Consider the following 137730-nt stretch of genomic DNA (forward strand, 5'->3'; position numbering starts at 1 on the left):
GTTTTCTCTTCATGAATGCCATTTTTATTATACTAGTGGGTTTTGATTTTTCTTGGGTTTTTATGGCAGTGGTAGTTATTTTTCAGGAACCAAACCCAGTACTCCCTCGAAAATTTCTTGTAAGGGTGGATGTGTGGTGGTGAACTCTCACAGTTTTTGTTTGTCTGAGAAATATACTATTTGCCCTTCATTTCGGAAGGATAGCCTTGCAGGGTAGAGTATTCTTGGCTGGCAATCTCTGTCTTTTAGTATTTTAAATATATCATCCCATCCCTTTCTGGATTTTAGGGTTTGTGATGAAAAGTCTGATGTTAGTCTGATTGGGGCTCCCTTATAGGTGATTTGATGCTTCTCTCTTGCAGCTTTTAAGATTCTCTCTTTGTCTTTGAGTTTTGCCAATTTGACTATAACACGTCTTGGAGAAGACCTTTTTGGGTTGAATACATTTGGAGATCTTTGAGCTTCCTGGATCTGAAGATCTGTGATTTTTCCTATACCTGGGAAGTTTTCTGCCACTATTTTGTTGAATATGTTTTCAATGCAATCTCTTTTTTCCTCCCCTTCTGGAATACCCATGACTCGGATATTTGAGCACTTAAGGTTGTCTGATATCTCTCTCAGATTTTCTTCAATGCCTTTGATTCTTTTTTCTTTTTTTTTTTTTTTGTCTGCCTGTGTTATTTCAAACATCCCATCTTCAAGTTCAGAGGTTCTCTCTTCAACTTCCGCAAGCCTGCTGGTTAAACTCTCCGTTGTGTTTTTTATTTCACTGAATAAATTTTTCAGTTCGACAAGTTCTGCTACATTTTTTTTCAGGGCATTGATTTCCTTGTACATTTCTTCTTTCAGGTCCTGTATACTTTTCCTCATTTCATCATGATGTCTAGCTGAGTTTTCTTGTATCTCATTCAGTTTCCATAGAATTATCACTCAAAATTCCTTGTCAGTCATTTCAAGGGCTTCTTTTTCTATAGGATCTAGAGCTTCAGAGTTATTACCCTTTGGTTGTGTACTTTCTTGATTTTTCGTATTTCTGGTATCTTTTCTTTGATGTTTATTCATTGCGGCAGGGGGTTTCACAGTTTTCTAAGAGCCAGGATTGAGCCTAGGCAGTCACATCTTCTGAGCCTGTGCGGTGAACTGCTCTTGCATATTGTCAGGGTTAAAAAACATCATCAATGACCAGTTCTTGAAAAAAATTGGAGGAGGACACTGTTATCGAATGCTTGCTGGGTTTGATCCTGATGTTTTTAATCCTGGTCTTTCTGGGGCTGATTTTTGTGCTGCCCTTGAACGATCGGAATCTTTGCAGATGGCTGTGGTTGATTTTGTTGGTGGGATGCAGTTCTCATTACCCCATGGTGGAATTTTGCAGGGACTCCGATTGTTGTCCATGCAGTTGGGATCCTATTTTACTTTTGAGTATTTTAATGTCTCTTGGTAGACAATGAGCAATAGTTTCTGAGGCTGGGAGGTCCAAAGTCCACAGGCTGGTGGTGGTGACAGTGACCCAGGGGTCTCACATTGCAAGATGGTGGAAGCAGAGAGAGCAAGACAGACCTAGGTTCATTGATTTTTAAAAATTTACCAACCACTCTGGTGAGAGATTTTGATAATGGGGCAAGTGGAGCTGTGCATGTGTGGGGCAGGGGGTATAAGATATATCTCTGTACTTTCCTCTCAATTTTGCTGTGAACCTAACACTGCTCTAAAAAAAATTAAGTATTTTTAAAAAGAAGATAAAGATAAAGTTGCCAGGCCCAGATGTCTTCACTGGCAAATTGTGCCAAACATTTAAGAAGAAATAATATAAATTATACACTATCTCTTCAAAAAAATAGAACAGAGTGATACTTCTCTATGAGGCTAGCATTACCTTGATACTAAAACCAGAAAAAAGACAGTATGGGAAAAGAAAACTGCGGTCCAACTTCCCTCATTAACATAGATGCAAAAATATCCCCAACAAATACTAGCAAATCAAATCCAATAATACATTTAAAAAATAATACACCATGACCAAGTGAGGCTTATCCTGAGAATGCAAAATTGGCTCAATATTCAAAACTTAATCAATGCAATCCACCATACTGATGTACTAAAGTAACTGAACCACATAATCATATCAAGTGATGCAGAAAAAGCATCAGACAAAATTCAACACTGATTCATGATTTTTAAATAAAAACACTCAGCAAACCAGGAGTAGAAGAGAAATTTTTTAACCCAATGTAAAGCATCTACAAAAAAAAAAAAAAAATCCTGGGGCCGGCCCATGGCTCACTCGGGAGAGTGTGGTGCTGATACTGCCAAGTCAAGGGTTGCCAAGTCAAGGGTTAAGATCCCCTTACCGGTCATCCTTTAAGAAAAAACAAAATCCTACACCTCAGATCATACTTAATAGAGAAAAACTAAATGGGTTCTCCCTAAGATCAGGAATTAGGCAACAATGTCCACTCTCACGCTTGCTATTCAACATTGTATCGGAAGTCCTAGCCAGCTTAATAAAGAAATAAAAAGAAATAAATGGCTTATAGATTTGGAAGGAATAAATAAAACAGCCCCAAGTCACAGATGACATGATTTCTACTCAAAAACATCCTATGGAATCTATAAAAACATTCCTAGAACAAATAAGTGGGTTTAGCAATATTGCAAGATACAAGTTCAACATGCAAAAATCAAGCATATTTTTATGTACTAGCAATAAAAAATTGGAAACAAAAATTTTAAAAACACAACAATACTATTTACAATAGCTCCTCAAAAAATTTAACAGAACATGTGCAGGATCTGTATGCTGAAAACTATAAGAAGATAATGAAAGAAAAAAGAAGACCTAAATAAATGGAAAGACATACCGTTTTCATGAGTTGACAGACTCATTATAGTTAAGATGTCAATTGTCCACAAACTGATCTATAGATTTAATGCAATTCCAGGATTTTTTTTTTTTTTTTTTTTGGAGACACAGACTAATTGATTCTAAAATGAATGTGGAAAGACAAAGGAACTAGAATAGCCAAAATAATTTTGAAAAGGGAGAACAAAATTGGAGGAGTAACACAGATTTTAAGAATTACAGTTGGCCCTCTTCATCTGCAGGTTCCACATCTGCATATTCAACCAACCACATATTGAACCCTTGGATATGGAGGGCCGACTATGCTCTAAAGCTATAGTAATCAAGACAGTGTAGTATTGACAGAGATAGACACAACTTTGTAAAAAGTCAATTGGCCATATTTGTGTGGGCAATTCAATTAAAAAAAGGAAAGTCTTTTTAACAAATGGTGTGAACAATTATAAATCTAGGGTATTTACATTAGAAAAATGAAAATTTATGTCCACACAAAACCCATAGACAAATGTTTACAGCAGCTCTATTAATAATAGCCCCAAAGTGGAAACAACCCAAATGTGCTTCAACAGGTAAAGGATAAACAAACTGTGGTACATCCATACCATGGAATACTACTCAGCAATAAAAAGAATGAACTATTGATACCCTCAACAACTTGGATGAAAGTCAGTGGAATTATTGAGTGAAGAAGCTAGTCTCAAAATTTAGCAGTCTGTATTATTCCATTTAAATGACTTTCTTGAAAAGACAAAAATGTAGTGATATTTTTGTGGTGATAGTGTTACAGGGACTTACGGGTGAGGGGAGGGTGTGACTATAAAGGGGCACCACAATTGGAGTTCTTTAGGGTGATGGAACAATAGGTGGTGGTGGTTATATGAATCTGTACATATGTGTTCAAATTCAAAGAACCCCCCAAAGTCAATTCTACTGTATGATAATCTTATTAGATAAAATTTTTTAATTTTGCCCATCAAGCAGGTGAGAGTCCTTGTTTTCTATAAAAGTGTTTTAACACAGGCATATGTATGCCTGAACACTAGTTTTGTTTGTTTTTGAGCTATATAAAGGGAATCCAACAGCATGTCCTCTTTTGTATCTGGCTTCTTTCACCTGACATTGTCCTGTGTGTGGCTTAGTTCATTCCACCTCACAGCTGTATAGTATTCCATGGTGTCCATAGAGTATGACTTCCTTATGCATTTCTTGTTGATGAATAATTAAGTTGTATCCAGTATTTTTGCTATTACAAATAGTTTGACTACATGAATATTCCTGTATCTCTCCCAGGTTTATGTGTATGAGCAAGAATACTCACCAGAAATATTTGATGATGGCCAGAAAGTAAAGCAAACACTAACCGCCCAGTAGGAGAATGACTGGATACACTAGCTATATTAAATAATGGCATATCATCAAAAGCATCTCAGAACGTGTGAGCCACTGTTGGATAACTTACACAAGTGTTAACCAGGTGGCTGTTGCAATGGCTCATGGCTCATGACTGCATGTGGGCCCCAGGCACCCATGGGACAATGAACTCACCGAGCTCACCTGGGGGGGTCCCTATGAGCAGAGATTAGGACAAACAGGAAGGAGCCAGTAACATCAGAGGCTGGCCTCCCCAGAACCCTACAGAGATGACCTCACTTGGTCCCTGGGCCATGGTTCCAATCACAGCTTCAGAGCTTCCCCAGGCCTGAGTGCCCTGAGCACTTCCAGGAAGGCAGTCTCTGGCTGTGCCTGAGGTGGCCCAAGTCAGTCCTTCCCCAGTGACTCTGACTGGCTCCTCCTCCTCTTGGGCCAAATCTGCTTTCTCATCACTTCAGCTCCCCTCCATTCGTGAGCATCCCCTGCACGCTGGGAGTGTAATTATGCCCACCGTGCAGGTGAGGAGGCTGAGGCCCACAGAGGGCAGGAGCTGGGTCTGCAGCTGCCCGGCAGCCCAGTGGGCAGGTGGGGGTTGGCCGCCCCTTACTGCACAGCCGTACATGCCCTCAAGCCACGTGGAGATTTTCTGCTGCCGCCTCCTCTGAGGAGCCCTCCTGAAGTGTGTCTCCCACCAACCACCAGGCCTGGGGCAGGGCATCTACTCGTTCCAAGTAGGGGTTCTAGACCCAACATTGAGGCCATAGGAGGGGACTGGGTGGAGGCAGAGCTGGCAGCTGGCCGGGATCTGCCTGGGGGGTTGGTGGCCTTTTCCTAAACCCCAGGCTCTGTTGGGATTATCCCCAGTGCCTTCAGAAACCAGACCTGCGCCTCAGGACTGGCCAAGCTGTACCTAACCTGACCAGGGTCCAGGCCGGAGAGCCAGTGAATCTTGTGGAAAAAGCATATACTGCAGCCTTTAAGCTTGAAAAAGAATATGTAAAATATGAGAACTTCCCTTTAACCACAAAAATGAGCTCCTGGCAAGAGGCAGGGGAGGAGGCGGAGCAGGGCCATCTGCAGAAGACACCGAACAGCACTGGCTAAAACCCGGGCTCTTCAGGAGGGGGGGAAAGCCGGCCCTAGGCTGCCCTCACCTGTCCACATGCAGAGAGGGACGACCCAAAGGACACCCCAGCCTGGGGCTCATGTCCCCTGAGACCTATGGCCGCCTCCCCCCCATCCCCCCTTCACGAGGAGTGAACCTTTAACTCTCTTTCCCTCCTCGGTCTTCTCTGAGGCTTTCTTTTCAGAGATGAGACACCCCAGCAAGGAAAAGGCAGGTATCACTGTAACGTGGACAGTCCATGGCTTAGCTGTGCCTGGTGTCACCAAGACTTTACCATGGGACCACACGCTTCAGTCAGGCTTTCCTGAACGAAAGGAAAAGTCACTTTGACTTAGCAGAGAAGCTCAGGTTTGGACCTGGCCTCACCCTAGACCGTGGACAAGACAACAACAGGGGAAGTGGAGAGGTTGTACGATGTGGTCAGGTGACAGCTGGGCTGAGGGCTGAGAACACACAGAGCAGGGGCCACTGTGAGATTAAGATGCTGGGCCTAGTAACAAGGAAGAGTAGGGAGAGAAAGATCTGGAAGGCCCCCTGCAAAGGACTGTGCTCAGAGATGATGAGAACACAGAAGGCCCTCAGGGCCTCAGTTTTCTCATCTGTAAACTGGTGGAAACAGCACAATTTATACCCATGGAGTTGTGGGAAAAGCATGATTCATGCAAAGTGCTCAGCCGTGTCCAGTACAGAACCATGGTGAGGTAAATGCTGACACTACTATTATAGACAGTTGTACTAGTCAGCGTTCTCCAGAGAAACAGACCCAATAGGAGAGAGAGATATAGATATATAGATATGAGGGGATTCGTTAAGGGAACTGGCTCGTGTAATTATGGAGGCTGAGAAGTCCCACGATCTGCCATCTGCAAGCTTGAGAACCTGGGAAGCCAGTGGTGGAATTCAGTCTGAGTCCAAAGGCCTGAGAACCAAGGGAGCCAATTGTGTAAGTGCTGGAGTCCCAAGTCCCATGAAGCTGGAGCTCTGATGGCCAAGAGCAAAAGAGGATGGGTGTCCCAACTCGAGAAGAGAGAGCAAATTCGCCTTTCCTCTGCCTTTTTGTTCTACCCAGACGGTCAGGGAATCAGGTCATGCCCTCCCACATTGGGTGAGGGCGGGTCTTCCTCACTCAGTCCACTGATTCAAAAGCCAACCTCTTCTGGGAACACCCTCACAGACATACTCCGAAATCATGCTTGATCAGCAATCTGGGTATCTCTTAACCCAGTCAAGTCGTCATCTAAAATTGACCATCACAATAGTGGAACAGGAATCCCTCTGTTAACTGACTGTTGGCATGCTGCTCTCTTCTACAGGATAGGCGTCTCGCTCCCTTTGAGGGTAAGTCCCATCTGTCCACCTCTGTGGCCCCAGTGTGGGGACAGTGGAAGTCAGCACAAAGACTTGTCAAGGGAGGGTGAGTGTGGTAGGAAGAATAACGGCCCCCCAAACATGTCCACGTCCCAATCCCCAAAACCTACTCTGGCAAGGTCAGTAACAGCTGACATGTCCTCAGTCTTGCTCTGTGCTAGGTACTGCTCTCGGTGACAGACAAGTCATCTCATTTCATCCCCACATAAGCCCATTACGGGGGAACGTTATTGCCCCTGCAGACTGATGATCAAAAGGGAGGCACAGATTTCTGAAGGAATGTGCCCATGGTGTGACAGGGGGCAATTCCATCCTGGACTGTGGTGCCCCAGCCCTGAGCTAGCCAGCCCTGCCACAGTGCCTCGGCTACTAGAGCACCGAATGTGGGCTCAGGGGCTTAGGTGTGTCTTCCCAAAGCCCGCAACTACCCTGCCTGGTGGGCATTAGCCCCCTTTTATGAAGGAGAAATTGAGGCTCAGAGAGGACAGGTGACTTGCCGAAGGGCACACAACCAGAACTTGGGGTTTCCAGGCCTTTTAATGAGGTCTGCCAGGCTCTAAAACCCACATATCTGGAGCTATTGTGGGTATGAGTGAGGCTTTTGGGGAGATGGACTACATCGGAGGACAAAATAGGTAGGTCCTGCCCATCCTCTGAGAAATGGGTGTCCCCACCCCACGGCTGGTGTCAGGAGACAGAGGATAAGCAATTCCCCCAAGATAATCTCCACAAGCAGTGCTGAGGGAGACTCTGGAGCCTCCGGGATAGAAGGCAAGACCCTGAGCCCAGGCAACATTCTGAAGGAAGTAGACCACCTGCACTTCATGGTCTAGACCAGGAGCCAGGTCGCTGGGAGACTGTGTGAGTCCTAGACAGTCACCTTTCTCCCACTTCTCACTGCTCTTTGTTATAGTTGATTTCTATTTATTTTTCTAACCTGAAAGTGTATAAGACAAATGTATATTTTAATGAATACGAGGGGTCTTCAAAAAGTTCATGGAAAGATTTGTACCATCCTTTAATTCCATTTCCCATGAACTTTTTGCAGTACCCTCATATTAATAAATTGCACATCCATGAACAACCACCCAGGTTGAGAAGACCAGAAGTCCCCCGGGGCCCCTTCCTACCCACATCCCTCCCTCCTCCAGAGGTAAACCCTATCATGACTTTGTGCTAATCACCCCCTTGCTTTTCTTTAGAATGTTAATGCTTATGTGGTAATACATTAGTTTTGCCTGTTTCTGAACTTTGTGTAAACAGGTTACACAGTGTGTAATCTTTTGTCTGGCTCCTTTTGCTCAACATCATGTTTGTATGATTCACCCACACTGCTTCATACAATTGTAGATCTTTCATTCTCATTGTACAATATTCCATCCTGTGAATACACCACAACTTATTTATTAGTCAATGTATAGATTCTTGAGGATATTTGTATGTTTTTTTGCTGTTGCTTTTGGCAGCTGGCCAGTACAGGGATTGAACCCTGGAGCTGCATGTTATCAACTCCACGTTCTACCAACCAAGCAAATGGGCCAGCCCATATCACAATTTATTCATACACTTACTAGCAAGGCTAGTTTTTCTCTTTATTTGTATACAGGTTTTAATTTATTCCAAGCTTGAGCTCTTCATCAATTACATGTGCTTCCATTATCTTCCCCAATTTGTCGCCTGTGTTTTCACTCTTTATGGTGTCTTTTGATCAACAGACATTCTTAATTTCAGTATCATTGGATGTTTTATAATTCCCATTTATGGTTAGTGTTTTTGTGTCTTGCTGAAGAAAAACTTTTCCACCGTGAGTATACGAAGGTATTCTGTCATACTATATTCTTAAAGCTCTTCGGTTTTGCCTTTCACACTTAGGCTTTGAGTCCACCTAGAATTATTTTTGTGTTGTGAGGTAGGTATCCAATTTTTTTTTTTATCAGTATGAATAACCAATTGTTCCATTCACTGAAAGTTCAACCATTACCTCCACTGGTCTACAATACCTCCTTGATCACCTGTTCTGTGTCTACATACAAGTGGGTCTGTTTGTCTTCCATTGGTCTATTTGACTACTCTTGCAGCAATATCAAACCATCTTATTGCTATACCTTTATAATAAGTATGGGTGTCCTGTGGTAAATATGTTAACTATCCTTTGATCATCACATACTGTACACAAGTATTCATAGTCAACTCTGTACCACAGGAATATGTATAATCAATTATGTTTCAATTTTTTTAAAAAGTATGTGTGTCCTGGCTAGTCTTGGCACTTTCACATAAATTTAAGAATTAATTTGTCATGATCTACACACATGCAAAAATCTATTGGAATTGTCACTGGATTTGCGTTGAATCTACAAAACAGTTTAGAGAGAACTGAGAGTTTTACGACCTTGACTCTTCCATTCAATGAACATGTAGATCTATTTAGTCTTTTAAAATGTCTTTCATGAAAACTTTCATGCTCTTTAAAAAGAAAATATCTTTCAATCAGGTTTTATATTTTTTCCAAAAAAATCTTGCCCTCTTTTGTTAATTTCCAAGTAGTTCATAAATGGTATCTTTATTAAAATTTTGTCTACTGTTGGCATATAAAATCAACAGATTTTTAAATATGAATCTTGTATCCAGAAATATTTCTAAATTCTTAATAATTCTAATAATTTACCCATGAATTATTTTAAGTTTTCTACATACACAATGGTATCATCTACAATGACAATTATGTTGTTCATTTCCATTATTTTTCTTTCTTTCCCTTCCCTTATTGTGCCGGTAGGACCTCCAGTGCAATGCTGAGTAGAAATGGTGGTAACAGGCATCCTTGCCACGTTCCTAGTGTCAACGCTCTTCACTGTAAACCTTTGTAGATACCCTTCACGCTAAGAAGGTCAGTCGACTAATTTGCTAAGACTTTTTAAATCATGAATAGATGTTAATTTTTATCTAAACCTTTCTCTATATCTATTGAAATGATTATGGTTTTTCTCCTTTAAACTGCTAATGAGGCCAATTATGCTGAGTTCAAATCATATTGCATTTTTGGAATAAATCCAACTTAGTTATATTATAATTTTTTAATATATTAGACTTAGACAACTATCATTTGGTTTAGAATATTTGCATCTACACATATGTTCTTGAGACTAATATTAAAGAACATTCTTTTTCCACTCATCAGGTTTTAGTATCAAGGTTATATTAGCCCCATAAGATTAACTGGGTATGCTCCTTCTTTTTCTACACTCTGGAATTGCTTTGTAAAATTGGAATTATTTGTCCCTTTGGTGTTTCATAAGTGAAGCCATCTGGGCACAGAGTTTCTGTGTGGGAAGACTTTTGGCTACAGGTTCTGTACTTTAATGGTTATAGGACTATTCAAGTTTTCCATTCCTTTTTGAGACAGTTTTGGCAAGTTACATACTTGTAATAATTTGTCCATTTTATCTCATTTTTCAACCCAATTAGCATAAAGTTGCCTTTTTAGACAATGGTCAAATTATCACATCAGTGGAAGGCCAAAGACTCATGTCCAGACGTTTATATTTGACAAAGTCACAATATCCGCCTTAAAAGGCAGTTGAGACATGGATGTGTTCAATTTGTTTTCATTAACTGTTTTCCACTTCCAGACCTCTGCAGTGCTACTCCTTCTGACTGGACAACCCTCTCCTCCCCTTCATTACCTGGTGGATTCCTACTCGTTTTTGAAAACTTGGTTTGGGCACCATATCCTCCAAGATTTCCATAGTCTCTGAACTGGGCTGAGTATCTGTTCTGGGCTCCTACAACCCATTGGACCTATCACTGTTAATGCGCTGACCACACTGCACTGAAATTCTTTCTGTGTCTGCCACCCCCACTAGACTGTGAACTCCTTCCTCTGTGTCCTCAGAGCAGAGCAGAGGTTATCAGTCAACATTTGTGGAGCTGCCCTGAGCTTGAAACCACTGAATGACCAACTAAGCTCTCTAGCCATATCTCTATACTTCCCCACATACATTTGTTTGCTCCTTCATTTCATTCAATGGGTATTTATTAAGCACCTATTATGTGCCAAGCACTGTTCTAGAAGAATGGCCAGTGACGAAGTAGGAAAACTAAGAGAGTGTGGTGCCCTGGAAACCAAGAAAGGGTTTCAAGGTATAGATGATCAACTGTGTCAAATGCTGCCAATAGGCTAAATAAGATGAGGTCTAAGACATAACTGTTGCTATAACAATGTGAATGTCATCAGTGACCTCAGCAGTTTGATGCAGTGGTTGGGCAATAAATCTGATTGGGGCTATTTCAGAAAGGCACTGGGGTATTGGAGGAAAGGAGAAGAACTTTAGAAAGCCGGTATAAATATTTCTTTCAATAAGTCTTGCTGTAAAAGGAAGTAAATAAATATGTGGTGGTGTATTTTGCTATGCAAAGAGTTTTTATTCGCATGCAGTAAACATATCTATTCTTTCTTTCAAAACCTCTGGATTTCCTATTTTGAGTAGAAATGTGATGGCTGTGGACAGCAACTCTAGTATGAACTTTTCACAGTACATTAATTCCTTTGTCCTTTCTGAGGTCTTCCCTATCTTAGGGGCTGAGGGGTCTCCCTGGTGATGTCAAAGGCTGTTTTCCAGTAACCTCAAAAACTTGTGGCTGATTCACAACTGATGTCCCCACATCCACGACTGACCACAGCCACCACTGCAGCCACATGACTGATATCAAATGCTCATGTGGCCACCACTCTTCCTTCCTGGTTCCCACCACCACCACCCATATGAACACATGCAGGCTCTCACGGGCAGAATATGGAAAAGACCAAAGGACCACATGGATTAGGACCACAAGGTGAGGAGACACAGACCCTCCAGGATATGTTGAAGCAGCGGCAGCAGCAGGCATGACCACACCCCACCCACTCCCCACTGTGATCCTCCCACAGAACGTGACCACCCTGCACACTCAGGCCCAAACAGGAGAACACTGCACAGCAAGACATGTCATTTCTCATAGAGCTCTATTATGGCATATAATAATAGGTACTCTATATAAATTAAATTAAAAATAAAGCTCCAGCAGGTTGCACAGGTTGGCTGTTAATAAATATATCTCTGGGTAATTGTGCCCCAAGACCAGCTCACGACCACTCTCCCTCATCCAGAGAATTATATAAAAATAAATACAGGCTTGGGGGGCTGGAGGGGGAAGACATGCCCAGTTCCATTCTGAAAGTTCTCACTCATACCATCCACCCATCCTCTGTTCCTCTCCCCAGTGGTATCATTGCAAGGAGCCCTGTGCTGACTGGAGAGGTCAGGGATGGGAAGGCATCTCTCATCAAGCATTCTCAGAAGCAAAGGACCAAGGTTCCCTCACTGTACAGGCCATATATCCCATCTCAACCCTCTGGGGTAGTGCTGGGGCTGCCCCTCCCCAGAAACCAGAGAGGAGGAAGCTGGTCCCAAAAGCAGCCCCTATGAGAACCAGGCCAGAGAGAGGCACAGCGCGAGCACCAGGAGGGACACACCACTGTTCAGAGCCACGGGGACCACAACCAGTCCAGCCAGAACCCCCAGAGTCTGGGTCAAGGGCCCCCGGAGCTGGGGAGGCAATCCACACACATATCCTTCAGGGGCTGCTAGGGTGAGAGACCTCTTTGGGAACTCAAAGCTTGGGCCTGCACTTTCTTCATCCTGGGAGCTCACATGGGGCCTGGCCACACTAGGACAGACTTTAGTCCCCAAAGGATCGAGGAGGGTGGGGTTTTGCCCCTGCAGGACCAGAGTAGCTGGCTCCTTGCCAGATATAGGAACCAAGTTGTCTGCCCACTCAGTGGTGATCTCCATCTGGGCTTCTGTCCTGGCCTCCCCAGAAGACCTGGTCATCCTATTCATATGCAAAGAGTCAGTGTCCTTGCCCATCCCTTTCTCTGGATCCCCAGTGATCTGACCTTTTGTACCCAGAACCACAGGGCTGTCACCTCCCGAGCCCTCGGCCCATGGAAACCACACATCTCCCGTAGTGGCTACCACAGAAGGGGCCCCAGAGAGGATTTCTGGAGGTGATTCTTTGGGGCTGTCCCTGTCTGGGCTGGAAGGTGTGATGGAGAGCCCCTCGTCACCCTCCCCGTCCTCATCAGGGTCTTCAGTATCCTTGATGAGCTCCACACCACGCCCCAGCCGGGCATAGTGCAGCGTGATCTCCTCGGCCAGGGCACTGTTCAGGGCTCGCTCAGGGCCAGGCCACTTCAAGATCAGGTCACGGTCCGTGAGTATGCCCAGGGGATGGCTGGGGGACATTCCCCCATCTGTAGTGCCCTCCCCACCACACCCTGCCCCACCTGCAGCCACGGCAGCCCGCAGGCGGCTCAGGTGGGACAGGTAGAGCTGCTCCAGCTCCTGGTCAATGGTGTCCTCACCAAGCAGCTCCTCCAACCCACTCACAACCTCCAGCCCCCCAGGAGGCTCATCCATAATAACCCCCACCACGGGGTCCTTTCGACCCCCTCCATTCTCACGCGATACTTCCCATGTAGCAGCCACCTGTTGCTGGCTGGGTTCCAGGAAAGGCCCGACGGCCTCCTCACTTGCATCGGGCCCTGAGGCCTGGTCCCTGGGGGAGCCACCCAGGCCACAGAGAGGGGAAGAGGGGGGAATCCTGATGACCGGTGCCTGGGGGACCTCTGTAAAAGCCACAGGTGGACTGCTTCTGGGGACGTCACCTTCTTCTGGGAGGCTGCCAGTCACTGTAACTTCAGAAACCTGGAGCCATGGGGGAGGGAGGAAGGGAATGAAGTAGAGGAGGGGATGGGACAAGCGGAAACAGTGAGAACTGGTGACAGGCCACACCCAGCCCCACAGGAGTTTCCAGATAAAGACGCCTTAAAGAGCACTCTGTAACTCTCTAAATTCCAAAGACTGTGTCATCTATATTAAAACAAAAATAGGTAGAATAAAAAGGAGGCTTCCTGCAGATGGCAAAGCTGAGGAATTCAGTAGGCATCAATATTTGGTAAATGACTATCAGTAAATAGTGTTGGTTTACCTTCAAAACATAGCCAGAATTTCCATATGAAATCATGATGTATTTTCTCTTTTAAAAAATTTATTTCCTAGCTCTGTCTTTTGAAAAGACCTAGAAACAATGATAATCTAGTAGCAACAAGTGCGCCAAGCCCCCGGGTCTTGGTCTCTAAATACCATTCTCCACGAAAAGGAACCAGGGCTGTTCAAAGAAATAGCCGTTTCCAGGTTTGAGGCAGGGAAAGTACAGGATGAGCTTGGGACATATTGCCATGGTAGGATGTGAGGAAGGGCTCACAGAATGATGGGGTGTGTCAAAAGGACAGAGAAGCCAATCTAAATAAGCTCCTACTGGCCAGGGATAGTTCAATTGAAGTATCAAAAAAATAAATAAGTGGAATGGATTGAAACTCATCAAATATGTTTAGAATCCATGAGTTCATAATGACACCAAAACCAAAATCCTTTAATTGGTCATCTTTGGAGAAGTTCATTTTTTTTCTGAAAACTGGTAAATAAAAGAAAAAAATTAAATATTTACACTGCTTTTCCTGTACAAACTATATACCTCGAGGTCGCCAAACAGTTGATGTTGGACAGTTTTTCTTTAGAGGAATTCCAGCTAATAAAAGTGGAAATAATGGAATTAAATAGTTAATTCTATTTAAATTAATTTAATAATAGATTAATTTAATAAAATTAATGATTTAATAAATTAATTGAATTTAATAACAAAAGATTAAATATTTGAATAGAATTAATAAATTAATAAAAAGAGTAAGAAACATGCTTCCACCTGGACACAATCAGCCAAATCCAGACTGTGGAAAACTCTACAAGACAAACAAGGTTTCTTCGACAAACAAATTACAAGGAAAGAAAGTAGAGGAAATTTTAAAAATTTAAAGAGACACATCAACCAAGTGCAATGTGTCAACCTTGTTTGGATCCTAAAACATTTATAAGGAAATGTGAACACTGACCAAATATTGATGATACTAAGGAATTACTGTTAATTTTCTGAGGTGTGATGATGGCACTATGAGTTTTTTAAAGAGTTCTTAATTTTCTGAGATACAAACTGAAGTATTTATGGCTGGGATCATGTCTGGATTTTTTCCAAAAAAAATCCATAGGAAATGGGAAGGGAGGAGGCAGGGATATAGATAAATAGGAATGGCCATGTGTTGATATTTATTGAAGCCAGGAAATGGTGTATGTAGGTTCATTATACTAAGTCTCTTCACTTTTATGTGAGGGGTCTTCAAAAAGTTCATAGAAAGATTCATATTACCATTTTTTTTTTTTGTGGCTTTATCACATTTTATTAACTTCAAAAATGATTTACGTGAAAAAAAACTTAAAAACCTAAGGCATATTACCTTTTAATTCTACTTTTCCACAAACTTTTTGAAGTACCCTCATATGTTTGACATTTTTTGGAGTAAAAAGTTAAAATACACACACACCCTTCGGGAATCTCTCTACCTCCCCTGCCACCAGTCACAGCTTGCCTGGACTGCTGCAGTGGCCTCCTCATCATAGGTCCCCTGCTTCTGCCCTTGCCCAACAGTCTATTTTCCATGCAGCAGCCAGAGGAAGCCTGTTAAATCCTAAGTCAGATCCCATTCCTCCTCTGCTCACGACCCTCGTGTGGCTCCCCTCACTCAGAGTAAAAGCCAAAGCCCTCACTGTGGCCCTCCAGGCCATCCCCGATCCGGCCCCTGCCACCTCTCTGCCCTCACTCCCCACCGCTCTCCCCATCACCCACTCTGCTCCTGCCACACTGGCCTTTTTGCTGTTCCTCACACAGGCTAGTCATGGCCCCACCTCAGAACTTTGCACTTACCTGGGATACTCTTCCCCTAGTTATCCACATGGCTGCCTCTTTCACCTTCTTCAGATCTTTGTTCAAATCTCACTTGTCACTAAAGGCCTTCCCAGGCCACCCAATCTAAAGTTACAAACGTCCCCCATCTCTCTCTGTCTCTCTCTCTCACACACACACACACACACACACACACACACACACTCCCCTCCCTATCCCTTTTTTTCCAAGCACTCATCCTCATCTAAAATACTATACATTTTAACAATTATTTTACATTATCATGTCTTACCCCACTAACACGTAAGCCCCACAAAGACAGTGTTTTTGTTAATGACTGTATTTCCGGTGTACATTACAGTGCTTGGCACAGAGCAAGCACTCCGTAAATAGTTGCTAATACAGCAAATGAAATTTCTAAAAGCCCAGGTGAATCACTGACATTTGTGCCCTCCCTCTGACCTAGGGTGGGCCTAGAGCTAGTCAGCCCCACCCCCTAGCCCAGCTGTGGTCAAACTGAACCTCCTATTGGGTTGTCCACCCTGAGGCTGCAAGGGCCACTTACCTGAAGTGTCATCTGGGGCCATGGACGGAGAGGGGTGGGGGCCACCAGGGGACCCACTGACTCCTGGACATCAGGATGCTCTGCTGAAGGGAAGAGAAGGGCAGTTGGGGTGAGACAGGCATACAAAGAAAGCATGATTTTGTTAAGAAAATCTGCAATTCTAGCCAATTGGAACCTTTGCCACTTAAGCTTTCTGTGATGGTCTAAGGCAGAGGGTGCCTCTTAGTTTTTATGGAAAGAAAAAGGGAAGGAAGAAAGAAATGGTAAATATGGGTGAAAACTCCTGAAGCTTGCCAATTGCTTACCCACAGCAGGGCTATTATCATCCATGTTCTTCATCCTCAGCTCCTCCTCGTTAGGCCTGCAGGGCAGAGAAGAGAGTACATGGATCTGACACCCCGAGAGGTGAGTTCGGCCACACACTGGCACCTTCTGAGCCTCTGTAGCAGCCCAGCTTCACCTGACAACTGTGTTTTCTCTTCTACTGCCTCTTTTTACCTCTTGATCATAAAAGTCCTACACACTCACTGTAGAAAATTTACAAAATACAAGGAAGTATAAAGAAGCAAGAAAAAAAATCACACATCAACTAGGGGCAACCACTGTTACCATTTTGGAAAATTTCATTCCAGATGTCCTGTGAAATTATTTATATTCCACAGACATAATTTCACAGCTGGCTTTGTCCACTTAACAGTAAGAAACATCATTATATAGTTTTGCAAACATTTAAAATGGCTGCTTAATACTCATATCACATGGGCTTGCCATAATTTATGTAGCCATTCCCTTCCTACTGAGTAGCTAGTTTTTTTCATTTTTCTGTTACAAAGCAAACTTCAGCAAACAGCACTGGGCATAGTTTTATCAACACTTTGAGTCACTTCTTTAGGGTAAATTCCTGGCTGTGGAGTAACCTAGCTTTTCTGAGAAAGAGGAGGTGGAAGACTGTGGGACACAGGAAGCAGCAGAGGGGAGGAAGGAAAACAAATGGAGGACAGGAAGGGGGTCAAGAGGCCTGCATCCCTATGCCAGCCCTTCCCCCATCCCCATATCAGCTTGGCAGGTCATGTTTCCTCACCTGTAAAACAGGCAGGGGGAGCCAGGATGTGCACATCACACACAGGGGAGTCAAGAGGAATGTGAATGAGAGCTAGACATCAGGGCCCGGCACAGAGCAAGGGCTGAATCAATGGTACATATTTACTGGTCTGGTTCCTCCTTTGCCAGGCAAGTCAGATCTCTGAGTGGCACAAGCCATGTGTATTTCAGCCAGATCCTGCCACGGGTGGGGTCTCATCACGGAGAAATCCCTGTTATTCTCACAAACGAGTATCAAATGTCTACAGATTCAGGCAAATAAGGGAAACATTAACTAAATGTGTTCAGAGGCCTGAGAGGAGCTGAGGCAATTGCTCAGAACTTTTTCCTCCTAAGAGGCAACATGACAATATTGACATTTCTGGAAATGGTTGAAACTTTTTGAAAACACCTAATCAATTACCTTAGGAGAAAAAGAGTATCACTAGCTGATCCGGACACGGTAATCACTATTGCATCAGGCACTGTTCTAAGTACTTCACATATATCAATTTAATCTTCACAGTCACCCTATGAGATAGATACTTTCAATCCTCTGAAATAGGCAGTACTATCATTCCCATCTCACAGATGATGAAACAGAGGCTGAGTAAATGGCTCAAGGCCATGCAGCCAGGATCAAAACCCGGGCCTTCTGGCTCTTAACCAACAAGCAGCTGCTTCTTGGACAAGGAAGACCGGGGTCTTACCCAACCTCATCTCCAATCCTTTCTAGAAGTAGAGAGAGGCATCAATAATAGAAAAGATCCCTCCCTCCTCCTTCATACAGGATTTTCTTTGGACCCGCCTTTTGCCCATATATTCATTCCCAGTTTCCCTGCCTCCATGGAACATGTGGCTAGGAGACCACAAGACACAGAGCGGCTGCAAGAACTGCTTTTTATTAGCACGCACGGGGAGGAAACTTGAACCACGTATATGGATCTAGAATCAGAAAGCTCTGAAAGGGACAGTCTGTCTTCTTCTGTGGTCTAGGGCTCATGCATCTCACCAGAGGTATTTGAATCCGAATATTCTGGAGCCTGGGGTAGGTGTAAAATCCAGGTCTTTGGATTTGTGGCTCAGCACAATTTCTGCCGGGCTGCACTGACTGACTTCTTTTACTGGCATAGTCCTTCATTACAGAAAACATCATCTTCCTAGGATCTTCTAAGCCAAGCTTCAAGAAGACCCACAAGCAGGCAGAAAGCCAGCTCTCCCTCCCATGTGCAGGACTAGGCAAATCTTCCCCTGCCATCTGGCTCAGTCCTGACACACATGACAACCAGACTTCTAAAAGCCACTACAGAGTCATGGACGTGAGAGAAAAGGGAAGAACTTGGGAAGCAGCCAGCCAGCAGGAAAAGGACTCCACAATTCAGTTGAAGCAGGAGAAGAGAGAGATGAAAAACAAATACAAAATAAATCCTTCTGTTCCAGAGCATCTCTTCCATAGCTGAGAACAGTGAGGAGAGAAATCAAAAAATCAGGTCAACCAATTGAACCCATGCCAACATCCACGAAGTCAGCAGAAGCAAACAGGTCATTCTCCCTACCTCCAAAGTCAGAGAAACGAAAGCAGGAGGCACACGTATTTATCGCTCACATCCTGCAACGTGGTCCCTTTTCATTGATACACCAAGTCATCTGAAAACCTTCACAGCTATCCTTCAAAACAACACCCTCCCTTTTTACAAAAGCAGAAACTAAGGCTTGAGGAACTTTGTCTCTACACCGACTACACGCCACACTGATAACATCCAACGAGGGCTCCACTTTGAAGACAGTGTTTGAAATTTGCGCTCAAAAAAAAAAAAAAAAATCCTTGAACTGTCTTTCACAGTAAAAATTTAGGGGAAGCTATGACTTCAATCAAAATGAGGATAGTAAGAGAAATCAAGTACAGATGTATACTGACTCACTGATCAGTAACAGAGAAGAGATGTTCTTAGAAAAATGGGGAGGGAGGAAATTAAGAACAAAACTGTACTTACAGTGTACCTGCTAATTTTCAAGAAGGAAACCTGCTCTTTTGGCACCAGTCCCACAAAGCCACGTGGCACCCCCTCAAGGGCAGTGGGCAGTAGTGGGCCAGGGCTCACAGACCTGGGGACGTCTTGGCACACATCATTTGGGTGCTTGTGAGCACTAATCAAGCCGGTGTCACCTAGAAGGGGTCACCTCGGGCCTGCACGCCAGTCTCCTGGGCATGAAAATTCCTCCTGCCATCAGGAAACTCAATAGCTGCTGACCTCAAACAGTAAAGAGGAGACCAGGGGGTGAGATTTTAGGAAGACATGGTGTTGGCCCCTGTATAGGCCAGCCGAGACAGAACAGAAAGGTAAATTGCCAGAGTTAGAGAGTGAGTGAGCCAGCAAGGGCTGACAAGCCCCATGGAGAAAAGCAAAGCAGACTCTCAGAGCACCGCATCATTGCCATCACCACCGCCACCTGACTCCCCTGTGAGCACCCCTAGTGCTCATGTTTTCAGAGAACTTTGCCAGCCCAAAGTGGGTCAGATGCCGAAACCCAAAGGGAAACTCAGCAGACCCCAGCTCCCATATAGACAACCTGAAGATAATGCTGACTCTCTAGGGGGCAGGTGGCTTCAGAAACCTGCCCCGCGATACTTGGAATCCGTTACCCTGAGCCATCTGCTTTCTGAAAAGAACAGAGTTTGAAGGTGACTGTGAAAGCCACCAACAAGTTATGTGGGGCACTGCCTTGCCTTCCCCAACAAGTGTGTCAGCCTCAACCCTGGGACCTGCAGACAAACCAACAGTGTGGAGAGCAGTCCATCATGCCATGAGCTTCTTTTACAGCAGTGACCTAATTCTTTGGCCAGGACCCACAGTAAGAAATCCATTTCACATCATCACCCACACACATGTAAATATATATAGACATAACTTAATGGTTGCTCTTTGAATGAAACAATACTTACCTTTACCACGTGTTTTGATGCATTCGAATTAACCTTCACACTATGCTATTTTTTTAAATGTTTGTTGGAACCCATTAAATTGATTTCACATCTCAATAAAGGGTTGGGACATGCAAACTTGAATAATCCCAGGTCTGCCACCTACCAGCTGTATGGCCTAGGGCAAGTTACTTAAACTCTCTGTGCCTCAGTTTGCTCATCTGTAAAGAGGGGATACTAGTTGTCAATCACATCAAGGAAATATTTGAAAAGCACCTATAAAGAGCTTAACAGTAATCCCCTCCAAATACCCATTCGGGGAAACACAGGCTCTGAAAAGGAAGGCAACTTGCCCAACATTGCCCAGCTGGTAAGACACATCCTGCAGCCTGGTATAGCAGTTAAGAAATGGGCACTAGTGCAGGACCACGCAGGCTCAGATCCCAGCCCAGGCCTACATTCTTAAACATAATGTCCTGCCAGTTTTCTGTGGAATAAAAGGGTATCACTTTCACCTAAAATCCTCACTCTTTAGACAACTAAGATGACCCCTGACCCATCCTGTTTCAGCTCTGGTTGTTCTGGTTTCCCCTAAGGCTGCCAACTCAGACACCAGTTGGATCCCCATCCATTCAGTTACAGGTGCACCTAAAAAACATTGAGGCCTTACTGCAGATCAGCCCCGGTGACAGATCCTAGAGACATGATGGTCAGCAACCCCGAACAGGAAGCTTACAACTCAGTGTGGAGGAAGACATCAAAAAAATACTCAAACTCATTCTTTCAACAAACATTTATTGAGCACCTGCTAAGTGTCAGGTACCATGGCAGGCCTACGAGAATACAGTGGTGAACAAAAGCAGACCATGTCCCTACCCCTCACGGAGCTTACAGTCTAGCAGGGCAGAAAGTGTCATCCAATAATCCCCTAATGAAGGTCTAACTACAAACTGAGGCCAGTGTCTTCAGAAAAGGAAAGAATGCCCTAGAACAAGGGGCCCTGGCCCAGACTGCAAGGTCAGGGAGGGCTTAAGGATGCTTAAAAGGAAAACGAACAAGGGAGGAGGTAGGGGAGTGAGAGCCTGCTTAGGAACACTGTGGGGAAGTGAGAAATACAGTCCTAATCAATGTGAGTTTGAGGCTCTGGGATATCAGTCAAGTGAAGACATGAAGGTTTTTTTTTGGTTTTTTTTGTTTGTTTTTTTAAAGATGACCGGTAAGGGGATCTCAACCCTTGGCTTGGTGTTGTCAGCACCATGCTCGGCCAGTGAGCCAACCAGCCATCCCTATATAGGATCCAAACCTGTGGCCTTGGTGTTATCAGCACTGCACTCTCCTGAGTGAGCCACGGGCCGGCCCCAAGACATGAAGTTTGGATGCATAAGGCTGAAGGAAAGAGCACAGAGAAAGAGAAGGGCCAAAGAGTTCAGAGGAAAAGCAGCAGTGTGATCCCAAGGAAAGGGAAGAAAGTGTTTCCAGCAGGAGCGGTCAACCACCTCAAGAAGAAAACCAACAAACTGCCTATGGAATTTGGCAGAGGCAGGGGGAGTGGAGAAAGAAAGTGCAGGCAACTTTTTAGAGGGGGCAGACAGTGAAGGGGAGGAAAGGGGTTAGGCGCTGGCTGGGAGCAGTGGGGAGAGAAGGTGGGTTCAGTAAAGACACTGGCATGGGTGAAAGTCAAGAGAGAGGACAAGGTAAGGAGGGCAGTGGAACATCTGCCAGGAGAGAAAGGGTAACTGATGACGTCAGGTTCTGGAGCAAGTGGCTGAAAATGGGATCCAGAGTGCAGGAGGGTGACCTGGCCTGAGGGAGGAGAAAGGACCCCTCCTCACCTGCAATACAAGGGAAGGAAATCGGTTTGCAGGCTTACAGGTCACAAATTGTAGGGAGTTCCATTCTTATGGCTTGTTTTATTCTTTGAAGCAAGTGGTAAAGTCTAAGGTAAAGAATACTGGAAAAAGTCACATCGGAGAGGAGACAAGAGCGGATCAGAAAAATATAGGAGGACTGCCAGGCAGGGTGGAAATTGATCCAGAATTCATGGCAATGCTCATCTTCTCTGCTACGTGACATTCTCTAACAGGGCTTGCCTACTGGGCTGATCAGCACTATGAAAAAACTGGGGGCCTGAGGTTGGGGAAGACAGGCTTTCCTGAGGAAGTCCTCTTGGAACTGAAGGATCAACATGAGGAGACTGCAAGGGATACAGAACAAACATCTCTGGTGAAGGAAAACAGCACGGGCAATGGCCCTGAGGCAGGAAGAAAGGCACTTCGAAGTAACACAAAGATCATGGTGACAGATCAGAAACAGAGACCGGTATCAGGTAAGACTAGGAGCCAGTGAAGGCCAGACAGAGGGACAGGGTGGTGGGTGCTTGAAGGCCATGGTGAGGCTTTCTTGATCTTTATTTTTAAGAGTAAGAGAGCACCTAAGGGTGTTAAGCCAAGGCAGACCAGGAGAGCTCCCCCTGCCTCCCACCAACCCTGGGACTTTGGACTCTGGGAGTCTCGGTTTGCTCATCCAGGAAAGAGGGGTTAAAAAACAGTCTATTTCAAGGAATACGGTCAGGATTAAATGAGACTCTGCATGAAAATACTCAGCAAAGTGCCTAGCAAAGAGCAGGGGCTTTGCCAGGCCTCATCGAACAAGCCCTCTAGACCTGTCCTTCCCATCCAGTTCCAACACAAGCCCTCTGACATCTTAGGACCAGTCTGCATCTCTTTTTCCCTGTTTGAACCTATCACTGTGCCCAGCACATAGTAGGCCCTCAATAAACGCTTGTTGATAGATGGACTCCAAGCCTAACAGTTAGCAAAAGCCTGGTCCAGTAACCTAGGGAAAGCAACCATTTGGGTTTCTGAACTATATCCCAATGGCTACTACAGACTTCTCACTGTTATGGCTGTGCCCAGTGCACAGTGAGCCTGCAGCCAACATTTCCTGAACAGGAAGCCCTCTACGATGGGGATCCCACAGCTAAAGGATATCCCCTGAGATCTTCCACCCTTTCCCAAGAGGGCTGGGTCACAGAGGGTAGCTGTTCTTCAACAGCGCTACAAGTCAGCAGCAGCACACAGGTTTTAAAACAATAATAAGTTGAAATGTACTCGCCAAGAAAGCTACCGACCTACAAAGCAAACCTTATCGCTGATCTTGCAATGAGCACCAACCTCCCCTTTGCAAGAGCTGAGATCAAAAGATAAAGAAGCTATCAAAAAGCCATCTGCCCACTTAAAATAATATCACAAGTCATGTTAGGAACCACAGACCTGGGGCCAGATACCAAAACAATTGTCTGAACGGGCTGCTTCAATTTCTCCTTAAAACCACTCACGCATTTGAAAAGAAAAACACCCTCTCCACCACCTTGGCCCTGCAAGGTTTTGATTTCTCTGTTGCCTTCCTCTCACACTCTTTAAAATGACCAAACTCCATTACCCAAACTGTCGCATCTTACAGACAAGGCTTCCACAACAGCCAACTCGGATGACGACTTGGGAAAAGTCAAAGAAATGAAGGCGGTTCTGAGGCAAAGGAACTCCTCAATATCTTGATCTGGGTGGTAGTTATACAAGTGCATATAAATGTACAAGTCAATTGAGCTGTACACTTAAGATCAGCACACTATATGTAGGTATACCTCAATAAAGCAAAAAGCAAAAAAAAAAAAAAATTTTTTTTTAAATTAAAAGGAAAGCATGACATGCTGGGAACACCAAGAGTAAAATCTTGAATTTGTCCTGAATCCGGACAGGCCTTCAAGAGGATCAGCAGTTAAAAAAAAAAAAAAAATGTTCCCTAGCATTTCCTCCCTGGCCCTGTCACTCACTAGCTAGGTGACCTTGAGCAAGCTGGCTCACTTCTCTGAGCTACCTGTTTTCCCCTCTATTAAACACGGATAATCATAACACCTATACCACACAGCATGCACAGCAGGCCTCAGGGAGAGAATGGACCTGACACCCTTAGCAAAGACACCAATAAATGCCGGGCACTATTATCTTTCACAACTACCACCATGTTCCAGTTACCTTGCCCATGTTTGCTGTGTCCAATACAATTACGCAAAGCAACTGTCATTCCCCTTTAGCAGATGAGGAAACTGAGGCAAGGCCACACAGCTGATGATGGGCAGAGCCGAGTTTAGGAGGGGAGTCCAAGGAACTGTATGCTTGACTCCCTAAACATTAATACTAGCTAACACCTACATGGCACTACTTTGAGCCAGGCTCAGTTCTGAGTGCTTTTACTCGTATCCTGTGATGTATGTGCTATAATTCTCTCTGTTTTACAGATGAGGGTCCTGAGGCACAGTGCAGTTAAATGAGTTGGCCAAGGTCACAAAGCCAGTAAATGGCAGGGCTGGGATTTGAACCCAGGCAATCTGATGCCAGAACCCATGCTCTTAATGCTATAAGGAAAGCCATGCTGTCTGCCCCACTTAGAGTAAGTCTCAGGTTACAGTGAGGCTTAAGGTCGGTAAATGGGTGCCTGCCTGCTTGCTCACTTCCCCAGGCACATCTGCCCACCAGCCCAGAACAAGACCTTTCTGAGCTACTCACAGCCTAAGGCCCTACCAAGACCAGCAGATGTTTATCTTGCTTTAGCCATCGGCTTCTCATCAAGCATATACAAGGTCCAAAAAGCATTTTTCCATTCCCATTCCTCCCAGGAGCAGGGAAATGAATGTATTTTAGCGAGAATCTACTGATCCCAGGATAGACTTATGTGACTATAGAAAGAATCAGGCCCAGCTGCTGCCCGTAAAGAACTCGTAGCTTCTTAGAAGACACCTAGGAAAATCTAGTATCAGGGCCTCCTGGGGTATAACTGGTTCCTTCTCCCAGCCCCTGAGCAGTCACAGATTTTGTAGCAAAAAACAAGACACATGAGCTTCAAGTCCACTCCCCATCTGGTTCTGCCTCTTAACAGAGCCACTGCTTCCCAGTGAGGTTCAGCCCCTCACCTCTGCAGGAGGCCTCAGACAAGATTAGAGCATAACAGTAAAGAGAGTGCACAAGCTTCAAGGTCAGACAGGGCTGAGTTGGAATAGCTAGGTGCCATCACTTCCTCAACCAGTTTCTCCACCTCTGGATCCCTGGTTTCCTGCTGAGATGGGGATCAGACTCCCTACCCCTCAACGGCAAGGCCCTTGGTCCACACTACTATGTCACTGCAATTCTCTCCACTCCACCACATTGCTCTTCATTCACACGAAGCTCATTCCCACCTCAGGACCTTTGCACCTGCTGTTCCCTCTACCTAGAACACCCCTGTTCCACAGATATACATAACTGCTCTTTATCATTCAGGACTCAGGCTAAATGACACCTCCTTAAAAAAGTCATGTTTCCTTTTCTACAAACTCTTCCCCTCCCCCTCTCCCATATCTGCATTAACTCTTCTTTATCATCATCCAGGACTCACCTCCTCAAAGGCTCTCCCTGAACATGTCTAAAGCAGCCATTCCCTCCCAATCTATCCCCTTACTCCTCTCAGATTAACCTTATCTGTTAATCTTTCCTGCTTGCTTGTTTTTTCAAACTGTCTTCCATAAGAACCTGTATGATCCTTAAGGGTAGGGAAGATGTCCGTCTTGTTCAGGGCTTTACAGTGGAACTCAATAAATGAATGAATGAAACCCCAGTAATTGAAACAGTGCCTGGCACATGTTTGGCCTCCATTACTCTTTGACAAACTGACTGAATGCACCCTCCTCCCGGTCCTGGAGAGCAGGCCTGAGGGGTTCCTGGGCGGGATGCTTGTCCTCCATCCTAGACACAGCCCTGCGTTGGAGGAGGTGGCGCTGGCAGACATTACCTGCGCCTCACTGGCTTCATGCAGCTCTTCAGCTGCCTGGCCTCAGCCTCCACGGGACCCTGGCACTCGGGCTGTGGCTCCAGCTGCTGCAGCTGCTGCTGCTGGGGCAGCCCTTCAGCATCAGTGGGTGTGGGAGCGGGTGCAATCCGGAGCAGGACTGTGTAGTTGCGACCGTGGTTGTTGGCCCAGAAAGTGCCCTCGGGGGTCTCATAGCGCACCACGAAGTCGAGGCGTGCCCCGTCGCCCGCGCCCTCAGCAAAGGGCAGCTGGAAGGCAAAGCGGTCGGTGCGGCCGCCGTCGTCGGGCGAGGAGGCGGAGGCCTGGCTGGGGCCTAGGCCAAGACCCGGATCCAGGATGGGATCTCCTGCTCCTGTTCCTCCCGCTCCTGCCCCCGGAAGGCTGCGCGGGACGTAGCGCGCTGGGTGGTCGCAGAAGGAAGCCCAGCCGTCGTGTGAGGCCCGCACGTGCACCGCCTTCTCGAAGGAGCGGTTCAGCACGCGTACCAACCCGCGCAGCACCGGCGGGCGCCCCCCAGGCACCCACACCCCGGCACCCCCGGGAACCGCTCCGGGAGGCGGTAGCAGCGCCTCCAGCTCCACCATGACGCGCCCCAAGCGCTCCAAACGGCCTAGCGCGGGCGGCAGAGAAAATGAGGGCACCAGGTAAAAACCCCCACCAGCGGTGACAGGGCACGGCGGCGAGGGCTTAGGGCAAGCCTCCTCTTCCTCCTCCCCTTCATCCCCATCCTCGCCATCGTCGTCCTCGTCAGCCCCGCCGCCGCCGCCATCTTGCCCGGCAGCCGCAGCCATCTTGCCCGCCCCGGGCCCACCCCAAGGCCGGTAGCGGCGCAGCTGCGCTAGCGGCAGCCCCAGGGCCTCGTCGGCGAACAGCACCCTCCGCGGAGCCACCGCCGCCTCTACCGAGGTGCGGGACTCGCCCGCAGCCGGCGAGGGGGGCGCGGGATGCCTCAGCGGGGGCTCCACAGGGGCCGTGCGCGCCATAGCGGCGGCGGCGGCGGCGGCACCGGCACCGACGGCACCGGCGGCGGGACCGCCGGAGGTAGGGCCTGAAGGGGCGGGCAGCCAATAGGAAGGCCAGCGCGGTGGGGGGGTGTGGGGGGGACGGCTCACGGGGTCTTAGGCGGCAAGATGAAGACAGGTACAGCAGAGAGCCAATGGGCGGCCGCGCGCGGATGACGCAGGCGGTGAACTGAGCGCAGGAGAAGCATACAGCCAATGGGGATGCCCGAGAGTGGGCGGTGTAGGAGGCGGGATGATCGCGGAATCAATGGGGCGGTCGGAAAGGGGGTGGTGCGAATGAAGAGAGCTAATGGGGAAGTCTAAGCGAGAGCGGCGAGCGGGCGGCGGAGGAAGTGGAATGGCTACAGGCGATGGGGACAGCAGGGAGCGAACGGAGGGGCCGGAAAAGTGGGAGATCCGCAGGCTGCGTAAGCGGTGGGACGGAAGTTAGAGACAGAGAACAGCCAATGGGGAGCTGCGCGCGGGATGACGATAATGGCTACAGCGAGCCAATGGGAGTTTTGTGAGCGTGCACTACGACTTGAAGAGGCGGTGCCAGGGTGTAACTACCCAATATAGAGGCTAAAAAGGACCAAGAGGCGATGTGTGAGCGGTCACGGAGGCGGGACCGTAGCGTGCAGAGCCAATGGGGACGGGGTATGAGGGCGGGAGCTAGAAGAGATATGGCTGACAGCCAATGGGGGAACCAGGGTGAAGGCGGTGAGACACCCATCCCCCGCCACAAAGGGCAGTGCTAGTATGGGACAAACCAATGCTGGAATGTGTAGCGGGACTAAGGGAGGAGAGGCAAGACGGGAAAGAGCAGATCCAATGGGAGCGGTGTAGGTGGTGTAAAGGAAGTCATGAATAGCCAATAAGGAGGCCAGAGGGGAGGACGGTGCGTGGGCAGAGTTTGGGCTATTGGGTGGTCCGGCAGCAGAGCTGTAGAATGTGGGCAGCTAGTAGGAAGAGTATGCCTGTCGGGGATGGATTCACCTTCTCCCTAACCCTCCTTAACTCCCTTTTGCCCTAGGAATGCCCAGAGCCCCTGAGGCCTAGACTGCCATCCTAGTATGAGTCCTAAGAAAGCAAAAAGGACTCTTCTTTCGCAGTTATTGGGTGCCCCCTGCCCACCTCCCAGTCTTTGCTTGCGCTTTGCCACTTGGCAAGAATGCCCCTGATTGTCATCCCCAGCATTATCCAAGACTTGGCACCATTGTTGAATGAAGAGCCAAATGGGAAATTAAACTTTGTGAAGGATTAGATTTTTCTAACTTCACCTCAGCAAACACTGAGCTTTTGTGCCACCAGGAGTTAATTGGGCATGTTGGTAGACACTGGCTAACGTAATCACAAGTCAAAGCCCTGTCCTTCTTGCCCAACCCTATACTCCACACCCCACGGTGGCCTCACCTCTTCTTTATGTCCCTCATCTCGGATCCTACAGTTCCCTCTCTCAACAGTGCTGTCAACTCCTTTCACTCTCTCTTTGAGATCTCACCTCCTGTGGAAACTGAGCTGTCTTAGTGTCCGGGATGGGGTCATGGGTCAGGAAGGAATACGTTCAGCTGTAATTAACAGAAAAATCACGAAATAATGGGGGCTTAAACAAGATAGAACTTTATTTTTTTCTTACCTAAAAGTTCAAGCTGGCAAGTAGTCCAGGGACTACTTTCTGCCCACCCGGTTTGGGCATTGTCTATGTCCTGGTCCTCTCCAAGACTCTCATTCTTCAACAAATCATGTCTTCTCTATTCAAACTATTTCCAAAGTCCTGGCTGGCCGGTTAGCTTAGTTGCTTAGAGTGAGGCCTTAGAGCAAAATATTTCCCAAGGCCACGGGTTCGGATCCTATATAGGGATGGCTGGTTTGCTCACTGGCTGAGCATGGTGCTGACAACACCAGGTCAAGGGTTAAGATTCCCTTACCGGTCATCTTTAAAATATATATATATATATATTTCCCCAATCCACCCTCAGCTCACCACCTCCACTGCCAGCCTCATCAGCAGTCACCTGGACTACTGCAGTAGCCTCCACCCTGGCCCCCTAGACTCCATTTTACCTCAGCAGTCAGAGGGATTCTGTTACGTCCTAAGACAGTTTACGTCCCTCCTCTGCTCACAAGCCTCCTGTGGCTTCCTCCTTACTCAAGTAAAAGCTAAAGTCTTTACTTAAAAGCCTACAAGGTCCTGCATGGTCTAATACCCCTAGTCCCCTCTCTGACCTTACCTCCTACCCCTCTTCCTCTCGCTCACTCCACTCTAACCACACCAGCCTCCTTGTAAACCTTGAACAAAACAGGTACACTCTCACCTCAGGGCCTTTGCACTGGATGTTTCCTCGGGGGTTCCTCATATATCTGCATGGCTCCCTCCGTCATCTCCTAAAAGCCTTTGTCAAAGGCCCCCTTCTCTGGGGACTTTCTGTGACCTGTTTAATCCTGCCCACTCTCCCCCAACTCCCAGCCCTCCCAATCCCCTTCTCCAGAGGCCTTCCATGTGAGAGGATATAGTCCAGTATAGAGAGGAGGTAGTGACCTCTGCCCACCTGTCCCCCAGCCCTCATTCTGCAAGGATCCTGGCTTTCAATGGCAGCAGCGTCACCCCTCCCACACCCCGTGTCCCTCTCAAGTGGCCTCCTGAGAGTCTTTGGGCTACCATCCTTGCTCAGTTTTCCTCCTACTTTTCTGGCCACTCTCTCATGGAGTGAGTGGCAGTAAGGGAGAGATTGGTCTGGGGAGGGGTAAGGTGGATGCAACCCATACCTCTGACCCTAAGAGAGAAAGCCAGTCCTCTCTCCCAGGAAGGAACAGATGCTGGAGCAGGGAACAAGGCCTCAGCTTCTCTAACTGGCCTGATTTAGAATTACACAGGATGTGTAGGGAATGTTCAGACTCAAGTCCACAGGGAGGAGGGAGTCATTAACCTTGGAGACATCCCTGCAGTCGGCTCCCCAGGACTCCTTCCTGACAAGTGTGCTCCTCACCCCCTCCCTTGCTCCTGCTCTCTCCCACACGCCACAACATCTGTTAAGCAGCTGCTGTACACGGGGTCCCTGCAGGCCTCCTAGCTGGAGACCTCATCCCACCTTGGTGCCTCCCCTGGCTGCCCAGCACACTCAGGCCATCTTTGGGTCTCAGACGTGTCCCACCAACTCTGAAGCCTCAACCAGAGAAAGTTTTGTTTTGAACTAATGGTAGAGAGGGTTGGGTTTTCTTTCTTTTTTTTTTTTTTTTTAATTGTTGTTGTTGGCTGATTTTTTTTTTTTTTTTTTAAGGTCTTCTTTTTCTATTCACATTTTTTTTTTTTTTTCTTCTTACCTTCACAAAGCCAGGACATCAGGCCCACTCTGGGCTTTTCCAGAAGGGTGAGATGAGGAAAGAGGGTCTCCCTTGTTTTTTGGTTTTCTTTTTTTTGAGGGCTTAGAAGGTGGGAGTAGGAAAAGGGGCAAAGTGGTGAAGGGGCGGGTCTTGACCACTAGATTTGTACCATGTGAGTAAAAAGCCATCTCCAATTTATCTTCCCCAGGCCTGAAGCCAGTCTTGCAGAGGGGTTGGAATGGATATTGGATGACTAGAACCCTGGGCCATGCAGGGCGCTAGAAGTCTCAGCCATGGCCTGTCAGGAGAAGCCCCTGGAGGCTGGTCTCCCGCGTTGAACAGTGGTTGGAGAGAGTACCCACTGAGGTGAGGAAATGCGGTCACCGATTCTTGGACAACCTTAAAACCTCACAAGCTTCAAGCCTCCAGAGAAATCTCCAAATCCCAGAACCTCTCTATCATCACATACTAGAATTTAAAACCGGAGACCATTGGGTTCAGAGAGACCTGGGTGTTTCAAAGCACGGCACCAAGGAAGACAGGACTCCCACTTGCCAGCTCTGTGATCTTGGGCAAGTTGCTCGACTACTTCGTGCCTCCATTTTGCCTATCTGTATAACAGCAATAGAATAATAACAAGATGGACCTCAAAGTGGTCTGGTGAGGATTGAACATGATCATTTGTGAAAAGTGTTCAGTGCTGTGTCTGCCACGTGGAAAATTTGAGATGCATGTCAGCTACTGGGATGATGGTGGATATTTGAATCCTAAATCCTTGGAAACTAGGGATTTTTGAAGTAGAAAAATGCAAAGGCTGAGGGCCTCAGAAGCATCGGACCATGGTGTTCCTGACACGAGAGTGTCGGGGCCCCACAGAGCCTCTGGGCTTCTTCATGAGGATGGATGCATTAATACTGGGAGCCTACTTGGGATCTTTCCAGTAGGGCAGCCACCAGGTCAGAGCTCTCAAGCCCTAAGACATGATAAGGCAAGACTTTTCTCCCTTTCCTTACTCAGTGATGCTCAGTGGATTCTGGGAGCCAGTGATTCTCAGACTTTTCAGTTCTGTGAATTGTGGGGGTGGGGGTGGACTCTCCGAATTTTTCTCCATGAAGTAACTTACATACCCCTCAGCATCTGTGGGAATGGGGTTTGCAGGGGTGTCCAGAGCTCCCTCTCCCTGGGCAGTACAAACGATAGTGAGCATATCATTTCCACATAAGGGGAAACTGAGGCCTGGAGCAGGGCTTGGCCTCTGGATGCCTAGCCCTATTCCGTCTCTTTCCCTGTTGTTGCCTGTCCACACATAGGACTGCAGATTCTCTTTCCTTCCCCAGATACCATCAAATACCCACTTACTCACAGAATAGCATCTCTGCCTGCCCCTGGGTGCCCCTGTGAATTATTTGAGCTCTTTTCCCTTGTGTTTTTTGAGTTTTTTTTTTTTTGTTTTTTTCCTAACTCGACAAACTTTTGTTTAAAAAACTGTGGTTTCTCATGAGCCCTGTTATCTCATTGATACCTCTCACCTCTGTGGTGAGGGGAAGAAATCATATTTTCAGATGACTCGTAAAGGGCAAAGAAAAAACCCAAAATTTCAAAATTTCCGTTTAAGTCTCATAATCAAGAAGAGGAGAAACAGCGAGAGAGAGAAAAAAACTATGAGAACGCCCCCCCCACACACCCTGTGATTATCAGCGCACACACTCATCGAAAAAAAAAAATTGGATTATTAGAAGAGAGAGGTCTGTGGCTTCCACGCCGTGGTTTTTCTTCTCGGTATAAAAGCAAAGTTGTTTTTGATATGCGATATGTGACAGTTTCCCACAAGCCAGGCTGATCCTTTTCTGTCAGTCCACTTCACCAAGGTGAGTGTCCTCGCTCTCCTCCACCAGACGTGGGCCCCGATGGAGGGGATGGCAGGGAGGTAGGCACTGGAGGTCAGGGGCCCTGCAGCACAGTCGGACGCACCCAGCTACTGTGGTCCTGGCCAGGTAAGGTCTTTCTGAAAATAATAATAGTCATAATAAATGCCAGATTGATAAGAGGTGAAGTAATTAATCAATGATTGGGTAGAGGCAAAGATGAATTGATCGATTGATATATAGATGGGTAAGATTTTCAAAATGAATCAACTACCAGTCTTTGTGGATTTCAGAGCTTTGAACAGCTTGAAACGCTGTCCAGGTATAAGTGAAAATTTCACCTGTGTCTCTCATCTCTTCGTCTCTCCTCTCTCAATGTCTTCCATCCCTTTCTCCACTCGTCCTATGTCACTCTTTCTGTGTTTCTCTGCCCCTCTCTTTCTCTTGCCACCTGTCTCCCTTGCATTCAGACTCTGTCCCTGAATGTTCCCCGACCATCTCCCCTGCCTCTGTCTCCTCCATCTTGACCACACTCCATCTTTCTCCTTCTCTCCATCTCTCCTGCTTTCTTGTCTCACCTTCTCCTACCTGCCTTCCCACCCAGCATCCAGCACAGAGATGTGTACACAGCTGGCACTTGATAATAGCATGTTGAGTAATGTTGCTGAGGACATTGACATTTTACAAGAACTAATTCTGTTTGCCCCTGTAGCGGGAGGATTGTGAACTTTCGGGCCAGGCAGAGGACTTAAGTGAACCTCTGCTTGCGTCACATGAGAGGAGACCCTCCTGGGGGCTGTTTCACACCATTGTCCACCATGGGTTAGCCATGTGGTCCTACCTCAGGACCACATGCATGTGATCAGAGTCCACGTCCAGGAAGAGAGAGGGCATTCAGGGCCTGGGTGAGCGCATCTCTGCAGTCTTAGCACGGTGCTTGGCACACAGTGAGCACTCACTACATGTTAGCTGTTAGTATTTTTCTAACCAAATTAGAATCACACTATATATTGGTTTTGTTCCTGCTTTATTCAATTACTAGTAGCATTTTTATAGCTCACTAAAAATTGTTGGAACATATGATCTATCATGGCTATCAAGACTGTCCTCACATCAACGTGAACTATGAGTGATTCAGTCAAGTGCCGGTTGTTGGACATTCCGGTTGTTTCTAGTTTTTCCCCAGAAAGTGGAGTTGCTGGGGTAAAGAGATGAAAATTCTTGAAAATGGAGTTGCTGGGGCAAAGGGATGTACTTTTTTTTTTTTTTTTTTTTTTTTTTTGGTGGCTAGCTGATACAGGGATCCAAACCATTGGTGGTGTTATAGGGATGTGCATTTTTAAGGTTCCTGACCCTTTCTGAAAATTGTTCTTCCAAAAGGTTGTCCTGTTTTGTGTTCTCTCTACTCAAGCTAACCCAGTGTGGGTATTATCATTTTTTAATCCTTTCCCAACATAACAGGTAAGAAAAACATTACCACATTGTTGAAATTTGCATTCTTTTGTTACTTTTACTGTTTATTGGCTGTTTGTGCTTTTTTTGGGGGGTGGGGGGGTCTGGTTATGTCCTTAGTCCTAATAGGGTGTTCATCTTTTATCTTATTGATTTGCCACAGTTCTTTATTTAAAAGGATATTAACCTTCCATCAGCCATATGTATACAGCAAATATTTCCCCCCAGTTCATCATTTGCTTTTGTTTATGGTGCTTTGTGATGCTTATAATGTTTTTATATAGTCTAATAGGTTAGTCTTTTCTTCTGTGGTTTCTGCCTCTGGTTTTGTGCTTAGAAAGTCTTTTCCCACTTGAAAATGAGGTAAATGTTCACCTGTGTTGGCTTCTAGTGTCTTTTATGGCTTCATTTTTTCCATTTACTGTAGAGGTTAAGAGTGTGGGTACTGGAGCCAGACTGTCTGGGACAAACCCCGCCTCACCCCAAGCCATCTGTGTGATTTTTCACCAGGCACTTAACCTCTCTGTACCTCCATTTCCTCATATGTACTGTGTTGATTATAATAATACCTATCTCAAAGGGTCTTTGTGAGGATTAAATCTATTAACCATGGTAAGTGCTCAGCACAGGGCCTGACACACAATAAACCCAAGATCAACATTAGATATTAAATTGTATCTCTTTAATTGATCTGGAATTTATTTTAGGGTATATGATGATGGTGACATTTCAGACTGGGCAAGGAGGGGTTGATGAGAAAATGGACTGATTATTCATTCAATAACTTTATTTTTCCCCAGATTATCTCAGAAACATTTCTTAAATAACCTATCCTCCACTGTCCCCGAGTTTGAAATGCCACATTCATCACAACCTCGATTCTTTCTACATTGGGGGTCTGTGTCCAAGCTTTCTACTCTGTTCTGTTCCTCAGTATCTGTTCTTCCACCAGGACCACACTGTTCTGCTGATTGGTGTTTTGCAATACACTCCAATACCCAGCCATGGGCATCCCCAGTACCTTACCTGTCCTTATTCTTCATTATTTGAGGCAGCATCAGTTCCTCCAGCCAGAGGCCAGCAACTGTTCTTATTTGTGGCAATATCTCTCTCTCTCTCTCTCTCTCTCTCTCTCTCTCTCTCTCTCTCTCTCTCTCTCTCTCTCCCTCTCTCCCTCCCTCCCTCTCCCTCTCCACCTCCCACTCCATCTCTCTGTTTCTCTCAATGTCTCTCACTATCTCTTTTGTTCTCTGTTTCTTACTCTGTCTCTGTCCCACCTCATGTCTCTCTCCATCTCTCTCTGTATTTCTTGTTCTATGTCTTTCTGTTCCTCCATGTTTGTCTCTCTCTGTTTCTCTCTGTCTCTATGTATCCCTATCTGTCACCCAGTACCCTGGATAGAGGGGCAGTTGTCAACTTGAAGCCCTGCAGACACCTAACGACTCACCCAGATACAGAGCAGGAGGGCCCTGGCCCTCACCTCTCCCACACCTCTCCCTTCCCCTGTGTAGAAGGGCAAATTGAGGCCCAGAGATGTGCAGGAGGGCCTCTCCCAAGGCCTCACAGCGATGCAGTGGCAGAGTTGAGACCCAAGCCCAGATCTCAGGACTCTTGGTGGAACCCTGGCTCTGTCTCTCTCCCACATTGTGGGCTTCAGTTTACCCCTCAGCACCCATGGAAGGAAGGGGGACCTGGGCTGACATTTCCCTTTCTGCCTTCTCACAAGTTAGACTCAGACAGGATGATCCATGATCACAGCATGGGGCCCAGCCTCACAAGAGCTGGGCTGGGTGGGGTCCTGGACCCCATGGGTCAGGAAACCTAGTTGGCCAGAGGGTGGGGATGATGGAGGGATGTCAGTCAGTCAGTCTGTGTGTCCCTAGAGCTGGCGCTGGCCCCTGGGAATCTCTGTCCTGGAGCTCCTCCAGAAAACCTGGTGATGGGTTCTGTACTGGCAAAGGCTGGCACTTTTCCTGCTCCCCCGATGAGGCCCAGGCCAAGGGTGCACCAGCCTCAATCTCCTCATCCTTCCATCCCCATCTCCAACAGAATGGCCATAAGTTTGAAAACATTGTCCCAAAATGGATGGGAGACCAAGGCCCTGTAGGTGTCCATTTACCAATGACTGACATTTTGCTAAGTATTTCATGTGCATTATCTTTGGAAAACAGATGCTATTGCTGTCCCAGTTTGCATATGAGCCTGAGGAGAGTTAAAGCCAGTTAGAGGCCAAACCTGGCCTCAGGGTCGGGGAAATAGAGGAGGATCTTCTGACCCTCTACCTTCAAGGAACTCAGGAGGGAAGCTGAGGAGAGGCTTGCTGCGATTCTAGGCCTGGTAGGCAGGAGGCCCCATGAAGTAGTGAGCTTCCTAACCTTCGGGAGCTTCCCATGAGTTTGAACACCGGGGACATTGGCCTATGCATACTGAGAAGTTGGACCCATGGACCCTAGAGAGTTTGGCTTTGAAATTCTAGAATACTTTAAATCTAAGAAATGATGTTCTACAATTCTAAGGTTCTGGTGTTGTACCATTTGAAGACCCCAGGGGTCCCAGTACCTGTGGGACCTACCTGGGACTCCCTGAACCTCAAACCTAGAGCCTCTCCACAGCCCAAGAGCCTGGGGCTTGTCACGGTGGCCAGATGGACGTCACCTACCACATCCGCCAGCACCCATGTCACCCCACCTGGGCCAAGGCGGCTGCAGGATGGGCCAGCCAGTTCTCGGAACGAAACCCACGGGGAGGGGTGTATGCCCCCTTCTCTTCCTCCTTGGTAGTGATGAAGCTGAGCGCATCCGGCCTCCATGACGTCAATGGCGGAAAAATCTGGGGAAGTTGGGGGCTGTGACAACAGGGCCCAGATGCAGACCCCGATACAAAAACATAAGCTGTGTCCCAGAAACATCCTCCATACAGCTTCTGAGAAACCTAGTCAGAAAGGGACGCCCCAACAGACAGTGCAGGAAGCCGGCTGCCCAGCCCGGCCCTCCAGGTACCCCACCACCAGACAGACCATATCCAGGTTCCCTTTCTGAGAATGTTTCTGTGCTTCCCTGAATCAGGCCATTCCAGATGTGTTTGGGGAGATTTCTTAGAAGTTCTGGTCAAGTGTCCAGGAAGCTTCAGAATTGACCACAGGCCAACCACGTGAGCCAGGCCAGAGTAGTGGAAAACATCCACTCACCAAAATCAGTATTAGTTTACTTGGGCTGCTGTAACAAAGTATTCCAAACTGGGTGGCTTCAATGACAGAAATTTATCATCTCACAGTTCTGGAAGCTAGGAGTCCAAGATCAAGGTGTCGACAGGGTTGGTTCCTTCTGAGGGCTGTGAGTGAGAATCTTCTGGGCCTCTCTCCTAGCTTCTGGTGGTTTGCTGGCAATCTTTGCTGTTCTTTGGCTCATAGAATCATCACCCCATCTCTGCCTTCATTCATTCACTCATTCATTCACACACCTCCTTACCTCACCTGCATTCTCCCAGGCCTTTGTTTTGAGCCTCCATAGACCCAGACTCCTGATTGTCACATACTAATGTTCGGGCCGCCCAAAAGACTAAGAGTTTAATACCTGGATTCTCACACCCATCTTCCTCAGCACCACAGCTCTGAGAACCCCTATAAGGTGACAGCAAAGAAAGGAAGGAGCAACTGCTTCCCCAGAAACCTCCTGTACCCCCCGGGCTGCTCTCAGCAGCTGTGTGCCCAAGCTGGTACTGTGGGGTGGGGAGGGGAGAGACACACACACACACACACGTGAAATGTGCACATGGGCACACACATGTCCTGGAAAAAGAAGTAGAAATCTCAGATTGCAGGGGACTATGGACCTCTTCAGAAATATGGGGGTGGGACCAGCCAGTCCCTCCAGCTCTGGCTTCCTCAGGCTGGGCTTACAGGATCCTGACAAACCAAGGCCCCACCCATAGGGGAGCATAAGACTCCGGGGCTCAGCAGAGGGGCCCGGAGCCATTATGGAGGGCTTTTGGGATGCAGACAATAAGAGAGCAGACCTTGTGTGGCTTGGAGTGGGGAACAGGAGGAGAACAGCATAAGCAAAAGCCTAGAGGCAGGTGTGGAGAGCAGAGATTGGGGTGAACTCTGAAGGAGCTCTCATAGGCCCTGGCTCAAGAGAGCCTGTGTCTCCTCTCTGGCACCGGCCATGCCAGCTCCGTGCAGGGCAGGGGCCCAGGCTGATCAGATTCCTGTATTCAGCTCCTTGCTCTGAGCTCAGGCTCCTGTATCCAGCTGCCCACTTGACATTTCCACCCACATGCCACACTGTTCATGTCCATCCACATGGCTATCACCACCAACTCTGCTCCCCACCATGTCCCCCATCTCAGACAATGTCAGCTTTGTCCTTCCTGCTGCTCAGGCTAAAATCCAAAAGTCACCTTGGCTCTCTCTCTCTCACCACTACATCCAAGCTGCCAGAAACTTCTCCTGACTCCACTTTCAAAATATAGTCAGAATCCAGCCACTTCTCACCATCTCCACTGCCACCATCACTTGCCTGGACTGTTGCAGTAGCCTCCTCACTAGTCCTGCTCTCCCCTTCCTAGAGTCTTTCCCCCTCTCAGCAGCCAGATGAATCTTTCAAGCTCATGCCCAAGTCACTGGGGTAAAATAATGCCCCTAGGAGAGGTCAGAGACCGGCTCTGGCAAGATCAGCAAAGGCTGTGTGGCTTGTGCAGGATGCAGGGAGGATGGGAGGGCCGGGGCTTGAAGACAGGCCTCCAGTGTTGGGGGGAACGAGCTGAGACCTACCCTGGCTAAGGCCCCACAAACCAATCGCCCATGGCCCTCGTGAAGGATACATCCACACCAGGGCTGTGCTGGCGCTTGCAGGCAAGCCAGGTGTTAAGCTTGTACACTCATGCACCTGGGGCATGTTTGGGTACATGCATATACCTGTGTTCCTGCCACCAGTGTGTGTGCGCATGTGCACGTGCTCACACACGTGCATGACCACAGCTGGGCTGCAGCTATGGGATCCTTCAAGATATGCCCCAGACAATGCCTACTCTGACCAGAGGGAGTGTCCACATAGTTCAGGTGGTCAAGTATCTTACATAGCCCTAAGCAAATGTGTGACTCCTTCCCACTATGTCCCTGCAGCCTGCCCTTGGACAAGGACCCAATGCCCAACCCCAAGCCAGCCAAGCCCTTGGCCCCTTCCTTGGCCCTTGGCCCATCCCCAGGAGCCTCACCCAGCTGGAGGTCTGCACCCAAGGCCTCAGACCTGGTAGGGGCCAGGGGCCAGGGGGGAACCTTCCTGGGCCGGGACCTCCGAAGTGGAGCCCATGCCTCCTCCTCCTTGATCCCCATGCCACCATCGCAGATGCAGGTGAGGCCCAGGGCCCAGGATGGGGCAGGCAGGGTGGGGTACCTGGGCCTACAGGTGCCGACCTTTACTGTGGCACTGGGCGGGAGGGGGGGTGGCTGGGGCACAGGAAGTGGTTTCTGGGTCCCAGGCAAGTCTGTGACTTATGCAGATGTCACAGGGCCAAGAAAGTCCCCACTTGCCAGGCCTTAGAGATTTGAGGTTGTCCCCATCCTCCCAATCCCTGTCTCAGGCGAGGAGGAGACCCTATCATGGACCCATGGGTACACACGTGTCCCCATCCACATGTGACAAGAGGGGAGGGCTGGGGTCCAACGAGGTGAGATGTCAGGGTTAAGGCCAGCTCCACCACTTATTAGATGTTTGATCTTGAAAAAGTCACTCAATCTCCACGAGCCTGTTTCCACACATGCAGCGTGGGGATGATCATAGTACCCACCATATGGGGTTGTGGTAAGGGGTATTAGACACAGAACAGTGAGAACGAGGATGACATCTCACCTGCCTGCCTTCCCTCCCAGCTGCCCACAGTGCCCCTAGTCATGGTGGCACCCTCTGGGGCACGGCTGGGCCCCTCACCCCACTTGCAGGCTCTCCTCCAGGACAGGCCACACTTCATGCACCAGGTATGGACCCTGAATGGGCAGGGAAGAGGGAGCAGGGGGAGAACTGTGGGGAGAACCAGACTGAACTGTGGCCCATACATGCCCCCCCAGCTATCAACAGTGGATGCCCACGCCCGGACCCCCGTGCTGCAGGTGCGCCCACTGGACAGCCCAGCCATGCTCAGACTCCCGCCACCCACCGCCACCACCGGGGTCTTCTCCCTCAAGGCCCGGCCCGGTCTGCCACCTGGTAACACCTCAGCCCGGACCCCGCAGCTTCACACAACCCCAGGGTCCCCAAATCCTTGAACATGAGCAGTGGAGGCTGTTCTGAGTTGCGGCCTTCTGGAAGTCAGAGGTGTCAGGTGTCAGAGGCTTGGAAACTCCAAGCTCCAAAAAATGTCAGGTTCAGAACCTTCAAGATGCAGAATGTCAAAATCATAGAACCACAAATCTTTGCAAAGTTAGTCAAAATGTCAGTACTTGCAAATGGCAGTCTTTGAGCTGCTCCGCCAGAAGCCTTGGACTTTGGGGACAGCAGAGCCCCCTGGGAGTCAGGGCCTCTGAGGCTCAGGAGGGTCGAAACTCAAAATGAGAGGCATTGTGGGCTGAGCTCCAGAGCCTGGCCTGCAGCCCTCAGAGGTGCCCTGTCCCACCCGCAGGGATCAACGTGGCCAGCCTAGAGTGGGTATCCAGGGAGCCAGCATTGCTCTGCACCTTCCCAAGCCCTGGTGCACCCAGGAAGGACAGGTCAGTGGACAGGACTGGGAAGGACCCTTGCCCTGCCATCCCTTCCCCTGACACCCTCTGTCCCTCCAGCACCCTTTCAGCAGTGCCCCAAGGCTCCTACCCACTGCTGGCTAATGGCGTCTGCAAGTGGCCTGGATGTGAGAAGGTCTTCGAGGAGCCAGAGGATTTTCTCAAGTGAGTGGCTTGGGCCCATCCCAGTCCAGGGGGCCCTGGTTTGCTGAAGGTCTGGAGTGTCAATCTCAGCTCAGGCCTCATCCCAATAGGTAGTAAGACAAAAGACGTAAAAGCTGAGACTGGGTCCAAATCTGGGCTCCATCACCCACTGGCTTTGTAGTCTTGGGCAAGTTTCTTAGCTTCTCTGGGCCTCCGTTTCCTCATATGTATAATGGAGCATAATAATAAAAGCACGTACTGTTATATACCTCCATTTTACAGACAAGGAAACTGAGGCTGAAGAGGTTAAGTGACTTGATCAAGATCACCCAGTTCCTGAGTGACAGAGCTGAGATTTAATCCCAGGCAGCCAGGCTCCAGAATGTGTTCTCCTAATTGCTTTGCCCAAGCTCAGGCCTGGCATGCAGTAGGTACCAAGTGGCATGGGTTGAAGGAATGACAGGTGTGAGAAGGAGATTGAGGTAGAGAGGAGAAGGAAGCTAAGGCTCTGAGGAGAGACCTCCCAAAGGGCCTGGGCCATCTCCACTTGGGACACTGAGCCAGGCCAGTCCCATCATGGTCACCTGCATGGATTCTTCCCCCTACCCAGGCACTGCCAGGCAGACCATCTCCTGGATGAGAAGGGCAGGGCACAGTGTCTCCTCCAAAGAGAGGTGGTACAGTCTCTGGAGCAGCAGGTAACTCCTTGGTGGGCAGTGGATGGGGGATGGAGGATGGGAGATGGCGGGTGAAACTTATGTGCACTCCACCCAGAAGCCAAGCTCACCCAGGATGCAGTTTGGCCTAAAGAAAGGAAGGGGGTAGGGCATTCACAGGGAAGACCATAGCCTGAGGAAAGATGTGGCAGAGAAAGGCCAGGTGGAGGCCTCACTTCTGTGCCCGTCCTCACAGCTGGTGCTGGAGAAGGAGAAGCTGGGTGCTATGCAGGCCCACCTGGCTGGGAAGATGGCTGTGACCAAGGCCCCATCTGTGGTGAGCAACCCCAGGCCCATGTGTGGCAGACTTAGACTACCGGGGAGCAGGGGAGGAGGCCCTGCAGGGTGCGGAGACCTAGCCTCACATGTAAGCCCTGGGATCTCTGGGCCCATTCCCAGCTCCAAACATGCCCAGACCTGGGAATCTGTCCCCCTCCACTTACAAATCCTCTGACACCAACACCCCAAAACATCATGATCCTGAGTTTTCAAAGCAACAGCAAATAGCCAAATGCTTACTGAATGCAGACTGTGTACTGCTGGCAGGACCAGCTACGTAACTTGCAGGGCCCAGTGCCAAATGAAAATGCAGGGCCCCTTGTTCAAATTCAAGACAGTGACCGCAGAGCATCAAACAAAGCTTGGGGTCCTGTGTGACCACACAGCTCATGCGCCCATGAAGCCGGCCCTGGGAGCCAGGCACTATTTTTGAGTACTTTGTTGGTGTTAACTTATTCAGTCCTTATGGTACCACTGTCATCTCCAGTCCACAGATGAGGAAAACTGAGGCCATAAAGGTTTAAGTGACTTTGCGAAAGTCACAGTGGGGTGGTAAAGGAGCCTGATTCAACCCCAGCTCATGGCCCGAGCATTGGTGGCTACATAGTGTCCACACCCACACGCTAATAAATACTGCTCATGCTGCTTCATGAGATTCCACATCATACTGGAATTGAGAAGAGGGTGCCCTAGCTTTTGAAGACATTGATTTCAAAATAAAGTGGAAAGTTAAGCTCTGGGTCACCAGCCTCTCCCCTCCCCCAGGCATCATCTGACAAAGGCTCCTGCTGCATCGTAGCAGCTGGCACCCAGGGCAGTGTCGTCCCAGCCTGGCCTGGCCCCCGGGAGGCCCCTGACAGCCTGTTTGCTGTGCGGAGGCACCTCTGGGGCAGCCATGGAAACAGCACATTCCCAGGTAAGAATGGTTCGTGCCCTACGCAGTGACCCCAAGCTCCTAACCCCAACTGGCGCTGGGGTGGCACAAAGCAAAGGAGCTCTGTACTGCCCTTCCCACCACCACCACCCCCACCCAGCCACCAGCCTTTTGCATCTGTTTGCAAAAGCTTCCTCTCAGGATTTCCATGGCCTGAAAGCCTCCCCCACCACACTATGGTCTCAAATGTCTAATCCTAGCCCTGTCTCCCTTGGGGATTTGGGGCCATGCCTCAACCACTCTGGACTTCAGCTACTCCGTTCGGCCATTAGAAGGGAGGGAACTAGCTAAGTAATTCCTAATGACGCTCCTTTCCTCCCCGTGCCTAGGAAAATCGGGGTGGATTTGCCCGAGCTCACCAATCCCCTCCTCTGCCAGTCCTGGGCTGTGGGCTTAACAGGGATCAAAGCCCTTGAGTGTCATCCTGGCTCCACCACTTAACCATAACCAGTTACATCTGTTTGGTGTGCAGTTGACTTCACTTCTTTTAAACTTTGGGGAGAACCATTTCAGCAGTAGTGCAAATCGTAAATAATACAACTTATATCAGGTGCTCAGCAAACAGTGCCTGTGACCACGGCCACCAGTGCTGACAGAGGTTGCAGGCATGTACACTCACACTGTAGAAGGAGGGCGAGACAGGGAGCTCAGAGGTCCTAGATGGGGCCTGATTCATCCACACCCTCTAACAGAGTTCTTCCACAACATGGACTACTTCAAGTTCCACAACATGCGGCCCCCTTTCACCTATGCCACCCTCATCCGCTGGGTAAGCAGGGCAGCTCAGGCCCAGGAGGAGGGGGAGAAGAAAGGAGTGGTGGGGGCCTGCCGCCCAAACTCCTCCCTCCGAGCACCCTCAGAGTGGGCTCCTGCATTAACCAACCCCAGCCCTGAGGAGCCCCAAGCCAGGCCTCAAATGTGATCCCCCATGCTGGCTTCACCCCAGACCTGTCCCTGAACCCAAGCCTAAACCACCATTCACATCATGCAAGACAAATTCTGACCCTAAACCCACCCTTTCCAGATGTCCACCTCAACCCCATACCTCTCTCCTGACCCTATAAAATAGACTGAAAACTAACCCCATCTCTGCCCCTATAAAATAGCCTGAAAACCCCATCTCTGTCCCTTGCCCTAAACCCACCCAAGTATTACTCCAACTCCTTCCCCGGCCTTTATGCCAACCCAACCCCATGTCTTTCCCCAGCCCCACTGGAACCCATAGGTTAGCTAGACCACATCCCTAAGCCTTCCCTGTAACACCCATGTGACCCTTAACCTCACCCCATCCCAACCTTTATCTCAGCCTCCCCAGTGCCTTCCCAGAACCTGCCCGAGCCCAGCCAGACCTTCATCCTAGCCCCACACCTAAGCCCTACGTAGTGCCACACAGTCCCCCAACTCTGTCACTGAACTGAACCCTATCCTAGCCCCATCCTGACCCATAACCTCATTGCAGTTGTAACTGCTGACCCTTTAATCCCATTCCTAAATACAAACAGATCAGATTCCCTGACCCTCAGCCTCACTCCACTACTAACCCCACAATTAACCTCATTCTTGACCCAGAACCTAAGCACACCCCTGACATATAAAATACTTGATAACTAGGCCCGCCTCTGACTCCTGACCTAATGTCAAATGTCATCCCATCCCTCACCCCTAAACTCACCCCAGTACACCCCTAGCCTGACTTAACCAATTCCTTCCTTGACCCTTAACTCTGCCTGGCCCTTTTCCCCTTCCAAATTCTTCACTTAACCCATTCCTGACCTTTCATCCCCCCAAATCCTGAAACGTCACCCCCACAGAGAACCCCAACTCCAACTCCATCCCAGACCTTTAATCTCACTCCAGCCCTAACTCTGAGCAGGATCCCAATTTGACCACGCCCACATCCCATATTTAACCCTGTCCCCGACCCCACGCCTCATGCCACAGCTAACCCCACCCTTGAGCCGACCCTCACCCCACATCTATCCATGTCCCTGATCCTTCACCCTGCACCCTCTCTCTCCCTCATCCCCCTGCCCCCACAATTCCACTCCCACTTCAGACAGCCCAGCGTAGGCCACTGCCCCTCTCAGCCCTGACTTTGGGGGAGCACTCCCCTTACCCCCAACCCCCAACCTCTAGGCCATCCTGGAGGCTCCGGAGAAGCAGCGGACACTCAATGAGATCTACCACTGGTTCACACGCATGTTCGCCTTCTTCAGAAACCATCCTGCCACCTGGAAGGTGAGCCCCTCTGGAGGTGGCAGTGGCTGGGATGGCCTAGAACACCACTGCAGCTCAGGAGCAGGCAGGCCTGGGGCTGGGCTTGTAGGCATGTTGGGAAGGAACAGGAGGTCAGTGGCTGGCGGGGGCTGCTGACCTCAGAGAATGACTGCCTGCCTGCTCCCCTGCTCTGCCCCCGGCCTGCTGGTTGGTCCCTCTTCCACAGAATGCCATCCGCCACAACCTGAGCCTGCACAAGTGCTTTGTGCGGGTGGAGAGCGAGAAGGGAGCTGTGTGGACCGTGGATGAGTTCGAATTTCGCAAGAAAAGAAGCCAAAGGCCCAGCAGGTGCTCCAACCCTACACCCGGCCCCTGACCTCAAACCCAAGGAAAGAAGGACGGACGGATAGGGGCCAAAATGGGGGAGCAGAGGTGGCGGGGGAAGGGATGACAGGCCTTGGATGTGCCCACAGGAACCAAGAAGTGAGGTGCCCACTCACTGTCTTGCCCACCAGGGCCCCTGCTCCCCAGCTGGCTGCCCTCCTGGATCACATCTTCTGCCTCAAGGCTATTCAGAGGGCCCCAGCCCCCACCCCAGCCCCCCAAGACAGGCTCTCCAGCCAAATGGAGCCTTCACAGCCACCCCCACACACAGCCTGCCTCAGCCACCCTCACAGACAACCCCAGGGCTGGAAAAGCCACACACTCAACAATCCTGTTCCTTGAACTCAACACAAACCCCAAAGCACAAAGAGCCTGCTTCGGTCCATTCAAATGACCTCCAAGCTGCATAGTCACAGTCACACACAGTCACATACAAGCACGGTCCTGTCAGCTCACATACCCTAAAGCATGCACCTACAGCCAGCCTCGGGGCCCACAGGTGCAGGGTCATACGAGGTGTGCCCACACCCCTCACACAGAAGCAGCATCAGTATCCTTGGGATTTCGGGTCCCAGAAAGCCACACAGACACATAACCGGTCACGCATGGTTGCATGCAGCTCCTGACACATACACTCGGTCACAAACACAGCCTGTTAGAACTCACCTGCATATCGCATGTGTGTATACACACACACAGCTCCCTGTGGGTCTCCCAAGTCCTGTGCAGACACACACTGACTTGCCAAAACACACCGTGTGTCTCACCTGCCACTCACCACACTCTCCCCTGCCCTGAACCCTGATCCATGGCTTCACCGAGACTGCAGAAGAGCCCCTCATTTATTTGGGATCCAAGGCCCCCAACCCCTAGTACCCTCCCCAATAAACTGCAGCCAAGCTCCCACATGCTGGACGATCGCCCCAGATAAGGGTTCGGGTCTGGTGGGTGGGAGTCTGGGTCGAAGGCTGCAGCAGGAGGAACTGGACAGCCGAGGGAATAGCTAGGGTGAGTGGCTGGCCACCACCTCCAGCACCCCAAACCTCTGCCTAAGGCTGAGGAGAGCCCTCTGCTGAGTGCTTCTCAGGCCTCCCGGACCCGGCCCAGGAGGCCAGTGTTCTCCTGGCGGAGGGCTCGGTAGTCCTCACGGATCTTCTCCAAGTTGCTGAGTGTCTTCTTGCCCATCTCCATCTCGATCTAAGGCAACATGAGCAAACACCCCCTCAGCACACAGGGCCTCTTTCCCAGCTCCTGCTCGCCACCTCTTCCATTATGGCCACTCTGGGCCCCTCCCACCCTTCCAACAGTGGCCTGCTCTAGCCCACTGCCAGACCTTTGCACATGGCTTTCTCTCCACCTAAAGCATCCTTCGCCACATGGCAAGATTCCCCACCACATCATCAAGCTAAAGCCTCTGTCAATAGCCTTGGGAGGCAGAAATGAGGAAACTGGGGCTCAGAGTAGGCCACTGGACTGGCCCAGGTCACACACACAAGCACTGAAGGGCAGGGCTGAGCTGTGCTTGGTTCCACAACCTCTCTCCACATAAACCGAGGAGCTGTCCCCTGGCCTGCCGTGGTTCTCCCTCCCACCCCCAGGCCTCACCTGCTCCTCCAGGTCTCGAACCTCCCGCATGATAGTGCCTGTGTCCTCGATCGTCTGGATGAGCTGGCTGCAGTTCTGGGGACAGCAGGAGCAGAAGGCTTGCACCCAGCTCTGCCCCTCCCCAGCCAGCCCCCAATCATGCTTCTCCCCTCACCTCATGCAGGGCAGCTAAGTACTTGTAGGCTTTCCGAACAGCATCATCCTTCTTGGCATCCTGACCAGACAGAAACCTTGAAGGTATCAGTGGGCTGCGCCTGTCCCACCACCTCCACCTCCACGCCCCAACAAGGCCACCCTCTTCCATCCCCCCACTTCACACCACACGGAGGAAAGCCAGGCCCAAGTATCAGCGCCCCTTCCAGGCTCGAGCAAGGTGCGGGCCCAAGCCGGCCAGTGAACAGGTAGACAGGTGAGCAGGTGGGCAGGCCACAGCCTGGCCCCACCCCACCCCCCACTCTTGGCCCAGCCTGCCCCACACCTTGAACACGAGCTCATCCGTCACCGCAAACGTCCGGTCCAGCTTCCCAGACAGGGAGTTGATTTCCTTCTGAAGTTCCTTCGTGTCAGACAAGATCTGGCAGACACCAGATGTGCTGTGAGCCCACGTCTGGGGCAGTGGGGCTGGCCAGCTGACGTACTCATGTGCATGCACTCCCATCCAGACAGGGTCTGTGTCACTGTGTCAGGGGGCTGGGGGAGACTGTGGGTAACTGTTCTGGGCCAGGGTGTGGCTAGACAGCTCTGCCTATCAAAGGGTGTGAGGTCCCTGTGTGGCCACGCTATGCATATCTGCCCATATGACCCACCCTCCACAGCCACAGCAACGCACTTTAGTGATCTCTTCCTTCTGCTTCCGGATGTTGCCCACAATTTCCAGGATGCGCTGGGTATAGGCCAGCCGGGATACATCTCTGGGCAGAGTCTCCAGCTCTGACACCTAGGCAGGGACATAGCAGGCACTCCCCAGGACCCGCACCTCACCCATCCGAGCTGCCCAGGACCCCCACATGGGCCTTACCAGCTTCTTATAGACCTCCTCCTTCCTGCGGGCCTCTTCAGCAGCTGCCCAAACACTCTGGTGCAGCTCCTGGATCTCTGCCAGCCGTCGAGAAGATTCCAGCTGCCAGGAGCCCATGGGCAGAGGGCAGTGAGCAGAGCACAGGGATGGCCCCCAAGGGAGGGACTGAACCTGCCCCACCCATGGCCCAGTACCGCACCACCTACCTCTCTGCAATCCTGGAGCTTCCGGAGGTGGCGGTACTCAGCAAGGAGCGGGACCCGGTGCTTCTCCCACTGACCTGCCAAGTGGATAAGCCGCTGGGCACTACTCTCCACCACGAGCTGGCAGGGGGTTGGGGGAACACATGTCACACAGGCTGGGCCCTTCCAAAGCCCCCCGCCCCACCCCAGCCAAGTCCCACCTGCAGCTTGGCGAGGTTGGTGGCCCCATCAGGCAGCAGCTCCACCGCCCTGCTCTTCAGGCGCAGGGCCTGCTCGCGCTCCACGGTGCTGAGCTCACACTGCCGACATTCAGTCTCCACCTGGCACACCGTCATCCCCTCTGCCAGTCACATACCTCAACCCCTCACCTCCCAGCAATCCCCCACTGACAACAACATACCTCTGTAGTCCCTCCAGGCCTCTCTGAGCCCTCTAGCTGCATGCTGATCAGCCCAGGAGCCCTGAGGTGCCCCACAGTCCCTGCCCATACAGAAAGCTGCCCGCAACCCCTCTCTCTCACACACACACACACACACCCCACAGAGGCTCACAGCCACATACAGGGCCGGACTGATGCCCACAGGCACCTCTAACCTCTGCAGATCCACCAATACCCCGACCCCACATGCACTCCCCACCCCACCGATTTTCCTGAACCCTCAGGTGCCCCAAAGATCCCCACTGTCCCCCACAAATCCTTCTGACATCTGTAGACCTCTACAGAGCACTTCTCAGTCCCCTCAAGGCCCTCCTACCAGCCTGGCCCGCCCCAGCACCTCTCCTGCCCCTCACCTGCACAAGGCTCATTCCCAGCGTCTTCATGTCAGCCTCAACCTCTTCAATGCTGCAGTTCACTCCCTCCAGCTGCTCCTGAAGGGACTCTAGCTCCTGTTCTTGAGCTGCCCATGTGTCCTGGGAGGCACAGGCCAGTTGGGGTGGGAATGTCAGGCCCAGTAGACAGGCAAGGGCCCAGGACACCCCCCAATGCTCTGCTCACCTGTTCAAGCTGCCGGGAGGTGGCCAGCACATCTGACACCTGGGCTACCGGGGCCTGGGGCTCCTAGGGGAGTGAGGAGGGACATCCTGGCTGTCAGAGAAGGCCCTGCCCCTCAAGGCCCACCTCAACCCCCCCAAAAACCCCCCAGCGCCGTACCCATGCCCACTCAACTGCTGCCAGCTGTCAGACTGTGACTATATGAGGGTAAAGGCACTATCTGTGACCTCAGACCAGTATTTGCTCATGGAGAACCATCCCTGACCCTGACACAGCTCCTACCCACCTGTCCATCTCTGTCAAGCCTCAAATGCCCATGAGAAGGATGGGGGCCCCTTGGGGTGAGTACCCCAGGAGAGAAGACATGCTCAGAGGAAACTGCCTGGGTGAAGTGGGGTTTGCACCAAGACCACTCCTACACCCTTACATGGTTCCCACCTAGCTACCCTTTCTCCACGGAAGTCCCTCAGAAGCTAGGTACCCAGTCCCACTGAGGCGAGGGCCCACCCTGTGGGAATGCGGGAACCTGGCTGGATAAAGGTGCGGCGTTCACACATAAAGCAACCCTCTGAGCCTGCTGCCCCATGTCCATGCGGGCCCACCCACCACGTGGAAGGTGAACTTCTTTGAATGCGTGAAGCGGGAGCCCTTAGAAGCACCAGTCCTGGCCCCGGAACCCCAGGCCTGTAGCATCTCTCCCAGGTCTCGGGCTTGTGTGGGGGCTCCAAGCAGGCCCCAGCTTTGGCGAAGATGCTCAGCCAGGTGCTTCTGTAGTCGCTGCCGCTGAGCCTGAGTCTCCTCCTGGGAAGAGAAGGCAGAGGAAACAGGAGGGGATGGAGGCCACCCTGGCACCCAAGGCCTGGCCTCCTCCAGGGCCACCTGATGAGGTGCTGCAGACAAGTCCCATCCACCCTCCAGCCTTCCCTCTGAGGTGGGCCCCTGACCTACTCTCCTCCCCCACTGGCCTGGGATCTCCCAGGGCGGGGTCTCCTCTTCCACACAGCCACACTCCTCTCCACCCACTCACTCCCCATACTGGGAAGGACGTGGGAAGGGAGAGAAGTAAACCTACAGCCCCCAAATCAGAGACACAGAAAGGGTATGTGGGAACAGAGCAGAGACAGAGAATCAAAGGTGCCAGGCAAAGAAGGGGGCGGAGTCAGAGAGAGAGAGAGGCAAGAGAGAAACAAGAACACAGTTTCCCGACAAGTGGAGAGATCTGATTGTGAACTCGTGTTAGATGGTGTTAAGAGATCACGGTTCCTTTTGTTAGGTGTGAAAATGGCCCAATGCTTATGTTAAAAAATGAATGTCCTTATGAGTGAAGAAATGTAGTTATAAGTACTAAGAGTTTAAATGACATGATGTCTGGGATTTGCTTTAAAATAATACAGAAAAAAAAAGTCAACGGAGAATAGGTGAAGAAAGATTGGCAAAATGGTGTGTATGGTTCATTAGAATATTCTCTCTACTTTTATGTTTAAAAATTCCTATAAGTTTTAAAAACAGACAGAGGTGGTTGGGGGACAATTGGGTGGGGACACAGGGTATAAAAGCAATTTCTGGTAATTTGTATCTCATGAATATTCATAAATGAATAAATAAATTAAATAAAAACAGACAGAGATCAAGATGGAACAAATGGTAGCCAGGGAGGTGGGGACAGAAAGAGACAGACACAGACAGAGGCAGACAGAGTGGGGGAGGGGACAGATACAGAGGCAGACAGAGCGGGAGAGAGATGCGGTACAGAAATAAGGAGAAAGAGGGGCAGCAAAGCCACAGAATGAGAAAGACAATGACAGGAAGAGACAGCACAGAAATCTAGAGACAGAAAAAATGAGCATCAGTGACAACTTCAGAGACAGAGAAAAGACAAAGTGGGGAAAGCAGAAGTGCAGAGGACCAGTGGGTGACAAAGAGGAGCAGCAGCATGCAGGCGCCTGGGCGGCAGGTCGGCTGTACCTGGGGTGGGAGGCGGGATGTCCGGCGCAACCAGTCCTCATCCCCTGGGTGCTCCAGGCCCGTATGTTGGCACAGCTGGATGGCATGGTGTTCGAGGAGCGAGGCCGCCCTTCCAGCAGGCTGGGGCACCTGGGAGGGGGCTGGTAGCAGCAGGGGACTCACCTGGAACGCCCGTGCCTCTGGAGGCAGGAATAGAGTCAGCCAGCCCTCCCGTGTGGTGACACAGTCAGCTCACCCCCACCCTCCTCCCTAGCCCTCTGATAGCCTCATCCTCACCTCCTCTGGAACTCAACTCAGGCACGACCAGCCTGCTGGCATGGAAAGGCTTCTGGAAGGCTGAGCCCTGGTGGGAGAGCAGAGTCAGAGCCTCAGATGAAGTGTGATGGGGGTCACCAGCGGGAGGGGGCCAAAAACCTGAGCACCCAGATGGGGCAAGGAAGGCAACGTGGGGACAAGAGAAGATCAACAGGAGTCTGGGGGGGAGTCCCACCTGGAGGTGCTGCACCTTGGGAGTGCGAAGGAGGGGCGGAACCCAGGGCAGGGCCAGCTGGTCCCTTATTTGGCTCCCAATGGCCCGGAGGAGAATGGCTGAGTCACCTATAGAGGGAGAGGAGGGAGTGCTATTTAGGTGACAAGGCCGCAAATCCAGAAGTGCATACTCTGGGAAACCAGACACTGCTCCTGATGCCCTATCCAGAGACATATCTATCAAGCTATCATTCTCACACTCAGTCATTCAACAAACACTTGCTGAGCACCCACTATGTACCTGTCACTGTACTAGACACTAGGGCTATCCAGGGAACAAACTAATGAAGGTCTCTGCCCCATGGAGCCGGCAAGCTAGTGGAGGAGCGAGATCATGGACAGGATCACAAGTACGATCCAGACCACAGTCAGGTAGTGAGCAGGCAACGGGGAGGACTGTGGAGAGGAGGCTATAATTTTACACAAGGCAGTCAAAGGAAGGCCTCCCTGAGGTAACATCTGAACAGAAACCTCAAAGAGGTAAGAGAGTAAGCCAGGAGGATATCTGGGGGAAGAATAACCCAGCGATACAAAGGCCCTGGGGCTGGCATGTGCCTGGCGTGTTTCAGAAACATCAGGAGGCCTGTGAGGTTCAGGTGGAGTGAACGAGAGAGAGGCCCCTCCCAGCACCACCTCACCACCAGGGTCAGCCCAGCCCCCAGCCCCCTGCCCTGCATCCCCTCCCTGACCCCCAATCCTCCCACCTAGCTCTCCCAAAGAGACATACCCCCCACCCCTATCCATCAACCTTTTCGCCACCTCCAACTCTCAGTCCCTACACCCCCCAGGAACACGCTCCTCTCCCCTCACCGCCCCCCCCCCCACCATGCCCCAGTCACCTCATACCTGCAGGCTGGTCTGCATCCTCAGAGGCATCAGGGGGCAGACGCTCAGCCAAGAAGAGAAGCAGGTCCCGGAGGTCAGGCTCACTGGGGTAGAGGAAGTTCTGATAGCCAAGCTCCAAGGGATAGCCTAGGTCCTGGAGGTTGGGAAGAGAACCTCATAAGCTAGGCAGGGAGGATCCTCCTGCCCTGGGAGCCCTGGGCCTGGGCCACAAACACTCCCACTCTCTCACTAACCACCACCCTCCGAACATCCCCCTGGATACCCAAGGTCTCCAGGGCCCTGGGGGGAGCCACAGAGTGATTATAGTCAATGCTACAGAGAGCTAGAAATAAGATTAAAGCTCTGGCCTTTCTAACTATGACTCAAAATCCAGAGGCCAAAACGAGAAGATGGGTATTTCTGAATAGAACTAAAAATTTTAAAGAAAAATACAATAAACAAAGTCGAAAGAGTAATGACAAATTGGGAAGAAATATTTGGAGTCCATATCATAAGCAAAGAGTGAATCTACCTATTATATAAAGAGTACCTAAAAATAAACAGGCAAAAAAGACCAACAACAGAATAGCTCAGGGTAAAATGACTCAAGAGAGTTCTGAATGGGGACTGGGAAACAGGCCAGGAGAGAAAGAAAGCCTTTTTTTGAGAGTTGCTGTTGGTCTGGAGCTACAAGGACTCTGAAAGTAGACTTCCTGGATTCAAACCCAAGCTTTGCCCCTTACAAACTGTGTGACCTCAGGCAAATCATTTAACCTCTCTGTGCTTTACCTTCTTCATCTGAAAAAAGAGATACCAACAGTACCTACCTCAGAAGGTTGTCATGAGAATTAAATGAGTTAACACCATGTTACCACAGTGCCTGGCAAAAAACACTCACTCAAAAATCATTATTACATACATACGTGTGTACTGGGTCACAATGTAAGATATATTTTATTTTGGAGGGTCATGGTCAAAAAAGTGTGAAAACCACTGGCTTTTAAGCTACTTTACTTTGGTTTTTTTCTGACATCTCTGATCAAAGAGTTGTGACAGAAACTCATACCAGGAGTGGGGTGTGTGCAGTGACAAATGCCAAAATAGTGGCTGAGGGCAGAAACTGGTGCCAGGAGCAGGGCACATGAAGAGGAAGACACCAGAATGCAGGCTGGGCCAATCAGAGTACACAGTGATTAGTTCAGGAGTGAGCATGTGACCCAAGCAGAGCCTTTTCTGGAACTGATAAATGGATACTAAAGGGGGAAAAAAATCTTGGCGCTAAGCTTAAAATGTGGAAGACAGGGGCAGCCCAAGTGCAAACTGGATCAACTTATTTAGTCCTCATGACAACCCTACATCTCCAGTTCACAAATAAGAAAACTGAGACCCAGAAGGGTTAGAGTCACACAACAAGTGGTAGAGCTAGGTAGGGTCTGAACTACTCAAGCAGTTTGACCACAGAGCCAGCAGTCTTAACCACTAATGAACGCTAAGCCACAAGGGAAGGTGGCAGAGAGGAAAGGCAAGAGTTTCAACGGAGCATGGTTACTTTGTGAAGGAGGAAGGAAGAGGATGTGTGTGTAGGAAGGAGGGCACTCACCATGCAGGCCTGAGCCAGGCTCATGGCCAGACGGAACCGGGCAGACATGGCGACAGGCAGCAGGGGACTGAGGCCAGAGCCCACCGCAGGGTTGATCACCCGCAGGCAGCGGACCACAGCCTCTACAACCAGCTCTGTGGTGAAGGCTCGCAGGCTCTGCACATCTGGAGGAACTGCCCTGAAGAAGAAAGGGGCAGGATCGATGGGGATGGGGGAAGTAGTCAGCAAACAGGCCATGCAGCCTTCTGGAAGCCCTAATGCCGGGGTTGGGAGGGGAAGGATGCCCACAGTCCAAACAGATCCTGGGTGCTGATGACTGTGACTCCCACTTGGCAAATTAAGAACTAGGGAAATCCTCAGGTCCTAAGACCTTGGTGTAGGGGAATGGTGTATTGGAAAGGACCTGAGTTCAGAAAACCTCAAATTTCCCCTATGCTTAAAAGCCTCAAACTTCTGAGGTCTGGGAATGTGCAGGGCCCCAGGTGGCATGGTCTCTGGGTTTCTGGGTCCCCAGATATTATGTTCTCTGCATGTCAGGGACCCCTATATTTTGAGCTGTGAGGGTTTTGAGAAGACTAGATGTTGGGAGGCTGAGGTTTTCAGGAGTTCCAAATGTCAGGGTCCCTGGGTGTCAAGACCCCTGGATATCAAGACCTTCTATTGTCAAGCAAAACAAAAATCAGACTCCCTAGATGCTGGCATTCTGGGTTTTTATGGCTCTCAAATGGAGGAGTACTTGTGTGTCACGGTAACCAAGTGCTCATGTCACCAGATTTTAGGGTCCTGGGGTTTTAAGTTCCCTGGTTCTCAGGGCACAGGTGTCTTAAGGTCTCCAGATTATCAGGGTCCCAGGGTATTGATGTCAAGATCCACAGATTTCAGGGCCCCAGATCTTGAGATTCCAAGGTTGTAAGGTTTCAGGGTGTCTGAGTCCTCGAGGTTTGGGTTTACCAAATGTCGGGGTCAATGGGTTTGGGAGGCCCCTGTTGTGTGTGGGGGGGTTGGGAGGCCCCTGATATATGTGTGTGTGTGTGTGTGTGTGTGTGTGCGCGTGTCTGTGTCTGTGTGTGTAAGGGGGTGGGGGTCTTAGGGTCCTGGAAGTTGGGGCCCTGAATGTCAAGGTCCCGGGTAACCGGATCCTAGGTTTTGGAATCCCGGATGTGGGAATTTGGGAGTGAATGGGGATTGTGTCCTTACGTGCCGGCCTGGCGCAGAGAATGGATGAGGATTCGGTCCGCTTCCTCCATGGTGGAGTCGTGTTGGAGTCGGGGGCCGGGTCCGAGAAAGTGAGGCGCAGCTGTTGAAACCCCGCTCCGTGTTCTCAGTCCACGGAGTGTCACGGGTCGCGCGGTGAAAGCTGGAAGGTGTAGTTCGGTGAGCGAGCGCGGGGCACGCCGGATGGCGGGAGGCCTGGTTTGAGTGTGCGCGCGCAGGCTTGAGTGCGTAATGTCTGCTGGGAGTTGTAGTTCTTCTACCTGCGCAGTAGGCTTTTCCAAAGAGAAAAGGAATATTGTGTGTGTGTGTGCGTACGTGTGTTCGTGTTGTGTGTGTGTAGGGGAGGGGCGGGATAGAGAGGGCCTTCTTCATTCATTTAAGGGTGCATTCATCTTCTAGCTGTAAAACTGTGCAAGTTAAGGTCAGGGGGTTTTAGACAAAGCGACTGCTTCTCTGTGTCTCAGTTTCCTCATCTGTAAAATGGGGTTATTGGTAGTACCTGCGTCGTAGGATTAAAACAATTAATTTATGTAAAACACGTTGTACTATGTGCCTGACACATAGTACATATAGTAAATAGTAAATCACGTGTACATATATAGAGTTCCGTTTCTGAACTCCATTCTCCTCTTAATTATTGTAGCTTTATAACAAGCCTTGATATCAGATATGGCAAATCCTCCCATCTTGTTCTTTTTTCAAAGGATTTTGGCTTTGCTGGGTCCTTTGCACATCGATATACATTTTTTTCTTTTTAACTTATTCATTTATTTTTAATTGACCCATAATTGTACATTATTGTGGGGTACAGTGTGATGTTTCAATAAGTGCATGCAATGTGTAATAATCAAATTAGAGTAGTTGGCGTATCCATCATCTCAGATTTATCATTTCTTTGTGTTGAGAACATTCAAAATCCTCACTTCTTGCTATTTTGTTTTTTTAAACTTCAGTTTTCTGGGGCGGGGGGGGGTTGGCAGCTGGTCAGTACAGGGATGAAACCCTGGACCTTGGTGTTATCAGCACCAGGTGCTAACCAGTTGAACTAACCAGCCAGCCCTCTTCTTGCTATTTTTAAATATAGAGTATATTTCTCTCACCACTTATAAAAATCAACTCAAAATTGGTTAAAGACTTAAATGTAAGACCTGAAATTATAAAAATACTAAAAGAAAACATAGGGGAAATGCTTCACGATATTAGTCTGGGCAAGGAATTTAGTGAATAAGACCTCAAAGGCACAGGCAACAAAATGATATACATTTTAGAATCAGCTTGTCATTAATAATAATGTATCAATATTGGTTCATAATTTTTTTTTTTTTTTAAAGATGACCGGTAAGGGGATCTTAACCCTTGACTTGGTGTTGTCAGCACCACGCTCTCCCAAGTGAGCCACGGGCCGGCCCTTGGTTCATAATTTTAACATATGTACCACACTAATGTAACATGTCAATAAAAGTAGAAACTACGTGAGTGGGGGGAGGGAATAGGAAGTATCTGTACTTTCTGCTCAATTTCTCTATAAAACTAAAACTTCTATAAAAACAGTCCATTACTTAGGGGGGAAAAAAAGAATCAGTTGGTCAAATTCCACAAAAAAATCTTTTGAGATTTTGTTTGAGATTGCATTGAATCTCTAGGTCGCTTTGAAAGGAATTGACATTTTCACAATATTGAATATTTCAATCAGTAAACATTATATATTTCTCCATTTATGTAGGTCCCCGTTAATATTTGATAATATTTTATCTTTTTTCTATGGTGATATTGCATATATATTATATTAGGTCTTTCCTACATACTTCAAATTTCAGGTACTATTGGAAAATAATATCATTTTTTCTTATTCTAGCTCCCGACTGTTTGATGTGACTATACAAGTATACTTCAAAAAGTTCATGGAAAGATTCATATTACCTTTCAATTCTATTTTTCCACAAACTTTTTGAAGTACCTTCATATATTTAATCAGCGCCTTTTCTGTTGCCAGGTTCTGGCCCGTGAATGTTCCATTTGCACCTCTGTTCACCCTCCCATCCAACCTGTTATCGCTCCGCCCTGTGACCTTAATCCTTCCAAAGCTGGGGGAAAGCAGGGGGGGGCTGTGTGCAGATGGCCCTTCAATCTCGAAAGGAGGATGTCGGAATCTGAAGGCGGGAAAGGTGAGAGCAGCCTTCCACCCCTACAGACCCTTGGAGCAAGCCTGGGCTCTGCTCCACCCTCAGCCCCTCTGACCCACCCACTGCCCACCCAGACCCCATCCCCAGAGAGCCTCCGGGACCGGAATCACATCTCCCTGTTCCCATCCCAGCCAGTGCAAACACAGCCTCTCCACTACCCAAGCCCTGATGCTCAGCCTGACCCAGGCACTGCCCCCAGCCTCCCAGCCCCAACCACAGCCTTAATTCTCAAATGAAACCTCACCTCAATCCTGGCCCTGACCCCGATCCAAGCACCCACCTTAACTCTAAGTCCATAGCCAGCACCAGATTGAATCCTAGCACAAACCCCACCAACCAGAAGGCAAACCCCTATTAGAGTCCAAACCCCAACTTGGATACCACGAGCTCTAAAATCACCTAACCTTAACCTCAACCCCTGGACATTAATACTGTCCATGAGTTCGGTCTCTTCCTTTCCAGAAAGAGTATAGACCCTTTAAGAGAGAGAGAGAGGCAGAGACAGAGACAGAGAAACACATAACTTGATGTTGGTAGTAAGCCATGAGGGCTCTGGAGTAAGGCTGCCTGGTTTGACCTCTAGTTCAGCCAGTTCCTCAAGTCACAACCTTTTTGCCTCAATTTCATCTGCAAAATGGGAATACTATGTGTCAGGCATTCTTCTGAATGTTGAATTCATTTAATCCTCACATCACCCCTAAAATGTAGATACTCTTATTATCATCCCCATTACACAGATAAGGAAATTGAGGGTTAGAGAAATTATATAATTTGCCCAAGGCAACACACAGCTACCAAGTGGTAGAGTCAGGATTTAAACTCAGAGAGCTTGTTTGCTCCAAAGCTGAGGATCTTAACCAAGCCAACCTACTGCCCCTCCGACGCTGAAACAAGGCCATGGGAATGGGGGATGGCCTCAGCTGAAAACCCCAATGCAAAACTCAAATTCCACTCAAAACTCAACTTCAACCCTAACCTTGATCCTAATTCCAATCCCAACTCATTCAAATACCCAGTCCTAACCCTAAATCAAATCTCAACCACACTCCACTCCCACCTATATTTAAACCCAACCCCACCCTAACCCAAAATCCACAACTCAAATTTAACCTTAAATTTGCCTCCAGCTATAAACTTAATCCCACCCCATAGCAATTTAAACTGTACCCCCAAGTCTAACACCAAACCCTATTTTACTTGGAGATGTAATCTCACCTTCACTCCTCTATAAACTCACTCTACCCACAATCTTCATCCCAACACCAACTCATCTCCCAATTCTTAAACCGGGTACCCCCAACTCTCCCTAATTTTACATCTCTTCTCTCCTTCCTTCAAACAGAGGGATGGGGTCAGATAGGAGGCAGCCATGATTTCACCAATACCCTGTCCCTCTCTGACTCGGTTTCTCCACAGACACCACCCCAGAGCCCAGTCCAGCCAATGGGGCAGCCCCTGGTCCTGAATGGGGACTGTGCCCTGGGCCCCCAGCCATGGGGGGTGAAATCAATGGGGCATCAGGCCTAGGAACCCCTAGGCGAAGGACCCAGCACAGCAAGCACAAGATGGTGACAGTGGCCAGTGCCCAGAGGTCACCCCGGGCGCTCTTCTGCCTCACCCTGGCCAATCCCCTGAGGAGGTCCTGCATCAGCATCGTGGAGTGGAAGCATCCTGGAAGGCCAGCAGCAGGGCTCAGGGGTAAGGGTCATCAGGGTACCAAGAAGCAAGGACTGGGTCAGGGCTGGAATGGAGGAGGGCTGAGGTCATAAGGGACCAAGGGTCAGGAACTGGATTAAAGGGGGAATTCAGAAAGGCAAAAGTCACTAGAGGGTCCAGAGTCAAGGACTGAATCACACAAAGAGTTAGGGATGGTTAAGGTTTCCAGGGGCGTCAAAGTCAAAGCCTTGGTTGAGGCAGGGACTGAGAATGTCAGGACATTGGAGTCAAGGGTCAGCACTGGGTGGGGAGGGCCGCAAGAGAGTGTGGGGGTTCCGAGGCCGCCCTGCTTGGGGTCCTTGACTGTGTCCACCTGAGGCCCTTTGACATCCTCATCCTGCTTACCATCTTTGCCAACTGCGTGGCCCTGGGGGTCTACATCCCCTTCCCTGAGGATGACTCCAACACTGCCAACCACAACCTGGTAAGGCCTGCCCCGCCCCACCCCGTCCCCAGCCAGCTACCTGCCCCATTAGAGCCACATCTGAAGCCTTCCGGCCAGGCACCTCCCCTCCCTGACCCAGATGGCCCATCTCTGACCAGCCCCACCGTCAGTCACGGCTATGTTCCCCTTCTCCCACCCCCACCCCCAGTCAAACCCCGCCCTCAGATAACTCCTGAACTTCCCACCCCGCCCCCGGCTCCGCCCCCAGGAGCAGGTGGAGTATGTATTCCTGGTGATTTTCACTGTGGAGACCGTGCTGAAGATCGTGGCTTACGGGCTGGTGCTCCACCCCAGCGCTTACATCCGCAATGGCTGGAACCTACTTGACTTCATCATTGTTGTGGTCGGGTGCGCGCCTGCGGGGGGCATCCACCCTAAGTTCGCCTTCCTACCGCGCTGAATTCCGGGCTCAGGGAAGTGACTGCTTCAGACCGCCCCCATTCGGCAGCCAAAAATCGGGAATCTTAACATATTTAAAACCCACCTGTATTCCCAGTTACAGGAATTTGTGCTTTTCTGAGAAAGGAGGGGGGAAGGGGATTCCCAAGGCCTGACCCTTCCCCGTCCCCTGTTCCCTCATCAGGCTGTTCAGCGTGCTGCTGGAGCAGGGCCCCGGACGACCCGGCGACTCCCCGCATACGGGGGGGAAGCCGGGGGGCTTCGATGTGAAGGCGTTGCGGGCGTTTCGGGTGCTGCGGCCACTGAGGCTGGTGTCTGGGGTCCCGAGTGAGTGGCATGCCCCCCAGGGTTGGAGGTGGGGTGGGTGTGGGGCTGATCTGATCCCACCCTATTTTGCCCGCCCCTCCCTCCCCGCAGGCCTGCACATAGTGCTCAATTCCATCATGAAGGCGCTGGTGCCGCTGCTGCACATCGCGCTGCTTGTGCTCTTCGTCATCATCATTTACGCCATCATCGGACTCGAGCTGTTCCTAGGACGCATGCACAAGACGTGCTACTTTCTGGGATCTGGTCAGCCAACCCACCCCTCCCGGGACAGGACACACCCCTTCACTGGCTCTTAGGCCCCATCCTGTCCTCATGGAAACCCACTAAAATTCACAAGACTCCGCCCCCAGGTCCAGGCCCCACCCCCGGATAACCAAGCCTCACTCCTATATTCAAGGCTCCGCCCTAAGTCCAGTCTAGCTAATAGCTCCACCCATATCACAAGACTGCACCCGCACGCCAAGGTCCTGCTCCGCACTTAAGACTCCACCCTCTCAGTTGGTTACAGCCTGGTGCTGATAACACCAAGGTCCAGGGTTCATTCCCTGTACCGGCCAGCCGCCAAAAATTAAAAAAAAAAAAAGATTTCATCCTCCACGACTGGCCCCATATACTCAGGCCCTTCATCCGGACCCCAGGCCAAGGCTTGTCCTCACCCTCTTTTCAAGAGACCTGCCCAAGTTCACAAGACTTCTCCCCAGGATTTACAGTCTCACTCCCCAGGTGCCTGTTGCTGGGACTCACAGCTTCCCAGTGGTTCAGAATACGGACTTCCCAGTGTTCGGCCCTAGAGGCAGGGCTGGGGGTGCCCTTGCTTAGAAAAATCTAGAACCCTGAGTAGAACTTCCTAGGTGGCCAGGGCTCCAGGGCGGCAGCGACCACAAGTGGTCGTACTTCAAAGTCTTGAGCTCTAGTCTTCCCGCAGATGTGGAGGCGGAGGAGGACCCATCGCCCTGTGCGTCTTCAGGCTCCGGGCGAGCGTGCACGCTGAACCAGACCGAGTGCCGCGGCCGCTGGCCAGGGCCCAACGGTGGCATCACCAACTTCGACAACTTCTTCTTCGCAATGCTGACAGTCTTCCAGTGTGTCACCATGGAAGGCTGGACCGACGTGCTCTACTGGGTGAGGTGGACAGCAGGCACACAGCTGTGAGGCTGCACCTGTCCTTCCTCCCTGCGCTCAGGCGGAGTGTCTGCATACCCTGACAGATACATGCCCTCTCTCTCCCCAGATGCAGGATGCTATGGGGTATGAGCTCCCCTGGGTGTACTTCGTGAGCCTCGTCATCTTTGGGTCCTTCTTCGTCCTCAACCTTGTGCTTGGCGTCCTTAGTGGGTGAGGGGCCTAGACACTTCCCCCTTCCCGCCCCACAGCCCCTGCTCTGTCTGTCTGTCTGTGTGTGTGTGTGTGTGTGTGTGTGTGTGTGCGCGCGCGCGCCTGGCAAACTCCTAGGCATCCTTCAAAATCCATCTGAAATACTCCTTCATTAAATCATTCAGTCATGAGCATCTACTGTGTGCAGACACTATTTTAGGAAGGAACAAGAGACAGAAGTCCCTGCCTTCCTGGATATTACATTCTGATGGAAAGAGACAGACAATAGCAACATACACAAAAAATAAGTGTGTGTGTCTTTTATGTGTGCACGCACACAATTTATATGTAGTGTTTTATATGGAATGTGTGCTAAGGAAAGAAAGGAAAGATAAAAGATAGAATGGGGAGATCTTTTGATTATAAATACGGATATCAGGGGCCGAGCCCGAGGCGCACTAGGGAGAGTGCGGCGCTGGGAGCGCAGCGACTCTTCCGCCGCGGGTTCGGATCCTATATAGGAATGGCCCGTGCACTCACTGGTTGAGTGCCGGTCACGAAAAAGACAAAAAACAAACAAAAAAAAATAAATAAATAAATACGGATATCAGGAGAGGCCTCCTTGAGAAGGTGTTATTTGAGTAAAAACATGAAAGAGATGCAGAAGTGGGCCATGTGGGTATCTGAGGGAAGAGCATTCCAAGCAAAGGGAACAGCCAGTGCAAAGCCTCTGAGGCTAAAATGTGCTTGGCATATCCAAAGAACAGTTAGGAGGCTCGCATGGCCGGAATGGTAAAAGCAAGTGGTCCGGAGTGGTTCCCCCACCTAGGCCTCTGTCCTCCTTCCTCAGGGAGTTCTCCAAGGAAAGAGAGAAAGCAAAAGCACGAGGGGACTTCCAGAAGCTGCGGGAGAAGCAGCAGATGGAGGAGGATCTCCGGGGCTACCTGGACTGGATCACACAGGCTGAGGAGCTGGACCTTGAGGACCCCTCAGCAGACAGCAACTTTGGTTCTGTGGCGGAAGAGGGCCGGGCTGGCCATCGTAGGCAACTCCATTCTGGCCGATTCCCTGCTCTATGCATGCCTCAGATGTGGTCTGCCCCACTGAGACCCAGACCAACCTGCAACAGCTCTAGGCCTAGCCCCCAGTTATGGCTCAGGACACAGAATCTAGACCCAGCCTCAGATACAAAGACTCCAGATAACACCCCCTGCCCTAGACATGGCCCTAACCCTGCCTCTCATCCCTACAGGGCCACAGCTGGCCGAGCTGACCAATAGGAGGCGGGGACATCTGCGCTGGTTCAGTCACTCCACTCGCTCCACACATTCCACCAGCAGCCATGGTAGAGGTCCAGCTGGGGTGGGGCAGAGCCGTGGAGGGTGGGTAGGCAGAGGTGAAAGCCAAAGGTGGGACCCTGAGGTCTTCAGGTTCTGACTTCTGTCCTCATCCTGCCTACAGCCAGCCTCCCAGCCAGTGACACCGGTTCGATGGCAGAGACCCCAGGCGATGAGGACGAGGAGGAAGGGGCTCTGGCCAGCTGTACACGCTGCCTGTGAGGATCCCCAGCCCTTGACCCCTGACCCAGCCCAGATTCCAGTCTAGACCCTGACCCCAGTCCTTACTTTAGCCTCAAACCTTGACCTCAGCCCCTGACCTCCTGCCCCAGTTGCTGACTCCTCCTCTACCTCCCACCCCTCTCTTTTCCAGAAACAAGATCATGAAAATGAGGGTCTGGTGAGTTGGGAAAGTTGTGTGACTCCTTGGCTTTGGGACCCCACCTCCCACCCCTTCATGACCTCTGGGCTCCCCGACCTGAGACCCCAAGGCAGGCTTAGGTAAGCGACCTCAGCCTGTGGGCTCCCCTTTCCCCAAGCCGCCGCCTCCGCCGAGCCAACCGGGGCCTTCGGGCACGGTGCCGTCGGGCTGTGAAGTCCAATGTCTGCTACTGGGCCGTGCTCCTGCTCGTCTTCCTCAACACGCTGACCATCGCCTCAGAACACCACGGGCAGCCCATGTGGCTCACCCAGATCCAGGGTGCGCTTCCCAGCCTGCCAGCCCTCTCCCCGAGCCCCCTATTCCCTCTATCCCAGAACCTCAAATCCAGGATCTCTAGGTGCCTCAGACACTGCCTTCCCACCCAAATAAATTCAGAAACCTTAGCCTGTCCCATCCCACCTTGTAGCTTACACTTATGTGGTGCTTGCTATCGGGGGCAGGCTCTGTTCTCAGCGCCTGCCATGTACTAACTCAATTTCTCTTCAGCACAGCCTTATGTGAATTAAATACCAAGGCACTGAAGGGTTAAGTGACTAACTTCAGGACTCAGCTAGCGAGTGACAGAGCCAGTATTAGAACCCAGGCAGCCCAGCTCCAGAATTTGGGCTTTTAACACCACATTGTCTGGACAAGTGCTCTGCATCTACAAAATGGAGATAATAATAATACCCACTTCGTGAGGTGATTGGGAGGACTAAATGAGTTAAAGGGAAAAGTGCTTAGAACACTGCATGGATCACATGGCTTACTATTATTCATTATAATCTCAACCCCAACCTGAATACTGAGCTTTTTTTTTTTTTTGCGGGTGGCAGTACATGGATCTGAACCCTTGACCTTGGTGTTATAACACCGTGCTCTAACCAATTGAGCTAACCAGCCAGCCCCCTAAGCACACTTCTAACCCCAACCCCAAACCAGCTCCAATCCCAACTAAACCCTAGACTCTAACTTAACCCTTGAACTGGAGTCTTCCCAGACTGTGGCCCCCACACCATCTCTGCCCCTCGCCCCAGCTCCGGGCCCCTCAAAACCTCACCCACTCTGACCTACAAACTCACCCAATTCCCTAACATTAACCCCACTCCCAGCCTGTGCATGGCTTGATATCAGCTACCCCTGAAGACCCCATGGACCCCACCACGTTCCCACATGTCACCACGGAAAATGGCCTACCCAGTTCTAATCCCTGCCCCTCTCCCCACAGAGTACGCCAACAAAGTATTGCTCTGTCTATTCACGGTGGAGATGCTTCTCAAGTTGTATGGTCTGGGCCCCTCTGCCTATGTCTCTTCCTTCTTCAACCGCTTTGACTGCTTCGTAGTCTGTGGGGGCATCCTAGAGACCACCTTGGTGGAAGTGGGTGTCATGCAGCCCCTTGGCATCTCGGTGCTGCGATGTGTGCGCCTCCTCAGGATCTTTAAGGTCACCAGGTGTGTGGGGAGGAGGGGGAACACTAGGGTCCCAAACCTAGCCCCAACAGCCCCCACCCCAGCTCCAATGAGAACTTCATCTGCATCACAATCCATTTAGCAGACATCCATTGAGTGCCTACTGCACTCATTGTGGAGCTTTTCCAGGCCCTGGGGAAACATCAGGAACCAAAGCAGACGCAAGTGCCTGCCTTCATGGACATTAGAGTCCACTGGGAAGAGTATCGTCTCCATTTTCATCTCCTTCTTCAACCTTAACCCCTGCTCTAACATTATCCCCAACTCTGTCTCCAAACTCAACTCCATACTCATCCCCAACCCCCAACCAAAGCACCATCTCTAACCCCAACCTCCAACTACACATCACCCATAAGCCCATTTACAACACCAACACCCAAGCCCAACCCCATCTCCCACCTCATCCCTAACTCCCAGCCCCAGCCCCATCACTAACCATCAACGATAACACCATCCTCAATCCCCAAACACAACTCCCACATCCCTAACTCCCAACTGCCACCCTATCTCCAACTGCAACTCTGTTCCCAGCCCCAGCCCCAATCCCATCCCAATCCCCTCCTCTGTCCCAAACCTCAACTACAACCTTACCCCAACTCCATCTCCAGCCCCAAATACTCCACAACTCCTAACCACAACCCCATCCCCAACCCCAGTCCCAACCTGAAACCTAATTCTAGCTTCACCAACTTCTATCTAAACCTCATCCTAACCTCATCTCCCATTACACCCCTAATGCCAAGCCTAACCCCAAACCCAGTTTTCCTCTCACTTCTTACTCTCACCACACCTCAACTCTAAAATCACATTCAACCGTGACACCAAAGGCTATTTTAACCCAGCGTGCCCCAGCGCAACCCAGGCTGGGGTCCTGCCCTGGCTCCTGACTCTCCAGTGGACACAGCATCAACCCTGCCCCCTTTCGTCTTGGCTGCAGACACTGGGCGTCTCTGAGCAATCTGGTGGCATCCCTGCTCAATTCAATGAAGTCTATCGCATCGTTGCTGCTTCTCCTCTTCCTCTTTATCATCATCTTCTCCTTGCTCGGCATGCAGCTGTTTGGGGGCAAGTTCAACTTTGACCAGACCCACACCAAGCGAAGCACCTTTGACACCTTCCCCCAGGCCCTCCTCACTGTCTTTCAGGTGGGGCCTGGAGACCCTGGGATGGGTGGGTCGGGGAACCCTGGAGTTGGAGAGGGTCCCAAGAGTTTCCTGGTGATTTCCCACCCCCAGATCCTGACTGGTGAAGACTGGAACGTGGTCATGTATGATGGTATAATGGCCTATGGTGGCCCCTTCTTCCCAGGGATGCTGGTGTGCATTTATTTCATCATCCTCTTCATCTGCGGCAACTGTATCCTCAGAGTCTTGGGGGTCTGGATGGTGGCGGGGTGGGGAGGGGGCAGCTTACTTCTCCATCCTTTGCAGCCTAAGCTCACTGCAGACATCCTATTGAATGTGTTTCTTGCCATTGCTGTGGACAACCTGGCCAGTGGAGATGCAGGCACTGCCAAGGACAAGGGCAGGTGAGGTCTGGTTCTGCCCCAAGCAGCCTCTCCCTGGGATCCCTGACTGGGTACTACACACGCATCCCACACCACCGGAGATGCTTCCAGTCACCCTGGCAATCCCCACCTCCAGATACAACCTGCCAGTCCTCAGCCATTCAACATACATTTGTTGAGCACCTACTTTGTGCCAGGTTCTATTCTAGATGCTGAGGAGACAGAGTCCTTGCCTTCGTGGAACTGACATTCTAGTTGGGGAAGGCAAGCAAAACACAAATAGATGAATATGTAGTATGATTAAGTATATGTTAGTAATAATGAAGAAAAAGAAAGAAGGAAAGGACAGAGAAATGAAGATTGCTGTTTGGGTTAGGGTAGTCAAGGAAGGTCTCTATGAGGAAGTGACATTTGAATGGAGAGCTGAATGAAGCGAGGGAGTGTGCCGTGCACATATCTGGGGGAAGAGTATTCAAGGCAAGGGAACAGCAGGTACAAAGGTCCTGAGGTGGTAATGTTCTTAGCACATTCAAAAAAAAACACCAGTGAGGCTAAAGTGGAGTGAGCAAAGAGAGTGGTAGGGAGTGAGGTCAGATGGCGGGGGAGGGGAAATGGGGGGACCAGATCGAGGGCATTCTGGGCCAGGGTGAGGGCTTCGGTTGATGCTGAGTGCGGGGAGCCATGGAAGGGTTGTGAGCAGAGGACGGATGTACCAGACAGGACTTAACAGGCTCCCTCTGGCTGCTGTGAGAACAGACTGTGGGAGATGAGGGTGGAAGCAGGGAGGTTCTGTGGGATGCAGGAAAGGTCTGTTCTGACTGCAGTGACCCTCCTCAGCCTTGCCCATCCACTGCGATCTTCAGCAATGACCCCCTGTTTCCTCACACAGGGAGAAGAGCAGTGAGGGGACCCCCGCACAAGAGAATGGAGTGTTGGTGAGTCATAAGCCTGGGCACTGTCTACACCCCCCACCCCCACTACAACCAACACTTGTCTATGTGTGTGTGGCTTTATCCCCCGTCCTCTGCCTATTCATTCCCCTGTTACTGCATCCCTTCCATGCCTCCCCTGTGTCTATCCCCGGTGTCTCCCCCACCATCAGTGGCCCCCATCTTCCTGTTCCCAGGTGCCTGGTGGGGAGAATGAGGAAGAGGAGGGTGCAAGGAGTGAAGCAGCAGGCAAGTGGGCATGGTCAGATGGAGGAGGTGTGGGACCTTGGGGACAGAGCCCAGGCAGACAGCTCCTGACCCCTGAGACCCTCCTCTCTGGGGAGCAGCCTTTTTCAAGATCTTTCTGAAAATAATGGGCTTGGTGTATGGTCAGCAGCATTTGAGAAAGTTGAGGTTAAAGAAGAGAAATAGATGTTTTGTTTTACTGCAGAACTTCTCAGACCCTTTATTATAAAATAGTGTGTATATTCAACATTTATTCAACACACATTAGCTGAGCTCCTGCTGTGTTGCTGGCACTGTTGTGAGTGCTGAGGGTACAGCAGGGGACAAAACAGACTAAAATCCCTTTCCTGAGGAGCTGACATTCTAGCAGGGGAATGGGAAGAATTTACTATGTGACAAGCACTGTTCTAGGTGCTTTACATCAATTTTCTCAACTATTTTTCTCTTTTGCTCTTTTTCTGGTGCCAGGAATGGAGGAGGAGGAGGAGGAAGATGAAGAGGAGGAAGGAGGTGCAGGGCATGTGGAACTCCTGCAGGAAGTAGTACCCAAGGAGAAGGTGATGCCCATCCCTGAGGGCAGCGCCTTCTTCTGCCTCAGTCAAACCAACCCGTGAGTTCTGGGAGTGGCAGGGGCCAGGGCAGGAGGGACTGGGGCAGGTGGGGCTGGGGCAGGTTGAGGGCCCATGGAGCAGCCAAGGCTGGGGGGTGTGGGGGCACAGCCTTTTGCAACAGGAACAGAGCTGCATGCCCTGGGCTCCCCAGATCGACTCTGTGGTCCCAGGTTCTGACCACAGCCCACTCCCTCCCCCCAGGCTGAGGAAGGCCTGCCACACCCTCATCCACCATCACGTCTTCACCAATCTTATCCTGGTGTTCATCATCCTCAGCAGTGTGTCCCTGGCCGCTGAGGACCCCATCCGAGCCCACTCCTTCCGCAACCACGTGAGTCTTGGGCTGGGGGCTGGGGGGACACTCCCAGGGGTGTCCTACTGGGCACAAGCCTGGCTGGGCCAGAGTGTAGACAAGGAGAAGACACCTAGTTGTGTCAAGAGAGGATTGATAATGGCAGCTACTGCAGTGCCAGCCTTTACTGTGTGTGCAGCATGCTTGGGGAAGCACCAGGGAGGGGATCAGAGTTTGAGTGAGAAGGAAGCTGTCTGTGCTCAGAGAGGTTAGGCAGGCTGAGGGCACCTGTGTGTCTGGGTAGAGGCAGAGTATCCCAAATTTGAACCTAGTCTTTCTGACGGCCAAGCCTTTGGGCTTATAGAGAAGTCCTTGCTGATGATGAGAGGGAGGGGAAGAGGGGGGAGGGACAGCACAACTTACACAGAGAGGTTCACACGCACGTGTGCACACACGCACACCTACAGTCCCCTTCTTTCTCGCCCCCCAGATCCTGGGGTACTTCGATTATGCCTTCACCTCCATTTTCACTGTGGAGATTCTACTAAAGGTGACTAATGGGCCCCCAATCATACCCTCAGTTGTCCCAACACACTTCCGGCCCACCTCGCAGCCCACCTCCCCATGGCCCCAGCTGGCCTCTGGCCCTGCTTCCCACCCACTCCCACAGTCCACCTCTCCTATCCCCACCCCCTCCTCCCCTCAACCATCCCCAGGTCTGGGTCTAGGCTGATGTCCTCCTGTCCCCAGATGACGGTGTTTGGGGCCTTCCTGCACCGTGGCTCCTTCTGCCGTAGCTGGTTCAATCTGTTGGATCTGCTGGTGGTCAGCGTGTCCCTCATCTCCTTCGGCATCCAGTGAGTCCCTCCCACCCACCCCCCGCCGAGCCCATCCCATTCTTCCCACAGCCAGTGCCAGGCCTGGGCCAGGGCCTGAGGACTACCCCCTCCCCAGCTCCAGCGCCATCTCCGTGGTGAAGATTCTACGAGTACTTCGAGTACTGAGGCCCCTCCGAGCCATCAACAGGGCCAAGGGACTCAAGGTAACCCCAGTTCACCCAAACCCACAGTGTCCCTGGGGCCAGGGTCACTGATAAAACTGACCATTTGCACTGATCCACGACCACACAGCCTGGACCCAATGTGTGAACACACCTCCCTGACCACTGGCCATATAGCCTGACCCATGTTCCTTACAAGTGACTATACATTCCTTACCAGTGGCCACATTTCTCTGACTCAAGTCTCTGGCGTGTGGCCACATATTCCTGCCTGGCAAACACTTATTCCTGGCTGGTGCCCACACGTCACCAGCCCACATCACTGCCTTTTGACCACATATCCCTGACCACACATCCCTGACCCGTGACCACATGTCCCTGGCCCAAGTCCCTGAGCCACATCCATGACCAGATTCCCTGCCCTGTGGCCACCGTGGCTTGTGGAGTCCATAAGCCATATGGATGGGTGCCTGCAGCATGTGGTGCAGTGCGTGTTCGTGGCCATCCGGACCATCGGGAACATCATGATTGTCACCACACTCCTGCAATTCATGTTCGCTTGCATCGGCGTACAGCTATTCAAGGTGGGGGAAACACTGTATGGAAGCCCAGGCAGGGGTCAAGGTGGGGGGTGAAGGGTGAACCTACTTGACAGATGTCCTCCCTACAGGGGAAGTTCTACAGTTGCACTGACGAGGCCAAACACACCCCCCAAGAATGCAAGTGAGTGCCCAAGACCCACCCTCCATAGAACCCAGGACCCCTCCCAAAGGCAGTAGAGACCCCTAGACCTCACCAAGGCCCCTAAAACTCCTAGAGCTTCCTCCCAAGAATTGCAGAGACCCCCAGATTTCCTCAAGTCCCCCAAGATCCCCCAGAACTCCCCAAGATCCCAAGATACACCCTCAGAACTCTCCCAAGAACTGCAGAGGCCCTCAGATCTCACCAAGCCCTCAGAGTCCCCCAAAACCCCCCTCTTCACATTCCCCAGAATTAGCCACATCCCACTCTAGGCCTCCCCAGTAATTCCTGCCCCCACCCCAAGTCCCTGGCTTCCATCTTGAGACTCCTGTAGAGGGTTGTGGTTAAAAGCATGGGCTGTGAAGTTGGACATTCCTGGTTCAAATCCACTTCATGAGACAGGTACACTTCTCAACCTTGCTGAGTCCCCTTTCACTCGACTGAATAATGGGGATAAAAAGAGTGCCATGAGCATCTCACAAGCTCCACTACTGTGCCCTGCTGCCTCCATGCTGGAGACCCCAGACCCTCTTCCACAGTTCCACACCCCTCCTCACCCACCTGGCTCATCTGCAATATCCACAGGGGCTCCTTCCTGGTCTACCCTGATGGAGATGTGTCACGGCCCCTGGTCCGGGAGCGGCTCTGGGTCAACAGTGATTTCAACTTTGACAATGTCCTTTCAGCCATGATGGCCCTGTTCACTGTCTCCACCTTCGAAGGCTGGCCTGCGTGAGGGGCAGGGCCCCAGGGATGGCAGGGGGCTGAGCAGGGGGTCTCTAGGGGACTGGGTTGGGAGGTCCTGGTAATGGGTGGGAGTGTACGTTGGGGATGTGATGAAATCTTGAGATTGAATAGAGTTTTCTGGAGACTGATGGGTGTATCAGAGGACTGGGTGGGGGGCTTCCCAGAAGCTGGCTGGGGGTTCTTTTGCGACTTGGGCAAGGTGTCTCTAGGAGTTGGGTAGAGGTCTCTGAGAGACTAAGTGGAAGTCTAGAGAGGACTGGGTAGGGTTTACCCAGGACTGGGTGGAGGTCTGGGGAGATGGGTAGAGGAATCTCTGAGGAGATGGCACAGAGGATTCAAGGTTTCCAGAGAGCTGTGCAAGTCTTTGGGGTACTAGCTGAAGATCTCTAGGGGGAAGGAGCAGGAGATTCAAGTTGATGGGATGGCAGATTTAGAGACCTTTGGGGGATTGTGGGGGAGTACCAGGGAACTGCATGGTGGTCTCCAGATGGCTGGAGAAGAGGATATAGAGATCTGTGGGAACTCAGGGGATTTTAGGGTCTTTGACGGCCTGGATGGGGATTCTCTGGAGCATTAAATGGGGGTCCTGGATCTCTGGGACAGGGGATTTTGGATTCCTTGAGGGCTTGGTGGGAGTCTTCTGGAGTACGCATGGAGGTCTCAGGTGATTTAGGGTCAGAGGATTTAGGGGTCTTGGGGTACCAGGCAGGAGATTCTAAGTTGTCTGTGATAAGTGGTGTTGGGGCAGGTCTAAGGGGGCTGGGACATCCCCTCACCTGCCCCCACCTCTACCCACCACTGGCTCCCATAGGCTGCTATACAAGGCCATTGATGCACATGCAGAGGACAAAGGCCCCATCTATAATTACCATGTGGAGATCTCAGTGTTCTTCATTGTCTACATCATCATCATTGCATTCTTCATGATGAACATCTTTGTGGGCTTCGTGATCATCACCTTCCGTGCCCAGGGCGAGCAGGAGTACCAAAACTGTGAGCTGGACAAGAACCAGGTGACGTCAGACCTCTGACCCCCGACCCATGGCCAGCAACCCCTGCCCCCTTGCCTTGGGATCCCCCTACTCACTCCTGCCTTGCACTGATTTGCAGCGCCAGTGTGTGGAGTACGCCCTCAAGGCCCAGCCACTCCGCCGTTACATCCCCAAGAACCCGCATCAGCATCGCGTGTGGGCCACTGTGAACTCTGCTGCCTTCGAGTACCTCATGTTCCTGCTCATCCTGCTCAACACGGTTGCCCTAGCCATGCAGGTCTGAGCTCTCCACCCTGACCCTATTCTCTCCACACAGTCCCTTGGGAATGATGAGGAACACTTTTGTCTGCAAGTAACAAAACTGACAGAGACTTAAGCTATAAATACATTCGTCACATTACTTCAAATCTAAGGCCAATAATTGTAAATTGCATCCTGATTTCAGAGATGCAAGAATGTAGACTGGCCAGTTAGCTCAGTTGGTTAGAGTGCAGTGTTAGAGCAACACCAAGGGCAAGGGTTCAGGTCCCCTCACTGGCCAGCCATCAAAAGAAAACAGAGATGTAAGAATGTGAAAAAAAATGGTCACTGGGAGATTTTCATCTCACAATAAATTCCAAATGAATTAAACACTAAAATAAAAAGGAAAACAAACAAAAAATAAAAAAACACCAAATGGTCAGTGGGCCATTGTAAGTTGCCATTGATTGTAAAATGAATCCCAATTTCAGAGATTATAAAATGTGAAAAGATGTGCATCCTGGAGTCAGTGAAATGTGGTAATTACCTTACATAAGGAGAAGTGTAGGCTGTTCACTCATTGCTCATCCGGGACCCAGGCTCTGCCTGTCTTTCTGCTTCACCATTCTTAGCAAGTTGGCTCTCATTCTCGTGGTTGTTGCTTCATGGTCACAAGACCTTGAAGCCTGCTGCAGTTCCAAGCATCGAAACCACATTCAAGGCAGGAAAAAGGAAGGAGAGTTGCACCAGGTTGCTCTCCTCATTTGAGCCTTTTATTGGAAAGCAAAATATTTTTCACAGAAGCTTCCAACCAGCAGCAGAGATACGTTTATGTCTCATTAGGCAAAACTGGCCTTGCCTAGCTGCAAGAAAAGCTAGAAATCAAGAACTGGGCTTTCCAGAATCTGTAATGGGAAGCCAACCCATAGTGCTGCCATGTCCCCAGATTCATCTCAGCCCAGGCCAGGGAATATTCGGTTGGGGGTGGGGGGGTCTCTGCCTCAGGCTCTGTCCCCACCGGACTTTCTCCCCCAGCACTATGAGCAGACTGCTCCCTTCAACTATGCCATGGACATCCTCAACATGGTCTTTACTGGCCTCTTCACCATTGAGATGGTGCTCAAAATCATCGCCTTCAAACCCAAGGTGCCCCCCAGCCCTAGATCGACCCCCGGTGGGTGAATTCCTTGGGGGTGGAGCACATTGCAGAGCTCTCAGGGGGCAGCAACAAGGGAGTCATGAGACTAGGGAGTGAGAGGGATCCAGGCGCGGGCCCATCATGTGGTCCGAGCCAGGCCCTGCCTCCCCAATGCCCCTACCACCACTGGCTCCCTACCCTGGTGTGCTAGCTCGGAGAAGACAAGATACTGCTTTCCTCCTGCCTACAGCATTACTTTGTCGATGCCTGGAACACGTTTGATGCCCTTATCGTGGTGGGCAGCGTAGTGGACATTGCCGTCACTGAAGTCAATGTGAGGACTGAGCTCTCCACTAACCCTCTCCCCCTACACACCTTCCCCCACCTCTATCCCAGGACTCTCTTTCACATGGGTAGATGGCTCCCACTCACATCCTCCCCACTCCTGGAGACTCAGTGCTCCTTATTCTAGCTCTATCTCTTCTGAGTTGGGCTCAGCCCAAATCCCCCTCTATCAGCTCCCTTATTCCATTTTGCAACCTATCCACTGGCTCCACCATCTCCTAAAGTGACTCTATGTTATTTCTGTTATCTCTTTCATTGCCTCTACATCCCCCTCCATTGGCTCCATCACCTCTTCGGACTACTTCATTGGCTCCATTTCCTCCACCAACTCCACCGTCTCCAACACTGGCTCTTTCATGGCTCTGTCATCACCACTGACTATACCACTGGCTCCATCACCTCCTTCATTGGGTACTACATGGCTTTATCACCTTGACTGACAATGCTACTGGTTCTGTATCTCCATCACTGGCTCCTCCATTGAATCCTCCATCGGTTGTCTCATCTCCACGACACCACTGACTCCATCATTTCCTCCATTGGCTCCGTCTCTCTTCCACCATCTCCTTTACCCTCTCCTCTCCCTTCCACGCGCATTACCACCTTTTTCCACAACCATCTTGATCCACTACCACATAACCTTCCCCATTGTCCTCTGCATATTGACCCTACCATCATCCCCTATATCTACTCCGTCATTTCATCCCTTATTTGGGCCTGTGATCTCATCATCTCCTCTATCACCTCTGTCTTATCTATATCTCCCTCCAGAATGGTGGCCACCTGGGCGAGGTAACCTCCCTTCTCCTTTACTCTGCTTCTTTTCCCACCCATCTTCCCTCCCTCCCTTTCTTCCCAAAAGTCTTTAGAAATGCTCCCTGGCCACCATGGGGCCTAAGTTCTGAGGCATTTGGGGGTTGGCAGGGCCAAGGCATGAGACAGGGAGGTGGCTGGGGCAAATGTAAATGGAGCATCCACTGCACCCCTAACCCCAGAGCTCTGAGGACAGCTCCCGCATTTCTATCACCTTCTTCCGCCTCTTCCGAGTCATGCGACTGGTGAAGCTTCTCAGTAAGGGTGAAGGGATCCGCACATTGCTCTGGACATTCATCAAGTCCTTCCAGGTAATTCCCCACCCCATCCCTTTGACTACATCTCATCCCCACCTCACACCTCTCAGCCTTCCCCTTTACCACACCCAGAACTACAGCTCCCACTTCCACCTTGCCATTTCCAGCTTTCTCTTTTTTCTGGGTTCTCAATTCCCACCATGCCTCTGGCCTCATTGACGTTACTCTATTCTATTTAATGACACATCCACATCTGGGAGACACTGGTAGTCCTGAGCACTTAGGGGATGGACTATATCTCCTAGCAGGCCCAGACCAATGGGAGCAGTACATTCTGGGTCTTACGGTTCTCTGCCTGGACCTGAGCATCTACCATCCTGCCCCCCCTGCATCCCCATCCCCGCAGGCCTTGCCCTATGTGGCTCTTCTCATCGCAATGATATTCTTCATCTACGCAGTCATTGGCATGCAGGCAAGTGAGGACCTTCAGGAGTATCCCTCAGGCACCCCTCTGCTGTTGGGGATGTCTGTAGGAATAGCCCCAAAGTGGGGATGGTGGGTAAAAAGAGAGACAGACAAGCTGGATTAGTCTACACATCTGTTTAACAGGATCAGCAGTGCCTGCTTGTCAGGATTTCAAGGATCCTTTAGGTATTAGAAGGTGTGAAATGGATGGGAGCATGTAAGGGCATGGATTTACTCCACTGACACAGCCCTGCATGCCCACAGATGTTTGGCAAGGTGGCTCTTCAGGATGGCACACAGATCAACCGAAACAACAACTTCCAGACCTTTCCACAGGCCGTGCTGCTTCTGTTCAGGTAACATTGACCCATTCCCCTGCCACCTTGGTTTCCAGCATGCCTGTGGGTGCCCACACACCCTCTCAGGGCCCCAGACTGCCTGAACTATGGAAATAGCAGGACAGCATGGGGCTCCATATGGCCCAAGACCCTTTCTGGCTTTGATTAGAATCTGTTAGAATATTCTAGTCTTGGCCATTGTCTTTCTGGCTGTAGGATGCATCCCCTTCTTAGGCCTCAGTGCTCTATCTGTAATATGCGAACATGACTGTCATCAACATGGCCACACTAGCTGCTAAAATATTGAAATGCTATCTATGCTTCCCTGGTGAGAAGTGGGTCATCTCTGTACTCCCCCAGCCCCCCATAACTGCACTTGCCATGACCTCATAGCCTCCCTTTCAGGATGCCACCTCTGTGTGATCCTCATAGGTGTGCCACCGGTGAGGCATGGCAGGAGATAATGCTTGCCAGCCTTCCTGGGAATCGGTGTGACCCTGAGTCTGACTTCGGCCCTGGCGAGGAGTTTACCTGTGGCAGCAATTTTGCCATCGCCTATTTTATCAGCTTCTTCATGCTTTGTGCCTTCCTGGTAAGGATCATTTCCTCACAACCAACACCACTGCCATGGGGGCTGGCCCCAAGGGGCCCAGGGGTGACCAAGTGAGGTGGGCAGCCCAGATCTTCAGAGTGAGTAAAAGGGCTGGCCTGACAAGATCAACCCAGGGACTCATGACCAAGTGACCATATACGTTCACCCCAGCCTCCCACCAAGCCCCCACGACCCTGCTCTACCCTTCACCTAACCTTTCCCGCTTACCGGCCCACAGATCATAAATCTCTTTGTGGCTGTGATCATGGACAACTTTGATTATCTAACCAGAGACTGGTCCATCCTGGGTCCCCATCACCTCGATGAATTCAAGAGGATCTGGTCTGAATATGACCCTGGGGCCAAGTATGCCTCTAACCTCTTACCCGGAATCCCAGAGGACAATGCACTGCCCTACACAGTCCCCTAGCCACAGAACCTCTGATCTACACATCCCATTACCCCAAGATTTCCACTGCCCTCTCCAGCTGCCCTCTGGTTCTTCCCTGGCAGCCTCTGGGGTGTTGGTGGGGGGAAGCAGTGATGAGTTGGTGGGGCCTTGGAAAGGGCTAGAGGGGATATTGCCAATCCAGTGGTGTCTCCCCAACTGCCTCAGGGGCCGCATCAAGCACCTGGATGTGGTAACCCTGCTCAGACGCATCCAGCCTCCTCTGGGATTTGGGAAGCTGTGCCCACACCGAGTAGCCTGCAAGGTCTGTGCACCTGCCCACCTCCCCAGGCCTCTGAGAAGGCTGTCCAGCACATGGCAGGGGTGGGCAGGGATCAGCCCTTGGTGGGGAGGGGTGTTTGGACATATCTTCAAAGGTTTCTGCCCCTGGGCATGCTTGCCTGCATACCTGGCATTGTCCAAGAGTGGGTTCTGTGCCTCTGTTGTTCGCAGAGACTTGTGGCGATGAACATGCCCCTCAACTCAGATGGGACGGTGACATTCAATGCCACACTTTTTGCCTTGGTCCGGACATCCCTGAAGATCAAGACAGAAGGTGGGGGAGGAGGGCAGGAGTGGGAGGGTTCCTGGGGAAGGTGCAGGGAGAAAACTCAGAGTGTTGGGCCCCGCTGCTAGCTTGGAACCTCAAAATGGGTGACTTTGGCTTCTCCAGGCCTGTTTTCCCCCATCCAATGGGGGCGGTGTGTGGCTACAGCAGATGCTTATGATGCCTCCCTCCAACTGTGAGGGGCAGCTGTGAAGGTTCTTCCTATTGGCTCATGCCTGCATTTTCCCCCAATGCAGGGAACCTGGAGCAAGCCAACCAGGAGCTGCGGATTGTCATCAAAAAGATCTGGAAGCGGATGAAGCAGAAGCTGCTAGATGAGGTCATCCCCCCTCCGGATGGTGAGCTATCCCACCCCAGTTCCTTGAGCCAGCTCCTGAATGTCAGATGACTGCTCGCCACCACAAAACCAGCACTGGCCCAGGGTGTGAGGGGGAGTCCATGCTGCTGACTATAAAGGTGGGGAAGTGGAGGCAGGATAGAGGACCCCTCCATAACTTTGCCTTCTCTCCTGGCCCCCAGAGGAGGAGGTCACTGTGGGCAAATTCTACGCCACATTTCTGATCCAGGACTATTTCCGCAAATTCCGGCGAAGGAAAGAAAAGGGGCTACTAGGAACTGAGGCACCACCAAGCACCTCCTCTGCCCTTCAGGTCTTCAGGGTCTAGTGTGGGCGGGCGTGTATGGAATCATTGTGGCTGAGGCTGACTTCCATCCTGATCTCATGAAACCCATGTGACAGATGAGGAAACTGAGGCCCCAGTCCACACAAAGGATCCGGGTGGCTGAGAGGCTCCTTCCCCCACCCCACACCCCTGCATGGGAAGCAGGCTCCTGGAGGGGAAGTGTAGACCCTGAGCTGCCCAATTCCCTATTTTTCCGCCCCCACAGGCTGGTCTGAGGAGCCTACAGGACTTGGGTCCTGAGATTCGGCAGGCCCTTACCTGTGACACAGAGGAGGAGGAGGAAGAGGGGCAGGAAGGAGAAGAGGAAGATGAGAAGGACCCAGAAACAAACAAAGTGAGGACAAGTTTTCACTTTACAGTCAAGGAATTCTTTTTTTTTTTTTTTTTTTTAAAGATGACCGGTAAGGGGATCTTAACCCTTGGCTTGGTGTTGTCAGCACCACGCTCAGCCAGTGAGCGAACCGGCCATCCGTATATGGGATCCGAACCCGGGGCCTTGGTGTTATCAGCACCGCACTCTCCCGAGTGAGCCACAGGCCGGCCCTACAGTCAAGGAATTCTTAATTGTAAAAATACTCCCTCAATCCCCTGAGTGACTTTGACACTGCCTCTGGGGAGAAGCCTCCTCTCAATAGAAAAAATATTTATTTAGTACCTACCATGGGCTGTTGGAGAGCAAGACCCAGATTCAGCCCCTGGGGAGCTTGGGGATCAGTGGGGGAGACACACTGCATGACCAAGTGACTTAACTGCAACACGGATGCAACGTTCAGTCCTGTGACGCTCCACAGGCCCTGATGGGCTCCCAGCCCCCGTCTCGCCGGAGCTCCAGGATTTCTGTGTCTCTTCCTGTTGGAGACAGGCTCCCAGATTCACTCTCCCTTGGGCCCAGTGATGATGATGGGGGGGCTCCCAACTCCAGACAACCCAGTGTGCCCCAGGCTGGATCCCATACCCACAGGTATCGGCAAGCATCCAGGGGAGATGGTGAGGGAAGGCGGGGGCTAGATATTGGATGGGGGTACTTCATGGGACATGGGAGGAGGGCCCAGGGACATTTGAGTGGAAATTTGGGAAGGATGGAGGGATTTGATGGGCTCAGGTGGGAATAGAGGGTAATAAGATCTTCCTATGAGAAATCTTCCTATGAGGAATACCTTGGCAAATCTTTGCAAAGGTTTAATGCAAAAAACACATGATGTGGAAAAATAGGTCTAAGTTCAAATCCTGGCTCTGCCATTTCCTAAGTGACCTTGGACTAGTCACTTAGTTTCTGTGATCCTCAGTTTCCTCACCTGCATAGGGGGCTGATAATAGCACTTACTTCATGGGGACAATGAAAGGATGAAATGACGTCACACATGTCAAGTGCCTAGCTCTCACAGCACCCCCAACACAGCCCCAGTTCCTGTGTTGAAGCTTTGTCTTCAACGGGCCAATTTTGATTTTTTTTTTTTTTAAACTTTGGGTCCTTCTAATGAGATAAACGTCTACTGAAAGAAAGCTCACATTCACTTTAAAATTATTAATGGTTAATTTTATGTTATCTGAATTTTTCTCAATTAAAAAAAATTGTAAAGCCCAGTGTTTCTGTAAAGGGTAGGGCATAGGGACGATAGGGCGACATATTGAGTGGATCTGGTCTGCCTAATGTGCCTCACTTTCCCAGGAGAAACTCTGGGGTTCTCATTTTCACCATCCCAGAAGAAGGAAGTCCTCAGCCCAAGGAAGCCAAAGAGCAAGACAAGCAGGATGAGGAAGAAGTCCCCAACCGGTACACTGGCACTGCCACATAGGATGAGCCCATGAGCCATGTGTGGGAGGGCAGGACTGTAGGTACCCCATCTCCCCTGCCCAGGCCTGGGTTCACCCCCAGCCCTCCCTCCCACACAGGCTCTCCTACCTGGATGAGCAGTCAGAGACACCCCCGCGCCCGATCCTTTTGCCACCTCACAGACCCCAGAGATACAGAGATGGGCAGCATGCACCACGCCGCCGTCTGCTGCCCCCCACACCTGCAGGTGAGAGTGGGGATGGGCTTTGGGAGCACCCTGAGGACCAGCAGGACAGAGAGCTGGGGAGGTTCTCACATTGCTCTTTGCCCCTGGTCCCCGCACCCCAGGTCGGAAGCCCTCCTTTACCATCCAGTGTCTGCAGCGCCAGGGCAGTTGTGAAGATTTACCCATCCCAGGCACCTATCACCGTGGGCGAAACTCAGGGCCCAGCAGGGCTCAGGTGAGGAGAGGGAGGGGTGCTGGGGTCTAGAGGGGTGGGGACAGCCTAGGCTGAATTTATCAAAAATGTCAGGCCATTCTGAAGAACGGAACACATAGGATCGAAGGCACACAATCCTCACTGTACTTGTGAGGTGGGTACTATTATGATCCCCAGTATACAGATAAAAAAACTGAGGTTCAGAGAGGTTTACCCAAGGTCACACAGCTAGTAAGTGGCAGAGCTGACATTTAAACCCAAGCCTTCTGTGCTCTTACAGAAACTCAAGTCTGCTTTACATATATTCGGTTTGACTCCAGTTGTATGTTGGGGGAAAGGAGTAGGCACAGGAGTGAGTCCTAGACCCTCACAGCCCACCCCTCAATCCCTGCCCCTCTGGTGTTCATTCTGACTCAGGGTTCCTGGGCAACCCCTCCTCAGCGGGGTCGGCTCCTCTACGCCCCACTGCTGTTGGTGGAGGAGGGTGCAGCAGGGGAGGGATACCTCAGCAAATCTAGCGGTCCACTGCGCACCTTCACCTGTCTGCACGTGCCTGGAACCCACTCGGACCCCAGCCATGGCAAGAGGGGCAGTGCCGACAGCTTAGTGGAGGCTGTAAGTCCAGAAGGATTATAGGCAAAAAGGATGGGGGAGAAGGGGAGGAGGTGGGAGCTGGGGGGAGGCAGGAAAAGCGGTCCCGAGGCTCTGTGTTGTGCATGTAGATATCCCTTTGCTCTGTGACCTCTGCTCAGCACGATGTATGCACCACTGTCCCCCACTGACTTCTCCGCATGCCCTCATTGGCACTTCGTTTATCCACACTGACCCTTCTGTGCACCCTGTACCCTTCGTCAACACTGATCCCACCTGTGCCCCCAGGTGCTCATCTCTGAGGGCTTGGGCCTCTTTGCCCGAGACCCGCGCTTTGTGGCCCTGGCCAAGCAGGAGATTGCGGATGCTTGTCGCCTGACGCTGGATGAGATGGACAGTGCTGCCAGTGACCTGCTGGCACAGGGGACCAGCCCACTCTATAGTGATGAGGAATCCATCCTCTCCCGCTTCGATGAGGAGGACCTGGGAGACGAGATGGCCTGCATCCATGCCCTTTGAATTCCCAACCCCTCCCCCATTGCTCAATAAACCTCCTGTCCTCCCCTCCCCAGAGGGAGACAGTTGTGGGCCACACCCCTGGATTGTGGTGTCTTTGCATTGGGGACCTGGGGCTGCCCAGTAACCCCCATCTATCCATCCATCCCGTTCCAGCCCTGAGCCACTGCCCACACACGGGTATTTACAGAAACCAGGACAGCCAGGCCTGATTATTCAGCGTCAGGGAAGGAGGGAGGAGAAGGAGGAGGAAGAAAAAGCAGCCCAAAAAAGCTGGAGATAGAGTACAGGTGGAGGGGGAGGGGAAGGACACTGGACAGAGATGGACGAAAGGGTAGTGAGAGGATGTGAGGGGTGCTTGGATGAGGAGAGGGGGTAAAGCAGAGATTCCACAAGGGATCAGCTAAGTCAGACTGAGAAAGTACAGACAGGTGAGAAGGAAAGGATAAGGAGACCGAGAGGAGAGTCCCACCAGTGGAAAGGCCTGGAGGTAGGAATCGGCCTGGTATGTGATATATCTTAGGCAGAGGGGTCCTCTGACAGCATCAGGAATTTTAGGGACACTAAATTGGGATCACCCTGTCCCCCACCTCCCATCTTCTGCCTGAGAAAGAAAAAAGAAAAAGAAAACTAAATCCATTGGTAGAAGACATAAGTGATGGCAAAGGGCGGGGCTCCCAGCCCTGGGGGAACCCACTCAGGGCCCAGCTGGCTTTCCCAAGACCACTTAAGAGTGACCCACTCTCCTTCTACACAGATCCCAGACCTCCTCTTTCGGCTTCTTGCCCCGCCATTAGTCACCTAAACTTTGTAGTCTCATTCATTCAGTGAAGGCTTGTCAGGCATTTACTCTGTGCCAGGCACTGGTCTGGGTTTCCCCTCAGGGAAAACTGAACTGGCTTAGACATGTGATAGGGCTCATCTGAAGTGGGAGTCAGCCGCACTCCAAAGGAATTGGAGGCAGTGTGGGGAGTGGAGCGAGATGGGGCTCCCACTGGGGAAGGTCTGACTAGGGTCTCCTCCTAGCTCTCAGGTCAGGAGTTTCCAGTTGCATAATTTGTGTGAATCAAGCCAAGACCAAAATTTGGGGGAAGCCAGAATTGGAGACTAGGACAGAGAATATAGAGCTACATGAGGCCTTGAAACAAAGGCTTGAAGTGGCTGGGCTGGTGTACGGTGGGAACAGCAAGTCATGGACAGGGCATGGAGAATGAATGGACACTGTTGAGGAATGAGGTGGGAGAGGCCGCCTAAGGCCAGATCATGCAGAGCCTTGAACGCCAGCCCCTAAACTCTGGGATTTTCACTAACATCAGCAGGGAGCCATGGGAGGGATTTGAGTAGGGTAGTGACATAGTTAACTTTGCATTTTAAATAGATGCTCTGACGGCTGTGCTGAAAACAGAAGGGAGGAGGAAGAGACTGGAGATGCTAAAACTGGCAGGAACGATGGTTGCCTTAGCCAGGGGAGGTGGCAGAGGAAATAGGGAGAAGTGAGTAGATTCCAGAGATGTGTAGGAGGTAGAATGAACCATTTATTGGGCACTGTGCTAAGTGCATTACAATGATTATCTTGTTTAATCAGTACAACAACCCTATAGGTACCATTTTAAAACATTTTACATGTCCAAAGTCAAACAGGAATAAATATTAAAGGTGGGATTCAAATTCAAGCAGTTGAATGCTAAAACCCGTGCTCTTAACCTCTCCTGTATACTGCTTCTCCCAATAAGGCAACAACTGGGAAGTATCCATTATATATTTGTGTGAATTTGTGTATTCAAAAAATAGGTACACATTCAGATCGTTCAAAGTTCAAAAGGTACAAAGGAGTATAAAGTAAAAAAATTACTTTCCCTTTGGAGTCAGCCAATGTATTCAGGTATCTTTTATCTTTTATAAGATGATGTACTGATAAGTTAGCACAGTGACTAAGGGTAACAGGTGCTGGAGCCAGCATTCTGGGTTCATATCCTGGTTCACTTATCAGCTGTTCATGTAAACTTAGGAAAATTCCTTTCTGCACCTTAGCTTATTCAGCTGTATAATGAAGATAGTAGTAGTGTCTGCCTCATAGGGTCAATGTGAGGATTTAAATGAGTAATATATGTGAAGCTCTCCAAACAGTGCTTGACACAAAACAGCCACAATTTAAATGTTAGCTAGCCTCCCTATAATTATGATATAATCCTTCCCTTTTCTTTGTACACAACTCCCACACGGTTTGGCATTTTGCATTTTTTACTTAACTAAATATCTTGGTAATCATTCCATAGCTACATGTTATTACAATGATAGCTGCATAGCACTTCATTTCATAGCTGTATCAGAGTTTATTTAAACAGGCCACAGGTAATGAGCATTTAGGGAATGTCCACTCTTTCCTGTTATAAACAGCCCTGCAGTGTATCATCTTATACATACAACTGGCCCTTACAGAATGCAGGGATTGGGGACACCGACCCCCTATGCAGTCAAAACCCCACATATGGGGCCGGCCCATGGCTCACTCGGGAGAGTGTGGTGCTGATAACACCAAGGCCACAGGTTTGGATCCCGTATAGGGATGGCCGGTTGGCTCACTGGGTGAGTGTGGTGCCGACAACACCAAGTCAAGAGTTAAGATCCCCTTACCGGTCATCTTTAAAAAAAAACAACCCACATATGACTTTTGACTTCCCAAAAACTTAACTACTAATAGCCTACTGTTGACTGGAAGACTTACCAACAACATAAAGCCAATTAACACACACTTTGTATGTTCTATGTATTACATACTGTATTCTTACTGTAAAGTAAGCTAGAGAAAAGAAAATGTTATTAATAAAATCATAAGAGAAAATACATTTACAGTTCTGTACAGTATTTATTGAAAAAAATCCACATAGAAGTGGACCCTTGAGGGCTGGCCCGTGGCTCACTTGGGAGAGTGCGGTGCTGATAACACCAAGGCCACGGGTTCGGATCCTATATAGGGATGGCCGGTTTGCTCACTGGCTGAGCGTGGTGCTGACAACACCAAGCCAAGGGTTGAGATCCCCTTACCGGTCATCTTTAAAAAAAAAAAGATCCCCTTACCGGTCATCTTTATATTAAAAAAATAAAAAGTGGACCCTCCCAGTTCAAACCTGTCTTGTTCAAGGGTCAACTGTATGCTTTTAGCACATTTATGAGTCTATAAAATAAATTCTTAGAAGTATAAATGCTGAGCCAAACACTACTATATAAACTTATTTTGCTCGATTTTGCCAAATTGACCTCTACAGATGTTATACCAATGAAAGTTCCAGTTTTGAGCATTATCAAGCTTTTTGATACTCACCATCCTCAGAGATGAAAAAAGAGTATCTCAGTAGTTTTTATATGCATTTCTCTTAGTATGAGTGAGGCTGAGCATCTTAAGCCCCAGCTGTATTTTACCCATTGGATTTTGCAACATGGCAATTACCACTGACCTTGATGGGCCTAGTTTTAGTAGCATGAAGGAGGGATAGTTTAATTAAGGGAGAGCTGAGGAATAAATAGGACTTTAAGTGCAGAGTTGGAGTAGGCAAGAATTTGACCAAGAGAAAAGAATAGGGGAGATGGTTGGAAGGGGGAAGGAGAGGTTTTTAGGATGTGCTTTAAATGCGGACTTTTGAAAAGAAACCCTTAAGACCTGGAACTATGTTTAAACTGCAAGGACTCTGGGCACTGCCAGTTACTAGCTGGGTGTCCTTGTGCAAGTCACTTAACCTCTCTGGGGACTCATTTTCCTCATCTGTAAAAACGGGGCTAATAGTCCCTACCATGTAGGGCTGTTGTAAGGAGTAAATGAGTGAACATTTAACAAGCTAAGAAAGGGGCTAGGGAAAATGTTATACTCTAGGACCGAGCGGTCCTCCTCTCCCCAAACTTCTGTGTTTTCAGAGGGAATGACGTTCCTAGCGCGCTCTCCAGGTTCTAAGCTCCTGGGTGGAATGGCGGCCAGTGACACTTGGGCACGGCCCGATATGCGCAGGCGCGCGCGGCGGGCGAGGAGGGGGCGCGAGGGGCGGGGCTGCAGCCGCCCGGGCTGTTCCGACGATCGCGCACCGCCCCCGCCGCGCCCCGCGCCCGCCCTTGCTAGCAGGCGCCTCCCGCCCCCTGCATTGCTGATGCTGCTACTGGCAGACATGGACGTGGTGAATCAGGTACGCGCTCCAGCACCGCGGACAGAGCCCGCCGCTTCACGGCCGCCGGGCCGGGTCGCTTCGGCCAGTGACTCCGAGAGGTGGTGACCACTGGCAGCGGAGACCCGGTCCCCGGCTCTGGGGCTGGGGGTCTGCAGCAGGCGAGGGGAGAAAGGGGGAGGTGGAGAAAAGAAGGAGTGCGCTCTTTGCCGCAACGAGGGCCGTCCTCATTGCCGCAGCGGGGGCCACCAGAAGCCCGGGTCATTGCTGGCGGTCGGGAGGAGAGGAAGGGAGGCCTCGGAGCTGGGAGGAGGGCAAGGAGGGAGAGAAGGGAAGAATGGAAGGAAGACTGTGGGGGGGGGCTGCGGATGAGCTAGGAAATAGAGCGACAGAAGGCGTGGGGGCGGGGTGGGGGTAGGACTGGCACCCGCCCCTCCAAACAGAGATTGGACCCCTGTTGACGACCACCCCTTCCCCCAGAGCAGATCTAGGGGGACGATCTGGTTTTGCCTCTCCAAAACCCTCAGTCCCCTGTCTCCCAACACATATCCAGTGAAGCCATGTCCCAGCCCTCCCCCACCTTAATCAGTCCAGACCCTCTCCGCCATCTCACTCTTCTTCACCACCGCAGAACCTCACCCCTCCTTAACTAGTACCACCCCTCCCCATCCCCTTCATCTCAGACCCCCTAACACCACCATCTGATTCATCTTTACCGCTGTGGACCCCTCCTCCACCTTAGCCAACCCGACTCCAGCTGTTATGACTCACCTTCACCACTCAAGACCCCCTCCCCCACCCTAATGAACCCCGACTCCTTCCTCACTTTCTACCTGACCCCTTTTCCAATCTGGCTCACCTTTAGGTTTCAGACCTTCTCCCCTTCCCTAACCTAGTCCTGACCCCATCCCCATCCTCCTCACCCCTGACCTCCCATGCCATCTGACTCACCATCACACCAGACCTCCCCACCAGTCCTGAACCCCCCGGGGTCTTCTCTCAGAGACCCTGGTGCTCACACCTTCCCCAAGTGTCACTTTCTCTTTCTCACCCCCTACCCGAGGTCACATGCCCTATCCCTAGGGGTCATTGCTTGGTAGCCTTGTCCTTCACCTTCCTCTTCACCGCCAACAACCCTACCCCTCCCCACTGTTTCTCTCCTCAGCTGGTAGCTGGGGGTCAGTTCCGGGTGGTGAAGGAGCCCCTCGGCTTCGTGAAGGTGCTGCAATGGGTGAGTGTGGTCTGGGCCGTTGGGGGAGAGTGCACAGAGAGAGGAAGGTAGAGGGTTCCAGAAGAGCAGAGGGTCGGGGTAAGGGTGGGGGGCGAGGAATGGATGGAGGGGTGGAAGGGGGTGGGGAGGTTGAGTTCCAGGGTGAGGTCCCAGGGGTTTGGGGCCAGAGAATGGATGGGCTGTGACATCACATAGGGTTGAGGGTACCCCTGTTGTGAACTGGCATATTGTGAAGTGAGGAAGGGATGGGGGAGGTGGAGCCTGTAGCTGATTTCTGGGGGAGAGAGAGAGGTGCAAAACCAGAGAAAACCAGAGACAGTGAAGGAGACAGCGAGAATGAGAGACAGGGAATGATGGAGACAGAGATGGAATTATAGGGGGAAAAATACAGAGATGAGAAGAGATACAGAAATAAGAGAGAGAGGAGACACACAGAGACTAAGGAAAGAGAGACAGAAAGATGCACAGAGAACAGAAATGCAAAGAGAAATAGACACAGTGAGAGAGGCAGAAAAATGGGGTGGGGGAGAGAAAAAGACAGAGAGAGGAAAAAAGATACTCTGAAAAAAAAAGAGGAAAAGAGGAACAAACACACAGAGAAAGAGAGGCACGAGGGAGACAGAGAAAACCATACAGAGACCGAGTGAGAGACAGAACAGAGAGACAGAGACAAATAGAGGAAACAGAAAGACAGACATAGAGAGAGACATACACTCACATAGAGAGACAGAGAAAAAAGAGACAGAAAGGCCAGAGAGGCAGAGGCAGAGAATCAGAGACAAAGAGAGACAAAGAGATATCTGAGAAAGACAAAGACACATAGAGAAACAGAGACACCAAGAGAAACAGAGACACAGTGAGACACACAGAGAATGACAGAGAGAGACAGGAGGAGGGAGGTCAGAGAATGGAGAGGTAGAGACAGAGAGAGATACAGGGGGAGAGAGAGAAACAGGAAGACAGCCACACCCCTATAATCAGCTTGTCCTTGGTCCCCGATGAGCCCTGATTAGGGGGTGGGGGTAGGGATCGCTCCATCTGCTGCTGCCTGTGCTGGGCCCCTGATCTGTCCAGAGGAGGGCACCCCCTCCCTTGTGCACACAGGCTCACTGTGGCCATCCCCATGCCTGCTGCCCAAGGTCTTTGCCATCTTCGCCTTTGCCACATGCGGCAGCTACAACGGGGAGCTCCGGCTGAGCGTGGAGTGTGCCAACAAGACGGAGAGTGACCTCAGCATCGAGGTTGAGTTCGAATACCCCTTCAGGTGTGCCCCCACCCTGGGATCCCAACAGACCTGGGCGAGGCGGTGGGGGTGGGGGGTGGCCTGCCCAACCCCCCCAAGAGGCCACGCCCACTCGGATCACTGCCCATGCACTGAGCACCTGCCTTGTACCTGCCACTGCTCCGGACATCTAGCACTATGTGGTGAGGAAGACAGACATAGCCTGTCGCCCTCTGCTTCTGTTCTAGTGAAGGGGAGCAGTGAAGGACAAGCAATAACAAGACTCAAAAGTAAAAGACACACACACACATATATATACACCTTAATGCAGTAGGTGCTCAATTAATGTTAACCAATATTATTAATCACCATGCATTCATTCATTCCATCCACATTTTTCAAGAACCTATTGTATGCCAGTTACTGCTCGAAGTGCTGGAGACATAACAGAGACTAAAACAGACCAAGCTCTCTACCCTCATAGAGCCTACATTATAACAGATAAATTAATAAAGAGGGATAATTGCTGATTGAGAGAAATAAGGAGAGGATCCTCATGCTGGGTTTTATGATAGAGAATAATGAGGGGATGAAGCTTAGATATACGGAATGATTGAACTCAATTAAATAATTCTGACATTAATTGAGCTCACACTGTGTGCCAGGCACTGTGCTGGGTGCTAGGTTCACAAGGGCAAGCACAAGCTGGCATGGTTGCTACCCTAACAGAGACCCACAGAGACTCACAGACACAATTTCAGAAGAGGCTTCTGAGGCTCCTCCACTAACTTGGCCAAATCACATAACAGCTCTGGGCCTCAATTACCTCATCTGTAAAAGGGAATAATAATAATACCCACCTCACAGGACTGTGGTTAGTATTAAATGACTTAATACTTATAAAGTACTTAGCACAGTGCCTAGCAGACAATAATGTGCCATAAGTGTTTGTTAAATAAGTAAAATAAGTTTAAGGGATTTAGGAAAGAGGTCAGGGATTGAGTTCAAAACTGGGGGGGGGGGTTAGAACACTAAAGGTAAATGTAGGCTCAAGAGATCACCCAGTGGAGAGAGAGGAGTGAAAATAAAGGAAAGCCCAGCATAGGCCCTAAACAGTGATGGAAAGCAGAGGAGCTTCCAGGAAAGCGTGGCCTGATAGGAAGAGGGGCAACCAGGGAACCACCAGTTCACAGAAGCCAGGGGAAAGAGAGTTTGGGGAAGGAGGGGTAGTAGACAATGTGGGATACTGCTTAGACCTGGCCTTTGGGAATCCAAAAGACCATAAAAATCCCCTGGGGACCCCCTGCCCCTCCCTTGGGTCCTGAAGATCTGCCCTTTACCCACAAGTCTCCCAGAAAAAAAGTCTTTGCCCTGGGTCCTCCTGACCAATCCCTTCTACTGCCCTGATACCCCCCAAGGACCCTTCATTCCCCTTTGGACACCCCCTCTCCCAACCCAGCCCACTAGAAACACAGAAACTCAAACCCAGATTCAACTTCTTGCTCTACCACTTATCAGCTTTACAGCCTTAAGCAAGTAACTTAACATTGCTATCCCTTGTTCATCTGTAAAACGGTTATGATAGTGCCTGCTTTAGAGAATTGCTGGGAGGAGGTGTCATTAAATGAGACAGTTATGTAAAGTGCTTAGTAGCTGATCAATAAGTTTAGGCCCCGGGCTGGCCATGGCTCACTCGGGAGAGTGTGGTGCTGATAACACCAAAGCCACGGGTTCCGGTCGGATCCCTATATAGGGATGGCCATTTAGCTCACTTGGGAGAGTGTGGTGCTGACAACACCAAGTCAAGGGTTAAGATCACCTTACCAGTCATCTTAAAAAAAAAAAAAAAGTGGGGCCAGCCGTGGCTCATTCGGGAGAGTGCGGTGCTGATAACACGAAGGCCCCGGGTTTGGATCCCATATAGGGATGGCCGGTTCGCTCACTGGCTGAGCATGGTGCTGACAACACCAAGTCAAGGGTTAAGATCCCCTTACCGGTCATCTTAAAAAAAAAAAAAAAAAAAAGTGTAGGCCCCTTTCCTCAGGACTTTTGCTACACAAAAGCACCAGCACCATTTGCTCAGTCTAAGGATCCTATCCCCCAATCTGAGGCCAGAGCTCTGGGACCTCACTCCAATCCTTCTCCCTACACATGTTTTCTCCCTACAACCTCCTCCTCCATCACACCACAGGAAAGGCTGTAGTCTCAGGACGCCTTCCCAATCTGCCTGTCTTCCCTCACATACATCCTGTTCCAAGATCCCTTCTACCCTCTTTTCTGCCTGTCTTATCTTATTTTGTAGTTGCTGGGCTCTCCGTGCATACATTTTTTTCTCTCAGGGACCTGAAATGGGTTGGGGAGAAGAATCAAAATGATGTAGGGGGAAAACAGGGTTCAGATCCCAACTCAGCCATTCCCTCACCAGCTGTGTGACTTTACGCAAGTTAATGCACTTCTCTGAGCCCGTTTCCACCTTTGTGTATTTCATTCAATAAACATTTCTTGAGAACCTACTATATGCCAGCACTGTTCCAGGCCCTGGGGACACAGCAATGAACAAAACAGAGGAAAAAGCCCTGCCCTCTTATAGTTACAACAAAACTCAAGATGAAAAAGTACAAGACATGGTATTTCAGACGGGGATCACTGCTACTGAGAAAAATGGAGCAAGGAAGGCGGCTAAGGAGTGCTAGGAGGGAATGGTTCAATTTAATTTTAAATAGCAAAATCAGGGAAGGCCTGATTTCCACTGTTATCACTGAGAAGGTAACAGCTGAACAAAGATTGAAGGAGATGAGGGAGCAGGATATGAAGCTGTCTAGAGGAAGAGCATTCCTGGCAGAGGGAACAGTCAGTGCAAAAATCCCGGGGTGAGAGGATGCTTGGCAAGTTCTAGGAATAACCAAGAGGCCAGAGTACCTGGGTTGGAGTGAAGGATAAATAACACCTATCTCACCAGGATGCTTTGAGTAATCAATGACGTGAGACTGGTACATAGTAGGTGCTCTGTGAATGGTTATTTCCTCCTCTTCCTGGGACCTTGTCAGAATCTGGGGACCCATGACTGAGCGGGAAGGTAGTGAGGGAGTTCTTAGGGGATAGGCCACACCTGCTTACCTCTCTTTGCAGGCTGCACCAAGTGTACTTTGATGCACCAAACTGCCGAGGGGGCACCACCAAGGTCTTCCTAGTGGGGGACTACTCCTCATCGGCCGAATTCTTTGTCACTGTGGCCGTGTTTGCATTCCTCTACTCCATGGGGGCTCTGGCCACCTACATCTTCCTGCAGAACAAGTACCGAGAGAACAACAAAGGGCCCATGATGGTGAGTCCCCACAGCTGCTTGCATGCAAGGACCGTAGGGACACAGAGCTTCAGGGACACAGCCATGCTCACAGGCCACACCAAATCCTAGACAGGCCCCCATGCAAGCAGCCACCATAACAGCCACACATGTTGTTGCTGCTGCTGCTGCTATGAGTCCACATCGGACATCAGGGACACAGAGTCATAGAGTCACAGGGACATACTCACAGCCCACACAGAATCCCAGACAGGCCCACACCTGTGAACCTGCCAACTTTCACACAACCACGCAGTCTACATCAAAGGAAAGAGCACACAGAGGTTCTCTGTGACAGTCATGCATGTCATCACACCACATAGACATACTGATTCCTACACAGCTGTACTCACACACCGTCATCCCAAACACAAAATGACATAAATTCCCACATGCAGACAAAAGTGGAAAGACACATTACTTTCCACAGATTCGGAAACCATCTGACAGAGTTCCCTCCCCCCAACACCCACATATCACAATCACACTCCCACACCCTCTGTGTCATGTACACACACACAAGCCCAAGCTGGGAGGGCCACCTTCAGGTGAAAGTGTTGTGGGCTTCAGAGATGAAGAGGCAGGGGAGAGACAGGCCTCTTCTGGGGGGCCTCCCCCAAAGTCTGTGATCTGAGGAGGCCCCAGGGCCCATGGTGAAGCAGCCCACTCAGTCTTCCTCACTTCTGCCTGCCCTAGGACTTTCTGGCCACGGCAGTGTTTGCCTTCATGTGGCTAGTTAGCTCATCAGCATGGGCCAAGGGGCTGTCAGACGTGAAGATGGCCACGGATCCAGAAAACATTATCAAGCAGATGCCTATCTGCAGCCAGACAGAAATCACATGCAAGGAACTGAGGGATCCTGTGACCTCAGGGCTCAACACCTCAGTGGTAAGTCCTGGGAAGTAGATGGGCCAGCTGGAGGAGGGAGGATGGGAACTTATAGTCTGGCATGGGGAGGGGTGGAGAAAAACAATGAGAGGAGAATCAGGCGAGATCAAAGGGGGCTCCCTGGGGGACACATGCCAACAACATTCAACAGAGCATTGAAGAATAAGAAAGCAATTGTAACCACTGTGACACCACGTCCCCAAGGGGGGAAAGTGAGATCTTCTGTCCAGATTAGGTTTGGGATACCTTGATCCCAGACCCAGCCTTGATCCCATGATCCAGTCATGTAGAATCTCAGGCAAATCAGTACTCTCTTGGGACCTCAGTTTCCTCATGTGCAAAATGAAAGAATAACTTGAAATGTTTCCCCACCTGGATGCCCCCTACTGAAGAGTCAAATCCCTGCTCTGCCACTTGCAAGCTCTGTGACCTGAAACTAGTTACGCAGCCTCTCAAGGCTCAGTTTGAGTACGTAAATTGAAGATTAATAATAGGTCCTGCTCCAAAGTTGAGTATTTAATGAACTAATAACATGCTTAGTGCTTAGAAAAGGACCTGGCACCAGGTAAGTCTTATACAAGCGTGTTACACATACTAAGATTCCAACTCTTCTTTCTGCTCACTCGCTGGCTGTGAGACTTTGGGCAACTTAACCTCTTTAGGACTCAGTTTCCTCAACTGTAAAATGGAGATATTATTTCCTGTCCAAAAATTGAATTTTAAGTAAACAAATAACATAAAGTGCTTAGAATAGGGTGTGGCATATAGTAAAAGGCATATAAAATGTTTTATGTTTTAAAAATATTTTATTTTCTATATACTTATATTTTATTTTTAATTAGTTTAGGTACACAAGGACATATATTTATATTTTAATACAAAAGTATATATTTATACATGTGCATTTATACATATATTTGTATTTATACATATGTGTATATATGCATCTGTTAATGGTATATCTGTATTTAATACAAACGTATGCTTACATTTTACTATAAATGTTACAAATTTAAATTTACTGTATTTTACACAGGTACAAACGTGTATAGGTAATATGTACATGTGCAAATATATAAATACTCATATATGTAATACTGATAGATCTCAACATCCCTGGGAATCTGAATTCTAATACGCGCTCCCCCTGCCCTGCACACAGTTCACGTACTGGGACTCAGAGGGTTCGGGTTTCAGAAACCACCACCCTCTGGGAGCCCACGGATCCATGCTCTATGTACCCATTCCTAAGCGCGCGGCCTCGATGTCCCCCAGGGCCGCGAAGGCAATGGGGCGGGGGACGACAACTGGGCCTTGTCTCTCTGCAGGTGTTCGGCTTCCTGAACCTGGTGCTCTGGATCGGCAACCTGTGGTTCGTGTTCAAGGAGACAGGCTGGGCCGCCCCGTTCCTGCGTGCGCCTCCCGGCGCCCCTGAGAAGCAACCCGCACCCGGGGACGCCTATGGCGATGCGGGCTACGGGCAGGGCCCCGGCGGGTACGGGCCCCAAGACTCCTACGGGCCCCAGGGCGGCTACCAGCCCGACTACGGGCAGCCCGCCGGCGGCGGTGGCGGTGGCTACGGGCCTCAGGGCGACTATGGGCAGCAAGGCTACGGCCCTCAGGGTGCGCCCACCTCCTTCTCCAATCAGATGTAGTCTGGTGAGTGACGGGCGGGCGGTGCGGCCAAAGAGGGTACATGAAAAGAGACGGGCGGGTCAGTGAACCAATAAGACTCGTTCGGGGGACTCGTTTGCCAGGCAAGTAAGGGCCTAAGTTTGAAGGAGCCAATAGAGAGGCAGAGCTGCATGCTCGAGCGGAAAAACTAACCAATGAGTGGAGAGTAGGCGAGTGTACTTGAAGATGGGCAGAATGAAGAGCCAATAGGAGGGAGGTAGAAGTGCAGCTCTGAGGGAAGGAGGGGAGAAAGAAGTGGACAGAGCAACCAATGAAAGGAGGGAATCGCAGGGGAACCTGTGCAGCGGAGTGCAGGAGCCACGGAAGGGAAAAGGAGGTGGGTCTTAGAGGTGATTAACAAGCCAATGGGTGATAAGGCCAATAGATGATGAAGTTAAACGAGCGTGAGTCTTGAAGGTCAGACAAACTCGCCAATCCGGGAGGAGGTGATGGATCTGCCACCTGTTCCAACCCTCGAGGTGAGGGAGGTGGTGTGGAATTCAAAGGAGGAAAAGGGGCGGGGTGGTGGCCTTGAAAAGCTTTCAGGCCTTCTTGCTGGGCCCTGGAAGAGAAATGAGATTACCCTCAGATATGAAGGAGGAAGGAGGGGAGAAAAGGCAGGGGGATAGCGTGAGGGGGGAGGCGAGGAAGTGGCGACACGTGGGTGGAGGCAGTTTCTGGCGCTGGATTAGCCAGGATGGAAAGGGCAGGGAGTCTGTTAAGCATCCCACATCTAATTCATCAAAAATCCTGTTGGCTCTACCTTCAGAATATATCCATAATCTTCCCACTTCTCACTGTCATCTCCCCCAGACCTCTTCACAGTCTCCACCGCCGTTCCCATTCTGTTCTACTCACAGCATCCCAATGGATTCTGTTAAATCCTAAATTAGGCCACGGCCCTCCTGCGCTCAGAACTCTGCCATGGCTCCCATTTCACTCAGATGAAAAGCGGAAGTCTTCCCTGTGGTCACAAGGCCCTACACATTGAGCCACCCCTTCTCTGGCCTCACCTCCTATCACTCCCCCAGCCCCGTTTCAGCCACACTGGCCGCCTCAGTGTGCCAAGCACAATCCGGCTTCAGAGCCTTTGTACTTGCTTTTCCCCTGGAGTTTCACACCCACGCACACTGACAACTATACCTGGCCAGCTCCTTTTCATCCTTTTGGTCACTTATTCAGTCACCTACCTTGTTTTCTGTCTCATAGTACCATGTGCTTTTCTTTATTAATTTATGTGGTTATTGACTGTCTCTTCCACTAGACTAGGGAATGTGACCATGACTTATTCATGCTCAACACACATCACTTAGAGCACTCAATGTTAAGAAACAGTTTGGTGAGTAAATAATGGAAACAACATAGCATGAGACATTTTACTCTTCTCAAAATTGTCCCATGGCTTACACTTCATCCAGAGTCAAAGCTGAAGTGCTCACAGCCTTGTCCACAAGGCCCGTTACCTACCCTCTGACATCACCGCCTACCACTCTCCACCTTGCTCACTCCACTTTTTGATTTTTTCCATTTCACTTATTATCACCTTATGTTATACTAGATAATTCACGTATGCATCATGTTAATTGTGTGAAGTCTGTCTTCCCCTGCTACAATGTACTTTTTTTTTTTTTGGTTGGGAGAATCTGGTACCTAACCTAGTGGGAGCAAGGTCAGGAATACCTCCCAGTAGGAGGAGCTGGGATGAAGTTGACTTCAGAACTATGAGTGAAGGAAGAAGGAAAAACAGACACGCCAGGCAGAGGGTAAAGCCAGGGGGAAGGCATAGCATCCCAACCCCTCCCTGAGGGCGCCTGGGTCTGGACCCTCTCTCCTTTCTGTGTCTTTTGTCTCTACAGGTCAGTGCAGCCCGGGAGGACCCCATGGGTGGGCAAGAGCTCAGAGAAAGCCTGCCCTCCCTTCCCACCCCTACACCCTAGGTCTCCACCCCTCAAGCCAGGAGACCCTAACTGTCTTTGCTGTTTATATATATATATATATATATATAATATATAAATATCTATTTATCTGTCTGAGCCCCACCCTCACTCAACTCCCTTCATGCACTAGGGGCCCAGTCTTGAGTGGGCCCCTCTCTTACTCCTACCCCTTCTCCTGCATCCCTGTTCCGCGGCCCTGTCCCCTGAGGTTAGGGGGCTCTGAAAGGGGGGCAGGGAAGGGACAGACCTCTGCTGAGTGGGGAGGGTGGGCGTGACTTCAGACTCTCTCCCCTGTTTCCCCCCCTTCTTTCAACTCTGGCCTTGGTTCCTCCAGAATGCCTGAACAGAGACCATTAGGGAAAATTCAACCCAAGGATGGGAGAAAGGCAAAGATTGGGGGGGTGGGAAGGCAGTTAGAAAGGACAGCTTAGGATCCAAGGTGGTCTTGGAGGGGAGCTCCGGAGTGGAGGGGCCAGCAGTGGGTTGGGTTCTAGACTTACTGGAGCTGGAGTCTAAAGGAGAGGGCTGACCTAGGCTGAAGGCGTGGATCTGGAAGGGGCGGGGCTTGGAGTAGGACAGGGTTTCATGGAAGGGATGTGACTTGGGACGTGGGGACAGGGTTTGAAAGAATGCTGAGGGTGTGGTTCTAGAAGGAATGGGACCTGAACCAGGCAGTGGGTGAGGCTCCAGAGTGGGCGGGTCTTGGAAGGGGCCAGAGCCTGTGGAAGGGGTGTGGCTTGGAATATTCAGGAGACTGAACTTGATTCTAAAGGGGATAGATCTTGAGCAAGGCAAGAAGTGGGATTCAGGAAGGGGCCGAGCTTGGGGTGAAGTCCTGGCCAGGGTTCCAGACGGGGCGGGTCTTAGAGTGGGGCGTAAGGGTGGTTTCAGAAGGGGCAACCCCCCCTCACTATGACAGTGAAGAAAATGTTCTAAAGAGGACAGGTTTGGGAAGTAGGTGTTGGAGGATTTGATTAGGAGCTGCAGGATGTATTTTGTTAGGCGTGGGGGTGGGAATGACCCTGGCCAAAACGGGACTGAAGTGGCCTAGAAAGAGCTGAGTGATATGGCTTGGAGGATGAGGGGTGAGATCCAGGGAGAAGCATCCCCCACACCCTTGCCCACCCCCGTGATGAGACAGCTAGGTAATCAGAGGACAGAGCCAACCTGTCTGTGGGGCTGGCCCACCCCTCTTTCCCCCTTCCCCTGCCCCTTCCCTCAACACTCCCACCCATCCTGGAGTGGTTGGAGGCCCGGTCTGGAGCCCCTATCCTGCACCCTCTGCTGTGTCTGTGATGTCGGTAGTGCCTGTGATCGTGTGTTGCCATTTTGTCTGGCTGTGGCCCCTTTCCCTCCCCTCCAGACCCCCACCCTTTCCTGTGCCCTTCGGTATTGTTCGAAGACCCCCTCCCCAAGGAAGAACAAATATGACTAATTCTCCTCCCCCAAATAAACTCCTCAACCATCTAGTCCACCCGGCTCTGATTTCTCGGTATGTCTTTTATTTGACGGGGGGACGTGGGGAGAGATGAGAGAGAAGGCGAGAGGGAACCCCGCCCCCGACCTGCTGAACGCCGTTCAAGGTGCCGCACCATTTTAGGCCCCTCCCACAGAGTCGGAACTAGCCGCCTCCTCTGTGAAGCCTGTCCTGCCATCATTCGAAGTCACGCTCTGAGTATCTCTTCGCTGTCTCACTACTGGCCACCAAATGCCCAGTTCTTTCTAGGGTTTGGTTCTAATTCTGGTCCCTTAACCAAGCCCTTCCCAGCCTTTGTGGAGCCTCCTCCCCAAATCCCCAAGGGGTCGGAATAGGACCCCCATACTTAACAAGGAGACTTCACCCTGCCCAACCCCCTCCGTATTCTTCAGACCCTTCTGTCTCCTTTTCCTTGCCTCCGCCCCAGCTGGAGAACCGGGAGAACGGTTAGGCAGCAAGGCCAGGAGGTGGGGCGCCAGAGTGACTCCTTAGTTAATTAATTTATTCATTCCCTTTTTACCCATCCCCGGCTCTTCCCTGGGGCAAGGACGGCGGGAAGTGACAGGGATGTGAGTAATGGAAGTGGGGGGAGGACCCCGGCGCCCGCGATGAAAGGCTCGACCGACCGCCGCCGCCTGCATGCCTAATTAAGACCCCGGGCCGGGTGCCTGAGTTCTGACTGCACGCGTGGGACCCCTCCTCCCAGCCCCGAGGCGAATCGGAGACTGAGCGCAAAGGAGAGCCTCCCAGCTCCGGAACTGAGCTTAATGGAAGGGGACATCTAACTGGAGAGGGAAAAATGGGGGCAGGGGAGGGAAGGCTTTAAGATCTACTTTTCAGGATTTAAGGGGCTCAACAGTTGGGCCTTTAAGGATGGGAGGGAGCGAGAAAGAGGGCCTCCTCTTGGGGACCATTCTTGCAACATTCGTCCGAGGAAAACAGACCCAAGCAACCTCACCTGTGGGGAGGAGGCCAAGAAGTGGCTTTAACCTCTCCCCAAATGAGCATCCAAGATAATCGACACGAACGGTCAATACAGGCACCCTAGCGCGCCACCCCTTCCAACCAGATTGCCACCTCCAAGTTCCCCTTCATCCACTACAGAGCCCTGAAGCCCTAGAATGTCCCGTGAGAAACCACGTGGCACATTTGGGTTCCGGTGGCCGTGCTTTCTGATACCCGGCTCCGGCCCGGGGTGGGAGGGCAGGGGCTCTCCCGAACGGCGCCCTAGGCTGCGTGCAGCTCACCTCAAGGCAGGGGGCGCCTTGGCTGCCGAGTGACTACAGGCCCGGGGGCGGGCGCTGCGGGGCGCGCTCCTCCCACGCCGGTGTCAGGTTTACGGAACAGAGCTCCCAGGCCGGACGCGCGGTGGCCTGACGCCGGCAAGGATTCCATTCGCCTGACCCGGCCCGGCTTGACCCTGCCCGGGCGCGCCATGTTCGCGCGCGGGTCGCGGAGGCGCCGCTCTGGGCGTGTGGTGAGCGGGACTCAGGGTAGCAATGGGGGTCGGGGGTAAACTGAGGCCCAGGCGAGAGGGCAGGGGATAGGGATAACGAGGAGGCGTCCCACAAAGGGCCTGGGAATTCCAGTCGCCAGCGTTCCCAGACCCAGGGGTTGGGGCTGCTGGAGGCGTGTGGATGAAGAAACATGTAGATCTGTTGGCCCATATCACCTCTCCGCACACCTTTATCAGCACCCCGGGGACCTGGTGCGCGCTCATCTCCTGTGGGGAGGGGATTCTGAGGGCCAAAAGATTGTGTCTTGGGGTCTTGGGTTGAGCAGAGACCTCCTGAGTTTCTGAGGGAAGGGACACCCTACGTTGGGGGAAGGTGGACTGAGGGATGGGAGCCTATACTCCTGGGATGCCGGACGCTGAGGATGGAGGGTCTGGGAATTGGGGAAACAGGGCTTCCAGGCTTCCACTTGAGCCACGGAATTTTTGACTTCTTAGACAGGAGGGTCTCTCTCTTCCTTTGGAGGGGGCTTCTGATGGGGGAAAATGGAGGCTGAGTTTCGTGGTCCAGAGGAGTAACTGGCCCTGGGATATGAGCGATAAAGAAAGGCCAAGGTTTCTTGGAGTGGAGTTTTCTCAATGGAGCAGGGGCCTCCTGAGATCCTGGGGGAGGGTCCCTAGTTCTTTGGGCATGAGGAGGTGAAGCTCAGGGTTTGGGGTAGGGGCTCCTGAGCTTCTGAAGGGAAGAGCAGGGTTTATGTGGGGACCCCAGAGAAAGATGGGTTCTCAGTCTCCTACCGTGTGGAATTGGAGTGCTGCTGGCCTCGTGTGTGGAGGAGGGACAAGGATGAGGCCTGGAAGGAGATGCCCAGATTAGGGACTATGTGTTCTGGTGGGGAGAGTACTCGGAATTCTGGGGGAGGTGTTTGAAGCCTCTAGTGATAAGAGGCTGGTGGGAGGTGTCCGAGGCTGGGGTCTGAGGCCGGCCTGGGGAGGGGAATTCCCTGAAAAGGGGGCATACAGGGAGGTGGCCTCAGCTGCCCTGCCTCTGCCTCAGTTGTGTCCCCCTCCCCCATGCTCCGGGCGCTGTCCCAGCCTGCCCAGCGTTGCCCTGGTGGGACAGGCCCCAGCGTGCAGTTGCAGGCCTTGGAGTGGAGGGGCGGGCGTTAACTTCTCCCTCCCTGCTCCCGCGCCTCGCCCGGCCCTGCATCTGCCCCTACCCCACTACAGCCTCCGGAGGCAGAGGACCCAGACCGGGGCCAGCCCTGCAACTCCTGCAGGGAGCAGTGCCCCGGCTTTCTGCTGCACGGCTGGAGGTAAGTGACTCCCCAAGGACCTCACCTTTGTCAGATCCCCACTCTCAAAGGACCCCCCCACACCTCCCCGCTGGCTTAGGCCAAGCCCCTAGGCTTGGGCTCCGCCCACAGATGGGAGCTCAATTGAGAGCCTCACTCTCAGATTCGGAGCCCCGCCCCTGACTCATTCCCAAGAGTCTCTTCCCAGGACAGCTCCACCGACTACACAGCCTCAACCCCAGAAGAAACCTCCCCAAGCCTCTGAGTCCCATTCCTAGAGAGATCCTTGGTCCTGGGTGCTGTGCATTGCCCACTGACCTCCAGCCCATCCCCACTCTTAGGCTCAGAACTCGTCTCCCAGACCCAGTGTCCTGTCCTGTTACTGGAGGCCTGCACCCTAAAAGTCTCATACAGACACAGCCGCAGACTTAGGCCCTATCCACAGGCTCAGAGCTCTCCTGCCCACAAGTTCAGAGCCTCATCACAGGCCAGAGCCCCGCCTCTAGGGAAAGTTCCCCCACAAAGTCCAGAGCCTCTCCTGAGGGGGAAACCCCTAGATTTATAACTCCAATCTCAGTCTTGGAGTCCCGCCCCTACTCAGGCCCGCTGCCCGGGAGAGTCTGACCCAAGTCCCAGAGCTGAAAGGTTAGGGGGTGTCCTTGGGATCCCACAGCCCCATCCCTTCACATCCTGCTCACAACCATTTCACAGCCATGCCCTCGGACCCTGTCGTACAGCCCTGCCCTCAGCTGGAAGCCGAGCCCCTCCCAGCCAGCACCGCACTACCCATGACCTGTCTGTTCACAGGCTCACAGCCAGACCTTGGCTCATAGCCCCACCTCCTGTCAGCCCCGCCCCTAGGCCCAGAATCCCTTCCCGCTCAGAGCCCTTTGGTAGTGAAAATCTGCATGTCCCTGTCCCTCAGTTGGATTTAGGCTGCCCAGGGGTCTGGGTGGGCAACCCCTTAGTAATTGACCTCCATCCCGGCCCCCTCAGAAAGATCTGCCAGCACTGCAAATGCCCGCGGGAGGAGCACGCAGTGCACTCGGTGCCTGTGGACCTGGAACGCATCATGTGTCGGCTAATCTCAGACTTCCAGCGCCACTCCATCTCCGATGACGACTCGGGCTGTGCATCAGAGGAATATGCCTGGGTGCCCCCGGGCCTTAAGCCTGAGCAGGTGACCAGAGACTGGGCACCCATTCTTGCTCCCAGTGGGTACACACACACATACACGCACGCTCGGGTAGGACCCTATTTCTGGGGCAACACTAAAGTGTGTGGTCAGACTTTGAGTGTCCTTCTGACTCCTCTGTAATCGAGAGTGGTCAGCCCCCCACACCTCACAAGGAACCCTGAGTGATCACCAGGTAGTTTCTTGGCCCTGTTCACCCCACTCCTATTCCATCCTTTACCTCAGGCTTTATCCCAGCACTTCATTCACCATGTGGTTGATCAGTGATTCATCATTCATCGGTGATTAGTTCATTCGGCAAATAGTGAGCACCTACTGATGTCAGACACTCTTCCAGGCACTGAGGACACAGCAATAAACAAAACACAAAATATCTTCCCACATGGAGGTTAGATTCCCAAAAGAAGCAACTGTCAGTAAACAAATCTGTAAATAAATATATGTCAGATGGTGTAAGGACCTTGCAGTAAAAAAGCAGGGAAGGAGGGTGGGGAAGGAGAGAGACAGAAAGAGATTCTAGGATTGTAAATAGGGTGTCCAGGTAAGCCTCTATGAGAATTTAATGTTCTAGGTGCCCTGAAGGAAGTGAAGAAGTGGGCCTTGCAGATATCTGAGGTTAAAGCAATACAGGCAAAGGGAATAGGTAATGCCAAGGCCCTGAGGCAGGAGTGCACTTGACATGTGTGAAGAGGCCAGTGCAGCTGGAGCAGAGAGTGAGGGGGACAGTGTTGGGAGGTGAGGTCACAGAGGTGGCAGGGACCACGGAGAGGACCTTTGACTTTGACTCTGAATGAGGGGGAAGCCACAAGAAGGTTGTGAGCAGAAGAACGACATGATTTGTCTTATGATTTAACAGGTCCCTCTGGCTGCTGAGTGTAGAACAGCCTGTAGGAGTGAGGTTGAAGCAGGGGACCAGTGAGGACGAGGCCACTGCAATAGTCCAGGTGACTGATGGTGCTGCTGCCAGTGGAAGTAGTGAGAAGTGGCCAGATTCTGGGCATATTTTTAAAGTAGAACTGAGAAGATTTGCTTGTGGGGGCGAGAGAGAGAGGAGTAAAAGATGACCCCAAGGATGGGCAGGTTAACTGGTATGGGAAAGGCCAAGGCAGGGGCGGTTTGAGAGGTAAGAGCCTAAGTTTTGGCCATGTGGAGTTTGAGATGCCTGTTGCACATCTAAGTGGCCACATTGCCTGGAACTTAAGGAAGAGGTCACAGGGCTGGAGATATGTATTTGCAACACATTAGCCAATAAATGATATTTACAGTCATGAGGTCGGATGCAGTTCTCAAGGGAGTGAATGTAGACAGAAGCAAGAGAACCAAAGACTGAGCCCTAGGACCCTCCCACATTTAGGGGTCAGCTAGTTGGGGAGGAACCAAAAGAGGGACATAGAAGGAACAGCCAATAAGGTAGGAGGAAAACCAGGACCATATGGTATTCTGGAAACCAAGTAAAGAAGGCGTTTCCAGGAAGAGGGAGTGATCAGCTGGATCCAGTCCTACTGATGGGTCAAGTCCAATGAGGACTGAGACCTGAACAATGATTTTAACAATGCAGACATCATCGATGACCTTGATCGCTTTGGAGGCAGGTAGGTGCTGAAGCCTGACTGGAGTAGAGTCAAGAGAGAATGGGAAGAGAGAAAGTGGAGTGTGCACGGGTGCTCACAACTCTTTTGAGGAATTTTGCTGTAAAGGGAAGGAGAAAAGTGGAGTGTCAGCCAGAGGGGGAAGTGGGGTCAAGACATGAGGGAATTCTCAGCGTGTTTGGGAGCTGAGGGAAATGATCCAGACCTTAAGAAGGAGAGGTGGTGGAGTAGTCAGGAGAAGTTCCCTTCTGATGACTTTAATTTTCTCAAGGAAGTAGGGACCCACCATCTCACTGCATCCCAACTCACCCCTAATCTCATTTGTTTTCTCCCACCCCCCATGTCCTCCCAGGTATACCAGTTTTTCAGCTGCCTTCCAGAGGACAAGGTCCCCTATGTCAACAGTCCTGGAGAGAAATACAGGATCAAGCAGCTGCTGCATCAGCTACCCCCACACGACAGTGAGGTGAGAGAGAGAAGACAGGAAGGGCCTATCAGGCATGGGGCACAGCCTGGGCAAATGCAGAGCAGCTGGAAAGAAAGGGGCAGGGGCAGAGGAGGAAAGGTGAGCTGATCTGAGGTGAGGGGTCTGGACAGGCAGAGGCCATCAGGGGCCATTCCTTGGCAAAACCACAGCTGGGCCTTGAAAGAAGTAAGGGGTAGATATTTCAAGCAGGAGGCACCATCTCTACAAAGGCTTAGAAGTCAAATTTCTTTTGTTTTAAAAAAGATGACCGGTAAGGGGACCTTAACCCTTGACTTGGTGTTGTCAGCACCACGCTCTCCCAAGTGAGCTAACCGGCCGTCCCTATATAGAGATCTGAACCCGTGGCCTTGGTGTTATCAGCACCACGATCTCCCAAGTGAGCCATAGGCCGGCCATTAGAAGTGAAGTTTTTGAGCATAGATAAAGTCTGGAAGTGGGGCAGGGGCAGGGGCAGGTATCAGGGGAGGAGCCCGGAAGACCCCTACCTCCCCCAGGCACAGTACTGCACGGCACTGGAGGAAGAGGAGAAGAAAGAGCTCAGAGCCTTCAGCCAGCAGCGAAAGCGGGAGAATCTGGGGCGTGGCACCGTGCGCATCTTCCCAGTGACCATCACTGGGGCCATCTGTGAGGAGGTGAGGACCTCTTCCAGGGAACAGTGACTTTGCTCCAAGCCCTGGGGTGTAGGGCTCATCTCTCAGGCTACTTAATATCAATGGACTTTCTCTAGGGTCCCCTCTGGTGGACAAGGTCTGTTCCTCACATCTCAGTGTTAGGCAGGGACTGTCACTAAGGACCCCCGATGGACGGGGTGTGTCTCTAGAGGCCCCTGGTGGATGGGACTGTTCCTCAGATCCCACCGTTGGGAGCAGTTTGTCTCTAAGGAAGCTCTAGTGTACCTTCTCTATGGTTTCCTCCTCTTTATGCAATGGACTTGGAGCGCAGGCTGTCTCTCTGGTCCTCTTGTGGTCGGGACTTGTCCTTAAGAACTGGCTCACAGTGGCAGGGCCTGTCCCCCGAGCGTGGTGGGTGGAATTTGTCTCCAAAGCCCTCCCTGGTGGGTGGGGCCTGTCCTTAGATCCTCCTGGTTTTTTGGTTTTGCTTTGTTTTTGGCGGCTGGCCCGGGATCCAAACCCTTGAACTTGGTGTTATAACACCGTGTTATAACCAACTGAGCTAACTGGACAGCCCAGATCCTACTGTTAATTGAGGTCTGTTGCTAAGGTCCCAGTGAGTGGAGACTATCTCTATGGTTCCCCCACTGGGGCTGGCTTGTCTCTATGTCTTCCTCACCCCACTATGGGGGAGTCTTGCCTGCAAGGCCACCCACAACAGGTAGGGCCTATCTCTATGGTTTCTCCTATGAGTGGAGTCAGTCTCTAAGCCCCCTCCCCACCATCGGGTATAGTCAGAGCCTGTCTTAAAGTTACCCCGTGGGTGTGGCAAGTCACAAAGGTTCACCATGAAGAAGGCCCAAGTGTGACATGCCTTGGCTGACCCCATCCATCTTACTATCTTGGCAATGGTGACGGTGTCTGTCTGGCACTTGGCAGTGTGGGAAGCAGATCGGAGGTGGGGACATTGCAGTGTTTGCCAGCCGCGCAGGCCTGGGCACCTGCTGGCACCCACAGTGCTTCGTGTGTACCACATGCCGGGAACTGCTCGTTGACCTCATCTACTTCTATCATGCTGGCAAGGTCTACTGTGGGCGCCATCATGCTGAATGCCTGCGCCCGCGCTGCCAAGCCTGTGATGAGGTTTGTGGCTCCCTGCCCAGGGGTGGGACTGGAGGGTGGGCAGGGCTGGGAGCAGGCCCTTCTGATAGCTGTTTATGGCCTGTGCCCTCCAGATCATCTTCTCCCCTGAGTGCACAGAGGCTGAGGGCCGGCACTGGCACATGGGCCACTTCTGCTGCTTCGAATGTGAAGCTTCACTGGCAGGGCAACGCTACGTGATGCGTCAGAGCCGCCCCCACTGCTGTGCCTGCTACGAGGCCCGCCATGCGGAGTACTGTGATGGCTGTGGGGAGCACATCGGTGGGTGAACATGATGGGACTGGACAGCAGGATGGATAGACATTTGGGCTGCAGCCCCACCCTACCAGGATTCCCCCTGTCCGCCAGTCCCTATCCCCCATTATACCCTATAATTTAAGTAGAGTTCCAGCACCATAGGCCTGTACCCTTCCCTGCAAGTCCCACACCCAGCATCCCCAGCTATGCTGTACTTTCCAAACCTCACCTATACAACACTAGGCCACCACTACGCATCTAGACCCACCTCCAGAGTTCCCTCTAATTCCCAGCCCCCAGGGCTACCCTCGAAGCCTAGCCTCCACTACCTTAAGCTATGCCCTATTCTCTCCAACTGCTCCATCAGTCTAGGTTCCCTTCTACCTTCTAGCTATATCCTACCCTCTAAGACCCACTCTTTTCCCATCAAGGCCACACCCTACCTTCTAAGCTCTGCCCCCACCACCCAGACCTCTTCTTCATGTTCAGCCTTCCACTCTCTTTCCACCTGAAGCCATCCCTTAATGTCTAAGCCTGGCCCACATCTTAGTCCAGTGCCCACCCGCACTCCGGAAGGGGGAACCCTGGAAAAGAAAGGGGCCGGGGAAGGGAAGCATTTGCTAGCCAGTTTCCAGAAGAGGAGGAGGATGAGGAACTATGGGGTGAGGACCAAACCTCGAGTTTCCTGCTTTCTCCAGAGAAGGGCCCCATTCCGGAGGGGGAAGGAAGGCATCTCGGGGTACACTGCATCTGATTCCCCACCTCTTCCTGAGAAGTGCCCCATTCAGGTGGGGTGGGGGTATGTCTGGGGCTTCTGCCTCAGTTTTCCTCCTTATGTCGGTTCCTGCAGGTCTGGACCAGGGCCAGATGGCTTACGAGGGCCAGCATTGGCATGCCTCAGACCACTGCTTCTGCTGTAGTCGCTGCGGGCGTGCCCTGCTGGGCCGCCCGTTCCTGCCACGCCGTGGCCTAATCTTCTGCTCGCGAGCCTGCAGCCTTGGGTCTGAACCCACTGCTCCGGGGCCTGGCCGTCGCAGCTGCAGCGCGGGCATGGTCACCGCACCGCTCGCAGCCTCTACGGCCTCTTTCTCTGCTGCCGAGGGGACGTCCGAGACCGCCATCAAGGGCACCTGCGCCAAGTCAGCGCCTGGTGAGCGAACCCTTGAGCCATGCCCAGCCACAGCCCCGCCACCCGCTCAACTCTGGTCCTTCCCCTTGACTCGCCGAGGCCCTCCACCTGAAGCATCCCTGGCCCCGCCTGCAGCTCAGCCCAACCTCCTTCCCCACACCATTCGAGGCCTGGTCTCCAGCCCAAACTACACCCCCCTCGTGAACCCTGGTTCCGCCCTGCTTCTGTACAGGGCCCGTCCCTACCTCGACTTGTCCCTGCTTGAGTCCAAGTTCCTCCACCTTTCCTGTCTTTGCACTCAGGCCCCGCCCTCATTCTATCACAAACTAAATCTACTCCAGCCTGCATCACGCCCCTTCCATCCGAGGCCACGCCCCACACACCAATCCTGTCTTGCTCCTTCTGCGTTCTTACTTCCAACCGTCTCTCCACCCAGAGCCTGCTCCAGACCTCATACTTCCCGGACTCCCCATCTCCCTGCCAGTCCGCGACCCCTGCTCCCACTTCCCCAGTCTTGGTGGGGGAAAGGAGAAGGCTTTTCCACAGGCCTCCCCACAGGAACGGGCATGTGGGTGGGGACTGGAGGGGGTAGATACAGGGGAGTCGCTTCATCTCTCCCTTTCCAGCTGCAGGCCCCGAGGAACCCTCCCGCTTTCTGAGAGGAGCCCCCCATCGCCACTCCATGCCCGAGCTGGGGATCCGCAGCGCCCCTGAGCCACCCCCGGAGTCCCCCGGCCAGCCGGACCTGCGGCCCGACGATAGTGCCTTCGGTCGCCAGAGCACCCCACGCGTCAGTTTCCGCGACCCTCTCGTGTCTGAGGGAGGTCCGCGGCGGACCCTGAGTGCCCCCCCAGCCCAACGCCGAAGGCCACGCAGTCCCCCACCCAGGGCCCCCAGCCGTCGCCGCCGCCGCTACCACCATCACCATCACCACCGCCACTCCAGCAGACGTCGTCAATGTGACTTGGGATCAGGGTCGGACTCAGGATCATGCTCCAGCTCGCCCTCCAGCCCCAGTTCCGAGTCTTCAGAGGATGACGGCTTATTCCTAGGGGAACGCATCCCGTTGCCCCCGCACATGTGCAGGCCCATGCCTGCTCAGGACACTGCAACTGAGACCTTCAACTCCCCGTCCCCACCGTTCCCTGGGAACTCTCGCCCAGGACTACCTCGCCAGGCCCGAGACAAGAACTGCATTGTGGCTTGAAGGCAGGCAGTCCTGGAGGAGGCTCAGATCTCCAGTACTGTAGATGATGATCCTCCTCCCCAACCTAAGTCATGAGTCCCCTTCCTTCCTCCCTCCTTCATCTGTTTGTATTTTTGAAGTAATTTAATATTTGTTGTAAAACAGGCCTGGCTTCTTTGCCTCCTTGCTCCAGCTGTGCCCCCCACCCCCTCATTTCCCCTTCCCCCTCATTTCCCCCTCCTGATGCCTGGGATTTATCCACATTTGATCAAAGGTTCACTTTATTCATTATCACACTTTAACAATCTGTTTATTATTATTTATTTATCCCTCCATAGAACCACCCCACACCGAGGAGGTTGTTTGGAGTGGGTCCCAACCTGGGGCCTGAAGTCTAGGGTACCCTCCTCCCTCATTTTGTGGCTTAGATGGGGGCGTGGTCCAGGCAGAACTGGTGTCTCCTTTTGGATACTGCAGAAGGAAGGGGGACCTAGATACACCCATAAAGGTGGCCATGCCCAGGAGGGTTGATTGGCAGGCTGGAAGACAAAATTCTCCCAATAAAGGCACTTTTACCTCAATAGGGGGCTGGGAATTGGTTGGCTGGGAGTGTTGTTCTGGGGGCGAGGAGGAGTTACTTCGATGGAGGACTTATTTGCAGGCTGCAGAATGAAGGGAATTTGCCTATGCTGGGCCATCTGCAGGGTCTGCAGGTGAGGAAGAAAAAGAAAGCATTGGCTGGATCCACATGCCCATTTTACAGACAAGAATACTGAGGCTTATAGTACTTATTGGTACAAAAACCATAAGCACAAATAAGGGACAGAGTTGGCATTCATACCTTTGGGGATCCCTTTCCCTTTCTCCTCTGCCCTCTCAGCACCCCTGGCCCCCCCGCCACATACACACTTACCAGTGGGGGCTGCTGTATGTCTTTGCTGCCGAAGGGGGAAGGTGACATAGGCATCATAACCAAAGAGGCACGTAGCAATTAGGCCCAGTACCTGGGGGGCGGGATGAGAATGAGGGGGGTGGATCAGGTGGTCAGCCTACTCAGCTTCTTACCTCCTTGTATCCACCACCTCCAGTGACTGCCCCATGCAGGATGGCGACTCAAGCCCCAGGTTGGGAAAGCAGGGAGCCACAGGGAAAGGCCTGGAAACTGGATTCTACCCCACCCTCCCTCCTAGTACCCCTCAACACAGGGCAGCCACACCATGGCCCCACACATAGAGGGAACCATCCCCATTACATTTGAGACAAAGTTCTGGCAGATGGTAGCCTAGTGTGTTGATGAAGGGGCAACCTGTTTGTACTTCCCACAAAGGTCCCTGTGTCGAACAAGGGATGGCCCTTTACAACAAATGAACTTGAGAGGCAAACCCAGGGCCCGGGCCAGTCACTCCTACAAGCCTTGAGGGCAAGTGTGGCCTGCTGTGGGTCACACACTTTCCGCCAGAAGTAGAGGCAGAAATGGCCTCTGGATCCTCAAACCCTTCTCTCTGTGCTTTGGAGCTGCCGCCACGGCCTTTACCCCTGCAACGATTTTGGAGTGTTTTCCTCTCTCAGCAAGGACAATTATGGAGGTGATCAGGTAGAGGATCGCCGCTATGAGGGTTCGGAAGAAATCCTGTGAGATGTAGGGAGAAGAGGGAGGTGAGCGTCCAGAGCTCCCGGGCAATCTCACCTGCTCAGGCCCCTCCCCAGCCTCGCCATTGTTGGCCCCTTTCTCACACTCCAGGGCCAGCTGATGAATGGTATCTTGGTGTGCAGGTCACACATGTAGATGACAAAGAAGATAGCAGCAAGGATCATCTCAACCACCGACAGGGAGGAATACCCTGGTGTTGAGGCACTGAAGCAGATCAGAATCACCAGGCACAATATCTGGAGGGGTGACATAGAAAAGGGGTCTTGATCAGCTCCCATGGCTGAGGGAATTGGTTTAAATTGGGGGCCTCAAACTCAGATGCCTACCAGGACTAGGAAAATGACACACAATGATAGCTTAACACTTTTTGTGTGCTCACCGTGTTGTAAACATTGTTTTAAGAGCTTTACAAGTATTAATTCACTTAATCATCACAGCAACCTAATCAGCTGGGTACCATTTTTAGCATCTTGATTTTAAATATGAGAAAAGTGAGATACAGACAGGTTAAGTGGCTTGCCCAGGGTCACCCAACAAGCAAGGAGTAGAGTTGGGTTGCCTCAGTTTCCCTCCTTTTCCTTTCTAGCATATGGGCGGTCTGAGAGGAGTGGCTCTGCCAGGTGTTTTGTGAGCACCGCTGGCGCCACCTTCGTGGCCTTGAGGGGGTGGGACGTGCGGTTACCCCAGCAACCCCTCTGGGAAGCAGTGAGAGTTACACCTGAGGGGCCGGGCTCCGTTAAAGGCGCCGCACCCCTTTTACAAGTGACTCGAAGGCGGCGCCCACTTTGAGAGGGGTGGGAAAACGAGGCTCCCAAGCGGCCCGAAGAGCTAAGGACCTCCCGCCAGGCCCCAGAAGGGCGAGCAAGAACTGGCGAAGAGCGGAGCGCTCTACACCGCGGCACCAGCGCGCGGAGCCCCACCCCAACAGGCTCCGCCCCTGGGCGCGCTGCCAGCCCGCCTGCCAGTGCCGAGGCCGCGCCACGCCCTGCCACGGGAAGCCCACACTTCCCAGTCCCCCGGGACCCCTTCGATGCGTCCACTGATGAGTCCACGCGGGCTGCCCCCACGAAGTCCCCCCTCAACATGCATTATAGGCTCCTCGCCTCACTCCCTGGGGGTCACCAGCTCTTGACCACCTTCCCCAAACTCCACCTACTGGCCCTGCGCGCCTGGTTTCGGGCCTCCGCCACGAATTCCCCCACCTGCGCCCCACTGCCCAGCGCCCCGGCCACGTGCCTGCCTCACTCTGGACTGTCCAGTTCCGCGTGGTCCAGCCACCACACCCGCCTTTGCCCACCCGCCTGCCCTGGACGCTCACAATCTCAGCAAACAGGAGAATTCCCTTTCGGGTGCGCGAGAAGCTGGTGCAGGCTGCCCAGCAGCCGGGGGCCGAGAGGCGCTCGGAATCATCCATGGCGTGGGCAGGAGTCCCTGGGGGCGCGAAGGGTCTGCTCGCTCGCTCGTGGGTTCAAGGACGCTGCACACCCAGCCGTCTTGCCCGCCGACTGGCCGGGAAGGGGGGCCCCGGGGCGAAGGAGGCAGTGAATCACCGCGCTGAGCAGAAGCGGGCGGGGCCGGAGGGGGCTGGGCCAGGTGGCTGCCGCCCCGGAAGCCCCTCTCCTCGCCCGCCAGGGATACTCCGGCCGGCGCGCAGCCCCCGGGGCGCCCCATCTCCGGGGTGCTTGGCAGCTCCGAGTACCAGGCGCAGAAATGGCGAGACCCTTCGCCTTTTTAGAATACAAATGTGCCCCGCGCTGCTTCAGAACCGCGAGAATCTGGCTTTTGGAGGGAGTGACTCAGTTTCCTTAGCTGAAAACACCGCAGACAGCCGAGGCATTGGTTAAACCCGAAAGACTCGGGGCCAGGTATGTTTCCAGAATTCGGAATATTTTGGATTTTATAAAGTTTTCCTGGTACATATACAGTATATTTCTTAACACTCTCAGCAGGGTCTGGGGCTGCCGCGTAAAAAAAAAAAAAAAAAAAAAAACACGTTAATATTTCCTCAAGGAATGTTCACAATAAGCAGGATAAGTAAGGATTGACAATTCTTCCTCGTTAGGTCAGGTCAAGTTTTGTAGCCAAATGGTTCCAAAATTGTGGGGAAAAGCTCGGTTTCCAGAGCTTTGGGGACTCCGGAGTTGCGGATAAAGGATCGTGGATGTTGGAATAATAAACCTCTTAGCAGCGATAAGAATGAGGCCGTGCCACTGCAAAAACTGAGCAAGAACAGGGCCTGGTGAGCTTCGAGCTGCTCAGTAAATGGGAGCAGACCCTGTTTATAGTGTTAGAGCCAGGGAGCCCGGGGTCTGATTCTGTGCTCTGCAATCCCAGGGAAGTCCTGGTCCTCAGTGCTGAGGAGAAGGGTCAGTCAACCCATCCCTAGGTGAGGAATATGAAAGGAGCATAAATTTGTTGCTGGGAGGTTGGCAAGGTGAGGTGATGGCTCCTGGAGTGCAAGACTGGGTGACAAAGCTGATGACATTTGCAGAGTGTGTTACCCTTAGCAAGTAATTTCTCCTGGTTCAGCCTCAATTTTTGCATGAGACATGCATGTAGTTGCCTGGAATCAGGATCCCCAAGGTGTGCTGAGGGACACTTTTCAGACTGGACATTGGTTTTATTCTCACCTCATTTGAGGTGGGGAAAATTATAGCTAGAAGGCCAGGAGGGTTCAACCCAAGGTCCTGTCTGGTCCCCCCCAACACAGGACCCCTCAAAACTAAGGAAGAGGCTCCTCTCTTTCAGCCCAAGTTGCTGAAAGAGTGATCAAATAGTGGAAGGGATGAAACACTTTTCCCAGTGCTGAGTGTGTGCTTTCCAACTCTGTGAGGACATGCCTGAGTTTCTGGAACAAGACAAATCCTGCTCCATCTCAGGGCTTTTGTTCTTGCTGTTCCCAAAGCTGTCAATTCCCTTCCCCCACCTCTTCATACATCCAGCTTCTAGTCATTCAGGTCTCAGCTCAAATGTTTCGTCTTCAAAGAGGCCAGCAGCCCACCATCATCTCCCCTAACATAACCTCCTTCTACTATCTTCGTAACTCACTTCTCTCTGAAATTTTTTAAAAATTATCTTTTATTTATTCGTTTTGTTGTCTTTCCTGTCTGACATCTGTCTACCCCCGTTACATCAGCTACACAAGGATCGAAATCTTCGTGTCTTCTTCTCCCAGCTTCTCCACAGTACTTATTACACTGCAGGTATACAGTTGGGATTCAATTAATACTTGCCAAATGCAGATAAGATTAAGAGGACAGGCTTGGGAATCAGGAATTGATTAAATCTTGCTTCAACCCCCTCCCTCAAGCTATTTGCACTCTCTGGACCTCACGTTCCTCCTCTGTGAAATGGATATATCAAGGTTGTTGAGTAGACTGGTAACTACATGAAAATAAATATTGCATTAAAGCCAGTGGCAGGGATAAGGCTAAGTAAATGGTGGCTGGGGTTACTATACTTAGTCTCCTGGGTGTGACCATGTTTATAAGACTGGGGCTGTAGAGCCCTTTCCTAACTTCTGTAAAGCCACACCTCCACCAGGCTCTGAGTCAGGGGTAGCTGGAAGCGCGCCGGCACACTCCCCCACAGTGTCTGCAGCGCCAATCATTCAAGTGTTCACCTCTTTACTTTTTCATACTCCAGCATCCAGATCAGCTTTGCAGTCACTTTCTCCTCTCCAGCGCCATAGCCACACTGGGCTCTCGCTCACTGGTTCTTTAATTTCTCTCTCCCTTCCCCACCCCCTCCCCATCAGGGCGAAAGTTGCCCTTTCCTGGCAGACCACAGCTTCCTTCGTTCGGGGGATGGGGCTGAGTGTTCAGGATGTGGTGACAGCGGAGGTGACTGGACATTACTGGTCTTAGCCAGAGCCTGCCTCAGGGCTACTCTGGTTGGAGTCCCACTGGCCATATAAAGCCCTGGCTGTGGGGCTCTGTTCTCAGGCTGGAGGAAACTCTGGGCCTCTCTGGGGACCGGGAACGCCCAGCGTATGGCATGTGCACACAAGCCCGGCCAGCCGCAGTTCGTCACCATCTACGGAAAAAGGGGGCGAGGCCCAAAGATTCTAACAGCTTTTTTTAGCCCGGGCCGCCCGGGGGGGGGGGGGGGGGGGGGCTGACTCACACCTTCCCGGCTCCGCCCCAAAGTGGGCTCCAGGGCACCAGCCCGTGCCCTGAGGGTGGCAGTCTCTATGCCAGCGAAAGCTGGCCGACTAGGCCGGAAGTGGGAGACCGCAGGCTCCTGGCGAAGAAAGCCGCCCTGCTTCTAGCCTTTCTATCCCGACGTCAGCTGAGGGTCTGGAAAATTCCGAGCCAGGTCTGTGGGTATGCTGGGGCACACCCGCCACAACAGCAGGCCCACCTCTGCATTCCCCACGCCATGAACAATAATTATGTGTGAACCCCTGCACACCTCCAAAAACGTGAAATGAATGAATGGGGAGATAAGCAGGAGTTGGCAAAGAGGAAAGGAGTGGGGAGAAAGTACGCCGGACTGAGGACCGGCAGAAGTAAAGACGCATCTGCAAGCATGAAAGAAACAGCACGAAGCTTGGCGGTGGTTACAAAAAGAGGCCCTCCTCGAAACCGTAACGACCCCCTCACTTGACAGGGCGGACTGTGCGGCGCCACCCCGCCTGGGAGCACCCGGCAAGTCAAGACTAGATGGAACCGTTTTATTACCTCTCCCGCCTGAACCAACAAGCGCTGGGCTGGCGGGTCTGGGAGGGCCGCACCACTGACGCCGCGAGTTGAGTGTGGGCCAATCGACTGTGCAGCGGGAGGGGGGATCACACCAAATGGAAGCTCTTGGGGCGATGATAGTGCGAAGAGGCTGGAGAGGCACGAAAGATCCAGGTCGGGCCGTACCCAGTGAGAATGGAGTCGTCTGATGTATGCTCAGTGCCTCCGCCTTCCCGCTGCCATCTCCTGAGCAAGCTGCGCAGCCCTCGGGACCCCAAGGGCCCGCGAGAGCTGTTCCTCGCTCGGCACCAGCCAGGGCCCCGGGGAACCGGGGATACGGTCGTTGGGGTCCTCCGTGTGGCGCTCAGGAAGAAGAATGGCGGTGCTGTCCGCCGCAGCCTCTGGACCAGGCTCCGGGCTGCCCTGGGTCTTGAGCTTTGTATGGGATGGAGGGTGCTGAACTGGGGAATTGTTGCCGCTGCCAGACCTCATCAACTCCAGCCCCCTAGGATCTGGGCTGCGATCTGGGGATGGCAGAACTGTGGGTTAGATTGGGTGGTGGGATGGGGAGTGGAAACCTGGGCCCTTGGCCAAGGGTGGACAGGAGAGCCCAAGGGCTGCGGGAGACAGAGACCCCTTAGAGAAACCTCCCTTCAAGGCCTGGAGGTGCCCTTCAGGAACTGGCACCACCTCTCATAACCCCTGACATCTCTCACAAGACCCCTCCCCTCAGGACATAACCCTAGAAATCATTTCCCACAATCCCCAAAGGAAATCAAACCCGACCTTGACCTTAGGACAACAAACCCCTTACATCTGGGACCTCTGACTCCCCCCTCTTTCATTCCATCTCCCTTAGTTAAGGAGGCTGCGGCCTGTAGGGGAGAGGGGCACAGCTCAGCGCCAACCCTTTCCCTAATGAACCCTTTGTCTTTCAGCACTAGACCCCCTAGTCTTTCAGCACTAGACCCCCTATCCTCTAGATCCCCATTCCATCTCCTCCCAGCTAAGACCTACTCTACCTTCCCCTCTGAGGACTAAGACCCTTCCTCCTGAACATCTTCTTTTACCCCAGACCCCTTCCCTCCTTTCCCCTCCCAGTACCTTGAAAGCCTCCCCTCTGAAATTCCTATACTGGGACCGGCCCACCTCCATGTCCCTGCTTTTGAGAATACCATGACCCTTGGAAAATCCCACCAAACCCTTTCCAACTAGGATCTAGCCTCTCCACTCTGTGGACCTCTCCTCACAGATCCCTGACCCCTCGCCCCTGGGAAACCCACTATCTCCTTTCTGAGGTCCTCCCACCCCCTCAGGCTTGCCAGGGTGGGTCTCAAGAGGCCGGTGGAGCACAAGGTGAAGCCGGGGTCCTCCAGCGCAGATCCGCTCCACGACCTGGGCATGGGTGAGGCCCTGCGCTGACTCTCCGTTAATTTGGAGCACGAGGTCGCCGGCCTGAAAGATCACGAGGCAGTGTTGTAGGAAGGAGAAATGGAGAGCACTTCCACAAAGGTGGAGATAGCACCTACGAATGGAGGGTGTATTAGGGCTCACCTGCAAACGACCGCAGCGCTGTGCTGGCCCGTCCTTTAGCAGCCCGCGCACTGCCAGTGGAGCGTCCCCAGCAGCATCTCGGCCCCCACTTAAGGTGAGGCCAAAACCTACGGAATCGCGGACCAGATCCACACAGAACCGACCAGAGGCCTGGGGCGGCTTTGAAGCAAAACGTGCTTTACCCGGGGTCACTCGGGGAGGCGCTGTAAACGTACCCAGATTCTCTGACCGACGATGCTGGAGTAAGGACACGGGTGTACATAGATAGCCAGCCCCTAGGCAGGTGGGTACATAGATAGCCAGCCCCTAGGCAGGTGGCCTTGAATAGAAGGATAAGGTGGTACCTGGGACGGGCGTTCCACAACAGTGGCATGAGGCAGGCGACTGTCTGTGACCTCTATGTCTGCAGAGTCCAATAAGCTAACGGCTGGGGGATGAAAGTGGCGGAGAGGACTATCAGGGGAAACGCCAAGGAAACTACCTAGACCCTGCTCCCTGAATTAACATACTAGACTCATCTTCTTGCTTAGCATCTACAACTCATATATGAGTACATATTCGACCACCATTTAGCTACCTCGGCACCACCCCCTGAAGTAATCTTAAAGGCTCCCACCACTCGAATAACTGTCCTGTTGCCACCTTATTAACAAATACTCCTGGGCCCTGCAATTTGAATAAACCTCCAGACCTTCCTACCTCCCTCTAATGACACGCAGGCCTCACCCCTCATATAACACCCTGAGGCCCACCCTGGAGGGTGCTACTCCAGGACTTAGCCCTCCCCTCAACATTCTAGGCCCCCGCCCTCTAATCAGCCTCTAAATCTCATCCCGTGCCTGACATTTCTAGCCCCACCCCATGCACTTATAGGCTCCACCCCTTGACAAGCATTCCAGGCCCGCCCCTTTGCTGACTACCCACCCCCAGCACTCTCCAGGCTCCGCCTCCTCAGAAATGACGTCTGAAGCCCCGCTGGCCGGAATAACGATCCAGCCCAGCACCCTCAATTAATCTTCTCTGGCAGTCGCCAACTGCAATAACTCTGAAGGAATATTCTAGGATAATCCCAAGGCCCCGCCCCCTCGAAGCACCCTCGGAGCCCCGCCCTGCCAAGTCACACCCTTGGCCCCACCCAGGGGAGTAACTCACAGCCCCGGGGCCTGCCATCTCAGAACCCAGCTCCTCTCCGACCCCGCCTCCCGGGGAGGCCCGGCCCCGCACGCACCCTCCCTGGGGCGCAGGCGCAATGTGGCGCCGGTCCTGCGTACCAGCGCCGCCACGTCGGCTGCAGCTCGGGCCGCTAGGGGGCGCGCGTCCAGCCGCGCCAGGAGCTGCCGGGCGCTGGAGCCCGCCGGAAGGGGAGGGCTGCGGCCTGCAGGGGAGAGAGGCGCGGGTCAGCGCCGCCCCTCACTCTCGGCGAACTCCCACGCTGCCGGGCGTCCGAAGACCTAGCTATGCCCCTCAAGATACCCGGAGACCCCGGCCACTTCCTCGATAGTGCCAGAGGTCGCCGACTGTCCCTCTCCTCTCCCACGACCCCCGACCTTCGCGGGTACGACCGTGGCTCCCCGCCTGCCCCCACGATGTCCCTGGAGTTATTTATTTGACTGCAGTGGTCCTGGACACCTCCGAACGCCCTATGAAATTCTCTGGAGGTCTCCGACTGCCCCCTAGTAATCCTCATGCCAAACTCCCCCCGCGAAATCTCTGGGGACCCTGCTTCGCCCAGATATCCCGAGAGAACACGGCCTGCACCCCGTAGCCCCGGGACCCCCGATTCCCCCTCCAGATATTCTAGGCAACCCCTGATACCCCCACGAATTCCCTCAGAGGCCCCATTTCCCCACATGGCCCACATACCTCCAGATTCTCCCTCCACAGATCCCCAGGGCCCCCTAATTCACTGCAGAACCTGAGTGCCCAGGTGTCCCCAGTGACCGCGGGCAGACCCCTTCCCGCACATCTTCCCAGAGACTCCTGAGGGGCCCCCACCACCACGTCTGGTGCGCGGCCCCTCCGCTCGGGTGTGGGTAGGGGACCTCGGAGCCCATCCCCAGTCGCTGGGCCCTTGCCCGCTGCCGCCGCCTCTTGGGCGCCAGAGCTGCTCTGTTTACCACCTGTCGGAAGGAAAAGGTGAGGAGCAGACAGGCGGGGCGAGGGTGGCAGGGGCCTCGCCCCCTCCCTTCCCCACCCCACCGCCGTACCTTCTCTGCTCCCCGTAGTGTTCGCGGCGCCCCTGGCGCGAGGCTCCATAGCCAGTGGTCGGCCAGGTGGACGCATGGCCACCGCCAGCGACGCGTTTTGAGCGCAGGGGAGAGCTCACCTGGAGTCCCGCCCAGGCCTGCAGGCGACTGAAGCCGTCTGGTCCCGTGCCTGGCGTCCTGACCTGCTCGGTGACCTACCTGGCGGCTGGCAGGAGCGCGTGGCCTCTGCCTAAGCGCGGCCTCCGTTAACTGATGACCCTGGGCTAAAATTTAAAAGTCTGACCAACCAACTATTGCCGAAGACATGGAGTAAATGGAATTCTAATATACTGCTGGTGGAAATGTAAAATGGTATAGCAACTTTAGAAAACAGTTTGACAATGTCTTGTCTTAAAAAGTTAAACGTACGCATAAGATCCAGCCATTTTACTCCTGGATGTTTAACCTAAAAGAAAGCATACATCTACACAAAGTCTTGTATACGAATATTCACAGCAGTTTTATTTCTTGTCTTTGTCATCTTGTCCTGCCATAACAAAATACATAGGCTTATACATGAGAAATATACGATTTCGTTATTTCTCACACTTCTGGAAGAGAGCAAGTCCAAGATCAAGGAGCTGGCCAATTTGGTTCCTGGAGGGGGGGGTCTCTTCCTGGCTTTCAGATTCAGATATCTGCCTTCCTGCATTGTCCTCACGTGGAGTTGAGTCAGAGTGAGAGAGACAGAGATCTCTCTCTTCATCTTTAATTTTTGTTTTGTTTTGTTTTGTTTTTAGCAGCTCTCCAGTGAGGGGATCCGAACCCTTTACCTGGGTGTCATCAGCACCATTTTTGAACTCTTCATCCTATCTGATTATGGTCTTACACTTTGACCTCATTTAACCTTAATTACCTCCTACACACCCTATCTCCGGATACAGTCACATTGGGGGTTAGAGATTTAACATATAAATTGAGGGGAAGGACACGATTCAATCCAAAGCATTTGTTAATAGCTCATAACTGGAAACAACCCAAATGTCCCTCAGTAGGTGAATGGATCAACAACTGTGGTATATTCATACAGTGGAATACAACTCAGTAATAAAAAGGAATGAACAATTTGGATGGATCTCAAAATAATTAAGCTAAGTAAAAGAAGCCAGGTCCACCCACCAAAAAAAGTACATGCTGTATGATTCCATTTATATGAAAATCTAGTAAAATGCAAACTGATGTATGATGCAGGAAGGGGATCAGTAGTTGCCTGGGAGAAGGGGGCTGGGTGGCAGGAAGGAGGAATTATAATGGGGCAGGAGAAAACTTTTGGCAGAGATGGATATGTTCACTATCTTCATTGTAGTGATAGCTTCACGGATGTAAACATATTCAAAACCTATCAAACTGAATGTCAACTATACCTCAACCAATGTAGTGGATTGAATTATGCCCCCCCAAAATTCACTGAAGCTTGAATTGTGTCCCCCAGGTTTTATGTATTAGAAACTTGGTCCCCACTGTGACTGTTAAGAGGGTGGGAAATCCTATTATGATAATTGAAAGGTGGAGCCTTGAAGAAGTGATTGGATTGTAGGACAGTGCAGTAGTGAATGGATTAAAAATGGTGGTCAGGGGCGTGGTTCTGAGGGTTTTATTTATTTATTTTTCTTTTTTTAAAAAAGATGACCAGTAAGGAGATCTTAACCCTTGACTTGGTGTTGTCAGTACCATGCTCACCCAGTGAGCTAACCGGCCATCCCTATATGGGATCCGAACCTGGAGCCTTAGTGTTATCAGCACCACACTCTCCCGAGTGAGCCACGGGCTGGCCAATTCTGAGGGTTTTAAAAGAAAAGAGAGGAGAGTCTGTGTCTCTCTGCTCTGTCTGCTCCACCATTTCACAATGTGATACCCTACGTCACTGAAATCACCACTAAGACCCTCACCAGATGTGTTTCCTGGACTTTGGCCTTCCAAGTCTCTGAAACTATAAGCAATAAATTTTGTTTTCTTATAAATCACTTAGTTCCGTGTATTTTGTTATAAGCAACAGAAACAAACTAATACAGAAAATTGGTAACTTCTGGGAAAGGGATTAATGCATTTTCAGTTGTACACAGGATAGTTGTACCATGTTAGGTGAAACTATCATGTTATTGTACCATTTGAAGGTTAAGTATGATTTAAGGAGATAGTATGGGCACCAACTTGACAAGGGGTGGACTCATGAAGGTTAATTCTAGGTGTCAACTTGATAAGATTAAGGAATGACAAGAAACTGGCAAAGCTATCTTTTTAGGTGTGTCCATGAGGGTGTTTCCAGCAGAGATTAGCCTTAGAGCCTGAGTGGACTGGGTGGGAAAGACCTGCCCTCAATGTGGGTGGGAACCATCCAATCTGCTGGGGGCCCAGAGAGAATGAAAGAAAAAAAGGTGAAGCTCTCTCTATCTGCTGGAGGTGGGATACTCTTCTCCTGTCCGTGGGCATCAGAGCTTGAGACTCTTCAGCTTTGGGGTTCCAGGTCAAGGATACCATCAGCTTCCCTGTTTTTTTTTTTTTTTTAAAAGATGACCGGTAAAGGGGATCTTAACCCTTGACTTGGTGTTGTCAGCACCACGCTCAGCCAGTGAGCGAACCGGCCATCCGTATATGGGATCCGAACCCGGGGCCTTGGTGTTATCAGCACCGCACTCTCCCGAGTGAGCCACAGGCCGGCCCAGCTTCCCTGGTTTTGAGGCTTTCAGACTTGGACTGAGCCATGCTACCGGCATCCGGTTTGCTGATGGCCTGTCATGAGACTTTTCCACAAAATCACGTGAGCAAATTCCCCTAATAAATTCCCTCTCATATATTTATTACATATCCTATTAATTCTGTCTCTCCAGAGAGCCCTGACTAACAGATTTTTGGTACCAGGAGTGGCGGCAAAGGCATAACATAAAGCCAGAATTTAAAAGGGAAGCAGAGTGTAAAAATTTAGAAAATGTGCAGCCTGGCCATGTGGTGCAGAAGTAGAGAGCATGCAATGGTGCAGCCCAGTGACCATTAGCTAAGAAGATTACTGCATAAGTATGGGATTATCGAGAGAAGGGGCAAAAGGCCCTGAAGGCATTGCAGCAGCCTCTGGGGCCAACCCTTCCATTTCAGGCCCAAAGATCTAAGGAGACAAAATGGTCTTAGGGAACAGGCCTGAGGCAACCTCCACAGGCTCACTGCCCAGGACCACCTTGGGATGCTGCTCCCCAAACCAGCATCCCAGCTGCTTTGGCTGCCCCAGCCATGGCTAATTGGCCCCAGGTGTGGCTGGATGCACAACTATGGAAAACACAAGCCAGAAGCCTTGGCAGAATCCATGTGGTGTTAGGTCTGCAGGCTCGCAGAATGCCAGAGCTGGGAAGGCTTGGGAACTTTCACCCCAATTTCAAAGGATGTATGGAAAAGTCTGGGGGCCCAGGAAGAGATCTGTCTTGGGGCGGAGTCACTGCAGACAGCCTTCGCTAGAGCAATGCTGAGCAGAAATGTGGGGTCAGAGTAGCAGCAGAGAAACCCCAGTAGTGCCATGCCCAGTGGAGCCGTGAGAGCGGTACCACCACTGAGACCCCAGACTTACAGAGCTACCAGAGTGGAATGCCAGCCTTTGAGAGCCAAAGCATCGACTGCGACCAGGAAAACCGTAGAAGTGGAGGTGTCTGAGGACTTGGGGACCCAACCCCCACATCAGTATGCAGAGGAGGTCGAACATGGAGTCAAGGTACCTGATTCACCAGCTTTGAGATTTAATGCCTGCCCTGCTCGGTTTTGGACTTGTTTGGGACCTGTTACCCCTTTTTTCTGGCTTATTTCTCCCTTTTGGAATGGGAATATGTACCCTATGCTTGTCCCACCATTGTATCTTGGAAGTAGATAACTTGTTTTGATTTCACAGATTGAACTTTGGACTTTTGAGTTGAAACAAGTTAAGACATTGGGGATGAAATGAGTGTTTGTAAGTGTGTGAAAAAGACATGAGTTTTGGGGGCCAGGGGCAGAATGTAATGGATTGAATTATGTCCCTGCAAAACTCACTGAAGCTTGAATTGTGTTCTCCAAGTTTTGTATTGGAAACTTGGTTCAGCCACACGTGAGGGACCCACTGTGTTCGGAGTCACCGGCCACACCGGATCCCACCACTTGGGACTGAAGGACACTGTTACTCCACAGGACCTACTGAACATGGGATGTTGCCACAAAATCTACCTCGTGTATTTTCCTCTTTCACTCGTGACTGCACAATTGCACATTTGAGCAGGATGTGTTGAAAAACTGCAGACTGTGTTGAAAAACTCTGAAGAACCTAATTAACACAGGATGACCTAGGAGTGATTCTAAGCCATAACAAGATATTATTCATAAGTGAATGTGTCAGTCTTGGTTCTGAATGCTACAGATTAAAGAGCAAGTAGAGTTTCTCCTTTGTTTCTGAAGTATTCACTTGACCTTCCATTAGTAAGATTGATTTTTCTAATCTCTTCTGGGAGATATTAATGGAATATAGTCATGTCCACTCAAGACACGAGACAGATCAATACTGAATATTCTGTGTCCTTGTTGGAACAGTTCAAACTGTTTTATGAACAGCAACTGTTTGCTGACATAGTGTTAATTGTTGAGGGCACTGAATTCCCTTGTCATAAGATGGTTCTTGTAACATGTAGCTCTTATTTCAGGGCCATGTTCATGAGTGGACTGAGTGAAAGCAAACAGACACACGTACACCTGAGGAATGTGGATGTCGCCACCCTACAGATAATAATAACTTATGCATACACGGGTAACTTGGTAATAAATGACAGCACTGTAGAACAGCTTTATGAAACAGCTTGCTTCCTACAGGTAGAAGATGTGTTGCAACATTGTCGAGAATATTTAATTAAAAAAATAAATGCAGAGGATTGTGTGCGATTGTTAAGTTTTGCGGATCTCTTCAGTTGTGAGGAATTAAAACAAAGTGCGAAAAGAATGGTGGAACACAAGTTCACTGCTGTGTATCACCAGGAAGCTTTCATGCAGCTATCACATGACCTACTGATAGACATTCTCAGTAGTGACATTTTATTTATTTATTTATTTATTTATTTATTTTTAAAGATGACCGGTAAGGGGATCTCAACCCTTGGCTTGGTGTTGTCAGCACCACGCTCAGCCAGTGAGCAAACCGGCCATCCCTATATAGGATAGGAACCCGTGGCCTTGGTGTTATCAGCACCGCACTCTACCGAGTGAGCCACGGGCCGGCCTTGTAGTGACAATTTATTTATTTATTTATTTATTTATTTATTTTTTTTTTTTTTATCAGCACCATACCCTACCGAGTATTTTTTTTTTTTTTTTTTTTTTTTTTTTTTTTTTTTTAAAAGATGACCGGTAAGGGGATCTTAACCCTTGACTTGGTGTTGTCAGCACCACGCTCAGCCAGTGAGCGAACCGGCCATCCGTATATGGGATCCGAACCCGGGGCCTTGGTGTTATCAGCACCGCACTCTCCCGAGTGAGCCACGGGCCGGCCCTTGTAGTGACAATTTAAATGTAGAAAAGGAAGAAACTGTTCGAGAAGCTGGAAGGCTGTGGCTGGAGTACAACACAGAATCACGATCCCAGTATTTGTCTTCATTTCTTAGCCAAATCAGAATTGATGCACTTTCAGAAGTAACACAGAGAGCTTGGTTTCAAGGTCTGCCACCCAATGATAAGTCTTTAGTGGTTCAAGGTCTATATAAGTCCATGCCCAAGTTTTTCAAACCAAGACTTGGGATGACTAAAGAGGAGATGATGATTTTTACTGAAGCATCTTTAGAAAATCCTTGTCGTCTTTACTCTTCTGTCTGTTACAGTCCCCAGGCAGAAAAAGTTTACAAGCTTTGCAGCCCACCAGCTGACTTGCATAAGGTTAGGACTGTTGTAACTCCTGATAATGACATCTACATAGCAGGGGGTCAGGTTCCTCTGAAAAACACAAAAACAAATCACAGTAAAACAAGCAAACTTCGGACTGCCTTCAGAACTGTGAATTGCTTTTATTGGTTTGATGCACAGCAAAATACCTGGTTTCCAAAGACCCCAGTGCTTTTTGTACGTATAAAGCCATCTTTGGTTTGCTGTGAAGGCTATATCTATGCAATTGGAGGAGATAATGTAAGTGGGGAACTTAATCGAAGGACCGTAGAAAGATATGACACTGAGAAGGATGAGTGGACAATGGTAAGCCCTTTGCCTTGTGCTTGGCAGTGGAGTGCAGCAGTTGTGGTTCATGACTGCATTTATGTGATGACACTGAACCTCATGTGCTGTTACTTTCCAAGGTCTGATTCATGGGTAGAAATGGCCATGAGACAGACTTAGCAGGTCCTTTGCTTCAGCTGCAGCTTTTGGTGATAAAATTTTCTATATTGGAGGGTTGCATATTGCTATCAATTCTGGCATAAGACTCCCCTCTGGCACTCTAGATGGGTTTTCAGTAACTGTGGAAATTTATGATGTGAATAAAAATGAGTGGAAAATGGCAGCCAGCATCCCTGCCAAAAGGTACTCTGACCCCTGTGTTAGAGCTGTTGTGATCTCAAATTCCGTGTGTGTGTTTATGCGAGAAACCCACTTAAATGAGCGAGCTAAATACGTCACCTACCAGTATGATCTGGAACTTGACAGGTAGTCTCTGCGGCAACATATATCTGAACGTGAACTGTGGGACTTAGGGAGAGATTTTCGATGCATTGTGGGGAAACTTTATCCATCTTGCCTTGAAGAAGCTCCATGGAAACCACCAACTTATCTTTTTTCACTGGATGGGACAGAGGAGTTCGAACTGGATGGAGAAATGGTTGCACTACCACCTGCATAGTGGGGGCGTTCAAGGAGTGTACGCCTGATTTAAGTGCTGTGTCATTTTCTTTGCTAAACAATAGAAGCTATGAAAAGACTAAATATGAGTACATAAAAATCTATCTTGATAAATTTTATTTTTATGCCCTACTTATTTACATCAGTATAATATATATCAGTGAGTCTTACAGAAAGATATGCTTCCATAATATGAAATAGGTTATTCAATAATTGAGAAACTTTTATGTGTATCACGAGAGCATAAGAATCTGGATTATCTAACACTGTTAGCCCTGTGTATCTACAGTTCAAAAAGTTCACTTATAAAAATAGTTTCTTGTTCCTAGTGTGTTTATCACAAGTTGTGCTGAGGTTATTTTAGTATATGTATTTCATCCCTGTGCTTCTGTTCTAAAGTCCTGGAATACAGTTTTTTTCAGTGTAATTGATTCACCTGCACTTAACACTAATGTCTGTGTTGGTATAGAAACGTGTCTAAATCCTATACTATAGTTGAGGAAGACCTTCCATAATTTTATGGTATTACACAGGGAAAGCTATGACTGCAGGACCAATCTAACTATACTATTAGGTGCATGTATTCTTTTCACTAACTTACACTTGTCTATACTTGTGTATCCTGGAAGAATGCAGGTCTTCCAATCAGCTGGTCATTTACCAGGTGTGGACTTATGTTGCTGGGCTTGCAATAAGAATTGCTAGCCCCTCATTGTGCAGGTCTGCCTGGAGCTTTAATCAGTAAATGCCTCCACTTTCTGTATTACATTAACATTGCCTCATGCATATAACTACCTGCTGCTGATGTAGTTCTCCATCTTAAAGATTTAGAGTGGGTTAACCAGGTCATTACATCTTAATTTAATAACAAGCATTACTGTAGAGTGATTGTGTATAAATGTTAGCTGTCAGGATGTGTTTTTTTAAAAAAACCGGTTGTTTGTGTATTGAGGGGGTAGGATTAGGAAGGTGAACTGTTCAGGAATTCTCTGCACTAGCTGTGCAGAAGAGCAGATAATTAGGGCTGCTCTGGCATTAATCCCAGGAACCACTAGCAGTAGTGGGGTGCCGTCAATCTAACATGAGCACAGGTGCTTCATGACAAACATTAGTAGCATGTTCAACTGCATAATGTTCTGGCACTGTATTTTGAATGACATTAATTTATTAAATAAATTGTATATACTAAAAAAAAAAACAAAAACAGTTCCCACTGTGACTGTTAAGAGGGTGGGAAATCCTACTATGGTAATTGAAAGGTGGAACCTTGAAGAGGTGATTAGATTGTAGGACAATGCAGTAGTGAATGGATTAAAACTGGTGGTCAGGGGCGTGGTCCTGAGGGCTTTAAAAGAAAATAGTCTGTGTCTCTCTGCTCTGTCTGCTCCACCATTTCACAACGTCATACCCTGCGTCACTGAAATCAACACCAAGACCCTCACCAGATGTGTTCCCTGAACTTTGGCCTTCCAAGCCTCTGAAACTGTAAGCAATAAATTTTGCTTTCTTATAAATCACCTAGTTCCATGTATTTTGTTGCTTATAAGCAACAGAAACGAACTAATAAAACCAGTAAAAAAAAAAAAAAAAAAGCTTTGATTAAATTAGTGAATTGGGTGGGGCTATGAGGGACTGACTGAAATACTTGAATGAGGTGAGGCTAAGAGGGGGATTGGTTTGAACCCACAATGGAGTAGGACTAAGAGGGGATTTGGCTTTGTCCAGTGTGATTGTAATTAATATTGATAAAAAAAATATACACCAACACTACTACCAGATAGCGTGGCTGGGCACGATGCAGGTGATTTGGAAGCTTTATTACTAATTCCTGTGAAAATTGTCAGACTCAAAATGGAGTCATTTGGGGGCTGGCAGATTAGCTCAGTTGGTTAGAGCACAGCCTTATAAGACCAAGGTCAAGAGTTCAGTTCCTCCATCCTGGCCAGCTGCCAAAAAACAAAAACAAAAAAACCAACCCACAACTGTGATAGAGCTGGGGAAAGGCCACGAAGGGAGGGTTCTCATGCATGTATGCCTGATAACAAGAACTAACCCAAAGGATTCTGCAAAGCCACACCTTTGCACAGAAGCCATCGCAACCTTAATTAAAAATACTTCTGCAAGGACATCTGCCCAGCAACTGCCTGTCCGACCTCGGACGGGTGTCACCCTTGTTATTGATCCTTGTAGCCATGGATAATTATCACAAAACAATTATGTAATCCTCCATCATTTTTCCTTTAAAACCCGTTGTCTTCATTTCCCTCCCTGAATATGCACATAGTTTACTATTGCACACATATTCCCATTGCAATGCCCTATTCCTGAAAAAACATTTTCTTTTAGAGAGCCTCTCTCTGTTATTTAGGTTGACATTCCCTTGGCAGTCTTATCAGGCATATCTCATCACCTCCACTTCCCTGAGGGGTATGTTGAGGCTCCAGTGGCTGGGGTTCCATCATCATGTCTACATCCATCTGGAACCCCAACAGCCTTGGTAACATGAGTACCACTCCGTTGGCCCCAGTAGTTGCCTCTGCCCCAGAATTGTGACCCGGCTCATGTTGGCTCTCTCAGTGAAGCCCCATCCAGCATCCCAGGGGCCCCTCCCCTGTAATTCATCTCTAAGAACATCCTTGGATCCCCCCCGAATTCCTCCACGACCTCCCAAGCCTAAATATCTCCCAGTCTGGAAGCAGTTCCCCATCCCCAGAACCTTGAATCTGGAGGTATGTGGGCCATGTGGGGAAATGGGGCCTCTGAGGGAATTCGTGGGGGTATCAGGGGTTGCCTAGAATATCTGGAGAAGGAATCGGGGGGTCCCGGGGCTACGGGGTGCAGGCCGTGTTCTCTCGGGATATCTGGGCGAAGCAGGGTCCCCAGAGATTTCGCGGGGGGAGAGTTTGACATGAGGATTACTAGGGGGCAGTCGGAGACCTCCAGAGAATTTCATAGGGCGTTCGGAGGTGTCCAGGACCATTGCAGTCAAATAAATAACTCCAGGGACATCGTGGGGGCAGGCGGGGAGCCACGGTCGTACCCGCGAAGGTCGGGGGTCGTGGGAGAGGAGAGGGACAGTCGGCGACCTCTGGCACTATCGAGGAAGTGGCCGGGGTCTCCGGGTATCTTGAGGGGCATAGCTAGGTTTTCGGACGCCCGGCAGCGTGGGAGTTCGCCGAGAGTGAGGGGCGGCGCTGACCCGCGCCTCTCTCCCCTGCAGGCCGCAGCCCTCCCCTTCCGGCGGGCTCCAGCGCCCGGCAGCTCCTGGCGCGGCTGGACGCGCGCCCCCTAGCGGCCCGAGCTGCAGCCGACGTGGCGGCGCTGGTACGCAGGACCGGCGCCACATTGCGCCTGCGCCCCAGGGAGGGTGCGTGCGGGGCCGGGCCTCCCCGGGAGGCGGGGTCGGAGAGGAGCTGGGTTCTGAGATGGCAGGCCCCGGGGCTGTGAGTTACTCCCCTGGGTGGGGCCAAGGGTGTGACTTGGCAGGGCGGGGCTCCGAGGGTGCTTCGAGGGGGCGGGGCCTTGGGATTATCCTAGAATATTCCTTCAGAGTTATTGCAGTTGGCGACTGCCAGAGAAGATTAATTGAGGGTGCTGGGCTGGATCGTTATTCCGGCCAGCGGGGCTTCAGACGTCATTTCTGAGGAGGCGGAGCCTGGAGAGTGCTGGGGGTGGGTAGTCAGCAAAGGGGCGGGCCTGGAATGCTAGTCAAGGGGTGGAGCCTATAAGTGCATGGGGTGGGGCTAGAAATGTCAGGTACGGGATGAGATTTAGAGGCTGATTAGAGGGCGGGGGCCTAGAATGTTGAGGGGAGGGCTAAGTCCTGGAGTAGCACCCTCCAGGGTGGGCCTCAGGGTGTTATATGAGGGGTGAGGCCTGCGTGTCATTAGAGGGAGGTAGGAAGGTCTGGAGGTTTATTCAAATTGCAGGGCCCAGGAGTACTTGTTAAGAAGGCGGAGCCTTTAGGATTACTTGAGGGGATGGTACTAGTACCGAGACAGTTAAATTGCGGGCGAGGCCCGGATGTCAGTTCGAAGAGGTGGGGCTAGAATGTTAATTTGTTGGCTGGGCCGTTCGTAGTTTCTAAGAGTCCCTAACCGCTTTCTCAGCCTCTTTCATCCACTTGCCGTTATCGTGCTGGACTCTGAAGACAATAACGTTATGGACGGTCTCCTGCCCCAAGACCCCTTTGCCTCCAACACAGAAGTCCTAGCATAGCAGATACAGTAAGGTGTTAAGCACATTGGATACTTTTCGAGAATTGTGAACCATCCATCCCGCTGGAGACTGCCTTAACGAACCTTGGGGGCGGGAGATGTGAGGGTGGTGAAGAAGGATGGGAGTGTGAGGAGGTTAGTGGACAGGGCCAGACTGAGAATCCAGCAGAAGCTCTGAGACAGTATTAGGAATTGGGTAAGTCTTCAAACTCTGGCGCCAGGCAGCATGGGTTCAAGTCGGCCTCTGCTACTATCAGCTTCCTGACCCTTTGTATGTCATTTAATTGCTTTGTGTAAAGCTTAGCTACCCGAATATAAAAGTAATATATTCATATTTTAAGAATCAAAACTGTGTAGTCTATATTTCCCTGTAACTACCTCTTTCTGACTTTTTTGTTTGTTTGTTTTAAAGATGACCGGTAAGGGGATCTTAACCCTTGGCTTGGTGTTGTCAGCACCACGCTCTCCCAAGTGAGCTAACTGGCCATCCTTATATAGGATCCGAACCCGTGGCCTTGGTGTTATCAGCACCACACACTCCCAAGTGAGCCACGGGCCGGCTGCTTTCTGACTCTTAAAATCTGTAGAAACATGATTTGTTTGAAATACACGAGATCGTGGGTAGATGATGTATTGCAATCTTTTAATAACTTTGTAACAGCTATATTGATATAATATATATATAACACGTACCACACAGTTCACCCATTTAAAGTGTACAGTTGTTTTTAGTATATTCACAGGGTTGTACAATCATCACCCCAATGTAAATTTAGAATATTTTTGTCCCCTTAGAAGAAACCCGATAACCTTTAGCAGTCACTCCCCATTCTCCAATTCTACAATATGGTGTGTGGTCTTTTGTGACTTCCTTCACCAAGCACGTTTTATGTTGCACCATGTGTCAGTACCTGGTTCCTTTTTATTGCCAACTAATATTCCATTGTATGGATATACCACATTTGATTTATCCATTCATTAGTAGATGGACATTGGCATTGTTTCCACTTTTTGGCTACTATGAATAATGCTGCTCTGAACATTTGTGTACAAATTTTGTAGTGGAAATATGTTTTCATTTCTCCTGGTTATATACCCAAGGGTGTAATTGTTTGATCATATGGTAACTCTAGGTTTGATATTTTGAGGAGTTGTCAAACTGTATTCCAAAGATATTGTACCATTTTACAATCCCACCAGCAATGTATGAGGCTTCCAATTTCTCCAAGTCCTCTCCTACACTTGTTGGTATCTGTCTCTTTAAATATATAAACATCCTAGTGTGTGTGAACTTGTGCTCATTGTGGTTGATTTGCAATTTCCTAATAGATAATTATGTTTTGATATGATTTAGATAAATATGTTCTGAATTTTGGGCCCCCAAAGATGTCCACCTCCTAATCCCCACAACATGTAAATATACCTTATATGGAAAAAGACACATTACAGATATGATTAAGCTAAGGATCTTGAGATGGGGAGATTATCCTGGATTATGGGGGAGGGCAATGTAATCAACGGGGTTCTTACAAACAAAAAGGGGTGCAGGAGAATCAGAAAGAAATGTGACAACAGAAGCACGGATGAGAAAGAAAGATTTAAATATGCTTCTGTGCTAGCTTTGAAGATGGAGGAAGGGAGCACAAGTCAAGGAATGGGGGCAGTATGTAGAGGCTGGATAATGTGTCTTGGCACCTGCTATAGTTTGAACATTTGTCTCCTCCAAAACTCATGTTGGAAAACAAAAACAATGAATAAATAAATAACAAAACTCATGTTGAAACTTAATCCCCATTGTAACACTATTAAGAGGGTGGGAAATCCTACTATAATATTTGAAAGATGGAGCCTTTAAGAAGTGATTGGGTCATGAGGACTCTGCTCTCATGAATAGATTTATCCATTCGTGGGTTAAAGGTTTAATGGATTAATGGGTTATCATGGGAGTGGGAAGGGTGGCTTTATAAGAAGAGGAAGAGAGACCTGAGCTAGTATGCTCAGGCCCTCAGCACATGATGACCTTGGGACTCTGCAGAGAGTCCCAACCAGCAAGAAGGCTCTCACCAGATGCAGCCCATTGACCTTGTACTTTCCAGCTTCCAGAACTAAGAAATACATTTTGTTTCTTTATAAATTACCCAATGTCAGGTATTCTGTTATAAGCACCAAAAAATAGACTAAGACAGCACCCTTGTTGAAAATTAATTGACCATAAATGTAAAGGTTTATGTTAGACTCCTAATTCAGTTCATTGATAGGTATGTCTATGATTATGCCAGTACAACACTGTCTTGATTATTATAGCTTTGTAGTACGTTTTCAAATTGGGAATTGTGAGTCCTCTATCTTTGTTCTCTGTCAAGATTGTTTTGGCTATTCTTGGTCCCTTAAATTTCCATATGAATTTTAAGATCAGTTTATCAATTTCTCCAATAAATAAAACTTTGTCATTTCTCCCATCCAATAAATGGGATTTTGACAGGGATTGCACTGAATCTGGTGGTCAATTTCCAGAGTATTGCCATCTTAACACTATTAAGTTTTTTGATCCATGAGCACAAGATGTCTCTCCTTTTATTTAGGTCTTCTTTAATATCTTTCAACAATATTTTGTAGTTTTCAGTGTACAATTTTTAGACTTATTTTGTTAAATTTATTCCTAAGTATTTTATTATCTTGATACTATTGTAAATGGAACTGTTTTCTTAATTTCATTTTCAGATTGTGTATAGAAATACAATCAATTTTATTTATTTATTTATTTATTTATTATTTTTATTTGTTTATTTTTTAAAGATGACCGGTAAGAGGATCTTAACCCTTGACTTGGTGTTGTCAGCCCCACGCTCACCCAGTTAGCTAACCAGCCATCCCTTTATGGGATCCAAACCCATGGCCTTGGTGTTATCAGCATCACTCTCTCCCAAGTGAGCCATGGGCCGGCCCTATAATCAATTTTGTACGTTGATATTCTATCCTGTAATTGTGTTGAACTTGTTCATTGGTCCTAATAGCTTTTTAGTAGATTCCTTATAATTTTCCATATAATATCATCTGCAAATAGAGACAGTTTTACCTATTCCTTCCCAATCCATTTTTTTCTTTGTTTTTTTACCTTTTGTTTTGTTTTGTTTTTTTGTTTTGTTATTTTTGCTTTCCAATCTGGATGTCTTTTATTTCTTTTTCTTGCCTAATTGCCCTGGAGCTTCGAGTACAATATTGAATAGAAATAGCAAGAGCAGACAATTTGATTTTGTTTTTGATCATACGTGAAAGGTATTTGGTCTTTCCCCACTAAGCATGATCTTAATTGTCTTCCAGATTCCATTGTTTCCAATGAGAAATCAACCTTTAATCTTATTGGAGGTCGCTTGTATGTGATGAGTCATTTTCTTCTTTGTGCTTGCAAGATTTTCTCTTTGGATTTCAAATTTTTTACTATGATGTGTCTGGGTGTGGATCTTTTTGTGTTTATTCTACCTACAATTCATTGAGCTTCTTGGATGTATAAACTTTTCCATTAAATTTGGGAAGCTTTTAGCTGTTATTCTTTGAATATTTTTTTCTACTCCTTTCTATCTTCACTTCTGGTATTACCTTTACTCATATGTTGGTGAATCTAATGGTGTCCTGTATTTCTCTGATGCTCTGTTCCTTTTCCTTGACTCCTTTTACTACCCATTCTTCAGATTGCATTATCTGTATTATTCTCTCTTCTAGTTCACTGATTCTTCTGATTCTTCTGCCAGCTCAAATCTACTGTTAGCTCCTTTAGTGAATTTTTCATTTTGGTTACTGTACTTTTCAACAGCAGAATTTCTGTGTGGTCATTTTTTGTAAGTTTTACTTCTTTTTTTGTTTTATTTTATTTTATTTAAAGATGACCAATAAGGGGATCTTAACCCTTGACTTGGTATTGTCAGCACCATGCTAAGCCAGTGAGCTAACCGGCCATCCCTATATGGCATCCGAACCCGTGGCCTTGGTGTTATCAACACCACACTCTCCTGAGTGAGCAACAGGTTGGCCCCAGGGAAATGCAAATTAAAACCACATTGAGATACGACCTCACCCCAGTTAGACTGGCTATGATCAAAAAGATGGTGAGTAACTAATGCTGACGAGGGTGTGGAGAGAAGGGAACACTACTGCACTGTTGGTGGGAATGTAAATTAGTACAACCACTTTAGAAAACAATTTGGAGTTTTCTCAAACAACTACAGATAGATCTTCCATATGATCCAGCAATCCCTCTTCTGGGTATATATCCAGAGGAATGGAAATCATCATGTCGAAGGGATACCTGCACTCCCATGTTTATTGCAGCTCTGTTTACAATAGCCAAGATATGGATCCAACCTAAATGTCCATTAATAGATGATTGGATAAGGAAACTATGGTATATATACACGATGGAGTACTACTCTGCCATAAAAAAGAATGAAATACTCCAATTTGCAACAACATGGATGAACCTGGAGAAACTTACGTTAAGTGAAACAAGCAAAGCACAGAGGGATAAGTACCTCATATGTTCACTCATTTGTAGGAGCTAAGAGAAAGGAAGGCAGGAAAGAAAGACCACAGTAGTGCCATGATCCAACAGAGGGAGGGAACATTCCTAGGGCTACAAATTGAAGTTGAGGGGGGAGAGGGAGGGAGGTTGGGGGATAACTGGAAGGGGACAAAGGGTACAAAAGCAATTTCTGGTAATGGGTATGCCCCCAAAATGAATCTGGCCTCCACATCATGGGCAGGAGGCAGGACGATCAGCTTTGTATGTCATGAATATCCAAAATAAATAAATAAATAAATAAATAAATAAAATACAGAGAAGATTAGCATGGTCCCTGCGCAACAATGACATGCAAATTCGTGAAGCATTCCATATTTTTCTCAATTTTTTTTTTTTAAAAGATGACCGGTAAGGGGATCTTAACCCTTGACTTGGTGCTGTCAGCACCACGCTCTCCCGGGTGAGCCACAGGCCGGCCCCTTTTTTCTCAATTTAAAAAAATTTTTTTCTTTAGTTTTATTCTTTTTCAATGAGAATCTAAGCTTCAGACTAAATAAGAGTATAGTGTAGGTGTGAATGAGGATAAAATGTAATGCCACTTAATTTAGTGTAGTTTTCCTATATACATTTTATTCATTTCAGCATATTATGATTTCGACTTGATTTGTACCTGAATTACTCAGTTTTGTTTATCCCCATGAGGTACCCATCTGATTGAGAATTAAGTATTTTATGTTCCAAGTTCCGTTTATTGTATTGCACAATATTTCATTTGAATGTTCACGTATTGTACACCTGTATGCTTGGATTTTTTAAAAATAAAAGAATTCTGTCAATGTAAAGAAAAAAAGCCCACTTTGTTCCATCATTAGCAACTGTGCACATCATCTTTAGTACTTGCTATTTGAGACATTAGTCAGCTCAGCCTCTCTGGGCCAGAGTTCCCTCATCAGTAAAATGTATTTTAAAATAGTTCCCCATTCATAGGGTCCTTTGGAGGACTAAATGAGTGCTTAGATTGGTGAGAGGACCTACCATATATGTGTTAACTGTTTTTACTTTTGGTCTTTACCAATCATTATTCATTTATTTACATTGCTTTGATTATTAGCATGGTTGAGAGTCTTTACATGTGCTTAGTGGCTATTCGTATTTTCTATATTGTGAATCACCTGATTATGTCCGTTGCCTGTTTTTCAGTCAGGATTGCTTGTGTTTTATAGTTATTGAACTGCAGAAGCTCTTTGCATTTTGAGGATATTGACCCTGTATTTTTCTTTCTTTTTCAAAAGATGACCAGTAAGGGGATCTTAACCCTTGACTTGGTGTTGTCAGCACCACACTCTCCCAACTGAGCTAACCGGCCATCCCTATATAGGGATCCAAACCCACGGCCTTGGTGTTATCAGCACCACACTCTCTCAAGTGAGCCACATGCCGGCCCTATTACTGTAGAGGGTGCTAACACTAATAAAGCGCATGTATTTCACAGGGCCTTAACCTTTAGCTTAGTAGGGCCACAGCCCTTAGCTGTTAGAAGGACCACAGTCCTTAGATCAGGCTGTAAGTTAGTAGGATCTTTATCTTAGTAAGATCACAGTCCTTAGCTGTTAGAAGAGCCAAAGCCCTTTGGTTTAGGCTGTAGCACAGTGGGGCCACAGTCCCTAGTTTTAGCAAGGCCAGAGCCTTGTAGTTTGAGGAAGAACCTAACCTTTTAGTAATGCACATAGAAATGCTAAGTTTGGGAAAAAACAGAAAACTTTTACAGGACTAAAAAGTCTCTGGTGTGGGTTTGAGAATTGCAACACAGCATAAGTGCTTGCTCTAAGGGCAGATGCCCTTGGTGCAGCTAAACCTAATTATGGGAAAATATGTGTACTGAAAGCTTCAAGGCTTCTCTGCCAATTAGCTGCTGGTTCCACATTTCACCTTCAACTGCTTCTCTAAGTTTCCTAGGGAACTAAGGGTTGCCATAACAATTACCTCATTGGTTCTTTTGTATGTCACATAGCTTAGTTTTATGACTCCTTTGATGGTAAATAGCTTAAACTATTTTTAAGTTGCACATGCTTTAATGAAAATTGTTATGTAGTCAGTTTGATTATGTTTTCTCTATGACTGATTAACCACCTGTGTTCTTTTCTGTAACTTTGCCTGCACAGTAAAAAACCGAGAAAAGCCCTGATTTGAGGTCATTTCCTAGGAATTCCTTCTCTCTTGAAGAAGTCGTCTCCTGGGATTTAACCTCTTCGGGCCTCTCACTGCTCTGGAAAAATGGGCTTTGAGTAATCCTTTGCGTCTCCGTCTCAGTCACCCCGAGGGAGAGGTGACACTAAACCCTGTATTTTTCATATATGTTACTTTTTTTTTTTTTTTTTTTTTTTGGTAGCTGGTTGGTAAGGGGATCCAAGCCTTTGACCTTGGTATTATAACACTGAACTCTACCAGGCTAAGCTAACCAGCTAGCCCTTATGTTACTTTTTTAAAAACACAAATTTTGTCAGGCCGGCCCATGGCTCACTTGGGAGAGTGTGGTGCTGATAACACCAAGGCCACAGATTCAGATCCCTATATAGGGATGGTCAGTCAGCTCTCATGGGAGAGCGTGGTGCTGACAACACCAAGTCAAGGGTTAAGATCCCCTTACTGGTCATCCTTAAAAACACACACACACACACACACACACACACACACACACACACACACACACACACATTTTGTCATGTCACATAACCTCTCATGATTCCCTCATTAACCCAGCAAAAAGTCCTAAGCCTCGAATTCCCTGCCATCCATGACCTAGCCCCTGCACATCACTCCAGCTTCACTTTCTGCCAACTTTCAGAATGCTTTTTCAGTCTTCAGCCCCTCTTGGAAGTATTACTGGGTACAATTAATTCCCTTTTTGTTTTCTCAACCACCCCTCCCCACAGCCTTCTGTATATCTGCAGTCTTAACCACACGCGTAATCCCTGATCTTCCCAACATCTTATATGAGACCCTTGGGGGCAGGGCCTGTAATAGAGTAGGTACTCATTAATGTTTATGGAATGCACAAAAGAATAAATGATTGATTTTGCAAAACTTGGATATAGCCTTCCTTAACTATGGCAAGCAAACACTTTTTTTTTTTTTTTTTTTTTTTTAAAAAGATGACCGGTAAGGGGATCTTAACCCTTGATTTGGTGTTGTCAGCACCACGCTCACCCAATGAGCTAACCGGCCATCCCTATATGGGATCTGAACCCACGGCCTTGGTGTTATCAGCACCGCACTCTCCCGAGTGAGCCACGGGCCGGCCCAAGCAAACACTTTCTAAATGTTATGCCTTGTCTGGCTGGTTGGCTCAGTTGGTAGAGCTTGGTGCTGATAACACCAAGATCAAAGATTCAGATCCCTGTACCAGCCAGCCACCAAAAACAAAAAACAAAAAAACAAATAAATGTTACTCCAGATTTTCTATTCAGGATGAAGAAAAGAGAGAAAAAAATGTCTTTTCTCCCATTATATTTTACCACGAAGTTTTGGATCAAGACCAGGGTCGGCTGTCGATGTACATGTCAGGACTGAGTCAGTACCAGGTATGAACCACTGAGAAGGCAAAACTCTCTCAAGGACCTCTGACCTAAACCTATGTAAGCCTGTATTGTGCACACTACCTCAGGTGGCTGCCTCAGGAAGTGGGTATGACTTCAGCCATGGACAGTTTGCCTCACAGGCAGTGGAGCCAGTGGAGAAACCTGGCAGACACCACCTTAACCAAGTGATCCATGTTCACATCATTAGCAATAAGACATGTAAACAACATGAACCCCCGATGTGATGTGATTAGAAAGGCACATCATCTCTGTGACATTCTTGCCAAAAATTCATAACCTCAGTCTAATCATGACAAATCATCAGACAAATCTATATTGAGGGATGTTCTACAAAATAACTGAACTATAATTTTCACAAGTGTTAAAGGTCATGAAAGACTAAGAAAGACTGAGGAACTGTTACAGACTGGAGGAGACAAAAGAGGCATCACAATTATATTGCAATGTCCTAGATTGGATCCTGGGACAGAAAATGGTCTATAGTTTAGTTAATAGTATTGCACCAGTGCTAATGTCCTGATTTTGATGATTACAGTATTGTTATACAAAACGTTTAAGGGAATCTGAATAAAAGATATATGTATAGGAACTCTCTGTCCTATTTTTCAACATTTAAGTCTAAAATTATTTACAAATAAAATTAAAGAATATTATTGTATATTGAAAACCACAGTAACTTTGCCCTTGAGATTCCAGAGCCCATCCCAGAATGCCCAGGGTTTCTAGGCCTGGAAACATGGCCATAAAATTGATTGAATAATAGGCCGCCAATTTTCAAACTACCATACTATTCTGAGCTACCATACTATTCTACTTTCCAAAACATTGTTACTATGTCTCCATTTTATTTAATTATATTTACAGCTTCTCATTTAAAGGCTCTAGCATATTCCTCCATCCAAGAGATGTATTTTAATTCATTTACCCCATCCCCTTCTGTTGATCATTTAAGTGGTCTTCACGCTGTGCCACAATAAATAATACAATGATGAATCTCATAAAAATCGTTTTGCACATCTTCAATGATTTCCTTGGGATGAGTTTGTAGCAGAACTGTAGTGTTCTTTCTTGTGACTATTTGTTTAAGTGTCTGTCTTCTACTCTACAAACTCTTAGAGTCCTACACAAGTGGGATCTGTCTCGTCAATCTTTGAAGCCTTAGGACCTGGCTCTCATGATATGTTTGTTTCGTTTTGTTTCTAAATTAAATATTGTAGAAATACAATATGTTTAATGTCGTTATGCTTTTTAAATATCTGTTTAAATGTCACCGTTTCCCACTGGATTGCGAGCCCCTACAGAGGAAGAGGTCTATTTTATTAATATTTGAATCCAGTGCT

General features: G+C 50.2%; 9 protein-coding genes, 1 non-coding gene and 1 pseudogene across 16 annotated transcripts; 6 read left to right on the forward strand and 5 right to left on the reverse strand.

The window, feature by feature from the left end:
* Window positions 1-11716: 11716 nt before the first annotated feature.
* Window positions 11717-27069, reverse strand: PPP1R3F (protein phosphatase 1 regulatory subunit 3F). 2 transcript variants are annotated; one of them, XM_063083152.1, is made up of 4 exons: window positions 25958-27069; window positions 16437-16492; window positions 16132-16211; window positions 11717-13477 (listed from the first exon to the last, which is right to left on the reverse strand). In XM_063083152.1, exons 1-4 carry the CDS (start codon window positions 26956-26958, stop codon window positions 12191-12193), a joined length of 2424 nt encoding a protein of 807 aa, XP_062939222.1. In that variant the 5' UTR covers window positions 26959-27069; the 3' UTR covers window positions 11717-12190. The 2 variants fall into 2 exon arrangements, with proteins under 2 accessions (XP_062939222.1, XP_062939221.1); XM_063083151.1 differs by having other exon boundaries at window positions 16132-16214.
* Window positions 27070-38748: 11679 nt separating this feature from the next.
* FOXP3 (forkhead box P3) lies at window positions 38749-45874 on the forward strand. Its single transcript, XM_063083157.1, has 11 exons — window positions 38749-38965; window positions 39484-39588; window positions 39679-39817; window positions 40230-40317; window positions 40387-40491; window positions 41081-41168; window positions 41383-41463; window positions 42231-42381; window positions 43092-43168; window positions 44536-44637; window positions 44843-45874. Exons 1-11 carry the CDS (start codon window positions 38759-38761, stop codon window positions 44990-44992), a joined length of 1293 nt encoding a protein of 430 aa, XP_062939227.1. The 5' UTR covers window positions 38749-38758; the 3' UTR covers window positions 44993-45874.
* On the reverse strand, window positions 45825-55090 carry CCDC22 (coiled-coil domain containing 22). 3 transcript variants are annotated; one of them, XM_063083154.1, is made up of 17 exons: window positions 54936-55090; window positions 53739-53916; window positions 52160-52292; window positions 51276-51382; window positions 51062-51128; window positions 50786-50925; window positions 49427-49621; window positions 48824-48886; window positions 48619-48738; window positions 48027-48146; window positions 47830-47946; window positions 47624-47725; window positions 47435-47542; window positions 47084-47179; window positions 46760-46819; window positions 46606-46680; window positions 45825-46197 (listed from the first exon to the last, which is right to left on the reverse strand). In XM_063083154.1, exons 1-17 carry the CDS (start codon window positions 54983-54985, stop codon window positions 46084-46086), a joined length of 1845 nt encoding a protein of 614 aa, XP_062939224.1. In that variant the 5' UTR covers window positions 54986-55090; the 3' UTR covers window positions 45825-46083. The 3 variants fall into 3 exon arrangements, with proteins under 3 accessions (XP_062939224.1, XP_062939223.1, XP_062939225.1); XM_063083153.1 differs by having other exon boundaries at window positions 50786-50964; XM_063083155.1 differs by lacking the exon at window positions 48027-48146 and having other exon boundaries at window positions 50786-50964.
* Window positions 55091-57093: 2003 nt separating this feature from the next.
* CACNA1F (calcium voltage-gated channel subunit alpha1 F) lies at window positions 57094-80843 on the forward strand. Of its 3 annotated transcripts, none has more exons than XM_063083331.1 (48): window positions 57094-57155; window positions 58785-58802; window positions 59171-59276; window positions 59506-59645; window positions 59881-60023; window positions 60114-60266; window positions 60949-61145; window positions 61255-61358; window positions 62188-62378; window positions 62590-62682; window positions 62799-62892; window positions 63048-63074; window positions 63214-63374; window positions 64324-64549; window positions 65505-65712; window positions 65803-65923; window positions 66014-66095; window positions 66964-67009; window positions 67201-67252; window positions 67718-67859; window positions 68062-68191; window positions 68643-68702; window positions 68903-69009; window positions 69107-69194; window positions 69629-69736; window positions 69823-69875; window positions 70479-70625; window positions 71452-71653; window positions 71751-71909; window positions 72908-73018; window positions 73261-73344; window positions 74127-74147; window positions 74351-74479; window positions 74832-74897; window positions 75155-75246; window positions 75661-75820; window positions 76059-76186; window positions 76437-76533; window positions 76722-76824; window positions 77073-77174; window positions 77356-77486; window positions 77725-77853; window positions 78311-78480; window positions 79189-79293; window positions 79413-79540; window positions 79642-79754; window positions 80151-80348; window positions 80613-80843. In XM_063083331.1, exons 1-48 carry the CDS (start codon window positions 57094-57096, stop codon window positions 80841-80843), a joined length of 5718 nt encoding a protein of 1905 aa, XP_062939401.1. The 3 variants fall into 3 exon arrangements, with proteins under 3 accessions (XP_062939401.1, XP_062939399.1, XP_062939400.1); XM_063083329.1 differs by having other exon boundaries at window positions 57094-57118; window positions 58553-58802; XM_063083330.1 differs by having other exon boundaries at window positions 57094-57118; window positions 58553-58802; window positions 62188-62345.
* A 4133-nt stretch (window positions 80844-84976) lies between these two features.
* On the forward strand, window positions 84977-95383 carry SYP (synaptophysin). The gene is made up of 7 exons (XM_063084048.1): window positions 84977-85012; window positions 86157-86222; window positions 87362-87486; window positions 90574-90769; window positions 91484-91675; window positions 93004-93334; window positions 95206-95383. The coding sequence occupies exons 1-6, from the start codon at window positions 84977-84979 to the stop codon at window positions 93328-93330; spliced, it is 942 nt and encodes a 313-aa protein (XP_062940118.1). The 3' UTR covers window positions 93331-93334; window positions 95206-95383.
* Window positions 95384-98156: 2773 nt separating this feature from the next.
* On the forward strand, window positions 98157-107370 carry PRICKLE3 (prickle planar cell polarity protein 3). 2 transcript variants are annotated; one of them, XM_063083838.1, is made up of 9 exons: window positions 98157-98240; window positions 99447-99532; window positions 100508-100691; window positions 102648-102761; window positions 103277-103414; window positions 104333-104536; window positions 104629-104815; window positions 105642-105941; window positions 106553-107370. In XM_063083838.1, the coding sequence occupies exons 1-9, from the start codon at window positions 98199-98201 to the stop codon at window positions 107125-107127; spliced, it is 1830 nt and encodes a 609-aa protein (XP_062939908.1). In that variant the 5' UTR covers window positions 98157-98198; the 3' UTR covers window positions 107128-107370. The 2 variants fall into 2 exon arrangements, with proteins under 2 accessions (XP_062939908.1, XP_062939907.1); XM_063083837.1 differs by having other exon boundaries at window positions 106547-107369.
* Window positions 107371-107411: 41 nt separating this feature from the next.
* Window positions 107412-110303, reverse strand: PLP2 (proteolipid protein 2). Its single transcript, XM_063083840.1, has 5 exons — window positions 110076-110303; window positions 108841-108993; window positions 108641-108736; window positions 108020-108110; window positions 107412-107813 (listed from the first exon to the last, which is right to left on the reverse strand). Exons 1-5 carry the CDS (start codon window positions 110169-110171, stop codon window positions 107791-107793), a joined length of 459 nt encoding a protein of 152 aa, XP_062939910.1. The 5' UTR covers window positions 110172-110303; the 3' UTR covers window positions 107412-107790.
* Window positions 110304-113429: 3126 nt separating this feature from the next.
* On the reverse strand, window positions 113430-117373 carry MAGIX (MAGI family member, X-linked). Its single transcript, XM_063083684.1, has 6 exons — window positions 117201-117373; window positions 116222-116368; window positions 115338-115420; window positions 114994-115230; window positions 114762-114894; window positions 113430-113963 (listed from the first exon to the last, which is right to left on the reverse strand). The coding sequence occupies exons 1-6, from the start codon at window positions 117274-117276 to the stop codon at window positions 113656-113658; spliced, it is 984 nt and encodes a 327-aa protein (XP_062939754.1). The 5' UTR covers window positions 117277-117373; the 3' UTR covers window positions 113430-113655.
* Window positions 117374-121718: 4345 nt separating this feature from the next.
* Window positions 121719-124059, forward strand: LOC134368042 (kelch repeat and BTB domain-containing protein 2-like). The gene is given in 3 exon segments (XM_063084655.1): window positions 121719-122270; window positions 122739-123557; window positions 123559-124059. Coding segments are annotated over 3 exon segments (1872 nt in total).
* A 9017-nt stretch (window positions 124060-133076) lies between these two features.
* Window positions 133077-133170, forward strand: LOC134368792 (U6 spliceosomal RNA; annotated as a pseudogene).
* Window positions 133171-134084: 914 nt separating this feature from the next.
* Window positions 134085-134157, reverse strand: TRNAV-GAC (transfer RNA valine (anticodon GAC)). The gene has a single exon. It is a non-coding gene; the product is annotated as a tRNA-Val (tRNA).
* Window positions 134158-137730: the final 3573 nt, after the last annotated feature.

Source organism: Cynocephalus volans, chromosome X (assembly GCF_027409185.1).
Source record: "Cynocephalus volans isolate mCynVol1 chromosome X, mCynVol1.pri, whole genome shotgun sequence".
Lineage (NCBI taxonomy): Eukaryota > Metazoa > Chordata > Mammalia > Dermoptera > Cynocephalidae > Cynocephalus > Cynocephalus volans.

Excerpts from the sequence above, each read along its gene's own strand:
- FOXP3 (XM_063083157.1), top strand. The coding sequence starts at position 38,759 with ATGCCCAACCCCAAGCCAGCCAAGCCCTTGGCCCCTTCCTTGGCCCTT. Across the intron at positions 41,464-42,230 it reads TGACCAAGGCCCCATCTGTG|GCATCATCTGACAAAGGCTC; the intron begins GTGAGCAACCCC and ends CCCCTCCCCCAG. Across the intron at positions 44,638-44,842 it reads ACCATCCTGCCACCTGGAAG|AATGCCATCCGCCACAACCT; the intron begins GTGAGCCCCTCT and ends CCTCTTCCACAG.
- SYP (XM_063084048.1), top strand. The coding sequence starts at position 84,977 with ATGCTGCTACTGGCAGACATGGACGTGGTGAATCAG. Across the intron at positions 86,223-87,361 it reads TCGTGAAGGTGCTGCAATGG|GTCTTTGCCATCTTCGCCTT; the intron begins GTGAGTGTGGTC and ends CTGCTGCCCAAG. Across the intron at positions 87,487-90,573 it reads GAGTTCGAATACCCCTTCAG|GCTGCACCAAGTGTACTTTG; the intron begins GTGTGCCCCCAC and ends CTCTCTTTGCAG.
- CACNA1F (XM_063083329.1), top strand. The coding sequence starts at position 57,094 with ATGTCGGAATCTGAAGGCGGGAAAG. Across the intron at positions 62,683-62,798 it reads ACATTCCACCAGCAGCCATG|CCAGCCTCCCAGCCAGTGAC; the intron begins GTAGAGGTCCAG and ends TCCTGCCTACAG. Across the intron at positions 70,626-71,451 it reads ACCTTCGAAGGCTGGCCTGC|GCTGCTATACAAGGCCATTG; the intron begins GTGAGGGGCAGG and ends TGGCTCCCATAG.
- MAGIX (XM_063083684.1), bottom strand. The coding sequence starts at position 117,276 with ATGCGTCCACCTGGCCGACCACTGGCTATGGAGCCTCGCGCCAGGGGC. Across the intron at positions 116,369-117,200 it reads CACTACGGGGAGCAGAGAAG|GCCGCAGCCCTCCCCTTCCG; the intron begins GTACGGCGGTGG and ends TCTCCCCTGCAG. Across the intron at positions 113,964-114,761 it reads GCCTCTTGAGACCCACCCTG|ATCGCAGCCCAGATCCTAGG; the intron begins GCAAGCCTGAGG and ends TGCCATCCCCAG.
- PRICKLE3 (XM_063083837.1), top strand. The coding sequence starts at position 98,199 with ATGTTCGCGCGCGGGTCGCGGAGGCGCCGCTCTGGGCGTGTG. Across the intron at positions 99,533-100,507 it reads TTTCTGCTGCACGGCTGGAG|AAAGATCTGCCAGCACTGCA; the intron begins GTAAGTGACTCC and ends CGGCCCCCTCAG. Across the intron at positions 104,816-105,641 it reads TGGCTGTGGGGAGCACATCG|GTCTGGACCAGGGCCAGATG; the intron begins GTGGGTGAACAT and ends CGGTTCCTGCAG.
- CCDC22 (XM_063083153.1), bottom strand. The coding sequence starts at position 54,985 with ATGGAGGAAGCGGACCGAATCCTCATCCATTCTCTGCGCCAGGCCGGC. Across the intron at positions 48,739-48,823 it reads CCTCCCGGCAGCTTGAACAG|GACACATGGGCAGCTCAAGA; the intron begins GTGAGCAGAGCA and ends TGTGCCTCCCAG. Across the intron at positions 48,147-48,618 it reads TGGGAATGAGCCTTGTGCAG|GTGGAGACTGAATGTCGGCA; the intron begins GTGAGGGGCAGG and ends ACGGTGTGCCAG.
- PPP1R3F (XM_063083151.1), bottom strand. The coding sequence starts at position 26,958 with ATGGCGCGCACGGCCCCTGTGGAGCCCCCGCTGAGGCATCCCGCGCCC. Across the intron at positions 16,493-25,957 it reads ATGAAGCCAGTGAGGCGCAG|GCCTAACGAGGAGGAGCTGA; the intron begins GTAATGTCTGCC and ends TCTGCCCTGCAG. Across the intron at positions 13,478-16,131 it reads GGCCCCAGATGACACTTCAG|GTTTCTGAAGTTACAGTGAC; the intron begins GTAAGTGGCCCT and ends CCATGGCTCCAG.
- PLP2 (XM_063083840.1), bottom strand. The coding sequence starts at position 110,171 with ATGGATGATTCCGAGCGCCTCTCGGCCCCCGGCTGCTGGGCAGCCTGC. Across the intron at positions 108,994-110,075 it reads TTCTCCTGTTTGCTGAGATT|ATATTGTGCCTGGTGATTCT; the intron begins GTGAGCGTCCAG and ends TCACCCCTCCAG. Across the intron at positions 108,111-108,640 it reads ACTCCAAAATCGTTGCAGGG|GTACTGGGCCTAATTGCTAC; the intron begins GTAAAGGCCGTG and ends CCCGCCCCCCAG.